At 39.7% G+C, this 124,992-nt stretch overlaps 2 protein-coding genes across 5 annotated transcripts; one reads left to right on the top strand and one right to left on the bottom strand.

Annotated features, from left to right (window-relative positions):
- The first annotated feature begins 18,239 nt into the window (after nt 1–18,239).
- On the top strand, nt 18,240–36,205 carry LGALS3 (galectin 3). The gene is made up of 6 exons (XM_027554171.1): nt 18,240–18,403; nt 25,298–25,319; nt 26,799–27,167; nt 30,814–30,902; nt 34,286–34,451; nt 35,903–36,205. Exons 2-6 carry the CDS (start codon nt 25,302–25,304, stop codon nt 36,056–36,058), a joined length of 798 nt encoding a protein of 265 aa, XP_027409972.1. The 5' UTR covers nt 18,240–18,403; nt 25,298–25,301; the 3' UTR covers nt 36,059–36,205.
- Nucleotides 36,206–38,293: 2,088 nt separating this feature from the next.
- DLGAP5 (DLG associated protein 5) lies at nt 38,294–83,990 on the bottom strand. Of its 4 annotated transcripts, none has more exons than XM_027554168.1 (19): nt 83,816–83,941; nt 79,993–80,228; nt 74,259–74,452; nt 69,251–69,313; nt 67,838–67,922; nt 67,628–67,747; nt 66,766–66,836; nt 63,444–63,718; nt 62,587–62,711; nt 62,089–62,218; nt 59,661–59,746; nt 58,746–58,906; nt 51,159–51,251; nt 47,666–47,885; nt 44,928–45,111; nt 43,420–43,480; nt 42,162–42,405; nt 41,264–41,313; nt 38,294–38,893 (listed from the first exon to the last, which is right to left on the bottom strand). In XM_027554168.1, the coding sequence occupies exons 2-19, from the start codon at nt 80,225–80,227 to the stop codon at nt 38,786–38,788; spliced, it is 2,505 nt and encodes an 834-aa protein (XP_027409969.1). In that variant the 5' UTR covers nt 80,228; nt 83,816–83,941; the 3' UTR covers nt 38,294–38,785. The 4 variants fall into 4 exon arrangements, with proteins under 4 accessions (XP_027409969.1, XP_027409968.1, XP_027409970.1 ...); XM_027554167.1 differs by having other exon boundaries at nt 38,294–38,926; nt 83,816–83,938; XM_027554169.1 differs by having other exon boundaries at nt 38,752–38,926; nt 62,089–62,164; nt 83,816–83,990.
- Between the last annotated feature and the right edge of the window lie 41,002 nt (nt 83,991–124,992).

Raw genomic sequence — 124,992 nt, forward strand, 5'->3', positions numbered from 1 at the left:
AAAGAGTCAGGCATGACTTGGCGATTAAACAACACATTTCTAGATGAAAGGCTTCAGGTGTGGCTTCCACGACTGATGGTGTGTGTGAACAGCTAATGGAGAAATGAGCGTTGGTGCTGTCTTTCATCCCAAGGCCTTGGGGTGGGGGTGGGGTGGGCAGAGAGAGCTCGGCTCTGCAGCAAAACCTGAACTGGACATCACCGTGAGATTTGTTTCCCCTCAGGCAGGGGGAGAAACCTGTCTCTTTTCATGTGTTTTCATGTTCTGTTTTCATGTGCCCCAGGTGTTCAGGAGAGGGGAGGAGCCACTCAAGGAGCAGCCAGGATTGGAGGAAGCTGAGAATGTGTGGGTGCTGAGGGCTCTGTGTGGGCGCTGCGGGCTCTGCGTGGGGCCCCCATGAGGTGGGAGCTAGCCACCCTGGGGGTGAACAGGGAACGCCGACAGCCAGGAAAAGGGTGTAGAATTGTTTTTCTTGGTAAACTCTCCGTAACCATGTATTATTCATACTCCCTGGCTCCGAGTTATTCAGTCAATACTTATTATGGGATTTCCCTGGTGGTCCAGTGGCCAAGACTCTGACCTGGGTTGGGGAGCTAGATCCCACATACTACAACTAAGACCCTGCACAGCCAAATAAATTTACTCACTAAAAAACATTTATTTCCTAAATGCCCCTCTGCTAACAGGAAAGCAGACGGAAGACAGGTTTATTGCACTTCTGAGGCTCCAGTGCTGTGCTGTGCTTAGTTGCTCAATCGTGTCCAACTCTTTGTGACCCCGTGGTCTGTAGCCCACCTCCTATGTCCATGGGGATTCTCCAGGCAAGAATACTGGAGTGAGTTGCCATGCCATCCTCCAGGGGATCTTCCCCAACTTAGGGATCAAACCCAGGTCTCCCACATGGCAGGTGGATTCTTTACCAGCTGAGCTACCAGGGAAGCCCTTTTGAGGCTCCTATTTAAAAAAATAAACAAAAGGCTAAGCAAAATTTCAAAACCATACTATATTTTAATGTGTTTTTGAAATTAAAATTATATGATGAATACTATCTTTTTTCCCTCTTGTAACTACAATTTTGTGTCTGAATTCATAACCTCATTTGTAGGTAGGGCAGAAGTCCAAATTTGAGGCTCTTTGTGAATATGAGGACTGGATCTTTTGCCCCTAACTCCCCAGGCCTCCCACTTTGTTCCCTACCAGGTCCTGATGCAGAGAGGACTGAACCACAGCTCATTATTGCTTTGACTAACATCAGACTCTCCACTGTTTCCATTCGATGCAGAGGCTTCCTTTGATTCAAGTCCAGCCTGGAGCTTTGAGCTGTCCTGAGGGGCTCCACCCAGATGTAAGGATCTTTCTGTCCTTGTCTGAAGCCAGTCTCCTGGATCGTGAGAACCTTTACTGCCAACTCACCCAATAAATCATGCTACTTGGCTTGAGTTCTATCTATGACTTCCTCACAAGCACTTACGCTGTGAGGACGCCCTATTTCTAAATGTTTGGACACAATCATCTGCAGCAACAGGAAAAGCAGGGCTTCCCCAGAGATTCTTTTGCTTGGGCACGTGACACCTGCCTCTAAACCCACTTAGCCAGGAATAGGAGGTACCCTGATGTCCAAACACAGAAGCACATGACTTGATGCCATTGTGATCAAACAAGGAAACACCAGCACCCTCTTTCAGAGAAGGCAATGGCACCCCACTCCAGTACTCTTGCCTGGAAAATCCCATGGACAGAGGAGCCTGGTAGGCTGTAGTTCATGGGGTCGTGAAGAGTTGGACACGATTGAGCGACTTCACTTTCACTTTTCACTTTCATGCATTGGAGAAGGAAATGGCAACCCACTCCAGTGTTCTTGCCTGGAGAATCCCAGGGATGGTGGAGCCTGGTGGGCTGCCGTCTGTGGGGTTGCACAGAGTCTGACACAACTGAAGTGACTTAGCAGCAGCAGTACCCTCTTTTTAAAAAAGCCAAAGGAACCTAACCCAAAACATTAACACGTCTACTCTGTAAGATTTAGGCTTTAGAGAACGATGGTCAGAAGGACCCATATCCTTGGGATGTCTGAGTCTGCCTTTTCTCCAGCTCTGCAAAACCCACTCTGGGGGCTACTACAAGGCCAACTGACCTCTGAGTCAAAACCTTGTTGGATTTTCCTTGCTTAGATCTAAGAATCTCACATCTGTTTGGAGAGAATTAAGGAGTTGGCAATCCACCGGTAGAGTCCCCATATAAACGTGTTCTGTCTCTTCAAGAAGTGCGACATGGAATGACATGGTTAGAGAGAGCTGTCTAAAGTTCTTAGTAACCTGGAAATCATTGATCTGTAAAAGTGCCTACCCTTCAGAAAAATAATATAAGCAGATGAGAAAGAGCAGAAAGAATAACCTAGACTCTATAGTATCATTAAAGGAATAAAAGTATTTTTTCAAGCCTCATCTTAATTATAAAGAGGTACAAATATGATCATGTGGCTGCCAGAACTGTGTTTTTTGGCAAACAGCTATGTAATTTTTGTTTTCTCACAGGCTATGGCAAAGGGAAAACATTTTTTTAAAACTTTTTTTTTTTAGTTCCCAAGGGGAAAAAAAAGACAAGTGGAAGAAACATTTCCCCATACTCGATCACACTTACATTTGTAAAACTAGTGTACTTCTATTTATTTTAGAAAGCTTCTGCACATCAGCAAAAGTCTAGAAGACAGAGCTGGTTACTCTGTGTTTGTCTTGGGTGTTATCTCTTAAAATAAAAGTATAAAGGAAGTACCATATCCAGCATTAATCACTTACTAGAAACCCTTAGTCACATGACTTTTAGTGTGTGTTTCGAAAGGAAATATTGACTGTTGCCTTCCTTTCTTTGACTTTAAGAGTGGAAATTCTGTATAGTTTTTACACGAATTCTGGTGGATTTGACCTTACTAGCCCACCACTTTCTCTGTTCACACCTTCACTCTTCACTACCTTCTTTTTATTTATTTGGCTGTGTTAGGTCTTAGTTGCCACAAAGGAGCTTTGATCTTCATTGTGACATGCAGGATTTTTTGGTAGTGGCATGCAAACTCTTAGTTGCTGTGTGTGGGATCTAGCTCCCTGATCCAGGTCCCCTGCATTGGGAGCACAGAGTCTTAGTCACTGAACCACCAACGAAGTCCCTTCACCACATTTATCATCAGTTAAAAATTATTTTCTCCATCCACTGCTATCAAGAACATTAGTCCTAATTACTCCTTCCTTTATGTCTAAGAAAAGGGGATGCCATTCAACCATTTAGTCACTTTATTCAACATGTGTTCATTCAGTGCCTGGTGTTTTCCTGGTGACCTCATGAGTTGTAGCCTGCCAGGCTCCTCTGTTCGTGGAATTTTCCAGGCAAGAATACTGAAGTGGGTTGCCGTTTCCTCTTCCAGGGGATCTTACTGACCCAGGGATCAAACCCGTATCTCTTGCATCTCCTGCATTGACAAGCAGATTCTTTACCACTGCACCCCCTGGAAAGCCTACAGTGGTAAATTACACTCTGTGATAAGTGTTTATCTTTCCAAGAAGACATCCTCCTTGTTCTTATTTCGTCCCTTTTGCCTCCTTGTATCCCAGCTGCTTTCCTTTCTCCAACATCAGTCTCATCCTGTTCACCTCCTTTCCTGTCAGCAACATGCTGTGGTTCTTCCCTTTAACCCTGCCTCTAAGCATCATGACAGAATAGTTCTATATTCTTCACCTTCTTTTCAGCTGCCAAACCATGTAAGTTGGTTCCTGGTCACCCCACACTACTGAACTATCCTCTCCAGACTGGCAGTGAGGATTCCCCCCATTAGGAACCCTTATGGCAGCTTCACTGTGGCCCTCAGACTCTCCCAGTACCTAACACACCTGACTGTCTCCACCTGGCAGCATTCTTCCCTACCGGGCAGTGCTCTCCTTACACAGCTGAGTGACTGGTATTCCCAGGGTTCCATCCTCAGCCTCCTCTGTCTTCTGTACAAGCTGGGAGATGCCATTCACTTTCCAGGCCTCTGTCTTCCACTGAATTCCACATCTAGAATATCTATACCAACAGGGATGGCGAACAGGTTTCATCTAAGGTGCCAACTCTAACCAATTAGCAGTCGGTGTCTGGAGCACCACTGTGTTGAGAAGGATGCTGAGGCCGCATGTGACCTCACCAAGAAAAAGTACAGTGATCAGTATCAGCTCTGCTTCAAGTGGTGGCACGCGTGCCAGGTATTTGACATCAAACTCCAAGCCTTCCTCGGTGATTTAATGAGATAACCGTCTCCTGTTCCCATTACCCCTGCTCTGTCTGGATATTCTCTTTAAAGTATTACAATAGTCTCTGTGGGTTGCCTCCTTTCAGTCTCTCTCTTCATCAGTCATCCAGCCCTTGTTTTATCCCCCCAAAGCAAACATCTATGTCTGTTTATTTATTATTTATTCATGCCTGTTTGGAAAGGCTCCCTCACCCTAGGATAAAGCATATGGCATTAAAGGCCATTTAGAATCTGACTGCAGCACACCTTTCACCATGTGCCCAGTACCTCCCAGAGCAGATGGTATAGCATTGTGGTTCACTGCATAGACTTGAGACCAACCTGCCCTGGTTTCAGACTTCAGTTCTGCCATGGTTGTGTGACCCTGAGCTATTTGACTCTGTGTTATTTGACTCTGTGTTTCAGTGTCCTCATCAGCAAGAGGAGGAGAACAATCCTACCTGGCTCTTGGCAGGTAATAAACCCAATTAAACCTTGACCCCTATCACTGCTACCACGCCGGGCACACCTACCCTCAGTGACTTTGGTCGAGCTGTCTCCATTGGCCCTGCTCCACCTTTTCCCACTCCCAGGAAGAATACATTGTTCTTTGCTCTGCCCTCCCCTACAACGTGTCATACTCCTCTACTCCAGCGGTTATCACAGTGTATAGTACCTAGTTGGGGTTTTTTGTTTGGCTGAGCACAGAGTGTAAGATCTTAGTTCCCCAGCCAGGGATGGAACCCACGCCCTGTGCAGTGGACATGCAGAGTCTTAACCACTGGCCCGCCAAGGAAGTCCCTGTACTTAGTTTATTATGTGTGTGCCTGACCCAGTAGCTGGGGGCTCCTGACCCAGTTGGGGGCTTCCCTTGAACAGGAAAGGTTCATGCAAGAAAGTTTAGAACTGGATGGCAGGGTGTCTTATTTACTTTTATGTCCTCTTCTACCATGGTGTCTGGAGAATAGTAGACATAATTATGTCTGAATGACAACATGATGATTGAAGGAAGAAATGAATTGGCAGAGGCCAAATGGGCACCAGGTGGACATCCCTGGTGGCTCAGACAGTGAAGCATCTGCCTACAATGTGGGAGAGCCGTGTTCAATCCCTGGGTCAGAAAGATCCCCTGGAGAAGGAAATGGCAACCCACTCCAGTACCCTTGCCTGGAAAATCCCACGGATGGAGGAGCCTGGTGAGCTACAGTTTATGGGGTCGCAATGAGTCGGACATGACTGAGTGACTTCACTTTCTTTCTTTTCTAGTGATAATGATTATAGTGGAATCTGTGGTTTACCTACAGGGAGATAATAAATAACAGTTAATCTATTGGAATCTTATACTAGTAGCAGGTACATTTGTTCTTACTTTTATGATAGTATATCACCAGGAATCAATTACCATGCTCTGACTTTTCCCTTGCCCCCAGAAAGGGCTTTTATTAACTTAAATGTTAGAGTACTCATTTTCAACTCTATAAACATGAACTTCACTTTCCATGGCCCAATTCCACCCCCACCTCCAATTCTATGCTAGATTTAGCCCAAACAGAAATTGGGCTGTAAGACCAATTCCTATTGGACTGTAAGGCCATTGACTTTTACTCTTGCTGGGATCATGGGCAAGTAGTTCTCAGGGTCCCATGATCATGATATCAGGAGCTTGTCAATCCAGCTCTAATCTGACAGCTAATGATAACAAGAGGTTTGGAGAGCTCTGATTTACAACCTGGATTAGAAAGAAAAGGGCCTCCTCTGAAAAGTACTTACCACTTATCCCTGCCTCATGCTCTGGGTATGATTCAGAATGTACTTTTCTAGGCAATAGATTTCCACAGTAAACAACCTCTCAGTTTACCTGTGTGCCTCTCAGCTTCTCTTTGAGATTTATGACCTTGGTTCTGCCCTTGTGGGTTCAGAGCACATGGCATGCCCTTCAAATGTGCAGAGGAGGGAATCTTCCTCCATATTCTCCTATTTTCTACACAAAACAGATCTCCCAGTTCATTCCATGGAGATATTTACACTTGCTGACCAACAGATGCGATGAAAATGTGCACAGCATGGTGCCTGTATGCAGATTGGACTGATCTCCCGGTGGGAGTCCATCAATCCTGCTCCACCCCACCCTGCCTCGGGCTTGGCAGTGTCCAGAGTTCTGTTTGCACTGAAAGCGCAGTAGCTCTGTGGAGGCGATGCTTATCTATAGCGGCTGACATGCTTTCCAGCTGGTTTCCTCCTCTCCATTTCTCCTAACCTAACAGACCAGCAGGTTGGAGAAGACACACCCAGGGAGTGTTTCAAGCGCTCCAGTGTTAGCAACAGGCTGAGGGAAATCCATGTTAAGCAAGCCTATGTGATTCTGCGGTGTGGGGAGAGGGGTTTGCATGACTTGGGGGGGTGTGTGTATGATTTGGGGAGGAAGAAGAGGATAGAATCCACCGAGGAGCACGTGAGGAGCAGAATGACATCCTGGAGAATGCAGCAAGGTAGAGGCCAGCACTCATGAGTGATTGTTGGGGACAAAGATCAGAAAATTGTGGATTTAAGCAAGATGGGGCTGACAGTGGACAGACCACCTAGTAGAGAAGGTATTGCCCAATGCCAAGTTCCCAGAAAAGACTTCCCAAGAGCGGGGTTCTCCTAGGTCCCTGAGTTGTGGATGGACAGTGTTAAGATTCAGTGTAGAAATCCTGGAACATGAGTCACATAGCGGTAGCTATGGCAACAACACTGAAAGCCAGTTCTCTCTGATTCAAGTCTTTCTTTATTCTTTTTGGCTGTGCTACGTAGCTTGCAAGATCTCAGTTCCCCACACGGGGACTGAACCCAGGCCATGGTGGTGAAAGCCCAAAATCCCAACCACTCCCTCAATTTTTTTTTTTTTTTTTTCTCTTTTCTTTTCTGGTTCAGATCTTAAGTAGCATGCACGCACACACAGATGACCCAGCCATTCACAAGTCACATGGACTTCAGTGAAGTCCTACAAGGGCCTGGGTTCTATATTAGGGCTCCTTGATGGCAAATGACAGAAACCAGCTTTAGCAAACCTAAGCAGAAAAAGGATTTTTTTTTTAAGGTGGGCTGTTAGGGGTGGTGGGCAAGAGTGACCCATAAAATCCAAATGCAGAAATGAGACTTGGGCTCTGAAAAGGCCTGGAACCAGACATTTAAATATGTCAGAATGCTCTGTGTGTCTTGTCTCTTCTCTCCTTGAGGCTTCTTGATTCATCTCTTCAGCTTTCTCTGCTCTTCACTTCGTGTGGCTCCCGAGTTCACATGGTACAGATGCAGCCACGTGTACCGACTGACTGACAGTCTCTCAGAGGCCCACGTGCAAGCTCCCAGGTGAGAGAATCCAAACGCTCAGCTTGTTTCGAGTTTGCTCCTGATTCCATCGACTCCTGTGGGGTGAGAGGTGGTGCCAACATGGCTGCTGGGAGCCTCTCCTGCTCAGATGCCGGGAAGGGGCTTCTGAGAGAAATGGGCCAGAGAAGACGCCAAGTAGGTGTCTGCCCTGTCACCTGTCCCTGCTGCTGCTCTCAGCTGTTCATGCTGGTCCCTCCTCATTGTTTACATCTCAGCTCAGTTATCACCTCCCTGGAGACAGGATCCCTGATCACACCAGCTGAAATAACGGTCACCCCCTCCCCACTCCTTCCCATTCTTTCTCTGTTGTGAACTGAATTGTGTCCTCCAAATCCATGTGTTGAAGTTCTAACACCCTGTACCTCAGAATGTGACTGTATTTAGAGACAAGGTCTTTAAAGAGGGTTAAAATTAAGTCATTAGGGTGGGCCCTAATTCAATATACTGATGTCCTTATAAAAGTGAAGTCGCTTAGTCCTGTCCGACTCTTTGTGACCCCATGGACTGTAGCCTACCATGTTCCTCCATCCATGGGATTTTCCAGGCAAGAGTACTGTAGTGGGTTGCCATTTCCTTCTCCAGAGGATTTTTCCAACCCAGGGATTGAACCCAGGTCTCCCACATTGTAGGCAGATGCTTTACCATCTGAGCCACCAGGGAAGTCTGATGTCCTTATAAGAAGAGGAAATTTGGACAAAAATATGTATAGAGGAAAGACCATGTGAGGCCACAGGGAGAAAGTGGCCATTTGCAAGCCACGGACAGAGGCTGAGAAGAAACCAGCCCTGCTGACACCTTGATCTCAGACTTCCAGCCTCCTGAACTGTGAGAAAATACATCTGGGTGGTTGAAGCCACCAAGCCTGTAGAACTTTGTCTCAGTAGCCCTAGCAAGTGAATATATTCTCTATCCTTTTCCTAGTTTGATGCTTCCTCAAAGAGGCAGCTTAGAGGGACTTCCCTGGTAGTCCACTGGTTAAGAATTTAGCTTCCAGTGCAAGGGATGAGGGTTTGATCCCTCGTGGGAGAACTAAGATCCCACATGTCATGGAGCAAATAAGCCTGCGCACTGCAATGAAAAGCTTGTGCAGCCAAAAAGGAAAAAAAAAAAAAAATCAGTAAGTAAAGAGGTAGTTCAGATAGTGGTTGATGCACAGACCCTCGTTCTGGCTTTCTCAACAATAATGGCAGCAGCTGTGACAGGGCCTGCTGGATGTTCCAGAAGCCCAGTTATCGAGAGAAGTGGCTGTGGCAGGCATGGGGGTTTGGGTGGTAGCTGGGAAGAAGCCAGGCCTAGTGTCAGGCTCCAGGGCAGGCATCACTGAGATGGCCAGGCCGATACAAGCTGGAGAAGGCCCTTTCTACCTGCTGTGGTGCCAGGAGACCTTTTTGCTGGTGATACTGTCTTTCCCATCCAAGAAGGGGTGGGGTCTCCCTTCAAAGAAGGCTACGGCTTCCACTGTACTCCTGAGGAGTTCTACTTAGGGTATAACAGGGGACCTTGCAAACCAGCACTGAGCTTGTCACTGCCACTGATCCCTTCTCACTTGATTATCAGGCTTTGAAGAACTCCCTCAAGACTTGAATTTTGCAAAATGGTTGAGGCATATATTAGACTCCCATTAAATACCTCTAAAATGAAGGGAGTATGTGCAAACAACCAGGAATTGAAATAGCACACACAGACACAATCACTTTGTCCTGGATCTGGAAATTTCTCTGCTTCACAGGATGTATTTTGTTCCTCATAACACTAGTAGCCCCTCAGTCCCTCCATCTGGCAGCCACATGTTCCACAAAATTCCAAGTTCAGAATCCAGTTATTGGCATGAGACAGACCAAATGTCCCAGTGCCCAACTCCACTTCTCACTTGTCACTTGTACGTTAATACCCCTTGGACACAGATTTGCCAAACTTGCCATGGATTCCCCAGGGTCCAAATATGAAAACTGGAAAGATCTGTTTGTTTTCCCTTATCTGGCTTTCCTGCATTCTGTTGCCTATACTTATGATCAACATATTTTTGTTTATGTCTCATAAGAGCTTCATCTTTTGTCAGACATTCTTTCCTTATTTGGCCCCAGGGTCATGCTGGTTTCTGGGTAGTTTTTCATCATCTCTTTTCTGCCTTGTTTCAGCTCACTCACACTTTTTATTTGTCCATAATTTTCCTACTGTCCTCTCTATGTGAATGAGAGTGAAGTCACTCAGTCATGTCCGACTCTTTGTGACCCCATGGACTGTAGCCTACCAGGCTCCTCTGTCCATGGGATTTTCCAGGCAATAGTACTAGAGTGGATTGCCATTTCCTTCTCCAGGGGATCTTCCTGACCCAGGGATCAAACCCGGGTCTCCCGCATTTTAGACAGATGCTTTACCGTCTGAGCCACCAGGGAAGTCTTATCCTCTCTATAGTCCTCTCCAATTCTACTTTTATTTTTGGCTGGGCCATAAGTCAGTTTGACCAGGGATCAAACTCTCACCCCATGCATTGCAAGCACAGAATCTTAACTACTGGACTGCCAGAGAAGTCCCCAATTCTATTTTCCTATTAAAATTTGGTTCTGCTTTCTCCTCCACTTATTTTATTCTCTCTTCTCTACTCACCCTAGGAAATTCACTCTTTGCTCTCCTCTTCATCTGCTACTCTCTCCTGGCACTCTCTAACAAAAGTTCCCCTTGTCCAGATGCCCTCTGGATCTTCTGGCATGCCACCAGCTTCCTCAAAGCTCCTCCTCTCCATCCTGGTGACATGCCTCTCCCAGGGTCCTTGCTTTCATATCAAGGTCCTAAAAATCTGTTATCAGTAGAAATCAGCAAAACTATTGCTTGAGGGCTAATGCTGGGCTTACCCCTTATTTCAAATAACATAGTGATTTGTATATAGAAGTTACTCAATGGTGTTTTTATCAATGTTATTAGATTGCTTTACACACTTATCTTGGAAGAGTTTTATAGGCTTTGGGTTGGGTACTACTAAGCCATTTATTGCATGTGTACAAATTATAAATTCCTAGACACACCTGGATCATAGCAAAGCCCTTCTGTTAGCTTAAGGGGCATGAATCTGATACCAAAGAGTGTTGCATGGGGATGTGCAATTAAGGAAGTGAAGCCAAAAAGATTTCTTAGCACATGATTAGCATAAGCAAGCCCACTAAGTAGCAAGGGCATGAGCTGTATCTATCCCGGAAGATCACTGGAAAGAAAGACAAGAGGGTGACTCATCCCTTGTCTCCATAACAACCAGTTGGCCATCCCTTTTTCTTATTACCAGAGGTTAGCCCTTTAAGCAATGCCACTCCTGGCCCTGTGGCCTCATGACTCAAAGTCTTAAGATTTACAGCATTTTCTGAAGAGGCGAAGGTCATTCCTATGGGTAACTCCTTTTGAATACTCATAGATGAGTCATTTACCATGAATTATTCTGTTGCGTAAATTGGTTGCCAGGTACCCTCTTCAGAGAAGGGGTCTATTTTCATAAACAATCCCCAGCATACAGTGACTTCTATGTGTAAACCTAAGCGGCCAGCAATGCAAGAACAGTACCAACCACTAGTTCAGTTCAGTTCAGTCACTCAGTCGTGTCCGACTCTTCGCAACCCCACGAATCGCAGCACACCAGGCCTCCCTGTCCATCACCAACTCCCGGAGTTCACTGAGACTCATGTCCATCAAGTCAGTGATGCCATCCAGCCATCTCATCCTCTGTCGTCCCCTTCTCCTCCTGCCCCCAATCCCTCCCAGCATCAGAGTCTTTTCCAATGAGTCAACTCTTCACATGAGGTGGCCAAAGTACTGGAGTTTCAGCTTTAGCATCATTCCAAAGAAAGCCCAGGACTGATCTCCTTCAGAATGGACTGGTTGGATCTCCTTGCAGTCCAAGGGACTCTCAAGAGTCTTCTTCAACACCACAGTTCAAAAGCATCAATTCTTCAGTGCTCAGCTTTCTTCACAGTCCAACTCTCACATCCATACATGACCACTGGAAAAACCATAGCCTTGACTAGATGGACCTTTGTTGGCAAAGTAATGTCTCTGCTTTTCAATATGCTATCTAGGTTGGTCATAACTTTCCTTCCAAGGAGTAAGCGTCTTTTAATTTCATGGCTGCGGTCACCATCTGCAGTGATTTTGGAGCCCAAAAAATAAAGTCTGACACTGTTTCCCCTGTTTCCCCATCTATTTCCCATGAAGTGATGGGACCAGATGCCATGATCTTAGTTTTCTGAATGTGGAGCTTTAAGCCAACTTTTTCACTCTCTTCTTTCACCTTCATCAAGAGGCTTTTGAGTTCCTCTTCACTTTCTGCCATAAAGGTGGTGTCATCTGCATATCTGAGGTTATTGATCTTTCTCCCGCCAATCTTGATTCCAGCTTGTGCTTCTTCCAGTCCAGCGTTTCTCATGATGTACTCTGCACAGAAGTTACATAAGCAGGATGACAATATACAGCCTTGACGAACTCCTTTTCCAATTTGGAACCAGTCTGTTGTTCCATGTCCAGTTCTAACTGTTGCTTCCTGACCTGCATATAGGTTTCTCAAAAGACAAATCAGGTGGTCTGGTATTCCCATCTCTTTCAGAATTTTCCACAGTTTATTGTGATCCACACAGTCAAAGGCTTTGGCATAGTCAATAAAGCAGAAATAGATGTTTTTCTGGAACTCCCTTGCTTTTTCCATGATCCAGCGGATGTTGGCAATTTGATCTCTGGTTCCTCTGCCTTTTCTAAAACCAGCTTAAACATCAGGAAGTTCATGGTTCACATTTTGCTGAAGCCTGGCTTGGAGAATTTTGAGCATTACTTCACTAGCGTGTGAGATGAGTGCAATTGTGCGGTAGTTTGAGCATTCTTTGGCACTGCCTTTCTTTGGGATTGGAATGAAAACTGACCTTTTCCAGTCCTGTGGCCACTGCTGAGTTTTCCAAATTTGCTGGCATATTGAGTGCAGCACTTTCACAGCATCATCTTTCAGGATTTGAAATAGCTCAACTGGAATTCCATCACCTCCACTAGCTTTGTTCGTAGTGATGCTTTCTAAGGCCCACTGGACTTCACATTCCAGGATGTCTGGCTCTAGGTCAGTGATCACACCATCGTGATTATCTGGGTCATGAAGATCTTTTTTGTACAGTTCTTCTGTGTATTCTTGCCACCTCTTCTTAATATCTTCTGCTTCTGTTAGGTCCATACCATTTCTGTCCTTTACCGAGCCCATCTTTGCATGAGATGTTCCCTTGGTATCTCTAATTTTCTTGAAGAGATCTCTAGTCTTTCCCATTCTGTTGTTTTCCTCTATTTCTCTGCATTGATCGCTGAGGAAGGCTTTCTTATCTCTTCTTGCTATTCTTTGGAACTCTGCATTCAGATGCTTATATCTTTCCTTTTCTCCTTTGCTTTTCATTTCTCTTCCTTTCACAGCTATTTGTAAGGTCTTCCCAGCCATTTTGCTTTTTTGTATTTCTTTTCCATGGGGATGGTCTTGATCCCTGTCTCCTGTACAATGTCACGAACCTCAGTCCATAGTTCATCAGGCACTCTATCTATCAGATCTAGGCCCTTAAATCTATTTCTCACTTACGCTATATAATCATAAGGGATTTGATTTAGGTCATACCTGAATGGTCTCGTGGTTTTCCCTACTTTCCTCAATTTAAGTCTGAATTTGGCAATAAGGAGTTCATGATCTGAGCCATAGTCAGCTCCTGGTCTTGTTTTTGCTGACTGTATAGAGCTTCTCCATCTTTGGCTGCAAAGAATATAATCAAACTGATTTTGGTGTTGACCATCTGGTGATGTCCATGTGTAGAGTCTTCTCTTGTGTTGTTGGAAGAGGGTGTTTGTTATGACCAGTGCATTTTCTTGGCAAAACTCTATTAGTCTTTGCCCTGCTTCATTCCGTATTCCAAGGCCACATTTGCCTGTTACTCCAGGTGTTTCTTGACTTCCTACTTTTGCATTCCAGTCCCCTATAATGAAAAGGACATCTTTTTGGGGTGTTAGTTCTAAAAGGTATTGTAGGTCTTCAAAGAACCATTCACTTTCAGCTTCTTCAGCGTTACTGTTTGGGGCATAGACTTGGATTATTGTGATATTGAATGGTTTGCTTTGGAAACGAACAGAGATCATTCTGTTGTTTTTGAGACTGCATCCAAGTACTGCATTTCGAACTCTTTTGTTGACCATGATGGCTACTCCATTTCTTCTTAGGGGTTCCTGCCCGCAGGAGTAGATATACATAATTTAACTTTCCTGTAAAAATGTACTAAAGAGTTGGCTAATAACTGCTTCATCACTGAGTTGTGGAGTTGTTTTGAGAATAGGTTTATTTATCTGAAATAAGTGGTCAGCTTTTAGTTCCCCGGAGAAAAGACATTTTAACAATTTTTTGTTTTTCATTTTTTGTATTTTACAAACATAGCAAACCTATTAGGAAGCATACACAACGTATTGAGTGCTTCATTCTTAAATTTTTAATCATTTTAAGAGGCATTAAATAGTTAACTACAAGTGAAAAGCATTGAAAGTAATCAAATCAAACAGCCTCAGGATTTTTCTCCAGGGCCCACACTATGAATTTATTTACTTAGCAAATACTGAGTGCCTATTATATCCCTCTTGGATTCATCATTCATACAGCAAAGAACTGTGCAGTCAGGGAAGGAAGTAAAAGAAAGTCAGAGGGAACCAACAATAAACAGAAATAAACAGGGACTTCTCTGGTGGTCCAGTGGCTAAGACTCCATGCTGCCAATTCAGGGGGCCCAGGTTTGATCCCTGGTCAGGGAACTAGATCCCACATGCCACAGCTAAGAGTTCGCATGCCTCAACTAAAGACACAATGCAGCCAAATAAATAAATATAAAAAACAAAAAATACAAAAGCACATAATAAGTGCTTGATGAATAGTAGCTGTTAATATTGGGCTGGCCAAAAAGTCCATTTGAATGATTTTGGCCAATTCAACATTATCTGAAACTTTGGTTATACATACATATAAAATGAGATATATCTGTATATAATAAATATATATACATATATATGAAACAATTACCACAATAGTTTCCATATCCATCACTCACAGTTACTTTTGTGTGTATGTGATGAGAATACTTAAGATCTACTGTCTTAGCAACTTCCAAGTATTGTTAACTTTTTTTTTTTTTTAAGTCGCTCAGTCATGTCCGACTCTTTGGAACTCCATGGACTATACAGTTTGGAATTGTCCAGGCCAGAATACTAGAGGGGGTAGCTTTTCCTTTCTCCAGGGGATCTTCCCAACCCAGGGATTGAACCCAGGTCTCCCACATTGCAGGCAGATTCTTTACCAGCTGAGCCACAAGGGAAGCCCTTGTTAACTGTAGTATTGTTAACTATAATCACCATACTATACATTAGATCCCAGAATTTATTCATCTTGTAACTAACTGGAAGTTTATGCTCTTTGACCAACGTCTCCCCACTTCTCTCATCTCCTAACCTCTGGCAACGAAATTATGTTTCTACATTTCTGTTTCTATGAGCTTGACTTTTAGACTCCATATATAAGTGAGATTATTTTGGTATTTGTTTTTTTCTGATTTACTTCACTGAGCCTAATGCCCTTAGGTTTCATCCATGCTGTCACAAATGGCAGGATTTCCTTCCTGCCATTTTAATGACTGAATAATATTTCATTGTGTATGTTAACCACAAATTGGCACTTTCCATGGGCACTTGCCATCTATTGCTACAAGAATTAAATCATATGCTGCTGTTAGCTGCTGACCTCCAACACCCCGCTGAAGGAGTTCAGGGTGGAGAGCTGGAGGGAGGCACTTTGTGCTCCTGGAAACTGGCAGGACAGGTCTTCAGATGGTTATTCTCAGGAGCTGATTTTATGAGTCCAATTCATGTATCGCCTCATATCTAGAAAAGCACTAAAATCCTTCATGGTGATGACTGTTTCTCATGACTAGCAGAAGCTTCATGAGACCAACAGAAACTTTCTAAAAAAATAAATGCGCTTGACTGCATGTACTCCCCCTTTTACCAAAATCACATATGCTGTCCTTCCACTCATCTCCTTGGAAGAGTTTCTCAGAGCTATCCGAGGTGCTGTCTCCTGGGCTGCAGCCCCCACATTGCCCCAAATAAAACTTAACTTGCAACTCTCACGTTGTGCATTTTTTTTAAGTCAACATGTGTGTGTGTGTGTGAATGTGTACAGATACAGACATAGTATATAGCTGTAGATGGGCTTCCCGAGCGGCACTAGTGGTAAAGAACCTGCCCACCAATGCAGGAGATATAAGACACTCGGGTTCGATCCCTGGATCAGGAAGATCCCCTGGAGGAGGACATGGCAATCCACTCTAGAATTCTTGCCTGGAGAATCCCATGGATAGAGGATCCTAGTAGGCTATGCTGCATAGGGTCACAAAGAGTCAGGAATGACTGAAGCGACTAAGCAGAGCACAGCACAAGGCCATAGATACAAAGCTCTCATTTTCTTTATCTTGTTCATCCATCAGTGGACACTTGGGTTGTTTCCAGGTCTTGGCTATTACACATAATTCTGCAATGAGCATGGCGGAGCAGATATCTCTTCAAGATAGTGATCTCATTTCCTTTGGATATGTACCCAGAAGTACATACCATATGGGTCATATGGTAGTTCTGGTTTTAAGTTTTTGAGGAACTTCAAAACCATTTCCACAATGGATGCACCAATTTACATTCCTACCAATGGTACACAAAGGTTCTCTTTTCTCTACATTCTCTCCAACACTTATCTCTTGTCTTTGGACAGTAGCCATTGTAACAGGCATTAAGGTGATATTTCATTGTGTTTTTGATTTGCATTTCCCTGACAATTAGTGACACTGAGCACCTTTTCATGACACTGAGCACCTGTTGGCCATTTGTATATCTTCTTTGGAAACATTTGGTTCCTCTGCCCATTTTTTTTTTTTTTTTGCAATTGAGTTGTATGAATGAGTTCCTTATATATTTTGGATATTAGACTCTTATTTGGATATATGATTTGCAAATATTTTTTCCAATTCTGTAGGCTGCCTTTTTATTTTGTTGATGGTTTCCTTTGCTGTGCAGAAGCTGTTTAGTCTGATGTAGGTCCCACTTGTTTACTTTAAGCTTTTAATGCTTGTGCTTTTGGTGTCATATCCAAATGATTATTGCTAAAATCAATGTCAAGGAGCTCTTTCTCTGTTTTCTTCTAGGAGCTTTATAGTTTCAGGTCATACATTTAGGTCTCTAATCCATTTTGAGTTCATTTTTAAAATTGAAGTATTGTTGATTTACAATATTTCAGGCATACAGCAAAGTGATTCAGTCATACATTATTTTTCAGATTCTTTTCCATTATAGGTATTACAAGATACTCAATATAGTTCCCTGTGCTACACAGTAGGTCCTTGTTATTTGTCTATTATTTATATCTTATTTGTCTAGGAGTATGTATCTGTTAATCCCAAATTACTAATTTGTTCTTTCCTCTCACTATCATGTTGATAATCATAAATTTGTTTTCTATGTCTGTGTGTTAACTTTTGTGAGTGGCTATTTGAATTAAAAAACATATGTATCTAAGACATCCTTAGTCATTTCACTCAGCTATTACCCAGTGAAATGCAACCGACAAACACCACTTCTCTTGGAAACATCACTACTTGTAACAATCTTTCTTAGAGACATGTTGTACTGTGCTTAGTTGCTGAGTCAGGTCAGACTCTTTGTGATCACACGGACTGCAGCCCAGGCGCCTATGTCCATGGGGATTCTCCAGGCAAGAATACTGGAGTGGGTTGCCATGCCCTCCTTCAGGGGATCTTCCCAACCCAGAGATCAAACCTAGGTCTCCCGCATTGCAGGCGGATTCTTTATTTTATTCTTACTTTATTCTGAGCCACCAGGGAAGCCCAAGAATACTGGAGTGGGTAACCTATCCCTTCACGAGTCTTCCCCACCCAGGAATCAAACCGGGGCCTCGTGCATTGCAGGTGGATTCTTTACCAGCTGAGCTACCAGCCAAGCCCTTCTTAAGGTCATAGCTTTATTTTTTTCCTACCTTTCTCAAAGGTACATTTGTATTTAACTCTCCCCTCCATCAGGACTCTTTCCAATCTTTGAGAAAACAGACTTCCTAGGAAGTGATTCACTATTTTAATCATTCATTTACTAAACAAATTTAACCAGTTTACTGAGGACCTACCAAACACAGTGCAGATGTTGAGGAGGAAGTGGGAAGCAAACAGCAAAACAATCTAGGGCTCCTGGTCTGAGAGGTGTGCACCCACATCACAGTGCAGAAGGGGAATAAAACAAGATACGGAGCTTCTCACCCAGCATCTCAGAAAACGTGACAGGACCCTCCCCGTCACTAAAAGCTTCGCAGACTCTCCCTGTCTTGGTCTGAGGCCTTAGCAGGTGAATCTAAGGAGAGGGCGGTGAACCCCACCTCTGGCGGCTGCGGAGGGGACCGACTGGACGTTGAAGGGATGGAGGCCGCGGGTCCCACCCACCGCCGTCCTGAGTCAGGCGTCTCCTCTGCGTCCTGGATCCGCGGCGCCTGGGCGCCCGGGTATCCAGCGGGGCCAGGACTCGCCCAGCCTAGTTCGCACGGAGAGGCCGAGGGCGGCCGGGGTGGCGGCCCCGCCCCGGGAGAGGCGTGCCGGGCCGGGAGTATTTGAGGCGCAGAGCCGGCCGCCGCCCCGGCAGGACCACACCGCCTCTGCCCGAGCCTCCCCCGCGACGCGCGAGCCAGTGCAGAGGCGTCGGGTAAGTGGCGGGGGCGCCGGGACGGGAGTGCACACCCGCCTGCTGCAAGGCCAGGGCGCCCGGGCGCTGCTCGGTGCGCGGCCCCCTTTGCCGGGCTGGGCGGGAGCCGGAGATCGGGGCTTGGCTTCCCCGGGGAACCGCGCGTTCTGGGCCCAGGTTCCTTGGCTTCGAGCCCTCAAAAGAGGAGTCTGAGACTCGAGGAAAGTTAGCAACGACTTAAAAAAACTCACCTTAATTTCTTCGCGATGGACGGGTGTGTCACCCTCTGTGGCGACTGGGAGGCTCAGCCCGGGCTTCGCGCCCCGCGCCCCAGGTGGCCCGTGGTGAGTGGTGGGCGCGCGCGCAATCCTCCCAGCTGCCTGCTTCAGCTGGGCGGGAGGAACCAGGTGCCCCTGCCTCCGTCCACGGTGGAGACTGCCCCGGCACTCTGTGGGCGGTTCCTCGCCTCTTAGCTTGGCTGTGGGATGGGGATGTGTTCTGCTACAGGTCAACAGTCCGGGGCTGCAGCCGCTCTCTGCATGCTGACCTCGCAGAAAATGGTGCTGCCCCAAGGCTGAGTGGGCATGTGCCTGGCTTGGCAAAGACCGCACACCCTCAGTTTTTGCAAATCCCAGTCCAGATTTGAGCATTAACGATCTCAGACCTGTGCTGGGGACGTGTGGGGTGTGGCAGAATTGAATGTTGGTCCGAGTGTGCAGAGCCCTAGTTGAGGTGGGGAGGGGTTGCTTTTAAAACATGTTTGAGAATATATTCTAAATTGTGAGTTGCTCATATCAAAGCACAAACATGCCTGCGCTTTGAAGAGTAGGAGCTCTGGGACACTGGGGTTGAGGTTTTGCCTTAGGCTTCATGCCCTGCCCTTAGCGATCCTGATTTCAGATACCTGGAATATTTGTAAAGTGACTCCTGGGAGTTGGGTTGCTGGACAATGAGGACGGTTTGACTTCAGTGACCCTGTCTGTTTCTAGGATTCTGGAAAAGGAATGGAAGAGAGGCTCATTTTGTTCTGCAGAAAACGGTGGCAATAAGAATTGACCACTTGGCACAGACCATGAGAAAAAATTTTCACCAACTTCCAAAATTCTGATTCACTTGCCCCAAGTTTACAAAGTTGATCTTTCATGCTAGGAAATTGTGTTTCCATAAAAGTTCAGTAATAAAATTCATTGTCCCACAAGAATGTCCTTTTTAGACATTGTCTTTGAATCCCTAGAGTCGTGTCATCCATCCCTTTGATGACTGTGCCTCACCCTTAATCTATGGGAAATTGGAGCTGCCTAAATTAATCATGTGGGGGGCTTTTGCTTAAAATCAGCATTCTCTCCGTATTCTGGGGAGAAGTTTGATGATGGGTCTTGAATGTTTTGAGCTTAGAAATATTAGGTGGATGCCTCACCAAGTTACATAAGAAGCAGAAGAGGAGGAGCACTGTTTGATAGATTGACCCCAGCTCATTTTTTAAAATGTAGTAGGCTAGTCTCGCTCTGTTGACAGGTCTTTAGTCAATGATATTTTGCTATGCTACAAATACACAGAAGAGCTTTATAAAAAGACTTTTTACTTATTGCTGCTGCTGCTAAGTCGCTTCAGTCATGTCCGACTCTGTGCAACCCCATAGACCGCAGCCCACCAGGCTCCCCCGTCCCTGGGATTCTCCAGGCAAGAACACTGGAGTGGGGTGCCATTGCCTTCTCCATTACTTATTGCTAGTGAGTTCAAAAGGCCGTTATTGGTCTCACCTATAGATACTGTTTGCCTAGAACTCTCTTCAGTCAGACTCTAAATGTTATCCCTAGTAGAGATCTATGTTCATATAATAAAATTTGAGGTGCTTATGTTACCTAAAATACCAGTTGGCTTGTAAACTTCTTGTACCTGAGACTCATGGTAACTGATCAAAAACTTAGCCTCTCTTTCCTGTTAGTTTGGGACAGAGGCTTCTGCTGAGGACAGCTAGTTAACATTTTGTGTCTGGTGCCTGAATGAATTCTTCTCATTAAATTCTGAGTGGTAAGCCTGCCAGGGCAGTAATTCCAGTTTGCCGCTGACTAAGTATCATGTGTTCTCTCTTGACTGATATTCAGCTTTTCCATATGGGGAAAAAAAAAAAAATCAGTAACTGAGAGGTACAAAGTAACTTTAACTTCCTTATGGCTGAGGAACTGTGATGAAAAAGAAATCCTAGGAAAGGACCAGTTTCCTTTATCCTAACTAGCATCTCTGAATTTGGCTTTGCAAATAAGCATTTTTGAAGCCTTGTTCCATGTTTCAGTAAGACCAGAAAGTAGCCCGCCTCTCCTGTGTTCTTTGGAGAGGAGTGTGGGCAGTGCTTGGGGTTCTGAGGAAATAGTTTATGATTTACTTCCTTTACAGCTTTTACAAAAGTTGGGGCCCTTTGTGGGCAGAAATTTCAGAAGTCCTCCTGGGAATCCAGGCAACTGAATTAATTGCTACATGGGTCTAGAATAACATAGTACAGTGGATAGCAACTCTTTATTAAAGGGCAAAGCTGCAATTAACAGCAGATTAAAAGTGGCCTGCATTCTGACTCATGTTTAAATTCCTTGTTCCAAAGTGATACTGAACTAATTCCTGTAGGTTTTTCCAAATGTGACGATTCAGATAGTATTTTTTAAATGTTTTTGCCTTTGATGTGGTGTTTCTTATCTGACTTCAAAATTCTCTGATTCTGGGAATGCAAGAGTTCACATACCTATAGTATCTGTACAGTGGGAAGTTTTTTTTTCCCCCTTTTCTTTTTAACATTTGATTGTCTCTTTATATAGGCTACTCATCTAAAAAGAAAGAAATTTTCCAGGCAAGTAGGAAGATGTTTATGCAATAGAGTTTTTAAAATTGTTTTTTGGTTCTCCTTTTACGTTCTAAGGTTGCTAACCTTGATTTAAAAAGAACATTGGTTAGAAACCTTTCCATCAGAGCGCTGATGGTTGGGAGTTGATATAATCAAAACAATGCATACCCAACTTTTAGGAAAGCAAGCTTTATCAGTTTAAATGTGGTTATAATTAGCAAAGTGACTGTGCAGAATGGCATCCTTATATTCAGTATCACTGCACGCTGCATGAGTCACCCAGCTAGTTTCTGACAAAAACGTGATCTCTTTTTTTGTTTACAATTTCAGCATGTTTATGCAGTTCCAAATGAGTAAGCCAGAGAATTAATTTCTAAATGAAGTAACTAATACTTCCAAAGGACTATACTTTAAAATGTCAAAGTGTGAGGTTTGCTACTAGTATAAAATCAGTCAGACTTAGGAGTCAGGGCGTTTGGACTCAGGTCCCTGCCTGCCAATGACAGAATGACTCTGGGCCACCATGTTAACTCTCTGAGACTCAGTTTCCTCACCTCTGAAGTAAGGATGTTAACTTTTCCCTGTCAATCTCATAAGATTATTATCAGAATCAAAATAAGAAAGGTGTGTGAAAGTGCTTTATAAACTGAAAACATCACACAGATACGGGGTGTCATTGTTCTAATGGGCTTCTCATGTGTCAGAGCACAATCCAAACCGTCCCCCTTGGTGTTACCTGAAACACAGCGGAAACAGAGTGGGGTCTGCTTGGCTTCTCCAGTTGTTTTGGTCTAGTTGGAAAATGGGGCTTCCCAGGTGGCTCAGATGGTAAAGGATCTGCCTGCAATACAGGAGACCCAGGTTCAATCCCTGGGTCAAAAAACCCGCTGGAGAGGGAGACCGCAACCCACTCCACTCCAATCCAAAATAAACTGAATATGTTTGAACAGAGACTTGGAAAAGAATAAATGTTACATTTTGGGCTAGCTGTCTTCGCATGAGTTTCTGGTTGTGATCAGCCTTTAAACATATCTAAGTTTAACTGGATTTATATTAATAAGATGGGCTTCCCTGGTGGCTCAGCCTGTAATGTGGGAGACCTGCGTTTGATCCCTGGGTTGGGAAGATCCCCTGGAGGAGCGAGTGGCAACCCACTCCAGTATTCTTGCCTGGAGAATCCCCATGGACAGAAGAGCCTGGTGGGCTACAGTCCATGGGGTCGCAAAGAGTAGGACATGACTGAGCAACTAAGCACACATATTAATGACACTTTATGAGGCCAGAGGTACAGCTTTAACTAGTTTTAACAACTGAAACTGCCTTTCTGTTTTTTATTGACCTGAATGGGTACTTTTATCTGAGGATACATATCCTCATTAGCTCAGGCCAGTGGTTCTCAAACCAGACACAATTTTGCCATCCTTTTGCTTCCCCAGGGTTATTTCGAAACATCTTGAGACATTCTAGGTTATCACAGTGCAGGCGTGGGGGGAGGGGGTTTGCCGCTGTCTTCTTGTGTGTTGAAGCCGGGGATGCACATGATGCATAGAAGAGCCCGTCCCTGCGAAGTATCCCACCTGAAATGTCAGTGATGCTGAGGTCAGGGATAAGCTCCAGCACAATGGGGATATTTAAAAGAAGTCAAAACACTTAAAAAGTTATTGCTAAGTCATTGCTATGTTGCTCAGGAATCGAAGAGTTTGTGTAATCAAAAGAACTAAACTTTCTGCCTACTATGAAGTCCAAAATTGTTTCTTTCTGGCGTCCAAAGCTCTTGACTTAAGAAATATCCTTTCAAACGACTTCACTGGCAGTCCAGTGGTTAAGACTCTGTGCTTCTACTGCAGGGGGTATGGGTTCCATCCCTGGTTGGGGAACTAAGATCCCACATGCCTCACGGCATAGCCAAAAAAAAAAAAAAAAAAGTCCTTTCTTTCCCTTTTCTGTAAGAACTCTTTACACTCTTTTAAAAATCTTTATTGAATTTGTTACAATATTATTTTATGTTTTGGTTTTTTGGCCACCAGGCATGTGGGATCTTAGTTCCCCAACCAGGGATCAGACCTGCTCCCCCTGTATTGGAAGCGGAAGCCTTAACCACGGGATGGCCAAGGAAGTCCCTGTAACAACTCTTAAGTTCCCCCTGTGGTAGCAGCACACTTCTCTAGGCAGTGGCAGTCTTTTGGGGAAGGGTATAGAGGAGAACCAACTTTTGCGTTAAGGAGTCGAATATTATATACTAAACGCAGTGAAACAAGCCCTGGGAAAGTCACTGTGACTTCCCAATTAGATCACTTGCAGTTTCCAAGTTGGAAGATGGGCACAGTGATAACCTGAGTGTATCCAAATATGTTTGAGAATGTCCAGATTTAAAAAGAGATGTGCAAAAATAAAAAATTAATAGAAGGTAATATTGAACTGTATTATAAGTAACAGCAGAGTAAGATAAAATATCTGGTGTATAAGTGAAGCATACATTAAGTTCTAGGAGGACTTTTTGTCTGCTTTTGTTTTACCAAAAAGTCTAGTATTTTGTATTTTTAGGACCTATCAAGTAGCCACCATTTAAGGGATCATTTCTTAGAATAATTGAATAACTTCAACAAGTAGGCACCTTACGGCTTCCCAGGTGGTGCTGGTGGTGAAGAACCCACCAGCCAGTGCAGGAGATGTAAGAGATGTGGGTTTGATCCCTGGGTCAGGAAGATCCCCTGCAGGAGGGCATGGCAACCCACTCGTTTTCTTGCCTAGAGAATCCTAAGGACAGAGGAGCCTGGTGGGCTATGGTCCATAGGGTAGCAAAGAGTCCGACATGACTGAAGTGACTCAGCACACACATGTAGACAACTTAAGGAAAAAGATTCTGATTATTGAAGATCCAGGTAACTTTGACCATAGCACAGGTGATTCTGGGTGGAGAAAATAACCCAGGCCTGAGGAGTCCCAAGCTGCCCTCCTCTCCTCATCGCCAGAGCACCAGCTCCGGGAGCAAGTGTAGAACATCTTGTTTGTTGGTAACTGGCACTGAGGGAGGAGCCAGAGAAGCAGGAATGATGGACTCATGGCCACCCACTGAGGCAGCTTTGGGCAAGGCCAGCCCTCTTTGGTAGCATCCTACCCCAAAATATTTTCCTCCAAATTGTCTGACATTTTTTTTTTAAACCTTGGTTTGTTATACTGCCACATATTTTCATGTGGAATAACAAACACCTTAAAAAAAAAAAAAACAGTACATCTTGTGCTTGCCTTTCTTCGCTATTGCTTCATATCCCCAGTCTCACCTTTCTTTCAACGTTTCGCTCAACACTGTCCCTGTTAGAAGTCTTCTTTCCAGTTGTGACTTCCTGTAGCACATATTCTGGCTCACAGCACCCATTACTTGTGACCCTTTCTGGCCTCTGGACCCTTTGATGATACATCTTAGCCAATTCCATCTTCAAACCCAGACCTGAGCCCGCCTATGGCCTGGCGCAGAACAGGCACACATTTGTGCAAATGAAGAAATAAGTGGGCAGTAGCAGCTATGTCTTGGGCACTGGGGTGGGTAAGGCAGAGACTGTCTTTCAAACACTAGGAGGAAGAACCAATGGCCTCTTTCTAAAACCCGGAAGAGGGTGTGGGGCTATTAGTGGGAACCTGAGGAGAGGTGGGCAAGATTCATTTGATGAACACTTTTTATGTGGTGGTGGAAAAAAAAAGCACAGGAAGGTAGGTGAAGGAGAACCAAAGACAAACCAGGACTGTTTACATTTGTTACCTAGGAAACGGCAGAGTACTGTACTTCCTGCTCTGCCACTTGCACTGTATAGCCTGTTACTTCCAGGATTCAGCCACAAAATAGTGTGATTAGAGTTCAGCTATGAGTTAAATAGGGCCTGGTGATTCAGGTGGAGACATTCACCCTTTGAGACATTTTTGTGGTTCCCCACCATTGATTTCGGCATATTTGGAGAATGGACTTGTTTGTGTTTAGAGAATGCCTGTACTTGACCTGTGCAATGAGCTGTTTGTGATGTTCATACAGAAACCAGTGAAATCTTTTAAGATCAAATGATAACCCCGGTTTTTTTTTCTCCTTTCAGGAAAATGGCAGACGGTTTTTCGGTAAGTGTTTTATGTCTGTTTTCCTACCTTAATATATATACATTCATGCAGGATGAGGGTTTTTTTGTTTGTTTTTTAACCACTCAAGTTTCCTGTTTAACTCTCCCACCACATGGCTTCCTCTGGCCTCATCTATCCAATGAGGGCTTGTTAGGTGGAGTCTTGTTTTTGCAGCAACAGGTTTGGGAAGAAAGCCAGGCAGAGAGAGGCCTCACTAACAGTAACCCTTTTACCAAAGGCCTAGGACAGAAGCTGATGGATTCTGCCGGTGGGAGCTGAGAAGCCAGCTGAGCAAAGGGCAGTGTGGTTCATTCTGAGCAACCAGACTTTTTTTAATCCTAAAGTGCCCTCAACTCCTTCTCCCTTCCCAAATGCTGGAGTAAGAAGCAGCCAAAACAAATTCCTATTAGTATGCTTATGTATTCCCAAATTTCCTAATGGACTGACACGTCACCTAGAGCCACGAGCTCTGCTCAGGTTTGTTTTCTAAATCCAGTTTGCTTTCCATCATCACAGAGCCCTCTGTTTCTCTCTCCCTCCCCCAGGCCACATGGGCTCCCTTCACAGCCTCACTGTGTTGCCCCAACACCAGATCTAGGGTTGTGTTCCCAATGCATCAAAGACAATCCTGGCAGATCATATTCGGTCAACGTAGAAGTCTTTACTGGACCTCTTCCATGTACCACCTGGCAGTGTGCTAAATACTGTATACAACAGGCAGGGAGAAAGCAGTCTCTTCCTGGAGAGAAAGGACACAGTCCAACACTGGCACGGTCTCGCAGTCTGTAAAGAGCCGTCCCAAACGCTGCCTCACTTGTTTGTCACAACCATCGTATGAAATAGATCATTATCCCCATTTTACAAGCAAATACACTAAGTCCGAAACAGGTGACATGATGGCTCTGAAATTCTGGAGCTCTTGATGGATAACACTGGATTTCTTGATGGATGGCACTGAATTTTAAACCAAACCTTCTGACTCCACATCGCAGGCTTCTCCCTGTGTACAAGGCAGCCTCTCTGGTACTAGCCTGGATGCCACCAAGTGGTAACTTACCTGGCGAACCCAAAGTGCAGTAGACATCCTGCAAAGCGAAGGCCAGCGCAACCAGGACCAGCTCGGTGGCAGGTTTTGCAGCCCAAGAGTATACTGAGTTTTGTGATTTTTTTTTTTTTTCATGTCAGTTAGAAAGTATGTGCTTTTACATAGAGAATGGCTAGCTCCTGACTTTTGCAAATTACAAAAAGGCAACCCTCAATGATCTGAGATGATGGGAGGCAAGAGTAAAGTGATAAAGCATGTGTAATACCATAGTCAAATTTTAGTCTTAGGAACTCAAAACTAAAAGGTAGGAAAAAATTTATTGATATGAATTTCATATCTTCATCACATCCCTCTCGTTCTTAGATCACATATTCCTGAAAATTCTGTTGTGATTGTTTTTCATCCTATAATTTTTTTAATGTCTCTTTTTCCAGCTTAATGATGCCTTATCTGGGTCTGGAAAACCAAACCCCCAAGGTTGGCCTGGTTCATGGGGAAACCAGCCTGCTGGGGCAGGAGGCTACCCAGGAGCGGCCTATCCTGGGGCCTACCCTGGACAGGCCCCTCCTGGCCCCTACCCTGGACAAGGACCTCCTGGGGCCTACCCTGGACAGGGACCTCCTGGGGCCTACCCTGGACAGGGACCTCCTGGGGCCTACCCTGGCCCAACAGCACCTGCTTATCCTGGGCCAACTGCACCGAGTGCCTACCCCGGACCTGGGGCCTACCCACCTCCGGCACAGCCAAGTGCTCCTGGAGCCTACCCTGCTGCCGGTCCCTACGGCATCCCTTCCGGACCACTGGTAAGATGGAGTGAATCATTTAGTAAACTTCAACGTGATCAGGACCACGTTAATAAAGAACACGGCTGGGACTTCCCTAGCAGTCCAGTGGCTAAGACTCCGTGCTCCCAGTGCAGGGGGCCTGGGTTCGACCCCTGATCAGGGAACTGGATCCCACATGCCACAACTAAGACCCAGCACAGCCAAATAAATAAATATTAAAAAAAAAAGAAAGAAGGAAAATGGTAATTGTCTGGAGCGGTAGTGTCATCAGGCTTCAGGAGACCTGAAGCTTGAAACTGACTGCTTAGAGCCATTTTGCAAGGACCAGGCACAGTGTATGTTGGTCCAATAGAAAAATTCGTTTCCAGTGTTTAGTGTATGTACTGTTAGTTTAAAGGGAAGCCAATGTGTGTTTTGAAGGCATCTGTAAAGCAGCTTTAACATAAATCAAGATCATGGTAATGGCTGTTATTACTGATAAACACTGAATATATAACATGTGTCAGCTGTGTGCTTCGACATGGATGCTCTCATTCAACTCCATAAGCACCCTGTAAGATACTGTTATTATCGCCACTTTGCAAATAAGGAAATAGGGCAGGGTTATACAACCTTCCCATGGTCAGAGAGGGGAAATTTGGGGCAACCACAGTAATCTGGTTTTTAAAAACCTTCTAAAGATAATTTTGTGATCTAAGGATTGAATTTTCATTTATATTAAAATTCATTTTAATAAATGAATTCTAACCATAAAACCCAACTCTGGGGGCTCCAGACACATCTTGAAGCAGTCTAGCTATGAGAAAAGAGTTCAATAGCAGTGTGAGATCAGCCCCTTTCAAGAGTGTGATGGCACAGGGAGTATTTGCTCTGCTTACTGGTCAGCTTAGAGGAGAGCAGAGAGACAGCATTAGGCGCATGAGAGGTGATGTGCAGGACCTGGACCACATACAGGTAGTCAGTTGAGACAGGAATATGGAAATTCTGGAAGGAAGAGGCAGTGGGAAAGAGATTAAAGAGCAGGAACCCCAGAATCTAGTGGTTAAGTCTTGTTTTTGTTCAGTCGCTAAGTCGAGTCTGATTCTCGGTGACCCCATGGACTGCAGCACACCAGGCTTCCCTGTCCTTCCCTATCTCTTGGGGTTTTCTCAAACTCATGTTCATTGAGTTGTTGATGCCATCCAACCATCTCATCCCTTGTCACCCCCTTCTCCTCCTGCCGTCAGTCTTTCCCAGCATCAGGGTCTTTTCTAATGAGTAAGCTCTTCACATCAGGTGGCCAAAGTACTGGAATGTCAGCTTCAGCATCAGTCCTTCCAATGAATATTCAGGGTTGATTTTCTTTAGGATTGACTGGTTTGGTCTCCTTGCTGTCCAAGGGACTCTCAAGAGTCTTCTCCAGCACCAAAAATTAAAAAGCATCAATTCTTTGGTGCTCAGCTTTCTTTATGGTCCAACTCTTACATTTGTATATGACTACTGTAAAAACCACAGCTTTGACTATACAGACCTTTGGAATCAAAGTGATGTCTCTGCTTTTTAATACACTGTCTAGGTTTGTCATAGCTTTTCTTCCAAAGAGCAAGGGTCTTCTGATTTTGTGACTGCAGTCACTATCTGCAGTGATTTTGGAGTCCAAGAAAATAAAATCTGCGTTTCCCACTTTTTCCTCATCTATTTGCCATGAAGTGATGGGACCAGATGCCATGATTTAGTTTTTTTGATTGTTGAGTTTTAGCCAGCTTTTTCACTCTCCTCTCTCATCCTTATCAAGAGGCTCTTTAGTTCCTCTTCACTCTCTGCCATTAGAGTGGTATCATCTATATATCTGAGGTTGTTGATATTTCGCCTAACAATCTTCATTCAGTCCAGCATTTCACATGATGTACTCTGTACAGAAGTTAAATAAGCAGGGTCACAATATGCAGCGTTGACATACTCCTCTTGCAATTTTGAACCAGTTCTTTTGCAATTTTGAACCAGTTCATTGTGTTGCTTCTTGACCTAAATGCAGATTGCTCAGAAGGCAGGTAAGGTAGCCTGGTATTCCCATCTCTTTAAGGATTTTCATTTGTTGTGATCCACAGTCAAAGGCTTTCACGTAGTCAAATGAAGCAGAAGTGGACATTTTTCTGGAATCCTCTTGCATTTTCTATGATTCACAGATGTTGGCAATTTGACTTCTTGTTCCTCTTTTCTAAATTCAGCTTATACATCTGGAAGTTCTTAGCTCACATACTGTTGAAGTCTAGCTTGAAGGATTTTGAGCATTTCCTTGCTAGCATGTGAAAAGAGTACAATTGTATGGTAGTTTGAACATTCTTTGGCATTACCTTTCTTTGGAATTGGGATGAAAACGTTCCTTTTCCAGTCCTGTGGTCATTGCTTACTTTTCCAAATTTTCTGACATATTGAGTACAGCCCTTTAACAGTGGTGAAAAATCCACCTGCCAATTCAGGAGGCACGGGTTCGATCCCTGGGTGAGGAAGGTCCTCTGGAGAAGGAAATGGTAATCTACTCCAGTCTTCTTGCCTAGGAAATCCCATGGAGAGAGGAGCGTGACAGGTTACAGTCCATGGAGTCGTCAAAGAGTCAGACATGACTCCGTGACTAAACACCAACAACAAAGAGTCAAGAAACGACTCTGGCTTTTCAAGGCTGGACAAGGAGAATGCCAGCCAAGGGTCAGCCCAAACCAGGAACTCAGGAAGGGGATCAGATCGGGGAGAGGCAGGGGAGACCACTGCAGTTCACACTGGTTGGATTTGTGGCACCAGTAGCAAAGCCAGATGGGAAGAAGCACAAGACTAAAACAGATCAGATCAGAGCTAGAGAGAAAAAGACTTGGGCAATGGTTGAACCCAGGGGGAAACAATCTTAAAGGAAAAACAGAAGAAGCCAAGATAGAGCAGTGGAAATATTTATAATGCCTTGAACATAGACGGTCAGTAAATATTTGTCGAATGACCTGGGGAAGGTATTAACTGGAAAGTTCCCATTCGACAAACATTGAGTACCTGCCACCTTCAAAGCACCACACGGGGCGTGTGTGAATTAAACATCAGAGCACCTCAGAGGCCGGGAAGGTGCCACGGTGTTTGCCTGCAGGGAGCAGAGCTCCGGGATGAACATGTCATATGACAAGGATCTTAAGGGTGGCACAGCAATGATTGCAAGGTCTAGCTTAAGCCTTTCCAAAACACAGGCTCCATGGATGAGTTATAGATTAGGATGGTCCTTATCATGAGCGATACAGTCTCCAGAAGGGAACATATTGTCTTTGGCACTAATTAACTGATGGCCTTTTTCTTGATTGTTGTAGTTGTGTAGGGAGCCATTGCTCTTCAGGCCCTGGACAAGGTGGCCTGAGAGTCTGAAAGATGGCTTAAAGTAGGGTTACATGTTATTCACATATATTAATAGTGGTTGAACTCTAGCAATGTCTTTTTCTTTCTTCCCTCAAGAAAACATGACTCTCTTTTTGGAGCGGGGTGGAGATTGGGTAGCTGCATGGCATGTGGGATCTTAGTTCACTGACTGGGGTGAACTAGGCTGAACTCACACCCCCTGCAGCAAAAGCATAGCATCTTAACCACTGGGCTGCCAGGAAAGTCCCCCGGAACATGACTCTTTATTGATATATATGCATTTTTTAATTCTCAGAATGTGCCTTATGACCTGCCTTTTCCTGGAGGAATCAGGCCTCGCATGCTGATAACAATCCTGGGTACAGTAAAGCCCAATGCGAACAGGTAAAGAGCAAAATTAGCAAGTCTAACATATTGATTGATTTTGGAATAAAGGGTGATCTGTAATCAATCTCACCAAGAGGACAAATCCCTTGCTAAGTCTTGGGTCAAAAAGAAAAAGATGCCTAGTTGATCTGAGAGCTTAAATATTATACCTCCTGTCCTCATATTGGTACAATCTCCCTTTAGCTGTGACGGTCATGATACACTCTCAGATTTGTGAGCTTGGTTGCCTTTTCCGTGTTCATACTATTGGCCTGGTCTACAGGTGATAAGTGACAAGGTGGGGAACCCCAGTGATCTGAATAGACACTATTTACTTAAAAGGTTTGAAAAAACTTTACAAGTTAAAGTTTTAACTTGACAAAGTAATTGGTCAAAATAAATCAGTCTTCACCATTGGTACTGCTTTGGTTGAGGTGAACTAGAAGGGGCTAAGATTTTGAGTTCAATTCAGAAAATCCATGCTGATTTACAGCTGCCTTGGGACACCAGACTCTGGTTATCACCACTGGTTATATTTACATATATCCTGAAGGTGTTCAGTATGTCTGTCCTTGAGGTTGGTGGTACCATTAAAGCTCCTACAGCCATTAATTAATCTGTTTCTGGGTCTTATAGACAATACACAAAAGGTAGAAATTCAAGCTGTGTACACTGCTGCTGCTGCTGCGTCACTTTAGTCGTGTCCGACTCTGTGTGACTCCAGAGATGGCAGCCCACCAGGCTCCTCTGTCCCTGGGATTCTCCAGGCAAGAACACTGGAGTGGATTGCCATTTCCTTCGCCAAGCTGTGTACACAGGTTTATTTAATTCTGAAAATAGCCTCTGTGAGTACCTGTCACTCTGATCCTGGTGAATCAGCGGGAGCAACCTCCTCTGTTACCAGGAGGTGGACAGGTTCTGATCTGATCATTTTACATTCAGCCAACCAGTTCACTCCACCTCCAGCCAGCCTCCTCTTGTTCTACGTGGTAGTCACTATCTTAAGCTAGCTCTTCCTTCCACACAGCCTAGACAGCTTCTCTCAGCACAGTACTTCCCTACACAGTCAAACTGGTCTCACAGCAAGTTACAAAACATATACTCAATATATCTTCTGCCTGTATCCTCATCCACCTTGCCTCCCAAAATAACACAGGACCCAGAGCCCTGATCCTGTGCAGGCAGCACTCATGATTAGGTAATATCGGCTCTCCTGAGGCAGCTGCTGTTAAGCAGAACCACAATGCCATCTTTGCTTTACTTAGGACTATCACACTAGAAAGGTTGGGCTTCCCAGGTGGCTCAGTGGTAAAGAATCTGCCTGCCACACAGGAGACACGGGCTCTAATCCTGAGTCAGGAAGATCTCCTGGAGGAGGAAATGGCTACCTACTCCAGTATTCTTGCCTGGGAAATCCCATGGACAGAGGAGCCTGGCAGGCTACAGTCCATGGGGTCACAAAGAGTCTAACATGACTTATGAACTAAACCACCACCACCACCACTAGAAAGGTTCGAGACTGTGGTAGGTTAAAACCAATTTTGGTTGAAATGATTAGAGCGGTAGTAAACTGAGAAATGTATTGCTTTGAGCTGCAAAATCTATGTGAGGAATCGCATGAAAGAAGAAAAATCCTGGAAGTGGTAGAGATGACAATTACCTTTCCACTGCTGAGAAAGTACAAGCATTGCATATTAAGTCAAATACAAGTTCTACTGCCATTTGACTATATGGTTCTTTTTCTGTGAATTTAATCATTGATGGGTGTATGTATCTGTTACTGGGTGAATGAAAACACCCAAAGGATCATTGTTAATAGGTCTAGAATGCAGACCTTGCTTTAAAACAAGAGCTGCTTTTTTAACAGGACCAGCTGCTTCTGATATTAGTGCTCTGGGGAGCACACTTTTGAGAAACCGTGTGCAAAGTGTAGTGCTTTAACAGCCAGAGAACTTGTGTTTGTATTAACATCCAAGGAGAGAGATCAGGATAGAAAGTTTATCCAGCACTTCCATTAATTCCACTTCACATCACAGAATATTTAACACATTTATTATTATGACTTTACAACTCAGCAACAGGATACTGAACATTAACTATGTTATATCATTCTTGCTGTTTTAGGACCAGGTTTTCCAGTTAACTATGAGGAAGCCAGGGATTTGATAGTACTTTATGTGACTGGTTTACTTTTAACAGGGATTGAAAGTAACCTGTCAGGGCAGGAAAGAGGTAGCCGTATTTCCATAATGTCAGGTATAAAGTGCCCTCAAAGTGGCCCCAAACCTCTGCAAGGAAACCTTGATCATGTTTATATGTAGAGATAGTAAAAAGGGAAATACAGGTAAATAGGATATAACCAAAGACAAGGCTAAAAACTCAGCACGTATTGTCTTGTTTACCGTGGGATACTGTGGTAGTATGTCGAATATAGTACTGCCCCTTATCTGAGGTTTTGCTTTCCACAGTCTCAGTTACCCAAGGTCAGTCACAGTCTGAAAATATTAAATGGAAAATTCCAGAAACAAACAACTCATAAGTTTTAAGTTGCCAACATTGTACACAGCATGGTGAAATCTCATGCTGTCCAGCCCCATCCTGCCCAGGCTGTGAAACCATCCCTTCTGCTGCATATCTGGTCTATTAGTTATCAGATCCACTGTCATGGTACCCCAGTGCTGTGTCCACATGGCCCTTATTTTACATAATAACGGCCCCAAAAGCAAGGGCAGTGATGCTGGCAATTCACATATGCCAAAGAGAAGCTGTAAAGGGCTCTCTTGAAGTGAAAAGGGGTCAGTACTCAATAAGGAAAGAAAACAATTATACACTGAGGTTGCTAAGATCTACAGTAAGTACAAATCCTTTGCCCATGAAATTGTGAGAAAGGAAAACGAAACTCATGCTTTTTTTTTTTTTTTTGGTCATATCTCAAACTGTAGAAATTATGACCCCAGTGCATAAATGTTTAATTCAGATGGGAAAGGTATTAAATGTATACAATATTTTGAGAGAGAGAGACCATGACTTTTGCAATATATTGCTATAGTTTTTCTATTTTATTAGTTGTTAATCTCTTACTGTACCTAGTTTATAAATTAAACTTTATAGGAAAAAGTATGTGTGTATAGTTGGACAGATAATTTGGTTCAATACTATTCGTGGTTTCAGCCATCCACTGTGGGTCTTGGAACACACATCCCACACATGAGGTAGAATTACTGGACTTGGCCCAGTGTACTTTCCAGTTTGAACCCATTCTATGGTTTATTTGCTTTCTGTTTAGAAAATTTTCCTGTACTTTATAAATGACTTGCTCTTTAGAAAAGTATATGTTCTTCACTTGATACAAATGTACAACTCGAATCATTTTACTAACTCTGACTTTTGACTTAAAACAGACTTGCTTTAGATTTCAAGAGAGGGAATGATGTCGCCTTCCACTTTAACCCACGCTTCAATGAGGACAACAGGAGAGTCATTGTTTGCAATTCAAAGCTGAATAATAACTGGGGAAAGGAAGAAAGACAAATGGTTTTCCCATTTGAAAGTGGTAAACCTTTCAAAGTAAGTTATTGCTATTATATGTTGACAATGTATATTTCTCATGGGGAATCAAGCTTAAACCACAACACACTGGAAATTAATTTTCATCAGTTGTCCTGGGACACCTAACTAGTACATCTGCTCCCCATCCCAGGGGAATGGTCTCAGAAATAGTGGCACATTCCTCACCTCCATTTAGGCACCTCACCATTGTCCCTGTTACCAGCCCTCTGAGTTTAGTCAACCCTAAACTGATTTTCTGGAAATGAGAAACACAGCATCTTTAATTTAAAAGGCAGAAAATCTCTCTTTTTTTGGCTGTAATGTGAGGCCTGTGGGGCAAATCTGCTCCCCCTGCAGTGGAAGCAAGGAGTCTTAACTACTTGCCAGGGAAGTCCCCTAAAAAGTCTTTATGATATAGTTGTGCTGAGATTTCATTCCTTAAAACTGCATGGTTAGCATGGCAATCAAAACTAAATTTTGTAAACTCTAAAATTAATTCATGCTTGTTTATGAAAAGAAAAATTTAGATTTTTTTTTTTTTTTTACTAAAAAGTCCTCCATCCTTTACCCTTCTCCCATCCTCACAAAAGTTACAACTTGAGTTATCTTTCCAGTGTTTTCTTATGACAAGCAACACATTTTTTATTTTTAAGCATGGCTTCAACAAATATTAGGTCCACAATGTTGGGTTAGGGTTGACTATACAGTGGGCAATAAAACAGCTAGACCATCAGCTCCTCAGGGACAGGGACTAACAGGGTCTATATTCTACATTTGGTGGACATCTTTCCTTCTCAGAACATTGTCACCTAATAATACTTCATTGTTTAGATATGCAGTAATTCAACCAGTACCCTACTGATGAAAATTTGGAGTATGGAAATATTACAAACAGACAAAACCTGGAAAGCTTTATTTATTTTACTAAAATACTGTGATAACTATCCTAATACATCTTTGCTTCCTAGAAGAGTAATTTTATTCAAAATATATATATGTTTAAAATTAAGATGAAGATATTGCCAAAGTGCTGCTTCCAAAATGATGTTAGAATTAATGCATCCTCTAACTACTGGTAGATTATGTTTCTCTTACTCTTGCCAAAACTGGTTATTATCCATCTTCATAACATTCACTTCTCTAAACAGAGAATTCCTACTTTAGCATTTATTTTTAATTTTTCTTTCAGTGTTTGAGACCATACAAAAGCTTTAAGTTTTTATGTAGAGGAATGATTAATCTTTTCCTCTGTGGCTTCAATTATATATCCTTTTAACAATTTATCATTTTGTTCCATTTAAATCTTTGAATAATTTGGAATTTATTTTTTTCTAGAAAGTTAGCATTTCTGACTTTGATTAGTTCTACAAGTGATCAGAAAGATGAAATTTTAGACACCCTGAGGTTAGGCCAGACTGGTTTTAAAAGGAATGGGCATTTCTAACAGTTTTGTGTATGTGCCATTTCAGATACAAGTGCTGGTTGAACCTGACCATTTCAAGGTTGCAGTCAATGATGCTCACTTGTTGCAGTACAATCATCGGGTGAAAAATTTCGGGGAAATCAGCACGCTGGGAATTTCTGGTGACATAACTCTGACCAGTGCTTCGCACACTATGATATAATCTTAAATGGGCAGATACTTTTTTAAAGAAATGAATTTGAACGTAAACCTTACACATTTAAAAGGTTCATGTTGAGTGAAAAATTTTACCTTTATTGATCAATGTCCTTCTTGTAAATCACTGATTTAATAAATATTCTAAGAGTTACTTGTCTTTATATGTAATTTAATTGGGGCAATTTATTGTTGATAATACACAATGGACTTAAAGGAAAAAGAAATATGTGGCAATGTTAATACTGCATTAGAGTCTCCCAGTTTCCAATATTTGAAACTATATTTTTAAAAAGAAATCAGGAGTAAATACTACCACAAAATTAACCTCTCTCTTCTAGAGTTTGGTAAAAACCAATAGATACTACAAAAAAAAAACCATTCTCCTACTGTCTTACTTAAGGAAACATATTCAGGAAATAAGAAAAGCAAAGTTTACATACATATGACCTTTTGGACTTCTTGTAACTATTTTATCCTCTAAACTATACTTCACGGTTTCAAATCATTAATTTATACCAATATCGATCTTCCTATGGGTTCTTTTGGTTTTATGAAATCTCGATTTGTAGAAGGAAAAAAGTAGGTTTTTATTTGAAAATCCCATTGTCAATGCTCTATCAACCATGCCTTTCTAACCTTCTTCATTACCAGGAGGGTCAAAGATTAATATAATTTCAAAACTAGGATATGCTCAGACCACTTCATTTTATAGAAAACCAAAATATTATTTGATCTGTTGCTGTTTCTACAGTACCATCTTCTCAACCATGATCTCCTGCAGAGATCAGAATGCAGGAGGTTTATGAGGGAGTATATGCTCTTTCTCTCAACAGCTGTGAAGACAAGAAAGTACACGACTGGGCAGAGAGAGAAGTGGAGCATCCACGCCTCAGTCTACCCTACAGGGACTCTGAGCTGGGATGATCCTTTAGCATTGTTAAGAGGGGGACAGGCCTTCATATTTTCACTTCATCCCATTTCTTTTTTCATTTTTGGAAAAGCTCTGGTTCTACCCAGTTTTCTTTCATTTTGTCTTTAAAGGTTTTCTTAATACCTCGTAAGTCTAGAATCCAGTAGCCCAAGGACACTCCATCTAGTTGTAGGGCATATTGATGGCTGCCTACCTGACTCATTCCCTGCTACCTAACAGTCCTGGTTTTACCCAGGTATAATCCCAGGTAAAACAGGGAATCCTTATTAAGTAAACCCCAAATGAGATGCAGATGGAGATGTGGCATTAGTTGGCCTAACCAAACTAAAGGGAAGGACATAGCTCTGAGTACCACTAGCAGCCATCTTATCACCCCAAAGGACCCAGCGTTAGAGATGCTGACACCAAGGACGCCAGAATGAACTGTGAACAGATGTTAGACCTTGATGCATCATTGAGCTGTTGACTGTAAAGTGCCTGAAATCACCATGACAACATTATAATAATGAACTTCCTTATTGTTAAGCCAATTGGAGTTCACTGCATTGTTACTTAACAGCCAAAAGTTTTCTAAGTGATTCAACAGTACATCTTATTAAACCTAAAAAAAAATCATGTTTACTGACTGATACTGTTTTATTCTCATCTACTTTATCAATGGCAACCCACTCCAGTATTCTTGCCTGGAAAATCTCATGGACAGAGGAGCCTGGCAGGCTTCAGTCCACAGGGTTGCAAAGAGTTAGACACAACTGAGCATGCACACACTGACTCTATCCTTGAGGGCAAATATTATCTTATTGTTATATTACATATTGCTTTGTATATGTTCTAAGTCTAGGGTTGCTCTGTACTCATCTCTTTTACATGTTCATGGCCCTGGACCCTTAGAAAACTCCCAACTTTGATAATACTGTCTTTTCTACAAGCCCAACACAACTTCCTCTAACAAAAGTGGATGTGCTTTTCCTTTCTTGTTTGGAAGGCCCTCATCTTAAAGAATTATCCATAAAGTTGCTGCTTGTTTGGTGAATACCTCCAACACTCACCTCATTTGCAAACAGAAATAACTGGCCCCAGGTCTGATGGCAAGCTTTCGCTACTATGAGTCATCTTAGTGCTCTGTTGTACTGATGGCCCTGTCTTCTACAATCCTATAGTCAAGAGTTTTATAAAGGAGAAAGTATTTCAAATATACTGATTGATATCTAAAGAAACTCAACATACCCTGAAAATGCAATATGCAAGCTGTTCAATATCAACAAATTTAAGAGTTCAAATTAAGAATAAAGTATAAAAGAATGCAAATATTTGTCAAAGTTTAACATTATATTTCAATTAAACTGAAGAATGTTAGTAAGCTCTGAGTAGGTATACTTAACTTAAGCTTATACATTTTAAACAAGAGAGGCAAGGCACAGTACATTTTTATTCTGCATTGGTTAATATACAGCATATCCCCACTCCCCTTGAGAAATAGTATCATATCTAAAATACACTTTGATGAACACTGAATATTAAAATATTACACAATCATTCCTCAGAATCCTGAGACGGGTGGCTGGATTGATCCCAGGATCACCCCCTCTCCTCACACACACACAGATACCAAAATTCAAGGATGCTTACATCTCTTAACAGCAGGCCCTCAGTATCCACAGGTTCTGCATCCACCTAAGGAGGGCCAACAGTCTACAAGTGGCTTGAACAGCAGTGAACACAAACACTCTTCAACTTTTCAATATTCTAAGAACATAGCACTGATAACATGAAGAAAAATGTCTGGATTTATTTTTAAATTTAAAATTCTTCTGGTTGTTCTCCACTGAGAGGCCTCAGAGGTGAAAAGGAAATCAGGTTACCACCAAAGGAAATGTGTCTGGTCTGTTCTTGATGTCTTCTCTCCACCTGAATGAATGTATTACTGTAGTTTAGGCCTGGCTAGAGAAGAAATTTAGAGAAGCCACTAAAGTAAGTATCAAGAGTTTTACCAAGTGAGTGTTCAATCTTTCAAATTAGTAGTGGATTAATTAATAATATAAATGACATTTTTTGTACACAATGATAAAATTCGTAGTAACATAATGTTATGCTTCCCCCCATGGATCTAATTTCAAAATATAGTTTTTTTTTTAATTGAAAAGTATATTAGGAATATATACCTGATATATGGAACCTAAAAAAATGGTACTGATGAACCTATTTGCAAGGCAGGAACAGAGATGCAGACATAGACAACAGACTTCTGGATACAGTGGAGGAGGGAGAGGGTGGGACAAATTGAGAAGTACTGAAACACAGATTATCACATATAAAACAGCTCGCTAGTGGGAAGTTGCTGCATAACCCAGGGAGCTCAACCTGGTGTTCTGTGACAACCTGGAGGGGTGGGATGTGGTGGGAGGTGAGGGGGAGATTCAAGAAGGAAAGGACATATGTATACTTATGGCTGATTCATGCTTTTGTGTGGCAGAAACCAACACAACATTGGAAAGCAATTATCCTCCAGTTAAAAATAAAGTAAAAAAAAATAAAATTTTTTAAAAAGGAATACATGCCTTAAAAGGTGACAGACTTCAGTAACATATGCAGGAAGAATAAAACTGAGGCCACTTATGCAGATTCCACACATCCTAGTCCACATCATTGTAATTAACAGATCTTTTACTGGTGTGATCCTGCCAGGATCCTTCTCTTTGTTCTCCCTCAAGCCCTACTTCAGGTTTAAATTATGCACAGAGCTGGTAATAATGTGAGTCTAAAGGTATACCTATTAAAAAAAATCCTAGAATATAAATCCTAATATTTATGGGAATGGAAAATAACTCACATGGAGACTAAGTTAAAAGATACTAAGATTTATCAACAAGAAAATGTATAACTGTGAAGCAATTTTAATTATATTACTAATAATATATCAAAAACAGAATGTTATGATTAACTTTTAGACTTATTTATAATATCATATATTATCAGAACCAATCATTTAGAGTTGAGAACTGGGGACGAGATTAAATCAGGGTTCTATAAACTGGCCTCATGCTGAAATCCCTGTCCGCCGAGGTGTCAGCCTCTGAGTAAAGAAGGCTGAAACCAAGAATGAACAGCGCATGTCACAGGAACCATTCTGCTCCTGAGATGCAGCGAGCCCAGAGGCTGAATATGGAGAAGTCAGCTTTGAAAGATAATAAAAGTCAACATAGTCAGAGGTCCTTAAGGAATTAGTGGCTTAAGAAAGCCAAGCATTTGTCAGGCTTTGTGAGACTAACAAAAATTGTTGCTGTTTTATCCTACATTTGCCTTAATGAATTTTTTATATTCTGAGATTGAAGATTAGCAAAAAAAGCCCATTCCCTGACTCATTTTAACAATTGTTCCTGGAAAATTTCAAGGTAAGGCTGTAAACCAGAGTTGCTGACCCTGGCTACATAAATTGCCTGGTGAACATCCAAAACCAGATCACTGAAATAAAAATATCCGGGAGTATGGCTGAAAACCAACGTTGCAGACACTCAGTAGGCAAGAGAGACTCTTCCATTTATGTCCTACTGTTCAGTGCCAGCATCTGGGAATAGGAATCAGTTTCTCTGCCCAAAGAGAAGCTTACAGTTAATAAGGGAAATAGATTCCTGAAAGCATCATATGTTTTACGAATGCAATAGTTTATTCATATTAAACTCTCAAAAAGAGATTAAATGTGTGTACTGCATGTACTGTATGCCTTTGTCTACAGAGAAACATGTGAGAGGTGAGAGCTTTTACAGGAAGGCTTCACAGACAGGCAAATGTTTGGAGTAGACTTAGAGGCAAGAGGTCACTAAAAAGTAAAGGTCGGGGGGCTTCCAAATAAAATAACAGGACATAAAAATAGCAATCTAAAAGAATTACAATGAAAATAAGCATTGATGACTGAAGATAGGATAGACATTTTCTTCTCAACTATACACTTTAAAAGGGTATAAATCTTGCATTATCTTTTTCTTGCATCACTGAGAAATACTGAGCATACTAGATATTCAAGTATTCAACCAATCTGTCACAACAAATTTGATACATAAACCGTAAAAAGAATTAAATCTTCAGTTTAATACTAAAGCATACTATAAAGTATATGAAAAAATTTTTCCCATTTTGAGAAAAAAATGAACAAAAAAGGACTTCAGAGTAAATAGTGACAGGATGTACATTTTAAACTGTGCATATAAACTGAAAAATAACACTCATTTTATAAAACATATCTAAAATACAAAGAACTTTTCAAATAAATTGAAAACTTACTGAATCAAGAAGATGGCATTCAGTAGTGAGACTTTTATTATCACATAATACTGAAAAAAAAAAAAAAAAGAATTTTTAACTTTTTAAAGAATATTCTTGCAGTTAAGGGTTGTTAGAAATGGACAGACTTAAAAGATATGAAAACTTCCAAATATCAAAGGCGAAGAAAAATATGCGCCATCTTATGCTATAATATCTTTTTAAATGTAGTTAAATTTCTTCGTAAAATTCTCATCCTTAATTTCAGTATACTAAGTCTTCTCTAAATAAATCTCATGCTTGTAATTTAAAGGTACCCAAAAGACGCTATAAGAACATAGCAGAAGTGCATTAAGTGTCTGCTCAATGTCATAATGTTTATTTTACCTTAGGCCCCAACCAGAACAGCACCATAGGGTAACAGGTAAAAACAGGAGGTGAAACCATCACACATTACATTATAACATAAACACAAGAGCCATTTCCTATTGAAGAACAATCGCAACAAAATAGGTAAGAAAAGGTATTAGGGCAGAAAAAAGGACATTTTAAAGAAAGGTTTGAGGTTCTTTGATGGAAAAGAACAGAACTAAAAAAAGTTTAAGGGAATTTTTCTAATTCTGAGCCTTCACAAACAACAAAGGACCCCAGATAGTAAGGTCTAATCAAAAGTGCTCCTGCCATCCAACGTGGATTAGTATCTGTTGTTGATTTTTAACAAGTCTGTCTCAAAAGATTTGGGGTGGAGAGTGGGGTACCACAATGAGAACTAATTCTCATTAGATATTTACAGCAAGTGTCCAGTTTCTCCACCTTTATTCTTGGAAACTATATCCGGAAGTGTTTACAATAATCTATACTTTAGGACAAGTTCATTTATTTAACGAAATCTTATTTAAATGCATTAAAAAGACCTTACCTGGCTGAGAAGTTTTCGTTTCTTCTTCCCATGAGATGTTATTTTGTGATTGTATATTTTTTTCAGGGCTAATCATCAAAACATCCTGTGTTGTAACTGAATTTAGTTCCATTCCTTCCACAATATCTGAAATTTCTTCCTTTTTGTTAGTATTAATATCATCTGCTACTTTGCCAGCATGGAGAGCCGAATTCATTCTTTCACTAGATAAACAATCTATCTCAAAGTTTATTTTATTTATACCCTGGAAGTAAAAATGATTTTTACATTTAATTACCCAAAAGTTAAATAAACATAAAAAGTCTTGTCACTATTTAAAATAATAATAGAGTGATGACATTCTGAGCACAAGCTAAAGAACACTATAAATCCATCCTACTATCTTGCTTCTTGAACAATGAGATCAGATAATATTACAGCAATAGTATAACTGAAGGAAAGTTTCTCAGCAAGTACCAATATCCCGGTTCAGAGATTGACAAACATTCTATGTGAAGGGTCAGGTGTATGATGGACTCTTGAACAATACGTATTTGAACTGCAAGGGTCCACTTAGAATCTGTTCAGTGGTAAATACTATAGGATCTGCAGTTGTTGAATCCACAGATGCGAAACTACTAACATGGAAGAACTAAGTATAAGGAGTGGGCCAACGTAAGTTTTATGTGGATTTTCAACTGTGCAGAGGGATGGCACACCCCTCCTGCTGTCGTTCAAGTGTGTGTGTGCTCAGCTGTATCCAACTCTTTGTGACCCCAAGGACTGCAGCCTGCCAGTCTCCTCTGTCCATGGAATTCTCTAGGCAAGAATACTGGAGTTCAGTTGCCATTTCCTACTCCAAAGAATCTTCTCGATCCAGGGCTAGAACCCAAGTCTCCAGATTCTTTACCACCACACCACCTGGAAAGCCCTCTGTTCAAGAGTCAACTATAAATATTTTAGGCTTTGTAAGCCAGACTCTGCCACAAACACTGAACACTCAATCATTGTGTTTTGAAAGCAGCCAAATACATAAATGAATGACAGTGGCTGTAGTACAATAAAACTTTATTTACAAAAATAATCTTGATGTAAGCTGAAATACAAATTGGCACTATGGTCTCAAACAAGCCAAAGGTCTTTGAAATAAGAACTATCATTTCATATGACTGATTAAAATTTCCAGTGGAAATTCTGGGGGTTGTTTATGGAGTTACTATATATATTGATACAAATAGATAACATCCTGGGCTACCTAATGTATCGGAACAGGACTTACATGGTTTATTTCAATTAAATCTTGTAATCCAAGACACTTAGCATCTTCTCCTATGCTGTTCCTAAAAAAGAAAAAAGAAGCACTGTACTCAGAAAATTAAACATATTGCTGTCTTGACTTGTTTTGAGACTATCCTTTATGGGTCAGAGTTGGGCCCTCATCTAAGATCAGGCCTGATCCAAATAGATTAGTTTTGGATGATAGCTACTACAGGATGGCCTTAGAAACCAAATGCATTTTCCCCAGAATGCTTGCAAGCCTTTGACCATGCTCATCAGTCTATTGGAAATCTTTTGAACCTCAGCCAAATCCAGAGCCACATACTAGGGAAGGGTAAGCTAAAGCTTACTTCTAGGGGATGGAAGCAACATGCAAGTATTGTATAGCTGGAGTTGGCTACATTTACTTGTTAGCTACAGCACAAAACATTCAAATCCTGAAGTTCTTAACTCACGTTTTATTAGAAACATCTGTCTCAATCTCTTGGAGTTTTTTTTTTAAGTATACTCTATTTTTCTGGTTTTCAGCTTCACTTTGCCTTCATTGTACAAAGTTGTTTGTAAAAAGGCTCTTTTGAGACTATTTTTAGAAATTAAAAAGTAAAGAGAAGTCCTAAACAGCACTTGTAATATCACTTAAATACAATTTTGGATCTTCTTAGTACAAGAAAATGAACTGCAGGATAAGAAATGACAATAAATTGGTATCTTATAATCCACAGATTTTTAAAGCATCTAAAGTATTTTAACTGCCATAAATGCTAAATATACTGTGGCTTACATTAAAAACTAGAAATTTTACAACTTGTTCCATGAAATACTTACGAAGAAAAACTTTCATTTGTTTCTCCCATTTCAAGTTATAGGGTGTTTCTCAAGATGAATTTGGCTAACTTACTCACTTTCCAAATTTTCTCATTTTTGAAAAATGGGGATTTAGTACCCTATTTGGTTGTTTTGAGGACTGAATGAGATACTATGTGATAGGAACCTAGAACCATGTCCAGCCCATAATAATTGTTCAGTACATATTAGCTCCCCCTTGTCTGCTCTGCCATCTGTCAAGTCAGGATTCCCAAGGTACTTTCCATAAAGGCTGGTACAAAAGTGCGTACCTCTTAATGACCCTGCAGGGACATAACAGCACTACTTTATACATGATGAAACTGAAGCTGAGTTAATTAAACTTGACCTGAAGTTTCATAGTATATCATATGACTGGTTTTGAGCTCAGATGTGTCAAGCACCAAAACTGCATACAAAAGAACATTACACTGTTTAGCACCAAAGAACACTATATTGTTTCTTTTCTTCTTAATATGACCATTTCCAAATCTGAAATCTGAAGCCTTAATTTCCTCCTTTATAAAATAGAAATATTGCCTATATGTTATGGTCATTGTGAAATTTAAAAATATATGTGTTGCATACTTAACAGGTTAACAATTGGAAATGGTATTTAATGTCTACATCTGTTAAACTCTTAGTAATAACACATTAAAGAAATACCTGTTTCCAGGAATATATGAAATCAAAGTCTTATCAGCATGTTCACTTTTGGCACCCTGAGGACCAGGATTCTCTGGTGATGTAGTTTGTCTTATAAGGCCCATCTCAGCCCTGGTCTCAGACACAGTTTTGCTGACAGACTGAGGTGTTTTAAGTCTTTGAGAAAGACATTCAGAAGAAAGTCCTAGAAGATGAAAGAAATCATCTCAATACCAAAAAGCTCTTTCATTCATTTTTCACTATAGTTAGAGAGACAGTGCCAATTCTTCCTATTCCCCTACCAACTAGCCTCTTTCTCCTATAAAATAATGTTTGTTAAAGTCAAATGTCTGAGACTTTCAGTTAAAGATGATACTGAACACACACACTAACGGCTTCCTCTTAACATTTCACTACTATAAACAGTAAAGAGATGATCTTAAAAGGGAGAACACTACAAGGACAAAGCATCCTCTTTTTTTAAGGTCAGTGACTTTTAAAATTTGTAATATAATTTTCAAGGACAGACGAAACAAAGAGACAACAAAACTCAGGAAATTTTCGAAGTGCAATACAGATGGATGAGTAGTGTATTTCCTAGTAAACCTGAGAAAATAAATCCTAAGCCACCAGTCAGGAAAGATGTGAATCAGCCCAGTTTATACCACAGTACTCCTCAAAAAGAATTGGTGGCGTCAAGAATCATTAGGAGGTAAAAACAGGAAGATTGGTTCAAAGTCAGTTTAAAAAACAATTAAGAGTCCAGACTCCTTTCCTCATTATGCACAGCTGGGCAGCTTTGAAAAATCCCCTCCCACCATCAAGATAAAAAAAAAAACTAGAGGCTTATTTCCCCAAAAAAGTTGAAATAGAGGGTCTCTGGTTTAGGGGATACAATTGAAAGATGAGTACTATATGGAAAAGGGGGGATTGAAATGAGTATTTTTAAAACTGTTGATACACTCAGTTTTCCTCCCTCCATGTAGCTCCTGAAAGACTGGCAGCCAGAATTACACCCTCCAGGCAGCAGGTTGGAAAGATCTCTGGAGAATCTGACTGCGGTTGCTGCTAAGTCGCTTCAGTTGTGTCCGACTCTGTGCGACCCAATGGACAGCATCCCATCAGGCTCCACCGTCCCTGGGATTCTCCAGGCAAGAACACTGGAGTGGTCTGCCATTTCCTTCTCCAATGCATGAAAGTGAAAAGTGAAAGTGGGTCGCTAAGAGTCTGAGAATCTGACTAGCCCATGAAAAAAGACTTAAATACAGCATAACAATGCAGCTAAATCATCCCAGAGTAAAGACCCTACCACCCATGTGCTGCCGTGCAGAGCCCTGCTCATAGCCGTGAGCAGGCAGTGAACCACCATTAGACACCCAAGGGAAGCCTCTGATACAAGAGACAGAAACCAAACCAAACAGATAAGAGTATTTTGGGACAAATATTGACTCTCCAGGAGAAGAATACATAAAAGTTATCATTAATGTCTGCAGAAAGATAAGACAACACACTTAAGAAACAAGTACAGAATGTTATAAAACGGAACATCCAAAGAATGATAAAGAGCTCTTAGGAATTAAAAACATTGTCAACAGGAAAGTTGAAGAAATTCAGGAAGTAGAAGAAAATGACAAGTACAGGAAAGAATGATAGTCTACTACAAGGAGAAAGATATATGCTTCTGGAAGAAAGATCGGAGAGAACCAAGGAAAGTATATCAAAGAAATAATTCAAGAAAAAAATCTACACTTTATTTAGAAAAGGCCATAAATAATACCCAAAGATTCCTCTAAGCACTGAAGTGGTGGCCTTAAGGACATAACAAATAGGGGCTTTTGGGGGGACTTCTGTTTTATAACAAACCTCATATAACCTATGTGTTCTATAATTAAAACTCAATTTCAAAAAGATAAATTTTGGTCAAAAACCTTGATCTCTCTAATCATAAGTGCCAAGATGGGACATGAAAGAACATACAGCAGTGAACCCAGAGTCCTGCAAACTACTAGGATCCTTGGAAAGTAAGTAACAAGGAGCCATGTCATTAGCAGTGAGGCAATTCCTGGGCATCCAGGGAGCATAGCTGATTAGAATAAAGGAAACATATCAAAACCACACACTAGGTGTGATACCTAAATTGACTGGGAGGTTATAAAATACTTGGTGATAAATTTACATTTGAAAGTAAATATTAGATAGCAACTCAAATTTATTGTCAGAAATCTTCCTAGCGGACACAGTAAGATAATAGGGAAAAAAAAAAAAAATCCTTTCTGCTAATTAGTACTTAAAGAGGACTTGGTCTGTTTCTCCTTGGAAATAAACATCTAGCACTTAAAGCATTAATAGAAGTGTCTACCAAGATTTAAGGAACAGATTACTTCAACTATGACCTCTCATTTATGGCTTATATTTAATTTCAATCTAAGTAAATAAATTCAAACTAATAAAGATAGCCTATGAAAAACAGGTACTGAAAAACACAACCAGAGTTTGAAAATCATAAGAAAGAATGACTTCCTGAAGTATTAAGAGCTGGTTACATGGCAGTATTTTTAAATCAGGGAATTGGTACTTTCATTACATTTCAAAAACATTGGAGGAAAATTTTCACTCCAAATGAAAATGAAACCAAACTTATCTTCCATAAGCTATTTGGAACACATAAATCTTCACATGAAAACTGTTTTTCAACTCTTACACAAGTGTCCATCCAACCCAAGTATTTCCCTTAAGTAGTCTCAGCAGAAAAAACTAACCTGAGAATGATTTAATGGGACTTTCAATTCTGAAAAATCCAGCATCAAACACTATTTTATCCACTTCCTTTGGCATTACAGAGGTTGCTGCCTCAGCCTGTTCCTCCTGCTTAATTCTCTCTCTCATTGCATTTTTTATGGCAGCAAGGCGATTTCTAGCAGCAATTCTTCCACCATCATCCTGTTTGGGTTTACTTGCTATACCTGAGACAACTTTTTTCTGTGAAGAGAAATTATAACATTTATTAAAGCTACTCATTACCATCTAAAGAATCTGCCTGCAATGCAGAAGATCCAGGTTTGACCCCTGGGTTGGGAATATCTTCTGGAGAAAGGAATGGCTATCCACTCCAGTACTCTTGCTTGGAGAATTCGATGGACAGAGGAGCCTGGCGGGCTACAGTCCATGGGATCACAAAAAGTTGGACATGACTGAGCAATTAATACTTCTACACATTATTATTTATAAGAAAAACGAATAAAGCATATGTAAAATATTTAACATGTTCAATATATACTTATCAAGCTCCCAGTATGTGCTAAAATGCTGGGGCCAAAAGTTAACGGACCAAGTTCCTGCTTTCAAAGAGCTCTCAGCCTCATGGTAGAAGAGCTAGATAAAGACACTGAGAAGAATAAATGTCATGTTAAAACTAAATTCAGAGGGCTCAATTTATGAATTAATCAACCTTCAGAGGCACCAAGAAAGGCTTTTAGGAAGTCACACTTAAGCTGAAATCAGAGATAGGTGAGCTATAAGATGGGGTAAGGAAAGGGCTAGGCAGAAAGAATAGCATGTTTGCAAAACCAGAAGTGAAAAAGCACAGAGGAGTTGGCATGAGGTGAGCACAGCTCATCAGAATCCTTCACGTGTGGCCATTTACGCAGAGGACGAAAGAATAGAGATTACCTATGATTTTTAAGCAGGAGGTTAGCATTACTGAATTTGCCTTTTAGAAAGGTCACTCACTCTGTCCAGCCTGGAGAACAGGCTGGAGGGTGACGAGCCAGTTAGGAAGGAGACTTCCGCAGTGACACTGGGAAAAGATGCCAGTAGTTGAGGTTAAGGAGGGGAAAAAAATGGAAAAAAGTAAACAGATTCAAGAGATGTTTAAGAGGAAGAATTGAGAGGACTTAGCAATCTCTTAGAAATGCAATGGTGAAGTGGTGAAAACCAGAACAGATCACAGAAGATAACCAGGTTTCCATCTTGGGCCCCTGGAGGGATGGTACCACCATTCTCTGGAACAGGGAAACATCAGTGTGTGTGCAGATGATTTCAGTTTGGGATATATAGCTTATATATACCTTAATACTTAATACTTAAAGTATTACTGTGTCAGCAGTAAGTGTGGTTTGAAATATAGATTTGGGAATCATTGCAGGGTGGATACAACTGCACATGAAGAAAGGAAGGAGGGAAGAGAGCTGAAGTAGAAACTTGAGTATCATAAATACTTAAGGGACAAGTGGAAACAGAAACTTGCAAACATGACCGAAGAATGGATATAGAGGTAGGAGGAAGATCAGTAGAATATAATTTCAAGAAAGAGGAAGTAGACTATATGTAATAATGCAGAGGGACTAGATTTTATAATTAACTGTCTACTAACTGCAGAACCAGTGGGTCAATAACCTTGGTTATAACTGTTCTAGAGGCCTGGAGAGGGTGAAGCTGAATTTTTGAGTTGGAGAGGTAAATGGGAATCAAAACAGTAAAGACAGAGTATAGAGAACTTTGTGACTGGGAAGAAAGGAATGGGAATGAGAAAGGGAAGGTACAGATAACTAGAGGGAGATATGGCCCTCATTGGTTTAGTTATTTTTGTTTTTTCTAATGTAAACAAAGATAAGACACTTAAATATATCTAAAAACAGATGGAAAAAAGAGGGAAAGGTAGAAAATAAGGCTAAGTGATAGAATGAGAAGTCAATAAATAGGAATCAGAAGGGAACAGTATCAAAGTATAGGTAAAAGATAAATCTTATTTGTTCCATAGCTTAATAGTAGCTTATAAATAAAGTAGGAGGAGAGAGACACCTGGTGATAAAATGCAGAATTACAAGGCTCTGCCATATTGCTACAGCCATTATTTGCATCACTGATGATATTGATGTTTCCAGGACTAAGTACTCAATAAGAAATATCCACAGTAGCTTCCAAATGTTCAAGCATCCTTCACTGTTTAGTATATTTAAAACTCATTTGTTTAATTTTGTCAGTGTCCTTAGAGTCCTTGTCATAACAATTAGCAAAATAATTTTATTAAAAGCTTTCTTTAATACTCTAACATCTTAAATTCCTAAGGAGTCAAAACAGATTTTTATCTGGATTACACAGCATAATAAAGTACCAATCTGGAAGCCTAATTTTATAACCACAGGCATTTTTCTAAAATCCGAAAGGAAAACTGGAGGTTTGAAAAGTGCCCATCTGAACCAACGAGTTTAAAACATTACTAGAAGGCCTCCCTGGGGCTCAGTGGTAAAGAATCCGCCTGCCAACGGAGGAGACACAGGTTCGACCTCTGATCCAGGACAATCCCACATGCCATGGAGTAACTATGCTTGTGCGCCACACTATCGAGCCTGTGCTCTAGAGCCTGGAAGCCACCACTATTGAGACCATGTGCCACAACTACTGAAGCCCACCCACATACCCTAGAGCCTGTGCTCTGCAACAAAGAAACCAGCAGACTGCAACCGGAGTCGTGCCCCACTCACCGCAACTAGAGAAAAGTTCACAGAGCAGTGAAGACCCATTACAGCCAAATAAATAAATAAACATTATTAGGGGGAAAAAACCTACAAATACATAACAATGGAATCTATCATGATAAAGTGAATTTCTCAGAGAAAAGTAATAGGAAATTTTACAAAATAAAATGTAGGGAAGAAGACAGACATTCTAAAGAGTCATTGTTCCTCTTTTCTATTTAAAATTCTTTCATTTTGAAATGTATCACTCAAAAGAGACACACAATCCACTGTACTGGATAAAAACAGGGATTCTGGAATGAGCAAGTCTGGCCTGAAACCTAGCTCCACCTTGGGCAAGTAACTTAATCTATTCTGGGCCTCACATCCCAGATAACAGTACCACCTCAACAGGATTGTTGATGATTAAATGAGTTAAAACATGTTAAGTACTTGGAACAACATCTATACTAAGGATTCTATAAAGTATTTACTTCTACTATGTATAAACACAATTTAAAGAATAACACATACACACTGTTAAGCACCTCAGAAGCTCCTGGGGTGCCCCAATTCCATCACAGCCACTGTCATTCCTCCCTCCAGAAACAATCATCCTGAATTTCGTGTTGTTCATTTCCTTATTCTTTCTTCAAAGACAATCAGGACATTGTAAGCAATAGACGAAACTTATTTTATAAAATGATAAAAAAAATCTGAAGCTAAATGTTTCTGAAGCTGGAAAATAAAAATCCTTTAGAGTAGAAGAGTCTATATTAGAAACCCACAGACTTACCCGAAAAACTTTTTTGCTTGTATTGTTATTGTTTTGCCATCCAGATTCCTCAAGTTTGGTCAGATTGCTGAATTTTTGGTTTACATCTTCTATCTGTTAATAAATAAAGCACAAGTTTATCAGATCAATGAAAAACCACATTAAAATTACAAACTAATAAACTGAAGCTTAAAAAAAATTGAGAATGGCAACATAAAATTAGACTAAATCATTCTCAACTTAGTATTCAAGTAAAAAATTCTTATGGTAAAATTGTTTATTGTTATTTTTTGTCTTATAAACCTCCAAAATCTGCATAATGGATGTCATATATGAATAACTCTCCTAAATTATTTTTGATCACTAAAATGCTAAGAAAGATATCCTAAATGTTTTTGTTTCCTACATTACACAATCTGAACACAATCTTTCTCTCTCTTTTTTACAGTTTATTTATCCATTCTCTTACTGAAGGACATCTTAGCTGCTTCCAAGTTTTGGCAGTTATGAATAAAGACGTTATAAACATCTGTGTACACGTTTTTGTGCAGACAGATGTTTTCAATCATGGATTATATGATAAGAGCGTACCTAGCTCTGTGAGAAACTGCCAAACTGCCTTCCAAAGTGGCTGTACCATTTTGCACTCCCACCAGCAATGAGTTAGAGTTCCTGATGCTGTCAGCGGTTTGGATTTTTGCCATTCTCATAGGCATGCAGTGGCACCTCATTGTAGTTTTAACTGGCATTTCCTTAGTGATCTATGATGCTGAGCTTTATCTTTTCAAATGCTTATTTGCCATCTGTATATCTTCTTTGGCAAGGTGTCTGCTCAGGTCTTTTCTCCACTTTAAAACCACTTTAAAGGTGGTTTTAAGGATTCTTTGTATATTTTGATGCAGATATGTCTGTATCAAACATCAGATATATAATTTGCAAATATTTTTCTTCTAGTCTGTGGTTTGCCTTCTCACAATCTCACTTTAAAAAATTAAAAGTAATATCCCCATCCTTTTGATATTTCCAATCTCCTCCAAAGAGGTACCCACTGTCAACAGTTTGGTAAATTTGCTTCAAGTGCCCTGACTATGTATTTATATTCATAAGTACTCTCAACCTCTCTCTCAAAGAAAAATTTAAATGTCAAAATGACTCAGGATTACCTTTATGATTACTGATTTTCAACAAGGTGCCACTGCAGTTCAATGAAGAAAAGACAGTCTTTTAAGAAACAGTACTGGGAAAATTTTATATCCTCAAGAAAATAGATGAATTTAGACTTTTACCTACACCATACACACACCAAAAATTCCAAATGGCTCAAAGACCTAGCTGTAAGAGCTAAAACTATAACACTTTTAGAAAAAAACAGAAGAAAACAATCTTTGCGATTTGTGGTTAAGCAAAAAGAGTTCTTAGATATGATCACAACATGAAAGAAAAAACTGATAAATTGAACTTCATCAAAATTAAAAATATCTGCACTTCAAAAGAAATTATTTAGAAAATTACAAGACAAGCCACAAATTGGGAGAAAATATTTGCAAATAATACTTCTGATAAAGGACTTGTGTCCATGATATATTGAAAACACCTACCACTCCATAATAAAGGCAAACCAATGTAAAAATGGGCAAAATATTTCACTAGATATTTTGCCAAAAAAAATATGAACAGCTAATAAGCACATGAAAAGATGCTTAACATCATTATCATTAGGGACACACAGATCAAAACTATTATATAATGAGAAACTTCTCACCCACTAGGATGGTTATTCTAAAAACGACAGACAATAACAAGTATGAATATGGTAAAAAAGGAACACACCAATTGCTGGTAAGAAAAATGCTGTAATCACTTTGGGAAATAGTTTGGCAGTTTCTTTAAAAGTTAAACATATATGATCCAGCAATATTCCACATATCTACCTGAGATAGATAAAAACATAAATCCACACAATATATGAATATTCATCATGACTTCATAATCACCAAAGAGTGGAAACAATCCAAACATCCATCAGTTGGTTAAAGTTCAGATACAATCTACAACACGGATGAACCTCAAAAACGTCATGCTAAGTGAAAAGTCACATACAAAAGACCACGTACTGTATTAGTCTACTTAATATGAAATGTTCACAAAAGGCCAATCTACAAAGACAGCAAGATTAGTGGTTGCCTGGGGACTAGGAGTGGGAATGTGGATTGATTTGCAGATCGGCAAAGAGGACCTTTTTGTGGTGATAAAAGTATTCTTGGGAATTCCCTGGTGGTCCAATAGTTAGGACCCAGTGCTTTCACTGCTGGGGCCTGGGTTCAGTCCCTGTACAGGGGTCTAAGATCCCACATGCTGAGTGGTAAGGCCAAATAAAAAATGTTTAAATAATAAAAATGTTCTAAATTTGGATCACGGTGATGGTTGTACAACTCTGTACATTTATTGAAAATCATTGAACCGAACACTTGAAACGGGCTAATTTTATGATATGTAGATTATACTTCAATACAACTCTTTAAAAAAAAAGGTCCCAACAGCCAATTTGTTGAAGAGGCTCCCAATGGCCAAAGCTGAGAAATGAGCATCAATAAAGATGATAACTATAAACAATGAAAACACATCCAGTATCTTTAAACCTATAAATTAATAACAATACTAGGAAACACAAAATTAATTGATCGCCATTGCAGTATACTAGTGAACCAACTCATCAACGTGAAAATTGTCAGATATATAAAAACTGGTCACAAAGTAATGCTTTCAGTATGATTACATAAACACTATTCACAGGACTCCCCTGGCAGTCCAAAGGTTAGGACTTCGCCTTCCAATGCAGGGGGTGCGGGTTTGATCCCTGGCCTGGGAGCTTAGATCCCACATATCTCATAGCCAAAAAACCAAAACATAAAACAGAAGCAATACTGTAATAAATTCAAAAAAGACTTTAAAAATGGCCCACATTAAAAAAAAAAAACAAAGAACAAAACACAATTCACATCTGAGTCATATAGTTATTGAGACAATTATGTTCCTTTACTCATTTTTTTCTCTAGACTTGTGTTTTAATACTTATTATTATTTATTTATTTGGCTGCACTGCATCTCAGTCGCAGCACACAGGACCTTCACTGCAGCAAGTAGATCTTTAGCTGTGGCATGCAAACACCTAGCTGTGGCATGAGGGATGTATCTCCCCAACGAGGGACGGAACCTGGGCCCCCAGCATTGGGAGCACAGAGTCCCAGCCACTGGACCACCAGGGAAGTCCCCTTGTTTTGCTTTTTACTTGCTTAGTTGTTCATGTATGATATCTATCATTGATTCATTCTAAACTCTGCTGCTGCTGCTGCTGCTAAGTCACTTCAGTCGTGTCCGACTCTGTGCAACCCCATAGACGGCAGCCCACCAGGCTCCTCGCTCCCTGGGATTCTCCAGGCAAGAACACTGGAGTGGGTTGCCATTTCCTTCTCCAATGCATGAAAGTGAAAAGTGAAAGTGAAGTTGCTCAGTCGTGTCCGACTCTTAGCGACCCCATGGACTACAGCCTACCAGGCTCCTCCATCCACGGGATTCTCCAGGCAAGAGTACTGGAGTGGGGTGCCATTGCCTTCTCCGAAACTCTGCACAGTAAGTATAAATCTCCTCTTGCTGCTGCTGCTAAGTTGCTTCAGTCGTGTCTGACTCTGTGCGACCCCATAGACGGCAGCTCATCAGGTTCCCTAGGCTCTGGGATACTCCAGGCAAGAATACTGGAGTGGGTTGCCATTTCCTTCTCCAATGCATGAAAGTGAAAAGTGAAAGTGAAAGTCACTCAGTCGTGTCCGACTCTTAGCGACCCCATGGACTTCAGCCCCCCAGGCTCCTCCGTCCATGGGATTTTCCAGGCAAGAGTATTGGAGTGGGGTGCCATTGCCTTCTCCATAAATCTCCTCTTAATGCAATTTAAAAAACAAATCAAGTATTTTACTCAGTTTCACTTTCCAGAATTAGGTCTGGAGGAGCCCGAGGCCCCCTGCTCTGCTGGGAACTGCTACTTCATAAGCTTGCTGCACACATTCTTGGCTCCCCCTGGCCTCAATTCTCTTGGTCTCTTTCTGGGGATCAAACTCATCTTCTCCCCCATTCTTGGTTCACTCCCTCATTTTTGTGAGATACTTTCTCATTTAGCTTCCTGAAAAAGAGTGCTTCAGAGGTAGTATCTGAGACTGTTGTGCTTGGAGAATGCCCATCCACTTGATTGGTTGGCTACAAAACTCCAGGTTGGGAAATTATTTCCCTTAGAATTTTGAGGGCATTGTTTTCCCAGTTTTAAATGTTGCAGTGGAGAAATCCAAGGCTATTCTGATCTTTGACCCTTAATATGAAACTTGTTTTCTCTCTGGAAGCTTCTAGAGTTTTCTCTTCATCACAAGAGTTATATAGTTACACTTAAAGAAGTGCGCTGGTGTGGGTCTATTCTGATTCACAGTGCTGGGCACCCAATAGGCACCTTCAATCTGGAATTCATGTCCTCCAGTTCTGAGGAAATTTTTAAACCACTTCACTGATTTCCCAGTTTTTCTGTACTCTTTTTCTAGAATCCCTATTATTTGGATACTATACCTCCTAGATTGGTCCACTTCCTCCATCCAAATACCTTTCTTATGTTTTTCTTGGCTTCTTTCTTTCAGGTTTGAGGCTTTCTTGCAATGTCTAATAGTTGTTGGCTATAGGTTCTTGAAATGGCTTTTTATATACTTATTACTAAAACATGCCCAAGAAGCTGGAAACTATCATCTCCTCCCATGCCTTTACTAATCTTCCTAGTGATTCCCTCTCTTATAGCACTTTTTACATTAGATTGGAATTCCTCTGGGGCAGAAAATGTGCCTTATTTTATCAACTCCTAGTACAATGTCTAGCACATACAGAAACTCAGTAACTGCTAGATGAACTCAACTACTAAAGAACAGATTTCATTTTCTCACATGTAGAAGCATTACAGATTATTCAACTGTTGAATATAACTCAATTTCCAACCCAAATAGAAAATACTGATTATATGGGGAGAAGAAATTGGTCATCACATTTTGACAGCACTTTACAGTTTACAAAGGTACTAACATCTCATTTATTAGGTTGGTGCAAAAGTGTGGCTTCAGACTGTGAATTTTAAATCATTATAACTAGCTCAAACACATCTTTATTAATCAAAATAGGAACCATTACAATCAACACATTTTTGCCAACAAGAAATAAGTTTGCTTATTCCTGTAGCATAAAAACATGTGCTTTGGGATTTGATGAACCCTTGGAAAGCATTTTCTGCATTCTGATGATTGTGGAAGCATTTTCCCTGCAAAAAGTTGTCAAGATGCTTGAAGAAGTAGTAGTTGGTTGGCAAGAGGTTGGGTGAATATGCTTATTGTTCAGTTGCTAGGTCATGTCCGACTCTTTGCATCCCCATGGACTGCAGAACACCAGGCTTCTCTGTCCTTCACCATCTCTCTGAGCTTGCTCAAACTCATGTCCATTGAGTCGGTGATGCCATCCAACCATCTCATCCTCTAGTCTCCCCTTCTCCTCCTGCCTTCAATCTTTCCCAGCATCAGGGTCTTTTCTATTAAGTCGGCTCTTTGGCCACCATAAGGTGGCCAAAGTATTGGAGTTTCAGCTTCAGCATCAGTCCTTCCAATGAATATTCAGTGTTGATTTCCTTTAGAATTGACTGGTTTGATCTTCTTGCTGTTCGAGGGACTCTCAAAAGTCTTCTCTAGTACCACAGTTTGAAATTCTTCAACATTCAGCCTTCTTTATGGTTCAACTCTCACACCCGTTGACTACTGAAGTCAGGCAAATATGGTGGATGAGGCAAAATTCCATAGCCCAATTTGTTCAACTTCTAAAGCACTGGTTGTGCAATGTATGGTCGGGCATTGTTGTGGAGAAGAACTGGGCCCTTTCTGTTGACCAATGACAGCTGCAGGCATTGCCGTTTTTGGTGCATCTCATCAATTTGCTGAGCATACTTCTCAGATGTAATGGTTTCGCCAGGATTCAGAAAGCTGTAGTGGATCAGACCAGCAGCAGACCACCAAACAGTGACCATGTGCGAGTCTGGCTTTGGGAAGTGCTTTGCAACTTCTTGTTCCAACCACTGAGCTGGTCATCACCAGTTGTATAAAATCCACTTTTGGTTGCATGTCACAGTCTGGTTGAGAAATGGTTCATCATTGCATAGAATTCTAAGAGAAGACAACACTTAAAAACGATGATATTTTTGATTTGTGGTCAGCTATTGAGGCACCCACTTATTGAGCTTTTTCACCTTTCCAATGTGCTTCAAACAGCCATAGAACGGTCATCACTGAGTTCTTCAGCAACTTCTCCTGTAGTTTTAAGAGAATCAGCTTTGATGATTGCTCTCATTTGGTTCTTGTCAACTTCTAACGGCTGGCCACTGTGCTCCTCATCTTCAAGGCTCTGTCTCCTTTGCAAAACTTCTTGAACCACCACTGCACTATACATTCATTAGCAGTTCCTGGGGCCAAATGCATTGTTGATGTTGCGAGTTGTGTCCACTGTTTTACGACCGATTTTGAATTTGAATAAAAAAGAAATCGCTCAAATTCGCCTTTTGTCAAACATTATCTCCATAGTCCAGAATAAATATAAAATAAACAGCAAGTAATAAGTCAGCAAAAAACATAAAGTGAGAAATGTGCATTAAAAATGATGTCTAACTTAACCATATTTATTAAGAATGTATTCCGATATCAAACAGCAAATTTCAACAACGGAAAAACCACAATTATGTTTGCACCAACCCAATAATATTACAGGTACATAAGAAGCTACTTTTCTTTTTTCTTAACTTTATTTATTTTTGGCTGTGCTGGATCCTCATTGCCACACAGGTTTTTCTCTAGTTGTGGCAAGCAGAGGCTACTCTCCAGTTGTGGTGTGCAGGCTTCTCATTGCAGTGGCTTCTCTTGTTGAGGTTCATGGGCTCTAAGGCAGAAGGGCTTCAGAAGTTTGGGCACGTAGTTGGGGCTCCCAGGCTCTAGGGCACAGGCTCAATAGTTGTGGCACATGGGCTTAGTTGCTCCAAGGCATGTGGGATCTTCCCAGATCAAGGACTGAATCCATGTCTCCTGCACTGGCAGGTGGATACTTAACCACTGAGCAACCAAGTTAGTCCCAGAAGCTACTACCAACCCTTTTATATTACTGTTAAGGGCTTCTCCAGTGGCTCAGTTGTAAAAAATCTGCCTGCAATGCAGGAGCTGTAGGAGACTTGGGTTTGATTCTTGGGTCAAGAAGATCCTCGAGAGGAGGAAATGGCAACCCACTGCAGTATTCTTGCCTGGGAAATACCACGGACAGAGGAGCCTGGCAGGCCGCAGTCCATGGGGTTGCAAAGAGTCAGACACTACTTACCAACTGAGAACATATTACAGTTAACTCATTAAAAAAAAAAGACTCAAAGTTAATATATTCAAAATATTTGACCACATACCTGAAAACTAACCATATCCCAAATCCACCAACTGAGCACATATTACGGTTAACTCATTAAAAAAAAAAGACTCAAAGTTAATATATTCAAAATATTTGACCACATACCTGAAAACTAACCATATCCCAAAATCCATCCAGATCTGTACAGGTAGTCTCCTTTTCACCTCGTTTATATTCACAATTGTCCACCAGTCCTTCAAACTGTTTAAACCTTTCTTTCATAAGGAGTCTTGTTTGACCAACTGCTGTGCGAATAAGATCTTTAGCTAGAGGAAATACAAGGTTTTTAAAAGTTGAAGGATGAAACAAGATCTTTATTTCAATCCAATCAGCTGATAAGGTGACCTCATTCTAAATATCCTAGTTATAGAATCAAATTCTTACTTTATAGCAAAACAAAAAATATCTACTACAAAACTTTGTCATACAAATATAGAGCATTTACTATCTGTTTCAAATCCTGCTAAAAATTAGCAATATACATTCTCATACTCAACACCTACACAGCAAAGCATTCTACCTCTCCTTGTATTTTATAAGAATTAAACCTTAAACAACTTACTGTACATCAATATCTAAGGACTTTGAGCTGGCAGCACACAAATGACTTTTTTTTCTAAACAGCTTTCCTGAATAGGCAAGATTATGGAATTTTCACAAAATTTGACCCATATTGATTTAAGTAATCTTCATTCAGAAAATATTTTTGTATAATTAAGCAATATCAGACATAGTTGTCATTCATGGAATCATAGTAAAAAAATTTTAATAATAAAATTGGCAAATGTCTAACTCTCAGGAATGATAGTCAATATTCTAACTACTTACATCTTTTAAGTTAGGTACCATTTTAGCACAGAGATATTAGTGAACATACATGTCATATGGAAAATTCTTGCTATTTTGAATAACAATGAAACTATAAAGTTGGACAACACTAGATTTTTATGTTTCAGGTAAATGCAACCATATTAAAATAAACAAAGCAAAGACATTAAAAAAATATAAGTGTTCCCTCACCATCATCTGGAATGTCCAAGTCAAGTTTCCTGTCCCACTCAAGGCAGTGTGAAGTTAACTTCTCAGTTTCTGACCGGAGAATATTTCTACAATGATGATACACATTAGCACTATGACACTTACACAACAGTGATTTCCCAGAGCTGATGCTTAGTTGTTTTATGAACTGAGATATATCAAAATCCATGAATATATATTGATATTCCATGTCCATCCTTATACATCTAAAACTTAAGTGGATGGTTAATGCTAAGAGCCCATTTTTCAAGCTAATATTTCCAGTTATTTCTGTTCTTATTTTTCAACCCCTGAGCAGAAAGAATCAGACATTCCTTAGTTCTGCTCTTGGTTATTTTCCATGGAACTATGATGAACCCAATTGCCAAGAGTGAGTCAGATGAAGCTAAAAACTGTAAGTCCCAAATTACAGTGATAAAGGCTTACAGATTCTCCTTGGCTTTGCTTATCGAAAGACAGTGACATTCTCAAGTGGGGTCAATTTTTCCTACCAGGCAGCATTTGGCACTCTCTAGAATAATTTTTGGTTATCATGAAATAGAGGAGTGCTGCTGGCCAGGGATGCTACAAAACAACCTATAATGCAGAAGACCCCACAACAGAAATTATGCAGCCTAAAATGTCAATAGCGCCAAGGTTAAGAAACCCTGGGGTCACACAGAGTCGGACACGACTGAAGCGACTTAGCAGCAGCAGCAGCAGCAGTATGTTTCTTTACAAAAACATCTGAGCAGGAAAACTGAGGATAGTTTTTCTTAGAAGACAAATTTAGCTGTTTAAATCAATGGCAACAGAGAACAGCTTAATAAATGAGAAAGGAGACCCGACTTAGATCTGACATTATTTAATTGGGTAAATTGCTTATCATCTTAATGTCTCAGCTGAACAATATAGTAAACTAGTTAACCTCTAAAAGATCTTACAATACCAAAACATTATACTCTAAAAACAACTGAAGTGGTTCCCAAACATATAAAAAGATACTCATTCATGAGAGGAGGAATGAATATTAACAAGAGTAAAGGGAATTGCCTGGCATCTCAGTGCTCAAGACTCTGATGGTTTGATCCCTGGTCAGGGAACTAAGATCTCATGCCAAAAAAAGGAAAAATAAATAAAAAATAAATAAAACTAGAGTAAGGTAATATTTTTATTTAGTTGATTGGTAAAGTTCAAAAATTGTTAATATTATACTGGAAATGGTATGGGAATTTTCTTGCTATATTCATTCAAAAATTGTAAGATACAATAATTTTCTGTATGATGTAGAATATAAAGGCCTTTCTCAAAATGCACGCCTCTGATATGTTTCCAAGGCATTTGGTGACATGTTGAAGTTCCCCAAACAGGAACTTAATTTTCAATTCAGAGTTAGAGAAACATAATCCTATCTCATAAGTTGACGGGCCACTGAGCCTCCTATTCTTTTTTTTAAAATATACTTTAATTTGGTTCTTTAGAGGGTGAGGAGGTATGAGAAAATAGGAACTCCCATACCATGCTGGAGGGGATGCAAACTGAGGTCCTCATATATTTGCACATGAGAGAACTGAAATATATATAAGGTTGTTCTCTGCAACCTTGATTATAATAGTACTAGATTGAACCCAATGTAAATAATCAGCAACAGGGACTTATTCAGTAAATTGTGGTATATCCATATTATTGGATACTGTGCGGCCTTTGGAGAAGGCAATGGCACCCCACTCCAGTACTCTTGCCTGGAAAATCCCATGGATGGAGGAGCCTGGTGGGCCACAGTCCATGGGGTCGCTAAGAGTCGGACACAACGAACGACTTCACTTTCACTTTTCACTTTCATGCATTGGAGAAGGAAATGGCAACCCACTCCAGTGTTCTTGCCTGGAGAATCCCAGGGAGCCTGGTGGGCTGCCATCTAAGGGGTCACACAGAGACACCACTGAGGCGACTTAGCAGCAGCAGCAGCAGTGCGGCCTTTAGAAAACACATACTCAAAATAACATAAGAAAGCTCTTTAAGTACTAAAATGGAATGTCTGTTACAGTTAACATTACATGAAACAAAACAGCATGCTATTGTTTATATTAAAAAAAAAGAAAAAATATGTTTGTTATTCTACATATGCATTATCTAACTCTGGAAGTATTCACAAGAAATGAATAACACTTGCCTCTGTGGAAGGTTTGAACTATCCCCTCTATGAGACAGATTTGGGAAAAAGACTCCTCACTTGTATCTTTTACTACCTTTTGAATTGGGAACTAGTTAGTGAAAAAAAAAAAATTTAAATTTAAAAGATAAATGAAAATCACCGGAATTCAGTTTCCCCCAATTCATCTATTACATTCAGGCTAAAAATAGTTTAATCTTGGTTTTAATTGTCTACACATGAATACAAAATTCTTATACTAGGAACAAATGGACAAACCTGAAATACGGCACATCATGTTGTGGCTGAGAAAGCTGATCTTCATTTACTTCAAGTGATGGGATTTCTTCCTTTCCTGAAAGGCCATTTGAATTTTCATTAGTAGTTTCATTTTTATTTGAGACATGTTCTATAAAGAAAACATTACATATAAATTTCAAAGCAGCCACTCACAAAATGATGTTCCCCACAAGACAAATCTGTTTAAATTTTCCAATTATTCCAATGTGAATTTTCAAATTTTATCTCTGACTTAAAGATTCCATTCACCACGTATCTCTAAAGTGCCTCCCAATATTCATCTCTTCAAAGTTACATTTATTTCTCAGTCTATACTCCTCATTCCAACTCTTTCTCTCTCCAGATATCTTTCCCCATGTCTTCACATCTTTCCTGACCCTGAGATCACATTCCTGGGCTATATGTTGAAAAGGGCCTAATAAACCTGATAAATCACAATTCAGAAAAGCAAGTAAAAAATTAATTAAAATTTAATACCTTTATTCCAAACTGTTAAAGAACCCAAAGGACACTGTGATTTACTTGAATCTTGAGGTACTGTTTTGGCAGAGAAAGTTTTACATTTTTGTGCCAAGATTTCTTTTGTTGCTTCAGTCTTATCACTAAAAACAATAGTAAATATATACTTCTTAAAACATAAGCGTCATATGAAGGATTTCAAAATGATGTTGCTTTTAAAAAATCTGGGATTAAATAGAAATATGTTTCTAATTTTTTTAAATGTGTCTTTTCTGGACATATTTAAACACCTATAGTGGGAATGTCTGTCTTTACTACTTACGAGATCCAAAGATTATAAAGATCTCTTCATGGAACATAAGCACTCTATAGTCTTGCATGCTGCTGAGCAGTTTCTAGTAAATTTGCTACCAGCCAGTCTTTGCAAAACAACCATGCTGTTTCTATTAAAGATTCCAACTGATTTTCCCTCACTTTGCAAGTTAATTATTTTTGTCTTTAGAAGTAATTTTTCTAAAGTAACACTTAGCAAAAAGACAAAAAACCCCACCATTTCTGAGCTACAGTATTACAGTTTTTTTCTTCTAAAAATTTATTTCTAAGTCTTTATAAAAAGATCACCTATTAAAAGCAAAAAAACGCCACAAAGAGTACCATGAAAATACAGATAAAAACAATGTATAGGAAATAGTAAAACTGTCTAGTACATTACTGTACCCTTCTGAAGAATTTTTTTAAAAGACCAAATTTTCATGATTTATAATTAACATAATTTACTAACTAAACATTAACCTTTAAAAAGCACATGCCAAATCTAAGAAAGGTGATTGTTAACCATCTTAGAAAAGAATTCATTATTAACTTTAAATACTTACACTTCTGTGTTTAACGGGGTCCAGGTATAACTGGGTGTCAAGAAAGCATTGGCACTTCTGGGAGTCATAGGTGTTACTTGATAGGTCTTCAGACCATCTAATGGCTGAAATATAAAATCTTTGGGTGCAAAGGAATTTTTCCCTTTCATTTTTGCACTGTTCGTCTTAGATACATTTTCCATTTTTGATAAGACTCCATCTGGATTCATTCCATTTGTGGCACTGGTTTGTGAATCCAAAGTATTTTCTTCATTATCAACTTTAAAAGTAATGACCTGGATGGAAGGAAACAGAAAAGAGTGAGAATTTCTCTCCTGGGGATATAGTCAAGCCAATTTTTACAGGTCTGAAAATACTAGACTTGAGATATGTGTCCCATGAATATAATTTAAGAAAGAAAAATAAATACAGTTAAATGTAAATATGAAATCAGTAGACCAGCTAACTAAACCATTGTTAGGATCCAGAGAGAGAGAACCAATCCTCATTAAAAAGACTAAATAATAGGTTTTAGGTATTACGGCAAATTAAGATATATGAAAATTAAGGTGGAAAAATTACCCAACTGACAAATACCCATTTTTTAATTTAAATTATGTGGATAATTACAATGATTTGAGAATCAGAAATCCAGTGTTTATTGGAAGACTATTATTGTCAAGTAACAAATCCTCTTTTACAATAACCTTGATTATAAATAAACTTATCCTATGAGAAAAATCGCAGCATCATCTTTCAGGATTTGAAATAGCTCCACTGGAATTCCATCACCTCCACTAGCTTTGTTCGTAGTGATGCTTTCTAAGGCCCACTGGACTTCACATTCCCGGATGTCTGGCTCTAGGTCAGTGATCACACCATCGTGATTATCTGGATCATGAAGATCTTTTTTGTACAGTTCTTCTATGTATTCTTGCCACCTCTTCTTAATATCTTCTGCTTCTGTTAGGTCCATACCATTTCTGTCCTTTATTGAGCCCATCTTTGCATGAAATGTTCCCTTGGTATCTCTAATTTTCTTGAAGAGATCTCTAGTCTTTCCCATTCTGTTGTTTTCCTCTATTTCTTTGCATTGATCGCTGAGGAAGGCTTTCTTATCTCTTCTTGCTATTCTTTGGAACTCTGCATTCAGATGTTTATATTTTTCCTTTTCTCCTTTGCTTTTCGCTTCTCTTCTTTTCACAGCTATTTGTAAGCCCTCCCCAGACAGCCATTTTGCTTTTCTGCATTTCTTTTCCATGGGGATGGTCTGGATCCCTGTCTCCTGTACAATGTCACGAACCTCATTCCATAGTTCATCAAGCACTCTATCAGATCTGTATCTTGTCACCCTGCTTATTTAACTTCTATGCAGAGTACATCGTGAGAAACGCTGGACTGGAAGAAACACAAACTGGAATCAAGATTGCCGGGAGAAATATCAATAACCTCAGATATGCTGATGATACCACCCTTATGGCAGAAAGTGAAGAGGAACTCAAAAGCCTCTTGATGAAAGTGAAAGTTGAGGGTGAAAAAGTTAGCTTAAAGCTCAACATTCAGAAAACTAAGATCATGGCATCCGGTCCCATCACTTCATGGGAAATAGATGGGGAAACAGTGGAAACAGTGTCAGACTTTATTTTTTGGGGCTCCAAAATCACTGCAGATGGTGATTTCAGCCATGAAATTCAAAGACGCTTACTCCTTGGAAGGAAAGTTATGACCAACCTAGATAGCATATTCAAAAGCAGAGACATTACTTTGCCAACAAAGGTCCGTCTAGTCAAGGCTATGGTTTTTCCTGTGGTCATGTATGGATGTGAGAGTTGGACTGTGAAGAAGGCTGAGCGCCGAAGAATTGATGCTTTTGAACTGTGGTGTTGGAGAAGACTCTTGAGAGTCCCTTGGACTGCAAGGAGATCCAACCAGTCCATTCTGAAGGAGATCAGCCTTCAGATTTCTTTGGAGGGAATGATGCTGAAGCTGAAACTCCAGTACTTTGGCCACTTCATGCAAAGAGCTGACTCATTGGAAAAGATTCTGATGCTGGGAGGGATTGGGGGCAGGAGGAGAAGGGGACGCCAGAGGATGAGATGGCTGGATGGCATCACTGACTCGATGGACGTGAGTCTCAGTGAACTCCGGGAGTTGGTGATGGACAGAGAGGCCTGGTGTGCTGCAATTCATGGGGTCGCAAAGAGTTGGATACGACTGAGCAACTCAACTGAACTGATGAGAAAAATATTTTTCAATGTGACACAGTGAGATTAACCAAATATAATGTGAAGCTTATTTTGTCAATTTAATTATTTGGTTTTTTGTTAAAAAAAAAAAAAAAAAACTGATACTAGTTTTAGGCATGCAACATAATGATTTGACATTTGTATGTATTGCAAAGTGATCTACGTAATAAGCCTATGAACATCTGTCACCATAGTTACAATTTCTTTTCTTATGATGAGAATCTTATGACCTATATCCTCTTAGCAACTTTCAAATATACAACACAGTATTATTAACCACAGTCACCATGTTGCTTATTACATCCCCAGACCATACTTACTTTGTAACTGGAAGTTTGTAACTTTTGACAACCTTTACACATTTCACTCACCCATACAAGCAAAATTTTTAGAGGATTTTACATTTCTGATTTTTAATTTTCAGTTAAAAATCTAGCCACATTTCTTTTTTTTTTTAATTTTTAACTGGAGTATAATTACTTTACAATGTTGTATTAGTTTCTGCTGTACAACATAGCCACATTTCTTTACTTCGGTATAACTTTCTTTTTTAAGGTTAAGGAACCATAGCACTGATTATAAACCAAGGCATTGGGGCCTCAAAATGGTGACTCTTTTCTATAGACCCTATAAGGTACTACACTAGACACTGTCAGAAACATTAGAGTACTTAGTTCTTAAAACTACTCTTATGTAGGTATTATGTGTTGGAGATGGGAAAACAAATTCATAACTTGCCCAAGGTTATATAGCTAATAGGACAATATTCAGACTCAGGCCTAACTGAATTCAGAGTCAATACAGTTCACCCAACTCCATCCTCTCTTAGACATGAAGGTTTCTGTCAGCTGTGTTTCTATCACTTTTCTCTATTTCCTGTTAACCAAATTATGCTTTCTCTAACTATAAAACTCTGAGGATAAGACACCTGAAAAACGACAAGTAAAGCCTCCTGATGCTTCTTTATGGTTCAGGAGGTTTTAAGACACATGGCGAGTCAACTTCTTGAAGCAGTTCTATATGCTTAATTTCCATTTTATGAAAGTAGCAATGAGATTTTCAAAGTATCTAGAGATAAACAGATGTTTATACTCTACCTTGTCAGGTTTTGTTCCTATCTTTTTGGCAGGTTTTCCTTGATTTGGTGCCTTTCTGTCTGCTTCATTATCTAAAATAAAAGTGAAATAAGACACCCATTTTGACTAGATAAAAAAATGCTGCATTAAAAGTACAAGTCAAAAAAAAAAAGTACTAGGTAATTTGGGAAAGGAAAAAAGGCTTAATAGAAATGTACAGTTTAAGGGACATTATGATTAAAAATCATATTAGAAAATAGGATAAAAACAGATGAAATTTCCTGTTTCACGTATAGGCCATCTGTTTTCAAAACAAAACAAAAGAAAACAAAAGGTGTTAAGGTATTTTACCTTTTGCCTCTAAATATAAAATACATATTTACTATAGAAAATTAGAAAAAATTATAAAAAGCACAAAACCAAAAATTTTTCTAAAGTTTACATTACTTCAGTGGTAATCACTGTTGACACTTCAGAATATGTTTTTCCAAAGTTCACATTCACATACATATTTCATTATAGAATTTCAATCATACTGTTCAGGGTTTTACCTGTTTCTCTTCGCCCACTTAATATCATTAACCATGTCATTAAGTGTTTTTTCACACCTTGTTCTTAAATAATTACACTTCAATCCACCAAATGGATGGACTGTAACTTATTGGGGCTATTAATTTTTCACTTTGAAAAATTTCAACATTTGAGCATCCACTGTGTGCTGACAGGATATCGGGGCACAAAACCTGTCTTCAAGAGTTAGAATCTCCCATTTCCTTCTGTCCTATTCAAAGAAGTATATAATGATCTTAAAAACTGAACACAAAAACCCTCAAGGATCACAACATAATCCTAGTTCAGTCACTGATCAAGAAATTGTTCTTACCATTAACAGCCCTTGACTCTGGCTTTCTTGCTGCTGTAGACAGGATTTCTTTGACAATCTGCTTTGCTGCTTGAGTAGATGATCGAGTCATTCTCACCGGCAGCATTACAGGTTGTACAGCTGCGGGAAAAAAAATAAAACCGAACGCTTTTGGTGGTTTTAAATTATTGTGGCAATATCAGAACTTACAAAAATTGCTAATACTTCTACCTTTTTTCTCTTTGTCCAACACTTTCTTCTCAGAAGTCTGTCTTTGACCAGGTCGGATTGCTCGAACATCAATCCCATTACCACTCTATTTAAAAGATAAGGTATAAATTAGGTGATTTAACTGCATAATGAACCAAACCACCACATTTTTAAGGTGTAAACTGACATTTGAAATCTGATACTGTAAACGAACCAGCAAAAAATCCACTACCCTAAATGAGATGAAGAAACAAGTTTTCCATTACATAAATTTCCTAACAAACTTTTTCAGAATCCCAGAATTTAGAAAAACCATTAAAAAAATAACTGACTATAATCTTCTGAGACTCCTTAAACACAACAGGTATCTTTTTATCTAGAAAATTCCTCCCCTGGAAGACAGCTCTTCCCCACAACTCACTCATCTACTTCTTGAAAGACTGCATTTAAACTGCCACCAACTCAGTGAGGCATGATCAAAATTCTCCCCTACAGCTACTCCAAAACTCTCCATCTCCATTCTTTCTTTTCTTTCATCTCCCCCATACTTTTGACCATCTGACACACTACATGGTTCTTTTTTTTTTTTTTTAACACTATCTCTTATGTAGAGTCCTTGAAAACAGGAAATTTTGTTTGTTTTATTCACTATTATATCCTAGAGCCTAGAGGAATGTGACAGTCACTCAAATTCAGTTAACTACAGCTTCCTCACCTGACAAAGAAGCACACTACTTTTCTCCCTGGCCACTTGACTTTAGTAATCCTCCTAGTAACTTTATCCATAGCAGTGTTTTGAAGACCCATAAATTTATAAAACTCACCCTATGTGCTTTATCGGAGAAGGCAATGGCACCCCACTCCAGTACTTTTGCCTAGAAAATCCCATGGACGGAGGAGCCTGGTAGGCTGCAGTCCATGGGGTCGCTAGAGTCGGACACAACTGAGTGACTTCACTTTCACTTTTCACTTTCATGCATTGGAGAAGGAAATGGCAACCCACTCCAGTGTTCTTGCCTGGAGAATCCCAGGGACGGGGGAGCCTGGTGGGCTGCCGTCTATGGGGTCGCACAGAGTTGGACACGACTGAAGTGACTTAGCATAGCATAGCATGTGCTTTATATTTCTATTTGTGCTTTATGGTGACATGGGATACATAATAAAAGCCCAGTAAATAAAAAAGAATGTGCCAGAGTTTAGTATAGATCTCATAAAGGACATCTGTGCAAAATATTTTAAGCGACTGTTTCCTTGGCATATAGCCAAATCTGCTATGTCATCATATAGTAGCATCTATTTTGGTATTATTAACTCTGGTAAAATAATCATTATTGCTTAAAGCTGATATTAAATTAAAAATAAATTTACTTACTCAGAAAAAAAAGTACAGTTTGTCATTTTAGTAACAGTGACCTACTAAACTACCAACTATACCTTAGTCAGCTCCATTTGGTTTCTGGCCTTTGACCTTGTAATCCGTACAGAAGATGGAACATCCTTAAAATAGTCAAAAGAAGATAAAGTTTAAAAAATATATTAAATAAAGTGCAAAATTTATTTCCATGTCTCATGAAATAAAGCTCCCATTTTATATATTTATTTTTGAGCGGCTGCACAGCATGCCATGTGGGATCTTAGTTCCCTGACCAGGGGTCAAACCCTCACCTCCTGAATTGGAAGATCGGAGTCTTAATCCCTGGACTGCCAGGGAAGTCCAAAGTTCTCATTTTAAAGTTATAAATAAAAAATATTTATATTTTAAATTTATATTTTTATATTAATCATTTACAGCTAAAAGATACTTGCTAACTTACTGTTTTGTTTTAACTTTTGTGGGGTTTTTTGGCCATGCTGCACAGCTTGCAGGAACTTAGCTCCCTGAAAAGAGATTGTATTTCACCAGCTCCAGCAGTGAAAGCACTGAGTTCTAACCACTGGACTGCCAGGGAACTCCCTAAATTACTGTTTTTTTTTCTGGTTCTGGTTTGATTTAAAATATGTTTAATTTAATAGCTTCAAAACTTACTCATATTTTTCAATGAGGAAAGAGAAGAAATTTCAAAGCATATTTTCCAAGTTATTAGGATCCTCATTAGTATGATTAGCTGGACATATTTGGAATGGGGTAGATGAACAAACTGGGAAGACTCCCTGGAGTAGGAAATGGCAACCTGCTCCAGTGTTCTTGTCTGGAAAATTCCATGGACAGAGGAGCCTGGAGGACGACAATCCATGGGGTCATAAAGAGTCGCACACAGCTGAGCGACTGAGCACACAGATGAACAAACTTGAGTATTAGGATCTTTTTTTTTCTGTTTATGAAAAGATACTGTACAGCTTACTTCCCTAGCTTTGACAATTTGCCTTCAAATCTCATCATTACACAGCTGTTCATTGTCAGTAAGAAAATGGAGACCTGATCAAAAAGTGTGGGAAAAATTGAGGAGAAAGACTGATTAAAAAATTATAAGGTATTTATCAACTCTATAAAATTTCTTAAGAAGCATAATCAGACTTCTCTAGATGAGAAGTCATTTTTCTTCTCCAAATCTCAATGAAAACCTAGTGCTAAAGAAATTAGGCTTTTCTTAACAGTACTTAAAGGGATTAAAATTCAGCAATGGCTATTGCCTGAACAAAATGAAGAACAATTATTGACTCCTCACTGAATCATACTATTTAACACAATATTTCTTATCATATTTTAAAAGTTGTTTACGGTGTAGACCAATGAATGGCATCCTATATATTCTTGAAAAGACAGCTTGAATCTAATCCCTTCCAAGATGTCCTCTCTGATGTTCCTCCAATGCAAACAGTCTCTCCTTCCTCTAATATATAGAACATATTTATCTATATCTTTCCACTTGCACTACATTCTATTAATTTTGGTCTCTTCTACATTATCCTAAGATCATACAGAGTAAATAATCAAAGATCTGTCAAATGAATTATTGAGATTCATGAGGCCTAAAAAAGAAGCAGTATCTTGGGGCTTTATATTGTTCAATTCTTACTTAAATCAGGAATGAGTATATAGTCAATGAGTTTATTTATATGTATCTTTAAATTGCAAACCACCAACGACTACCTAATCTACAGTCCAACTGATCTGTTCAAATTTCATCTTTTTTGTTTAAGTTTTAAATTTACTTTTTAATTGGAGGAAAAATTGCTTTCAAATGTTGTTGGTTTCTGCCATACAACAACCCTAATTATATATACACATATATATATATATCTCCTCTCCTTCGTGAGCCTCCCTTCTCTGCCCCCATGCCACTCCCTCTAGGTCATCACAGCACGCCTGGCTGGGCTCCCTGGGTTATACAGCAACTCCCCACCAGCTATCTGTTTCACACGTGACAGTGTATATATGTCAATGCTACTTTCTCAATTCATCCCAGCCTCTCCTTCCCCTGCTGCATCCACAAGTCTGTTCTCTACATCTGTGTCTCCAATTCTGCCCAGCAAACAGGTTCATCAGTACCATTTTTCTAGATTCCATATAAATGCATTAATATATGTTTTCTCTTTCTGACTTACTTCATTCTGTATAACAGGCTCTTGTTACCTCACTACCACTGACTCAAATCTACCCCTTTTTATGGCTGAGTAATATTTCATTGTATATACATGTACCACATTTTCTTTATCCATTCATCTGTCAATGGACATCTAAGTTGCGTCGTGGCTATTGTAAATAGTGCTGCAATGAACACTGGGGTATATGTCAAACTTCATCCTTGACTTACTCATTATTCTCTTTACATCACCCCTCCCTTTAGAATTTATTCTCTTGCCATTTGATCAGTCCTTTTCAACCTATCGTTGCCCACTTGAAGCTGTTCTCTAGACCTCACTCAGATAATTGTACATATTCTTACTGGAGTGGTTTAATTTAGTCCTACAACTTAAACTCCTAATATCACATCCTAAATCCACATCTTAGCATGAATCTCTAGCCTGATTTCCAAATAGGATTTTTTTGAAAGGTTATTAATATTCACCCACTTACGCTTATTCCTTTTCCTGCCTTCCTCATCTCTATTAGCAGTAGCAAAATTTGTAATATTATGTTTTCCCATACATTCTTTCTTTAAAATTTATTTTTAATCGGAAGGTAACTGCTTTACATTGCTGTGTTGGTTTCTGCCATACAACATGAATCAGCTATATGTATATGCATATCCCCTTCCTCTTAAGCCTCCCTCCCACCCACTCTCCCGTCCAGCCCCTAGTTTTCACAAAGCACCAGGCTGGCTCCCTGTGTTACACAGCAACCTCCTACTAGCTATCTATTTCACACATGGTAATGTATATATTGCAATGCTCCTCTCTCAATTCATCCCCCCTTTTCCCCTGCTGTATCCACAGTCTGTTCTTTGCATCTGCATCTCTATTCCTGCCCTGAAAATAGGTTCATCTGTATTATTTTTCTAGCAATCCCCTTAATGGGCATATACCCTGAGAAAACTATAATTCAGAAAGACACATGTACCCCAGTATTCACTGAAGCACTTAATTACAACAGCCAGGACATGAAAGCAACCTAGATGTCCATTGACAATGAATGGATTAAGAAGTTATGGTACCTACATACAATGAAATATTACTCAATCATAAAATAAACAGGAATTTGAGTTAGTTGAACTGAGGTGGACAAACCTAGAGCCTTTTATAAAACTTGTATTATTGCTCAAACTATTATCTTCAGAACAGTCATCTTTAACTCTTCAACTTCCTTTACCCCTCACTACTTACTTGAGGTCACCAGTCCTGTCAAATTTATCTCTTAAGATGTCTTACATGACACCTGTTAGAAAGGCCATTATCAAAAAGACAAGAAATAATAAGCGTTGGTGAGGATATGGAGAAAAGGGAGCCCTACTACACTGTTGTTGTTAATGTAAATTGGTGCAGCCTGTATGGAAAACAGTATGGAAGATCCTCAAAAAATTAAAACTAGAACTATCATATGATCCAGCATTTCCAATTCTGGGTACTTATCCAAAGAAAATGAAAACACTGACTCAAAAAGATATATGTACCCCCATGTACACTGCAGCATTATTTATAATAGCCAAGTGTCCATCAATGGATGAGTGAATAAAGAAACTAATAGTCCATTTGGGGGTGTTTTTATTATTATTCAGCCATGAAAAAAGAAGGAAATGTTGCCTTTTGTGACAACATGAATGGACATTGAGGGCATTATGCTAAGTGAAATAAGTCAGACAAAGACAAATACCGTATGATCTTACTTATATTTGGAAGTTTAAACAAATAAGCCAGAGAAAGACAAATACCATATGACCTTACTTATATTTGGAAGTTTAAACAAATAATAATAAAAAACACAACCTCCTAAATAAAGGACAGACTGGTAGGGGACTTCCCTGAGGGTGCAGTGGCTAAGACTCTGTGTTCCCAATGGAGAGGGCCCAGGTGCGATCCCTGGTCGGGGAACTAGATCTGGCATGCTACCGGTAAGACTTGGAATATCACAACTAAAGATCCCACATGCCACAACAAAGATCAACAACCCTGCATATGCCATAACTAAAGACCCAGTGCAGCCAAATAAATTAAACTAAACTTAAAAAAACAAACAAAAACCAGACTGGTGGTTGCCAGAGGTGCAGGTTGGGCAAAAAGGGTGAATATAGTCAAAACGTACAAACTTCCAGTTTTAAAAATAAGTCAGTCCTGGGAATATAGTATTCAGCATGGTGACAACAGTTAATAATACTATACTGTACGTTTGAACATTGTCAGGAGTAGACCTTAAATGTTCTCATCACGAGAAAAAAATTTGTTTAACTATGTGTGGTGATAGATGTTAACTAGACTAATTACCGTGGTCATCTTATAACTTATACAAATAATGACTCATTATGTTGCACACCTGAAATTAATGTCAATTATATCTCAGGAAAAAAGATGTCTTAAACCTATTTCTTGTTTTTAAACCAATGGCCCAGTCCACTTATCTCTTTTCACCTAATCTATGTATAGAGAATAGTCATAATATATGATTCACAACTGGTCTTTCCATCTATAAAAGCTTGCCTTTCTAGACTATAATCCTTAAGGCAAGGTAATCTTCCTGAATATTAGTTTGATAATGGTACAATCTCATTTATAAGCCTCCCTTAACTCTGCATATCCTATAAGGTAAACACCAAATACTCTGGCACAGCATTCACTGTTTAGCCTGACTCTACCAGGTTTTTTCCAATCTCTCCCCTGGTTTTATCCAATCTCAACCTACCAGCAGTTACATCAAGAGACTCTGTTTTCATCTTCAGAGTTACTATTATGTCATTCCCACCCCTATCAACTAGGGGACTCAGGGAAATGATTATTTTAGTCATCTAATCTCTTAAAGAAAATACCAGTTAAAAGCAACTATTTCTCTGTATCAAGTTAGGATACTAACCTTTTTTGGCTCAGCTTTCATAGCATTCTGGTTTGAGAAAAGAAAACAAGGCATATCAGGTCTATAAAGACCCACTTTAAATACTCCTCGTTTAGTTTTCTCTCTCTGCTCTTTCAATTTTTGAAGTTGTTTTTCTTCTTTGTATTTTTGGAGCATCTGTTTTCGTTGATCAAAGACAACAGTTTTTGTTGACTCTAAGTAGGAAAAAAGAAAAAACAGTATATAAAATATTTCAGATAGAAAGTTAGGCAAATATCTTAACTTCTAACTTCAACTGTTGCTAAGAAGTGCTTTTAGTAACTTCTTGTTAATTCCTTAGCACTTCAATTTATTTCCACCTCTGTTTTAATATTCCTATTTCTTTTGACTTCACTTGTTCAAATATCTGATTGCTTGCTATGTCTAGGGATGTATTAGTTCACTTTTAAATTAATTAACTTCTATGATACCAGACTCCAAGCTGACGTCCAGTGATTCTCACCTCTTGGCAGTCATGTCTTGTGTCATCCCTGCCATCTGAATAGGGCCAACCTGTGTGACCAAGAAAGTACTGTGGAAATGATGGAGAACAACTCCATGACTATGCAGGTTAGATCCTGGGTTGGGAAGATCCCCTGAAGGAGGGCATGGCAACACACTGCAGCGTTCTTGCCTGGAGAATCCCCATGGACAGAGGAGTCTCCAGTCCACAGGGTCACAAACAGACACAACCGAGGCAACTTAGCACATACGCATACACTCTTAGATCACTTGCTCTGGGGGGATGCCAGTGGCCACGTGGAACTGTTAGGAGACTCAGGAAGCCCCATAGAGATGTCCACGTGACAAAGAACTAAGGCCTCCTGCCAAAAGCCAGCATCGACCTGCTGGTCACATGGATGAGTCACTTCAGAAGTGAATCCTTTACAATAATCAAACAGTATGTAGAAGTAGATCTCCAGTCTCAGTCAAGCCCTCAGATGCATCCTGCATAACATCCTGACTGCAGTCTCCAGAACCATCTAGCCAAGCTGCACTTAAATTCCTGACCCACAAAAACTGTGTAAATTAATAAACACTTATTGTTTTAAGCCACTGAATTTTGGGGTAACTAATACTATTTCTTTCTTTTGATATTTAGGCTCCCTGTCAGTTTAGCTCAATTTAGGTTTTCTACATAAATCTTATGTTTCTTTAAACTATGAAGTGTCTTACAATATAATGCTTATTTAATACAATAATGTTTGTTGAAACATTTTTATATGAAAAATATAAGTGGCTACCATGTGTGAGACATTTTTAGTAGGAAGAATAAGTAAGAAAATGTCTGCCCTTGAGGGGCTCAAGGGAACACAGTTTTAAAAAAGAGAATGCCCATTAAAAAGAATCAGTACAACAGCTATCTGGAGAGACCAGGAAATGCTTCCTTAACACAGCATACCTAAAAAGGGTTCAGAGGAATAAGTAAGTGTTTGTCCCCTGGGTAAGGATTAAAAATAATCCATACATAACTGCATAACTGAATAAATTTACTATAAAAAGGTATATACTTAAAATGAGGGAAATTTATAGTATATAAATTGGACCTTGATAAAATTGTTAAATAAGAGAAAACCCCAGGCAGAGTACAGAATATGCAAAAACACAGATGATCAAGTGGTCAGTCACCAACAAACCCCTTTATCTTCGACTTCTGTGAAGGTTCCCCTCAGCTCTTGATTGAACTGAAACCTGGCTCTCCCCTGAAGTCACTGCTTCCCTAGTTGTCCTCTCATGAGGCTGACTGTTTTTTCTCCCACACTAGAGTATCACTGCACCTGAAGAGGAGAGATGACCTCATTGTTGGTTTCTGATTATTTCTTCTTCATTTAAAGATCCCAGCTTTACATTTTGTGTCATCAGATCTAACCCAGTATCTCTTCCATGTTTGTTTCTCCTTCCTTGAAGGCTTTAGCTCGTGGCTCACTGTCATTGTCTCCATCACTGTTCTTGCACAAATCTTGATGACTCATCCAGTACCCTAGCTTCTCGATTCTTAGGTGTTCTTTCTTCCAGTGATCTTTCTTCCACTGTATCTCAGGTACCCATTCCCATGATCACACCCATACTAGTACTTCAACCTTTCTCGTGTCATGCACACATAAAATAACATTCACAGACCACACTGCTTGTGGTCAATGCAACTAACCAGCCAAAGAGAGAGAGGTCTGATCAACCCAGGCCCTGCCAGAAACTTCAAGGGCTCAGAGGACCAATTTCCTGTCACACCTGTATTCATTCATGAGATAACCAGGCACTTGAGACCTCATTATTACCGATGAATACTATATGTCCTTCATAAGCCCAATTTCAAGAAATCCACTCTCTGATTACCATATCTTATCTTTCCAACAATTCTTTGGCTCCACCAGGACGTACCTACATGCTCCTGATCTACGATCATATTTTCACTGTCTTTCACCTCCCTCACATCAAGTGTTTTCATATCCAATTTAGAGTCCATGATTTATCATCATAATCACTACTTCAACTTTTTGGCCCCTCTCTCACTCTGGCAAAATCCCAATTCCAATTAAAGGCCTCTCTATGTCAACTTTCCACCTGCAATGCACAAATGAATATGGCTGGAACAGCACACAAAATGCATGCTACTTCTTTCCTTTCTACAGTCGACTCTCCATATTCCTGGGTTCCACATCCACAGATTCATCCAACTGCATATGGAAAATATTCAGGAAAAAAAATTCCATGGTATTTCCTAGCACTCCAGTGGTTAAGAATCTGTCCTACAATGCAGGGGATGCAGGTTTGAACCTTGATCAGGGAACTAGATCCTGTATACATGCCACAGCTAAGATCTCTCATGCCCCAAGGAAGATTGAAGATTGAGTGCTACAAGTAAGACTCGGCACTGCCAAACAAATAAATATTTAAAAAACCAAAAGACCATGTATAAGTTGGCAACACCTGAATTTATTTATCTAGCTCAGACTTCTCCTCTGAACTCATCTTGGATATCCAACTACCTTTTCAAAATCTCCTCTTTTACATCTAACACTGAACTCTAACCTTACCACTCCCCCAGTCCTTTACAATTTAGTAAATGGCCACTGCATATTTTTAGGTGCTCAGGCCAAAAACTTTGGAATCATCTTGATTCCTCTTTCTTACTCATCTATATTTATTTATTTAACTTTTTGGCCACTCAGCATGTGGGATCTTAGTTCCCTTACCAGGGATCAAACCCTTACCCCCTGCAGTGGAAGAGTGGAGTTTGAACCATTGAACCTCCAGGGAAGTTCCCTTGACTTCTCTTTCTTCATCAACCCCTACACTGAATCCATTTAGAAATCATATTGGTTCAACCCTCAAAATACATCCAGAATTCAACCAACTATTTTTGCTGCTACCACTCTGGCTTCCCTGGTGGCTCAGACGGTAAAGAATCTGCCTGCAATGCAGGAGACCCAGGTTCAATCCCTGGGTCGGAAGATACCTGGAGAAGGAAATGGCAACCCACTCCAGTATTCTTGCCTGGAGAATTCCAAGGACAGAGGAGCCTAGTGAGTTATAGTCCATGGGGTCGCCAAGAGTTGGACATGACTGAGAGACTAACACTTTCACACTTTCGCCACTGTGGTCAACCATGTACTAAATTATTGCAACAGTCTTCAAGCTGGTCTCTCTGTGGCTATGCTTGCCACCCCACAATCTATTCTCAACACAGTAGCCAAAGAGATGCCTTTAAATCGTAAATCAGAGAAACATTCATTAATCCATTAAACATTTCATATTTCAGAGTAAAAGCCAATGTCCTTATAATGATGGCCCTCAGGGCTCTATGGGAACTTGCTTGCTTTCTCCAGCCATGCTTCCTTATTCACCTTCTCTGGAACACACCTGGCCCATCCCTACCTCTGCTGCTGCTGCTAAGTCGCTTCAGTCGTGTCTGACTCTGTGCAACCCCATAGACGGCAGCCCACCAGGCTCCTCGCTCCCTGGGATTCTACAGGCAAGAACACTGGAGTGGGTTGCCATTTCCTTCTCCAATGCATGAAAGTGAAAAGTGAAAGTGAAGTAGTTCAGTCGTGTCCAACTCTTCGTGACCCCGTGGACTGCAGCCTACCAGGCTCCTCCGCCCATGGGATTCTCCAGGCAAGAGTACTGGAGTGTTGCCATTGCCTTCTCTGGCTCCTACCTCTAGGCCTTTGCAAATGAGGAATAAAAAACACTTTAATAGCACACTGACAAAGTTAAATTTAATTTGAAAGATTTTGGCCGAGGAATGAAGTGTTTGAGAGGGTCCGAGTAGAAGCAAAGAGACAACTCAGAAGGCAATAACATCACCTCTTCTCACAGAAAATGTCAGTTTTCTTCAAAGTCCATCTTATTCAGTTCTATGACCCAGTTTTCATTTCCTCTGAACTCCTAACAGATGTTATTCTTTACTCTATCCCCCCTCAACGACCAACCCACTTTCTTTGATCTTCAAACATAAACCATCACTTCATCTCAAAAACAAAAATGCTACAACATATTAATCCAATTCTTTTCTCTCACTTTCTTTTAGAATCACAAAAATGACAAATCTAGAAGAAATAGTTTTAGCCCACCCCTCCCTATTACAGAAGCAATTAACCTTTATATGTTGAGTGTCTCGTGCGTGTCAAACATTACACTGGTTCTGGAAAAATGATAAAAACTGAAGCAGTGAACACTTAGAACAATGTGACATCTCATTTCTCTATAAAACTTCTAAGACTTTATCTCTCTCTGCCATTTCTTCAAACTTTATCTTTGCTTTGTTTCACTGCAATCTAGCTCCTAGTACCTGCTATATAAACACAACTAAATAGGAGTCCAATGACTCATTCTGCAAATGCATGACACTTTCCAGTTCTCTTCCTTCTATTCTATAGTATCCCTTGCCTTCTAACACTCATTTTTATTATCTTTATCTTTTGCTGAGATCATTCCTTTCTTTTTGAATTGGTTCTTCCCCTCCTAAACACCCTAAATCCATCTAGGCAAACTACAGGGATGAATACTTTGATTTAGTATCCTTACCTTTTGGATACTTCAATCAAGTATATCCATATTTTTTTAGTTGCAGCATGCAAATTCTCATCGGTTATATTTTTATATAACCCTTATTAACTTATCTTGTTAATGTTTATCTTACCTAAGCTCTAGAAGTAAGAAATTAGGATTCCTATAAGGCCATATAGGTAAAAAATGTTATAATACTCCATAGGTGAATGGCATTAGCCTAGATAGGGACGTTCAGTCTTTGCTTGAAATAGGAAGTACTTAATTGTAGAAACGGAGAAGGCCATGGCAACCCACTCCAGTACTCTTGCCTGGAAAATCCCATGGACGGAGGAGCCTGGTAGGCTGCAGTCCATGGGGTCGCGAAGAGTCAGACACAGCTGAGCGACTTCACTTTCACTTTTCACTTTCATGCATTGGAGAAGGAAATGGCAACCCACTCCAGTGTTCTTGCCTGGAGAATCCCAGGGAGGGGGGAGCCTGGTGGGCTGCTGTCTATGGGGTCGCACAGAGTCGGACACGACTGATGTGACTTAGCAGCAGCAGCAATTGTAGAAAACACAGTTATTTAGAATGTTATTTCAAAACTCCATTCTTCTGGTCAGGGTTTTTTTAAACCTCAGATATTAAACCACTCTTCTGAGGTAATAATACTCTCAGATATTACTCTTCAAAACACTTGAAATTACAATCAACCTCTACTTACTTGGCTTGATACTGGCCTTTTCTGGAACAAGCTCTTGAGATGTCTCATCTAATTCAAGAAGACTTCTACTTTCCAAGGTTGGAATGTTGACATCTTTCAAACCAAAGTGTCTATTTCGTTCATATTCCTTATGTCTGTTTTCTTTCTGAGACAGTGATTTTCTATGAGCAATTTTAGTTCTAATCATGTCAGTACTTAAATCCTTTCTGTGCCGACTGGCAAAATGTGAAGACATCCTGTCGGGAAAAAGAGAGAAAGACCAACTTACGTGGAATTTCATTTTATATTTTAAAAACTTAAGATTCCAGTTCACTTCCTATACCACTTCAGAGCTTTCTGAAATAAAAATGTTAAAATACAAAATGGAATATACATGTGAGTTAAGAGTGGGAAGAAAGTTATCAAAAGAGAAGATACTACAAACTATTTTGGGGTTCTGAATAGGAACCTGTTTGACAGGTGAAGTGAAGTCCAGGAAGCCAAGGTCTGGAATATAAACAAGAGAACCGAATATACCATAGAGAACACTGCAAAATGTATGAAGTAAAGGTGAAAATAGGGAAAAGTAAGTGAAGGACAGTATACAGAATAGTTGCCTTAAGCTTCCCCTGATGATGAATGCTCAAAATTCTCCAAGCCAGGCTTCAGCAATATGTGAACTAAGAACTTCCTGATGTTCAAGCTGGTTTTAGAAAAGGCAGGGGAACCAGAGATCAAATTGCCAACATCCACTGGATCATGGAAAAAGCAAGAGAGTTCCAGAAAAGCATGTATTTCTGCTTTGTTGAGTATGCCAAAGCCTTTGACTGTGTGGATCACAATAAACTGTGGAAAATTCTGAAAGAGAGGGGAATACCAGACCACCTGATCTGCCTCTTGAGAAATTTGTATGCAGGTCAGGAAGCAACAGTTAGAACTGGACATGGAACAACAGACTGGTTCCAAATAGGAAAAGGAGTTCGTCAAGGCTGTATCTTGTCACCCTGTTTATTTAACGTATATGCAGAGTACATCATGAGAAACGCTGGAGTGGAAGAAACACAAACTGGAATCAAGATTGCCGGGAGAAATATCAATCACCTCAGATATGCAGATGACACCACCCTTATGGCAGAAAGTGAAGAGGAATTAAAAAGCCTCTTGATGAAAGTGAAAGTGGAGAGTGAAAAAGTTGGCTTAAAGCTCAACATTCAGAAAACGAAGATCATGGCATCTGGTCCCATCACTTCATGGGAAATAGATGGGGAAACAGTGGAAACAGTGTCAGACTTTATTTTTTGGGCTCCAAAATCACTGCAGATGGTGACTGCAGCCATGAAATTCAAAGACGCTTACTCCTTGGAAGGAAAGTTATGACCAACCTAGATAGCATATTCAAAAGCAGAGACATTACTTTGCCAACAAAGGTCCGTCTAGTCAAGGCTATGGTTTTTCCAGTGGTCATGTATGGATGTGAGAGTTCGACTGTAAAGAAAGGTGAGTGCCCAAGAATTGATGCTTTTGAACTGTGGTGTTGGAGAAGACTCTTGAGAGTCCCTTGGACTGCAAGGAGATCCAACCAGTCCATTCTGAAGATTAGCCCTGGGATTTCTTTGGAAGGAATGATGCTAAAGCTGAAACTCCAGTACTTTGGCCACCTCATGCGAAGAGTTGACTCACTGGAGAAGACCCTGATGCTGGGAGGGATTGGGGGCAAGAGGAGAAGGGGACGACAGAGGATGAGATGGCTGGATGGCATCATCAACTCGATGGATGTGAGTCTGAGTGAACTCCAGGAGATGGTGATGGACAGGGAGGCCTGGCGTGCTGCGATTCATGGGGTCACAAAGAGTTGGACACGACTAAACGACTGATCTGATCTGATCTGATGATGAATGCAGGCTGCCTGGCACTTTTTCTCAACCCAGAAGACAAAAAAAAAAAAAAAAAAAAAACACCCAAAGGATGTGTATTATATAGTTAGAGAAGATAAATAGGCAGTCAAATATGAGATTGAGAAAAAAGGGTTTCCAGAAGTACCATAATGATGTAGAAGGATAACCATATGCTTGCTTTGGTGAGACAGAATAAAATTCTTTTAGCCATACAAGAAGTCATATAGTTTATTTGGCATATACTCTTTTCTTAGAAAGATCCCTGAGAATGTATTGAAGTAAAACAAGAGAGAACAAGAAAAATGATGTCATGGGTTCTAAGAAACTGTGGATCCAAATGAAAGTGAAAATGAAGTCACTCAGTCCTGTCAGACTTTTTGAGACCCCATCAACTGTAGCCTACCAGGCTCCAACTGAGGAAGAGAATAAAGGAAACTGGAAAATCTAAGAGCCTCACCTAAACAACTAGTGGAGAGAACAACTAAGCCAAACTGGAGAAAAAGGATCAATTCTCCAAAGAGTCTTGCCAACTTAAAAGAAAGCGGGGGGAGGGAAGGATGGAACGTCTGTCACTAGGAATTTTAAAAATATATAAGCACACAGTGCTCTTCAACAACAAGAATAACAAAGAAAGTACCCTAGAAAACTGCACATAAAAATCTGCATAAGAAGTGAGGCAAATTAAAATGCTATTTCAAGCAATCAACAGAGTATAAAATATGAGAATTCATCTGACCTGAATGACTCATTAGAAAACACCCTGATGCTGGGAAAGATTGAAGGCAGGAGAAGCAAACGACAGAGGATGAGATGGTTGGACAGTATCACCAACTCGATGGACATGAGTTTGAGCAAGCTCCAGGAGTTGGTGATGGACACAAAAGCCTCACAAGATGCAGTCCATGGGGTCACAAAGAGTCCGACAGGACTGAGCGACTGAACTGAATGCTAAAAACATTCTCCTTTAAGGGTCCAGAGGAAGTGATAAAGAACTGTGCTTTTTATCAAGAACTCTCCTCTACTATTTGATTTACCACTTCTCACAAATACTGTGGAACACTTGCTCTCCTTGCTGCACAGCAGGCCAATGAAGGGGAGATGAAGTGTAGAGGCAAGGACTTTATTCCCCAGAGCTGACCAAGAAGATGGCACACTGATGTCTAGGGTTCTGAACAAAGGCATTTTAGTTTAAAAGTCAAGCAGAGGGGTAGGATTCTCTGAGGCAGGCCATTCTGTATGATTATATATAATAACAAAAGCAACGGAAAAGCAAGTCAAAGAAACAGTTCCAACCTGGAGTCAAAATTGGCTTTTCCTGCAACAATATTAAGCAGTTATTAAAGAAAAAATTAAAATTATGTATTAGTTATTTAAAATACGGCATAGCACTGTATTGTACACAGCAAAGCGAGAAAGGGCTAACACTGAAGGCATATTTTATTATCATCTAAATCCTAAAAGGTAGTATAACTACCCTTATACAGATGAGGTAAATTAACTGCCCACATAAGCACTGTTAAAAGGTAGTGGAGCTGAAATCCCCAGCCCCGCAGCCCGGCTCTTCACACACATTTAAGTCCTCTACCCTTGACTGGAGTTTCTTCCAGCCTGAAAGTCTAGAATGCCTTACTTAGTCTTGCTTGCCTAGGGATTGTCAACCCAAGCGTTTTTAGTTGTCATATAATCTGTAAGGAGCTACTGGAATATAGTTGGGGCCAAATGCCAATTACACCCCGGTGGCGAAATGCTGCTGCTACACAGGTCTTCTCAAAAAATATTTACTCTTCCGGAGGACTGAGTCAACAGCTTCCGGAAGGCGAGGTAATGCGGTCCTAGAAGAAGCCTCCCCCAGGCGAAGTTCAGAGCGTTGCCGCCAGTCCTCGGACCCTTTTATAACTTCTAGAAAGAAGCGAACCGTGTCCTCCTCCAGCTACCCAGCAACTACCTACCTGAGGCAGTTTCTAGCGTTAAACTTCAACCAAACCAAAAGGAACTCTCTGGTCCTGGAAGACCACCGCGCCTCCGAAGAAGGAACGTCTACAGCAAGAATCGACAAAATTCAAACTTCCCGCACAGAGCCGCTGATTGGAGGTATTTTAACCAACACTTCCGGTAAAAGTGCCCGCCTCTTCCCCTCGACGAGGCGCGCTATTAGCTCGCTCCTTGCTGTATTTGAATTGATTGAAAGGTTAACGGACCATTCAAAGGGTAGGTGTGAGCGGGCTCTTTGGGCGTGTCCGGGATGCTATATTGACGAAGGGCGGAGCGGTGGGAGGTCTGGGCCGGCTAGGAGCGGGAGTGGCCGGTGGTTGACCGTGGGCTACGTTTGCGTCCGCTCGGCAGCTACCTGGCCCTCGCTGGTACCAGAGAAAGGACAGGATGAAGGAGAGGGGCGTCAGAGTTTGCAGGGCTTTTTGTTGTTGTTTTTTATTTGCAGGACTTTTTAATGTCCTTGTTTAATTACATAAATCAGCTGAACTTAATGAAATATTTTCTTCGCTTAAAGTTTTAAAGGAAGTTTTATTATCGCACCAAATTGCTCGTTAAATCATTATTAGTTTTATTACTTGTTACTTGTCTTTTTTTTTCTCGTCTACATTAAAAAATAGATATAAAGTAATTACATTCAGAAGCATAGGTTTTTTGAGTGTATAATCTGATGAGTTTTGCTAAATGTAATCAACTGTGTAACCACCACCCAGTCAGGATATGAGAGCATTTTCATAACCTTTGAGTTCCTCAAGCCCCATTCTAAATCTCCCAGCGTTTAGGTGCTCACTCTTTTGATTTCTGTCACTTTAAAAATAGGAGTGGTGGGTACTCTCCTGTTTGCCTTTCTCTCAGTGTATTGTTTGCAAGATCCATCCTTACCTTTGCATGAATCAGCCCTGTTGTTTTTATTGCTGAATACGATGGTATGATCACTCACCTAGAGCCAGACGTCCTGGAATGTGAAGTCAAGTGGGCCTTAGGAAGCATCACTAGGAACAAACTAGTGATATGATGGAATTCCAATTGAGCTATTTCAAAACCTAAAAGATGATGCTGTGCAAGTGGTGCACCCAGTCTGCCAGCTAATTTGGAAAACTCAGCAGTGGCCACAGGACTGGAAAAGGTCAGTTTTCATTCCAATCCCAAAGAAAGGCAATGCCAAAAAATGCTCAAACTACCGCACAATTGCACTCATCTCAGTATCAGTATCATTTCAGTTCCTCAGTCATGGCTGACTCTTTGCAACCACATGAACCACAGCACACCAGTCCTCCCTGTCCATCAACAACTCCCAGAGTTTACCCAAACTCATGTCCACTGAGTCAGTGATGCCATCCAACCATCTCATCCTCTGTCGTCCCTTTCTCCTCCTGCCCTCAGTCTTTCCCAGCATCAGAGTCTTTTCAAATGAGTCAGCTCTTCGCATCAGGTAGCCAAAGTATTGGAGTTTCAGCTTCAATATCAGTCCTTCCAATGAACACCCAGGACTGATCTCCTTTAGGATGGACTGGTTAGATCTCCTTGCAGTCCAAGGGACTCTCAAGAGTCTTCTCCAACACCACAGTTCAAAAGCATCAATTCTTCAGCGCTCAGCCTTCTTCACAGTCCAACTCTCACATCCGTACATGATCACATGAAAAACCATAGCCTTGACTAGATGGACCTTTGTTGGCAAAATAATGTCTCTGCTTTTGAATATGCTATCTAGGTTGGTCATAACTTTCCTTCCAAGGAGTAAGCGTCTTTGAATTTCATGGTTGCAGTCACCATCTGTAGTGATTTTGGAGCCCCAAAAAATAAAGTCTGACACTGTTTCCACTGTTTCCCCATCTATTTCCCATGAAGTGATGGGACCGGATGCCATGATCTTCGTTTTCTGAATGTTGAGCTTTAAGCCGACTTTTTCACTTTCCACTTTCACTTTCATCAAGAGGCTTTTTAGTTCCTCTTCACTTTTTGCATAAGGGTGGTGTCATCTGCATATCTGAGGTGATTGATATTTCTCCCGGCAATCTTGATTCCAGCTTGTGTTTCTTCCACTCCAGCGTTTGATGTACTCTGCATATAAGTTAAATAAACAGGGTGACAAGATACGGCCTTGACGAACTCCTTTTCCTATTTGGAACCAGTCTGTTGTTCCATGTCCACTTCTAACTGTTGCTTCCTGAACTGCATACAAATTTCTCAAGAGGCAGATCAGGTGGTCTGGTATTCCCCTCTCTTTCAGAATTTTCCACAGTTTATTGTGATCCACACAGTCAAAGGCTTTGGCATAGTCAATAAAGCAGAAATAGATGTTTTTCTGGAACTCTCTTGCTTTTTCTATGATCCAGCGGATGTTGGCAATTTGATCTCTGGTTCCTCTGCCTTTTCTAAAACCAGCTTGAACATCAGGAAGTTCACGGTTCACATATTGCTGAAGCCTGGCTTGGAGACTTTTGAGCATTTCTTTACTAGCGTGTGAGATGAGTGCAATTGTGCGGTAGTTTGAGCATTCTTTGGCATTGCCTTTCTTTGGGATTGGAATGAAAACTGACCTTTTCCAGTCCTGTGGCCACTGCTGAGTTTTCCAAATTTGCTGGCATATTGAGTGTAGCACTTTCACAGTATCATCTTTCAGGATTTGGAATAGCTCAACTGGAATACCATCACCTCCACTAGCTTTGTTCGTAGTGATGCTTTCTAAGGCCCACTGGACTTCACATTCCAGGATGTCTGGCTCTAGGTCAGTGATCACACCATTGTGATTATCTGGGTCGTGAAGATCTTTTTTGTACAGTTCTTCTGTGTATTCTTGCCATTTCTTCTTAATATCTTCTGCTTCTGTTAGGTCCATACCATTTCTGTCCTTTATCGAGCCCATCTCTGCATGAAATGTTCCTTTGGTATCTCTGATTTTCTTGAAGAGATCCCTAGTCTTTCCCATTCTGTTGTTTTCCTCTATTTCTTTGCATTGATCACTGAAGAAGGCTTTCTTATCTCTTCTTGCTGTTCTTTGGAACTCTGCATTCAGATGTGTATATCTTCCCTTTTTCCCTTTGCTTTTCACTTCTCTTCTTTTCACAGCTATTTGTAAGGCCTCCCCAGACAGCCATTTTGCTTTTTTGCATTTCTTTTCCATGGGGATGGTCTTGATCCCTGTGTCCTGTACAATGTCACGAACCTCATTCCATAGTTCATCAGGCACTCTATCTATCAGATCTAGGCCCTTAAATCTATTTCTCACTTCCACTGTATAATCATAAGGGATTTGATTTAGGTCATATCTGAATGGTCTAGTGGTTTTCCCTACTTTCTTCAAATCACTTCATGGCAAATAGATGGGGAAACTGTGGAAACAGTGACAGATTTTATTTGGGGGGGGGGTCTCCAAAATCACTGCAGATGGTGACTACAGCCATGAAATTAAAAGATGCTTGCTCCTTGGAAGAAAAGATATGACCAACCTAGACAGCATATTCAAAAGCAGAGACATTACTTTGCCAACAAAGGTCCATCTAGTCAAAGCTATTGTTTTTCCAGTAGTCATGTATGGATGAGAAAGTTGGACTCTAAAGAAAGCTGAGCGCCGAAGAATTGATGCTTTTGAACTGTGGTGTCAGAGAAGGCTTGAGAGTCCCTTAGACTTCAAGGAGATCCAACCAGGCCATCCTAAAGGAAATCAGCCCTGAATATCCATTGGAAGGACTGATACTGAAGCTGAAGCTCCAATACTTTGGCCACCTGATGCGAAGAGCTGACTCATTTGAAAAGACCCTGATGCTGGGAAAGAGTAAAGGCGGGAAGAGAAGGGGATGACAGAGGATGAGGTGGTTGGATGGCATCACCAACGTAATGGACATAAATTTGAGTAAACTCCAGGAGTTGGTGATGGATGGGGAGGCCTGGAGTGCAGCAGTCAGTGGGGTCACAAAGAGTTGGACATGACTGAGTGACTGAACTAAACTGAAGTGTTCCATTGAATAATTTGCCATCCATTCTCCTGTTGATGGATATTTGGATTGTTCCAGTTTTCAGCTATTATGAATAAAGTGGCTGTAAACAATCTTGTACAAGTCTTTTTGTGGGCATGCTTTATTTATCTTAGAGAAATATAAACGTGGAATTTTTAAAAATACTGAGTTATAATTAACATAGTTTCAAGTGTACAGCATAGTGACTCAATGTTTTATACATTATGGAATGATCACTACAATAAATCCAGCTACCATCAATCACCATACAACATTGTTATTATTTACTATAGTCTGTGATGTTTGTTTTATAGTTGAAAATTTGTACCTCTTAATCCCTTTCACCAATGTGGTCCATTCCCCCTACTCCCTCTCCTAACAACCAACAGTTTGTTCTCTGTATTTATGAGTCTGTTTCTGTTTTGTTTATTCACTTGTTTTGTTTTTTTAGATTACACATATAAATGAAATTGTATGTTATTTGTTTTCCTGTCTGATTAATTTAACTTGGCATATTGTCCATCCATGTTGCCACAAATGGCAAGATTTCATTCCTTTTTAATGGTTGAGTAATATTCCATTGTACATATGTATACCACACCTTACTATACCCACTCAACCATCAATGGACATTTAGGTTGCTTCCATATCTTGGCTATTATAAATTAGCTACATATTGCAGTGGACATAGTGGTAGGGCTTCCCTGGTGGCTCAGTGGTGAAGTATCCACCTGCCAATCAGGAGATACGGGTTCCATCCCTGGGTCAGGAAGATCCCTGGAGAAGGAAATGGCAACCCGCTCCAGTATTCTTGCCTGGAAAAATCCCATGGAAAGAGGAGCCTGACAGACTACAGTCCATGGGATTGCAAGGAGTCAGACATGATTTAGTGACTAACAACAGCAAACATAGGCATACCTATCATTTCAAATTATGTTTTCATTTTCTTCAAATGAATACCCAGAAGTGAAATTGTGAGATCATATGGTAGTCTATTTTTAGTTTTTTGAGGAAACTGTACAATTTTCCATAGTGACTACAATAATTTACATTTCAACTAACGATGCAAAAGGGGTCCCTATTCTCTACATACTTGCCAACACTTGTTATTTCTTATACTTTTGATAATAGCCATTCCAACAGGTGTAAGGATGTAGTTCTCTGTGCTTTTGATTTGTATGTCCCAGATGATGGGGGTGCTAAACACCTTTTCATGTGCCTATTGGTCATCTGTATGTCTTCTTTGGGAAAATATCTATTCATATCTTCTTGTTTAATCAGGTTATTTGTTTTTTTTGATGTTGAGTTGTGATTCCTTTATATATTTTGGCTATCAATCCCATTTTGGTTTATCTTTTGCAAGTATCTTCTCCCATTCATTAGGTTGCCATTTTGTTTTGTTGGTTTCTTTCACTCTGCAGATTTTTAGTTTGATGAGGTCCCCTTTATTTATTTTTGTTTTTATTACCTTGCCTGAGAAGACATATTCAAAAAACATTGCTAAGAAGAAAGTCAAAAAGGTTACTATCTGTGTTTTCTTCTAGGAGTTTTGTGGTTTCAGGTTTTACATTGAAATCTTTAATCCATTCTGAGTTTATTTATTTATTTCTATGTTTTGGCCACACCGTGTGGCATGTGGAATCTTAGCTCCCTGACCAGGAATAGAACCTGTACCCCCTGGGTTGGAAGCACAGAATCTTAACCACTGTACCACCAGGTGAGTCCTATTCTGAGTTTATTTTCTTATATGGTGTAAGAAAGTGGCCCAATTGCATTTTTTTGCAAGAGGTTGTCCACTTTTCCCAACACTGTTTATTGAGACTATCATTTCCCCATTATTGTTCTACACTCCCCATTCTTGCCTCCCTTATAAATTAACTGGCCATATAAACATGGATTTGTTTCTGGGCTCTCTATTCTGTTCCATTGATCTATGTATCTATTTTTGTGCTAGTACCATACTATTTTGATTACTGTAACTTTGTAGTATAATTTCAGGTTTAGGAGTGTGATGCCTCCAGCTTTATTTTTCTTTTTTAAGTTTGCTTTGACTACCTTTTAATTATGAATAAAGTTTCTATAAACAGTCTTGTACAAGTCTGTCTGTGAATATGTTTTATTTCTCTTGGGGAAATATAGATGTGCTGTTTCTGGGTCATTCTGGGTATGCTTAACTTTATAAAAAATTGCCAAGCCGTCTTCAAAAGTGGTTGTAATCCACTCCTGCTCCCAATCCCTCCCAGCATCAGAGTCTTTTCCAATGAGTCAACTCTTCGCATGAGGTAGCCAAAGTACTGGAGTTTCAGCTTTAGCATCAGTCCTTCCAATGAACACCCAGGACTGATCTCCTTTAGAATGGACTGGTTGGATCTCCTTGCAGTCCAAGGGACTCTCAAGAGTCTTCTCCAACACCACAGTTCAAAAGCATCAATTCTTAGGCACTCACCTTTCTTTCCAGTCGAACTCTCACATCCATACATGACCACTGGAAAAACCATAGCCTTGACTAGACAGACCTTTTTTGGCAAAGTAATGTATCTGCTTTTGAATATGTTGTCTAGGCTGGTCATAACTTTCCTTCCAAGGAGTTAGCGTCTTTTAATTTCATGGCTGCAGTCACCATCTGTAGTGATTTTGGAGCCCAGAAAAATAAAGTCTGACACTGTTTCCACTGTTTCCCCATCTATTTCCCATGAAGTGATGGGACCGGATGCCATGATCTTCGTTTTCTGAATGTTGAGCTTTAAGCCGACTTTTTCACTCTCCACTTTCACTTTCATCAAGATGCTTTTGAGTTCCTCTTCACTTTCTGCCATAAGGGTGGTGTCATCTGCATATCTGAGGTGATTGATATTTCTCCTGGCAATCTTGATTCCAGTTTGTGCTTCTTCCAGCCCAGTGTTTCTCATGATGTACTCTGCATAGAAGTTAAATAAGCAGGGTGACAATATAGAGCCTTGACGAACTCCTTTTCCTATTTGGAACCAGTCTGTTGTTCCATGTCCAGTTCTAACTGTTGCTTCCTGACCTGCATACAAATTTCTCAAGAGGCAGGTCAAGTGGTCTGGTATTCCCATATCTTTCAGAATTTTCCACAGTTTATTGTGATCCACACAGTCAAAGGCTTTGGCATAGTCAATAAAGCAGAAATAGTTGTTTTTCTGGAACTCTCTTGCTTTTTCCATGATCCAGCAGATGTTGGCAATTTGATCTCTGGTTCCTCTGTACCATTTTACACTCTCACTAATGATGTTTAAGAGCTCCCATTGTTCCACATGCTTGCCAACATTTTGAATTATCGCTTTTTAATTTTAACCCTTCTAGTGGGTATAAAATGGTATCTCATTCTCATTTTGTAGTTCCCCAATAACTAATGATGATGAGCATTTTTTCATGTGCTTATTGAGTACTTTTGTATCTTGTTTTTTGAAATTCCTATTCAAGTCTTTTGCCTATTTTTTAAAATTGAGGAATATCTTTTAAAATTTAATTGTCTTTTTAGTATTCAATTATAGAAGTTTTATCTATTCTGAGTCCAAGTCTTTTTTCAGATATATGTATTTTAAATAATTTCCCCTTTTTTTAAAAGGTTAACCTTTTAAAATAACAAACCTTTAATTTTAGAATAGCTTTATATTAACAGAAAAATTACAAAGATAGTAAGATGAGTTCTCATATGCCCCATATCCATTTCTCCCTATTATACTAGTATGATATATTTGTTACAATTAATGAAATGATACTGATATATTATTATTAACTAAAGTCTGTTAACTAAAATCCATATTTTATTCAGCTATCCTTAGTTTTTATCCATTGGTCTTTTTCTGTTCCAAGATACCATATTACATTTGGTCATCACGTTGCATTAGACTTCTTAGACTATAACAGCTTCTCACACTTTTCCTTATTTTTGGTAACCTTGACAATCTTGAGGAGTACTGGTCAGATATTTTGTAGAATGACCCTTAATAGGAATTTGTATGATGTTTTTCCTATACTTAGACTGGGATTATGGCTTTGGGAAAAGTACCATAGAGGTGAAGTACCTTTCACATCATATCACAGCGAGTATATAGTATCTACATGACTTATTACTGTTAATGTTAACCTTGATTATTTGGTTGAGGTAGTGCTTGTCAGATTTCTCCAGTGTAAAGTTACTCTCTTTCCCCCTTTCCATATTATACTCCTTGGAAGGAAGTATGAACAGACCACACTTAAGGACTGGGAAGTTATGCTTCTTGAGTACAAACTATGAACATAAATTGTTTGAAACTGTTCTACATGGGAAATTTGTCTCTTCTCTCCGATTATTTGTTTAGGCAATCATTTACCTTAGAGCTTGTGGTCATTTATTTTATGCTTTGGGTTATATACTTTATTTTGTTGCTCACATTGTTATAATTTCAGCCATTGGTAGCCTTTTCAGTTTGGTCCTCCATCACTTGGAACATGTCCCCATCGTTGAGGGTTTTTGTCTGTTGTTTGTCTGTTTTTGTTTGTTTTAGTATTACTTTACTTTCTGACTCCAGAAGATGCCCTGTGCACGTGTACTCAGTCACTCAGTCATGTCTGACTCTGTGCAACTCTTGTGGACGGTAGCTCATCAGGCTCCTCTGTCCATGGGATTTTCCAGGCAAAAATACTAGAGTGGGTTGCTATTTCCTTCTCCAGGGGATGTTCCCGACCCAGGGATTGAACCTGTATCTCTTGCATTGGCAGGTGGATTCTTTACCACTGAGCCAACTGGGAAGCCCATAAGATGCTCCACGTTCATCTTATATATTCCTTGCCCACTGCTGGAATCAACCATTTCTCTAAGGAACACTGTTTCCTCTGACTGGAGCATTGTACTAGAAACCAAGATCTGGGCAGTAGGTATACTCTTTGCTACTAGGGAGTTTCTCAGGTGATAGAATGAAGGAATATACCTGTCTAGACTAACATATGTATATATGTATCTGTAAGTATTTCTACATGTAAACATCTGTATATATTAAGCTAATCATGAGTTCATGCTGATGTCTCCAACTCTAATCCATCACCACATGGATCATTCTAGCCTCCTCCCCTTGCTTATCTGTAATCTCCCACCCTTACAGTAGGAAACCTGGCTCTATTGGTTGCCTTTGCATTTTCTTAGTGTCATTGGTGAGTAGAGGGTTTAAATTTTATGAAGTACTAATTTATAAATTTTTTATTTTATCTTTAATGCTTTGTTTCCTCTCTGAGAACTGTTTGCCTAACACAAGGTCATAAAGTTTTATCCTATGTTTTCTTCTCAAAACTTGATAGTTTTAGCTCTGATGCTTAGATCTGTGATTCATCTTGAACTAATTTGTGTGTGGTATCTCCAATCTTTTCTAACTTTTTAAATACATTGTCCAATATCACATATAAATAAAATTCGTATGTATGGCTGTTTGTGGAAAAGATCCCCCTGCAAAAACCTTGGGTCATATTTCGGAGTTTAAAACTAAAACATTTTAGTACATTATGACATATAAAGCAAAACACTGCCGCCGCCGCCACCACATATACTATGTCATGCAAAAACTAACCAGTAGAAAGCTGGTACATTGTTAAGAATGGAGAAGATCATGGTGGACTAATAAAAGATTCTGTTCACCAAGCTAGAGCAGCGTTGAGACACGCATAAAAAAAGCAAAAGTGTTAGTCACTCAGTCTTGTCCAACTCTTTGTGACCCCATGGACTGTAGCCTCTGTCCATGAGATTCTCCAGGCAAGAATACTGGAGTGGGTCGCCATTGCTTTCTCTAGGGGAGCTTCCTGACCCAGGGGTTGAACTCAGGTCTCCTGCATTGGAGGCAGATTCTTTACTGTCTAAAATCAACCAAGTTAAAACTTAATTCTTTTTAAAAATTAAAATAGATAAAACTCTAGCAAAACTAATTCAAAAAGAAAAATATTATCATGAATGAGGATACACATTATCTATTACTGTGTAACAAATTGTCCTTAAATATGTAGCATACAATGACAACCATATTACTTGTTCTTGATCCCATGGATCAGGAATTCCAGCAGATATTCATGGGAAAGTTCATCTTTGCTTCATGTCTGTGGTTACAGCTGGGATGGCTTGGTTAGGTGCTGGCAAGGATGGATAGAGTCTCTCTTTTCATTCTCTCATCTTGCTTTCCTAATAGAGCAAGAGGCTTCAAGATGGTCTTGCCCACCTGTGTGGGGGTCTTGTTGCTGACCATCAGCTGGAGCCACTCTTTCTACATGGTTAGTCTCTTATTCTCCAGCACATTCTTCATTTGGTCTCTTTCTCCAGCAGACAATTTTGGACTTCTGTACATGGCAGCTGAATTCCTTCTCAGCAAATGTAGAAGACCTCTTAAGATCTAGGTTTTGAAGTCCAAGAATGCCACTTCTACCTTATTCTACTGGTCAAAGCAAAGTCACAAGGCCAGCCCAGATTCAAGGAGGTTCAATCTTATGGGAAGGGTAGAAAAGTCATGTTCAAAGGAGAGTGGACACAGGGAGGAACAATTCATTGGAAGCCAGTTTTAACATTCTCCAGAAAAGCATAATTACAGATAAAGTTCTAAGAAGACAAGAAAAGAATACCATTAAGACCAATATGCCAATTTTGAGAACTTAGATTAATGAATATATTCAATAGAAAGCTTAAATATTCCTGTAACCAATTAAAGAAGTGAAAACTGTGGTTACATATGTTCCCATAAAGAAAACAGCAGGCCCAAATGGTTTTACAGATAAGCTCCATCTAACAGATTCCTCCTCCAACTCAGTTTATGGTAAATTCAATAAAAGAAAGAAAGCTTGCATAAAAAAATGCCATTTTCCTTACTAAAAATAAAATAAAAACCCTACAATTTTCCCACTGTAAGTGATAGCAGTAACTAAATTTCTCTGAAATATACCAACTTTTTAGGATCTTTAGCCCACATGGTCAGTCCATTGATTACTTGTAACTGAAACAAGTCTGGTTTATGTTCAAACAGGACTTTATTTTAAATGCCAGGGTATTATGAAGGAAAATGCCTGTCATACTGTATTTCTTAAAACATTATCTGTTGCATAGACACAAGGGTAGCAGAGAGTTCATAGTCTCCAGTGGTCTGAAGAAGCAGCCCAAAGTGGTCCATTTCATTCTAAAATTGTCAAACTTTCATATTTTTCCTTAAAAAATCATCTTGATGCATTTCCCCCCTAAATTGTGAAGTCTATATCGAATTTATTTAGTGTTTTATCCTCAAAATTCTTCAGCAAAGATAGATGCTCCAGGAGGAAGCCCCATAATTTTCTTGTGATTAGGTGTTTTCTAGTGTGCAAAGCACAGGAGGTAATCTGATTTGCTGCAGACATGGCAAACATTTGCAGCAGACCCAAGGGAATCCAGAAATAAAGGGATCTTGCGTAATTTTTCCATCTTTGCCTTCTTGTCTCCCTTTGTATTGGGGACATATCATTTAAGCCCGCCACCCAGCATGGCTGCTCCTACAGTTCTAGACAAGACTTGAGTACTTTTCTAGAGAACTCCTGCACAGTTCTAGTTTCCTGGTAAAAGAGCCATTTCTTCCTGGGGTATGTGAGATGATTCATTCAGAGAAGGCAATCTAAATGGAGATGTGGCTTTACTCTTTGAACATCAACAGGATAATCATATTTTCAGACAACATAACAATCTCAGTACTTAAGAAAAATGTACATATGTAGTCAGGGGAGAGGGGTTCAGGTGTGTAATACCATCTCATTTCATTACAGTAAAATGGAAAATTCCTGGCCAAGAGTTAAAGCTGGATTTCAGTCTTAAACCATACCCGGATTCCATGCTTCACTGCCAAGGGCCTGGGTTCAATCCCTGGTTGGGGAACTAAGATTTCCACACGCAATGGGTCATGGCCAAAAAAAAAGCATAGGACAATGATTCCAAATCTTAGACATGTTCATGTTTATTTTGGGGAAATGGTGGCTAAAAACATTAGTTTTCCCACATGCAAACCACAGGAATGATATCTATCTACATACATACTTGCCAGAGTTGTGTTAAGGATGAAATGAAAATAATACATGTGAAAATGTTCCAAAAATTCCAAAGTCTGTATACATAAAACCTGATGTTATTGTTAAAGTATTTTTAATCGGGAAAAAGAAGGAAATGATGTTTACAAGTGGCAGTCAATTTATGCTATTTTTTGAAAATTACTTATTAGGCTCTTCTGATAGAGGCCTTTGGAAATATAAGTTTCCTAACAGTTAGGAATTAGCCAAGGCAGCAAGTTCTTTTAGCTGAGATTTTTGCCATCAGAAGGACACGTTCTTCCCAGTTTCAGAAACATTTTTAAGTAAGTACAAGTCTGCAAAATTCTTGTCCTTTCTATAAACTTAAACTTTGCAACACTTATGATACATTCAACGTAAAATAATGTTGACCTAAATTCAGAATGGTAACTTAGTGCTGAAAATTAATCAATAAGCAGTTATTGTAATTGTAGAAACCCTAAAATAAAAAACTGTCAAGAGGTTGTGGAAAAGAGTCATAGTGCCACTTAAAAATATATCAAAATTCTATTAGTATGTATTCTAGGGTAAATGAATATGCATAGAAGAAGGAATGCTGTAAATAAATTGGTAGTTTTCTATGTGGCAGGGAAATTAGGCCAAGATCATATTTAAAACAATGAATTCAGGTATGTGCATGGAGAATTATTTTTAACTGGTGACACTGTAAATTAATATAATTTGGGGGAAAAGCATTTTGGCAGTATGTACCAAGAGCTGCAAAATCTTCAGAGCCTTTTTGACCCTAAAATGCCACATCTGATGGTTTACCACAAAATCATGCCTAAATACATTCACCAGTTCCCTGAAAATGAAAAACCGGAAGCTATTTAAATGTCAACAATAGAGGAATGTGGTAGTTAAGAGTCTAATCTACGTGACGGTTATTATGCAATCACTAAAAAACATAACTGTGAAAGCCAAACAACCCCATAGAAAAATTTAGAGGGTAATTCCCTGGTGGTCCAATGGTTAAGACTTTGTGCTTTCACTGCCAAGGGCTTGGGTTCAATCCTTGGTTGGGGAACTAAGATCCCACACACAGTGGGGCATGGCCAGGAAAAAAAAAGCATAGGACAATGATTGCAAATCTTAGACATGTTCAATAATTATTTGGAGACTTGGGGATTATAAGATCTCAATATGTTTATATATTTTGAAAAGTGGGGCATTGACTTTTCTATTCCAATTTCATATAGCAGTTTTTAGTATACTTGCAGATGATAAAGCGTTGAGGGACAGTGGGATAGAACCCACAATTAACCAAATTGTAGCATTAATTTGTATTTATTCACTTACCTATTTTTTAAATTAGTTATAGAACCTAACTTAGATAACTAGTTATCTAATATTTAATTCTTTCTGCGGAGTTTGATTCCACATTCATCGAGCCCTTAGTACTATTTAAGCATAACAACAACTAGATGAATAAGATACAGTTCTTGTCTTCAATAATTTCTTTAATGGTGAATTTAAGCCCTCTTTCAAATGGTAAATTTGTGACTGAATATCTTGTATTAAACCCAGAGAAGCTCTGTGACCCCATAGAATTTTAATCAACTTTTTAATCTAAACAATCACTTAATCAGCTAACCAGCAACTGCTTATTGAATGCCTTCTATTAATGACTAAACTAAAATTACTGAAATTTTAATGAACACTAATAACCTCTGAATGTTGTGCTATTTTCAGTTTTTTAAATGATATTGTTTTGTTTTGTTTTGTTTTACTTTTAAATGAGTACAGTCTCAGTTGGATACTGATGAATTGTGCCCTCCATAAGAACCTCCATTCTTCTAAGAAGAGGATTCTGCTTCTATCTGGAGCAATAACCTTATCAATGAGGCTTTAAAAAATACTCACATAAGGAAAAAAACTGAATGAAATGGGAAAGTACCATCAAAGTAATATGTTTTAAAAGAAAGCAGAATACAAGTTATAACATTGTTTTAATCCAGTTTTAGAGAGTACAAATATTTATATCTAATTATAATAATTGCTAATAGTTAATACAATCTTGCTTCCCTGTAGCTCAGCTGGTAACAAATCCACCCGCAATGCAGGAATCCCCTGTTTGATTCCTGGGTTGGGAGGATCTGCTGGAGAAGGGATAGGCCACCCACTCCAGTATTCTTGGGCTTCCCTGGTGGCTGTGGTAAAGAATCCACCTGCAAGCGGGAACACTGGGTTCGATCCCTGGGTTGGGAAGATCCCTTGGAGAAGGGAACAGTTATCCACTCCAATGTTCTGGTCTGGAGAATTCCATGGACTATATGGTCCACTCACAAAGAGTCAGACACGCCTGGGTAACTTTCACTTTCTTTCTTTTGTGCCAGACACTGTCCTGAAAGCGGTTTACCCATTTAATCCTCACAAGAACGTAATAAAGTGGTTAAGGTTAGGAAACTGAGATACAGAGCGTAAGTACTTTGCCTTCAGTAACCTCCTCCAGATCACACATAGAAAGTAAACAAAAAACATTTGAAGGAAATATAAAAATTTTACTAATTCTTAGGTCTAGAGAATAGATCATTTTCATTTTCTTCTTTGGTTATGTATTTTCCTATTTTTTTTTTGCAATGAACCTAAATTGTTTTGTAATCATAAGTGTTTAAAATAAGATCTTCAAGTTTTAGAATCCATGAAATTGCTCAAAATATAGTAAGCGGAGTGCTAAAAGTGAATATATTTCAATGAGCATGCAAAAAGCATTAGCATTGACTATTTGATGACATTTTCTCATAGCTTGAATGGGGAAATGAATTTACTTAGGAAGTGCATAGACAAAATCAGAATGTTCCTTTCAGTGAGTGTAAAAAAACCTTAGGATTACAGTTGGACCCTATTTCATCCATATACTCTCCCATGGGAATATACGCTATTTAAATTTTTCACAAAACTTCTCCAGAATGAAGAATGTGTACATATTAATCCAATTCTGATCTAAAGAAAGAACACTGCAGAATCAGCAGGACTGCTATATGGTAGCTGGTTTTTTAAGTCCCCACTATAAAGAACCACTACTAGCCCATATCTAAAGGAATAGCACTTCTTTGTGTGTTTTATTTTTAATTGGAGGATAACTGCTTTACAATATCATGTTAGTTTCTGCCATACATCAATGTGAATCAGTCATATGCATACATATGTCCCCCCCTCTTGAACTTCCCTCCCACCTCCAACCCCTCTAGGTTGTCACAGAGCACTGGGTTTGAGCTCCCAGCATCATACAGCAAATTCCCATTGGCTATTGTGTTTTATGTATGGTAAGGTATATGGTTTGGAGAAGGAAAATGGCAACCCACTCCAGTATTCTTGCCTAGAGAATCCCGTGGACAGAAGTGCCTGGTGGGCTGCTGTCCATCGGGTTGCACAGAGTCGGATACGACTGAAGTGACTTAGCATGCATGCATGCATGCATTGGAGAAGGAAATGGCAACCCACTCCAGTATTCTTGCCTGGAGAATCCCAGGGACAGAGGAGCCTGGTGGGCTGCTGTCTATGGGGTTGCACAGAGTCGGACACGACTGAAGTGACTTAACAGCAGCAGCATTAGCAAGGTATATGTTTCCGTGCTACTCTCTCAATTCATCCCACCCTCTCCTTCCCCCACTGTGCCCTGTGTCTGTTCTCTATGTCTGTGTCTCCACTGGGGATACTACTTCTTAATGCCTTGACTATTTGGCTATAGATTTGAATCCACATCTCCCTGACTTCAGTGTTTATGCTCTTTCTGGAATACCAGGCTGCCTCTCAAAATACCATACCATACAGTTTCTCTTTGGCTTCTTTTTTTAAAAAAAATATTTAGTTTTATTTATTTATTTGGCTGAACTGGGTCTTAGGGTTTCCCTGGTGGCTCAGTGGTAAAGAATCTGCCTGAAATGCAGAGCCCCAAGAGAGTAAGCTTGATCCCTGGGTCGAGAAAATCCCCTGGAAGAGGGCATGGCAACCCACTCCAGTATTCTTGCCTGGAGAATCCCATGGACAGAGGAGCCTGGCAGGCTACCGTCCATAGGGTCAAAAAGAGTCAGACATGACCTAGTGACTAAACAACAACAAAATTTCAATGAAAATCTAAAATCAAAATAGAGATCTGCTATACTGGATTTGAAGCCTTGGTATAAAAACAGAAAGTAAGGTGTCTAACATTTTTTTATATTGATTCTGTGTTGAAATAATATTTTAGATAAATTGTGGATCCATTGAGTTAAAATACATTACTAAACTTAATTTCACCTGTTTCTTTTTATTTATTTTCTTTCAAGAAAGAGCTTTATTGCTTCCAGGATGGCTGCTTCAGTCTGGGGGAGGTCCTTGAGCCTCACTTTCTTGTGGTCCAGGCTAAAGGCAGAAACCAAGGACCTGGCAGTCTCATTGCTAAAATAAGAACAGCTGCCAAGTTGGTCACTCCACGCCTGGGGCACAGTCCTAGGGGTCAGCTGCAGAGGGGAAGTGGTGGGGGGGATTCCCATCAGGCTGGTCCAGGCCTCTCTTCTCCAGCTCCGAAGTTTTTTCCGCTTAAGCCCAGGTGCATCTTGTTGGCTTAAAGGCTGACTCCAGGGCTTCCCTATGGAACACCTGGGGGCTGCTGAATAGGAGAATCCCATCTGCTCCTCAAGAAAGGCCAAAAAGTGCCACAAGCTGGAGGAGGCTGGCCTGAGATCCTGCCCATCTCCCCATAGCCCCGAAGCAGGACACTGGCATTCCCACTCTACAGGCAGTCCACTGGTACCATTGCCTGAGGGGCCTTTTAGTGGGTCTCTTTCTGCAGGGCCAGTGGACCAAACTTGAGACTCCGGCCTTACTGAAAAATATTTAAAGTATCCCTTCCCTGCCCCCATTGACAGAGGAGCCTGACAGGCTACAGTCCATAGGGTTGCAAAAGTCTGACAAGACTATGCTCCTGAGCACGAGCCAGACCCTCCCCCCACCTGAAATTCGCAAAATAATAATACTCTGAATGCTGGAGAAATGATTCTGGCAGCAGCCATGCTGCCTAATGGCCACCTCCTGCATGCTAGGCCCTCTGGACACGGCCCATGGCTTCATGGCCCTCTGGCTTCAAGGCCCCAGGCTGAGAGTAAGGCCAACTGCTGGTCTGCTGGTCTGTGAGCAGGCACAGCTCTGCTTGTCCCACCAAGGCCTTGCCACTCACCAGTTTCTTTTCAATGTGGCTATTAGAAATATTTAAATGGTGTATGTGGCTCATATCACATTTCTATTGGAAAATGCTGTCATAGTTTCTGAGAAACTTCTCCATTTTAAATATCAAGGAGAATGGAATGTCTCACTCCTGTGAGTTACTTCAATACAGGGAAGCAACCTCAATTTCCAACCCAGAACTTCAGAAAAGAGGTTTGTAACTGGAAGTTTCCAAAGAAACAGGTGATCAGACTAGAATATTCCTAACAGAACTTTGAAAAATGTGTTCAGCTGGAGGCCAAGGCCATGTAAACAGCGTTTCTCCCCAGGCGATACAGCTCCTTTCCTTTGGAATGATCAACTGCTTTTTTACCAGCATCGAAAACATAGACCACTTTTAATTATAATACTGAAAAATAAAATGCAAGACACGTTGCTATCAAAAATAAGTAGGAACGACAAAATTGGCATTCAGTTCAGTTCAGTTCAGTTGCTCAGTTTTGCGACCCCATGAATCGCAGCACGCCAGGCCTCCCTGTCCATCACCAACTCCCGGAGTTCACTGAGACTCACGTCCATCGAGTCAGTGATGCCACCCAGCCATCTCATCCTCTGTTGTCCCCTTCTCCTCCTACCCCCAATCCCTCCCAGCATCAGAGTCTTTTCCAATGAGTCAACTCTTCGCATGAGGTGGTCAAAGTACTGGAGTTTCAGCTTTAGCATCATTCCTTCCAAAGAAATCCCAGGGCTGATCTCCTTTAGAATGGACTGGTTGGATCTCCTTGCAGTCCAAGGGACTCTCAAGAGTCTTCTCCAACACCACAGTTCAAAAGCATCAATTCCTCGGGGCTCAGCCTTCTTCACAGTCCAACGCTCACATCCATACATGACCACTGGACAAACCCTTGGTTGCAACTATAAACCGGCAAAGTCTTTCTGGAAAACAAGCATAAGAGATGTTTCCCAATCAGTCTTACTTGCTTAAGTGTGGGTACTATGCTGTTGTGTGTGACTCTTTGCAGCCCGATGGACTGGGACCTGGCAGGTTCCTCTGCCCATGGAATTTTCCAAGCAAGAATATTGGAGTGGGATGCCATTTCCTACTCCAGGGGATCTTCCCAAACCAGGGATCCAACTCACATCTCTTGTATCTCCTGCATTGGCAGGTAGATTCTTTACCACTGGCACCACCTGGGTAGCCTGTAAGGGTGGGTAACATTTCACTTTATTCTTTACACTGTAAGCCATTGCTTTAGATCAGTGTTTTCCGCCAGATGCCATTTTGAAATTAAAAAAAAAAAAAACCATTCAAACTTTTCTTATTCTAGTTATTGCTGTTTTTTTTCCCCACAATCATTAAAATTTATTGATAATTCTTTACTCAGAAACTGTCTGAGAAAATATAACAGAAATGCACTTAATAGGTTGATTGAAAATTTTATCTGTAGATGCTTTATATAAACTGACAAATATTTCATTTTTATGGTGCTGTGAACTCATAAAATATGATTAAAAACACTTTTAAAATAAGCTCTGTAGAATTTAAGCACACATCTCCAAAATCATATCTGAAAATATGTAAATACAGAACTGACAGATTGCAAAGATTTCAAATTTCATTGACAAAGTCTGAAAGGAAATGCAAAATTGTGTGCACTTTTCTTGTATTTTAATTTCTAACTAGTGTTATAATAATAGCTTTTGTACAATAAATAATAGCTTTAAAATCCGTGCAAATAGCTGAATCTATGTCCCTGAGGATCTGATTAAATGTTCAATTTTTTAGTTATTTAAAATAACACATCTTTCTTAAAAAGAAAATGGTTTAATTAATTGCTGCATAACTTATTATGTTTTATACATTACAAATCATTCTATTCTTATTAGCTATTTAAGCTATTTTGTTTCCTGTTATAAATAATCCTTTAAAATTAGCACCTTTTAAAATGTCAATTTTTGGTCAAATTTTTTCATATCACAAAATTGTTTCTTTATTTCCTAGTTTTATAATGCTAGAGGAGAGTGGTATAATTTTTTTTAAAGCCATTTTTTTAAAACTGAAAGAAGTAAAAATACCTGTCAAATAGTGCAAAATATATACATTTACCCCACCCCCACCCCACCTGTCACTCCCATCACTGCTATCTCCATCTACATGTGACCCTTTCAGTGTATTCAAATTCCTGATCACTTCTTAGGAGAGCATCTCAGATAGGGCATTACTGAGTAATAAAGGATCAAATAACACAGAAATGATAGGAACAGTGATAATATCACATGTTGAATCTTAAAAAATCAAACTAGTGAATATGGCAAAAAAGAAGCAGACTCGAGATACTGCTCTGTTAAAACTAGTGGTTACCTTTGTGGGGGAAGGGGAAACATAAGAGTCGGGGTGTGCGAGATACAAACTATTGGGTGTAAGATAGATTCAAGCATAGAGCATGGGGAGTGTAGCCAGTATTTTGTAATAACTGTAAATGGAAAGTAATCCTTAAAATTGTCTAAAATTATTTTTAATTTTTAAAGAAATTCAAGAAAACAGTAAAGGAAACAGTTGGTGGCAAAACAGAAAATTCAAATACTACACATATACAATATATATTCATATATATATACATACATAATAAATAGTTGCACAAAAGGAAACAAATGAAATAGGGTGGTTGTTGTTTAGTCACTAAGTTGTGTCCTACTCTTTTGTGACCCCATGGACTATAGCCCACCAGACTCCTCTGTCCATGGAATTTTCCAAACAAGAATACTGGAATGGGTTGCCATTTCCTTCTCCAGGGGATCTGCCTGACCCAGGGATCGAACTCAAGACTCCTGCTTGGCAGGCAGATGCTTTACCACTGAGCCACCAGGGAAGCCCTGCAATGGGGAAACGCTTGCAATTAATATGTCAGATGAAAGTTTGGTATCTAAGAGAACTGATAATACATTCTTTGGACAGTAGCATTCAGTAGATAAGAATTTTATAAAGAAGAAAAATGAGAGCTAGACATGAAGGAATTTGCCCTGTTCCTGAAGGAATTTGCCCTGTGACATCTATGCTGACTCTATGTGCTTAACAACTATTGTATCTTATACTTTCTTTTATTCAGGAATTATGTGTATTTGTTATATGAAGTTTAGATTTCGTGACTAAATATATCATGTGATTTATATTGATAGAGAATATATATACGAACTGTGATTTAACAGAGTGCTGGAAAATATTCTCTAAAATCGTTTTACTGGATCAAAGGATGTAATCATTTTTGTGACTTTGATCACGTAAATGAATGATTTGAATGGTTTCCTCCGTTGAAAGACTGCATGCTCCTTCACATTGCTCTGTTAATAGTAACTCTTGTTATTTTGTGTTAGTGTTCCCTCTAATTGTTTTCCAAGTGTTTCTTTTGGGGTAAATTATTTGTTCATCTGTATAAGGCTAAGATTTATTTCTCAGTGTGGCTATTTTGGCCTGTGTTCATAATATGGGAAGGAATTTAATAGTAAATTTTTAGAGTAAAGTCCTAGTACCCAAGGTATATTTTAGTGTGTGAGTTCTTTATTAAATTTATCTCATAAATATTAGTCAGGTGGTATGTTTAACATAGTCTTATTTATTTATTGTTAGTGAATCTAATTTTTTAGAAAAGAATTACATTACATAAAATTAAAATTTAAAAGTTAAAATGAAAATAAAGAAGTCTCCTTCCTCTTCCCGGCTATCACTTCTCCTCAGCCCCTAATTTGACTTTCAGAAATCACCTCTGTTAACAGTTTCTGCTTCATATTTCTTCAAATTTTACAGAATCTATTGATATTCTACTATGTAAGGTTAAGAATTTATCATGATCTAGCTACTTTTTCATCTCTGGATTTTATTGCTTATTTTTTATATTTTTATTTTCCAGTGGCTGCCTTATTTACTTTAAATTACATATTTAAATATTTAGGTCTTGATTTACCAAATTTAGTATGGCTTGGGTACCTGCAATGAAAAATGAGACTAATACCCTTGTTTCTACCTTTATCTACCTCTTAGTTTTTCTTAGTTGTATTCATATGTGTCTGAATAATTCTATTTTCCCTTTCCCATTTCTCCATTCAAACAAGTAACAGGCTCTGAATTTTATCACTTCAGGGGAGGTATAAGACAGGGAGAGAAGCAGAATTAGCCTGTAAAATTTGTCCTGGCTTTTGTTAATTCCACAGGCTTACGCTCACTGAAGAGCTTAGGATTTGAGGCAGGCAGCATGTTGACCTGGAAAAGCGGGAGATGGGAGAGGCTTCTCCCCCTTCCAAGAGGGTTGGGTGGTGGTGATAAGCTGTATGAGACTCAAACCTGTTCCATGGTGGAGTGTTGAGGAGCAGGCAAGGCTCAGACGAGGTAGCAGTGTCAGGTATCTGGGGAAGGGAGGACCCTAGCACAGGATCCCAACCTCCGCCAAGAATCCCATGCCACACATGGGACCTCAAAGGAGCAGAGACCGGCTGCATAGGAAACAATCACTTACTGAGGCTCTCAATCACCTGGACGTACAGATGACTAATGACTGGAAGGTCCCCCTTCTCTCTGCTGCTTTGGTAGCTGTGTGCTTTGATGGGACCCAGGAGGTCAGAGAAACCCTAAGAATGTCTGTGTTTACCTTTCCCATCAATCAGAGCTTATGGGGGAGGTGGGAAGAGAAAGGGAGTATTTTCAAGAGGTAACAATTAAAGTGTAGACAATAAAGTGATATTTCATACATACCTGAATGTGTTGCCTGAGATTTATCCCCTGCCACATAATTTTTAAATTGTCATGATTTATGACATGTATTTGTACCTCTGTAATATAATCATTAACTCTTCTGTACTTTGGGCATTGTTTAATACCCCAAAGTAAAAACTAATAGATAGCACAAATGCTGATGAGCATTATTCATAGTGAACCAAATATTGGGCTTGGGCTGATTTAGAAGGAAACTGAGTTTTGTGACATTAAAAGTGTGCTGCTTAAATCTTTGCTTAATTTTTTCTGTTTCTGCTTAGTTGCCACCATGTTGTACAGCCTGATCCCTTGGATTTCTATTTTTGTGCTGAAGCGCTTCTTCAAGTAATTTTTTTTCATGTATAGAATGTGAATGGTAAATTTTGAATTCCCAGATATATTTATTTTGTCCTCATGCTTATTTAATAAAGTTAAACTTAATAAAATCTTCCCTTAGATCTTGGAAGGCATTATTTACATTTTGTCCAGCCAGAGAGTAAGAGAAGTGAATTAGATCCTCTATTTCTTGTGTGTTTCTATTTCTCCTTGTATCATCTATGATTTTTGCTTTATGAATATTGATACTATGATCTTTGGTGCATAGATTTTATATCTCCATTGTAAATTTCCCCTTTGATACAGTAAAGTATCTTGTTTAATGCTTTTTTGGCCCAAATTCTGAAGTTACTACAAATCCGACTTTGACTTTTCTCTGAGGTCCCAAAAATCTCACTAGAAAGCATCCTTCATGTATTGCCCTGAAGGTTGCTTCACAAACAGCTCCTCTCTTAGAATTTGCTGCTGCTGAGCCTCTTAGAAAGAACCTGGCTTGCTTTTGGTGTCCTAAGATACAATTAATTCCCCTTTGATTTCTTTCACAAAATTCAATACCATTTGCTTTCTATTTTCCAGGTAGTCCTCAAATTTTCTGGTACACTGATGATCCTCTAATCATTTTTTACTGATATAGTTTTGTGTTTTAAAAAAGTATCTGTCATGGAAAAAAAAATCTGTCTTGAGGTTCCCGTGGCAGGTGGATGGGTATGGGGTTAATCATGTGTCACAGTCTACACCTTGACCTGGAATCTTTCCTAGAGATTCTTAATAACCACCACATTTATAAGAATAAAACATTGTTCACTGTGTGTCCACTTTCCTCTTCCCTTCTTTATTCTCCAACATGCATTACATATGTACACGAAATCATTTATCGTCTGTATACTTTTCCTTAGTATTCATTAAAATTCTCATTGTTTGAGTTCTTTTATTACCCCACAAATGTAAACTATTAGAAAATGTGAAATACTGGAAAGAGCTATTTTAATGAGGTATCACTAGTGAGTTTTCAAAAATTTCAGCATGCATTTTAAGACATGTTGCTGTTATATAGTCATTATAGAATGCATAATTCCAAGGGGAATTATAGAATCTGTAGTCAGAATATAGTATAGTAATTTTAAAAAGTGAATAAGTTCAAAGATTTGAGTAAATTACTTGTATATAATTTTATTCTTATACTTTCTGTACATTACCAGTTCTAAGGAACTTTACAACTAGCAGCTGATAGTACTTGCAATAAGTCATTTTTTATTTATAGGCCAAATACACAAGGGCTTCCCAGGTGGCGCAGTGGTAAAGAATCTGCCTGCTAATGCAGGAGACATGGGTTTAATCCCTGGGTCAGGAAGATCCCCTGGAATAGGAAATGGCAACCCACTCCAGTATTCTTACCTGGAAAACTCAATGGACAGTAGAGCCTGGCAAGCTTACAGACCATGGGGTCACAAAGAGTCGGACACAAATACACAAGCAGAAAGTTATATATTCAATTTAATTATAAATATGTGTGATGTCATTATCTACCTCATCTTAAATCCTCGTTTTGGAAGATAAGTTCTTTTTCTTCTTTAATAGGAGCATTAGTTCACCTTCTTTGTTAGCTGCATCAGAATCTGTATTATCATTTTTCATTTTGGAAACTAATAGTTGGGAGTCCTTCTTCAAAGGATCAGTTGCAGTACAGCAGACTTACCATGTGGTGGCACCCAAAAGCCCAGAAATCAGCATCACACAGACATATCAGGCCTGTATCTAAAAATGTAGGCAGACAACTGTCTTGTAGGTAGCAACAAGAAACAGCTGTGAGACAGTCATAATAAAAGATGTTAAAAATGTTCTGTAGCTTTATCAGAATTGTGGTTACACAGGTATATACATATGTAAAAATTCATCAAGCTATATATCTAAGATTTGTGCATTTTACCATATGTATACTATACCCCGGAGAAGGCAGTGGCACCCCACTCCAGTACTCCTGCCTGGAAAATCCCATGGATGGAGGAGCCTGGAAGGCTGCAGTCCATGGGGTCGCTGAGGGTCGGACACAACTGAGCGACTTCACTTTCACTTTTCACTTTCATGCATTGGAGAAGGAAATGGCAACCCACTCCAGTGTTCTTGCCTGAAGAATCGCAGGGACGGGGGAGCCTGGTGGGCTGCCATCTATGGGGTCACACAGAGTCGGACACGACTGAAGCGACTCAGCAGTAATAGCAGTATACTATACCCTGGACTTCCTAGGTGGCACTAGTGATAAAGATCCTGCCTGCCAATGCAAGAGATGTTAGAGACCCGGGTTCGATCCCTGGGTTGAGAAGATCCCCTGGAGGAGGGCATGGCAACCCACTTTAGTATTATTGCCCGGAGAATCCCATAGACAGAAGAGCCTGGCAGGCTACAGTCCATAGGGTTGCAAAGAGTTGGACACGACTGAAGCAATTTAGCTTGCATGAATACTACACCTTGATAAAAAGTTTTAAGTGATAATAAATGAAACACATTTTATATAAACCTTCTTAAAGTTTTCCCTATTACTGAACACAACAACTCATTGGAAAAGACTCTGATGCTGGGAGGGATTGGGGGCAAGGGGAGAAGGAGACGACAGAGGATGAGATGGTTGGATGGCATCACTGACTCGATAGACGTGAGTCTCAGTGAACTCCGGGAGTTGGTGATGGACAGGGAGGCTTGGCATGCTGGGATTCATGGGGTCGCAAAGAGTCGGACACGACTGAGCGACTGATCTGATCTGAACACAACAACAAAAAATTTCAGAGGAAACGCTATGTAATAACAATTTCCCTAAACAGTATGAAACTAATAATAGTTATATTTTAATTTATTGCAATAAATTTAAAACATTATGAAACTTAGAACATTCAGTTAAGTTCAGTTCAGTCACTCAGTCTTGTCCAACTCTTTGCGACCCCATGAACCATAGCACGCCAGGCCTCCCTGTCCATCACCAACTCCCGGAGCCTACCCAAACTCATGTCCATTGAGTCAATGATGCCATCTAACTATCTCATCCTCTGTCATCCCCTTCTCCTCATGCCTTCAATCTTTCCCAGCATCAGGGTCTTTTCAAATGAGTCAGCTCTTCGCATCAGGTGGCCAAAGTATTGGAATTTCGGCTTCAACATCAGACCTTCCAATAAACACCCAGGACTGATCTCCTTTAGGATGGACTGGTTGGATCTCCTTGCAGTCCAAGGGACTCTCAAGAGTCTTCTCCAACACCACAGTTCAAAAGCATCAATTCTTCGTTGCTCAGCTTTCTTTATAGTCCAACTCTCACATCCATATGTGACCACTGGAAAAACCATAGCCTTAACTAGACAGACTTTTGTTGGCAAAGTAATGTATCTGCTTTTTAATATGCTGTCTAGGTTGGTCATAACTTTCCTTCCAAGGAGTAAGCATCTTTTAATTTCATGGCTGCAGTCACCATCTGCAGTGATTTTGGAGCCCCCCAAAATAAAGCCTACCACTGTTTCCACAGTTTCCCCATCTATTTGCCATGAAGTGATGAGACCAGATGCCATGATCTTTGTTTTCTGAATGTTGAGCTTTAAGCCAACTTTTTCACTCTCCTCTTTCACTTTCATCAAGAGGCTCGTTAGTTCTTCTTCATTTTCTGCCATAGGGTGGTGTCATCTGCATATCTGAGGTTGTTGATATTTCTCCCTGCAATCTTGATTCCAGCTTGTGCTTCTTCCAGCCCAGCATTTCTCATGATGTACTCTGCATATAAGTTAAATAAGCAGGGTGACAATATACACCTGACGTACTTCTTTTCCTATTTGGAACCAGCTTGTTGTTCCATGTCCAGTTCTAACTGTTGCTTCTTGACCTGCATATAGGTTTCTCAAGAGGCAGGGCAGGTCGTCTGGTGTTCCCATCTCTTGAAGAATTTTCCACAGTTTATTGTGATCCCCACAGTCAAAGGCTTTGGCATAGTCAATAAAGCAGAAATAGATGTTTTTCTGGAACTCTCTTGTTTTTCCCATGATCCAGCAGATGTTGGCAAGTTGATCTCTGGTTCCTCTGCCTTTTCTAAAATCAGCTGAACATCTGGAAGTTCATGGTTCATGTACTGTTGAAGACTGGCTTGGAGAATTTTGAGCATTACTTTACTAGCATGTGAGATGAGTGCAATTGTGTGGTAGTTTGAGCATTCTTTGGCATTGCCTTTCTTTGGGATTGGAATGAAAACTGACCTTTTCCAGTCTTGTGGCCACTGCTGAGTTTTCCAAATTTGTTGGCATATTGAGGCCAGCACTTTCACAGCATCATCTTATAGGATTTGAAATAGCTCAACTGGAATTCCATCACCTCCACTAGCTTTGTTTGTAGTGATGCTTTCTAAGGCCCACTTGACTTCACATTCCAGGATGTCTGGCTCTAGGTGAGTGATCACACCACCGTGATTAACTGGGTCATGAAGCTCTTTTTTGTACAGATCTTCTGTGTATTCTTGCCACCTCTTCTTAATATCTTCTGCTTCTGTCAGGTCCATACCATTTCTGTTCTTTATTGAGCCCATCTTTGCATTAAAAACTGTCAGTTGTGTTTAAAACTGGATCATCCACAGCCTAACAATACAGTGGATGGACAAATCATGGATATACTCAAATATTGGAACATTATTCAGAAAGGCGAATTAGGGAAGCACAGCTAAATGCATCAACATGGATAACTCACAACACAAAGTTAGGCAAACCAAACAAGTCACAAAGATCACTTAATATATAAACTTTTATATAAAGTTCAAAAATAGTCAAAATAAGCTATATTGTTTATGTATACATAAGTAGCTACATTGTTTATGTGTACAAAAGTATACATGCATACTTACACATGCATAAGTAGGTAAACCTAAAGAAGTACCAGCATGATTATAAAATTCAGCATAGTGGTTACTCCTTGAGGGGTAAGAGGAGGATGCCATCTGCAGAGAACAACACAGACAGCTTCAAAGGTCTTGGCATCATTCTGCTATGTTTCTTCACCTGGGTGGAGGTTCCACGGAGGTTTGCTTTACATTTTCTCTTAAAGTGTAAAAGAGACAGATATAAAGTAAAAATCCCCAAACCAGGTATTTTATAGTTCAGAAAGCTCAGGGGTTTATCCTCTGGCAAACTGAAAGTATTCACAAACACGTGACATTACATGTAGGGTTGGCAGATTTAGCAAATAAAAATAAGAAACTATAGCAAATAGCTATAGGGAAGCTGGCTGGTGGCTCAGTGGTAAAGAAGCTACCTGCTGATGCAGAAATGCAGGAGACACAGGTTCAATCCCTGGGTCAGGAAGATCCCCTGGAGGAGGAAATGGCAACCTACTCCAGTATTCTTGCCTGGAGAATCCCACGGACAGAGGAGCCTGGTGGGCTACAGTCCATGGGGTCGCAAAGAGTTGGACACAGCTGAGTGACTGGGCATGCAGTATACATAGTAAATAACAATCCAGAAGCTCAAGGTGGATTTCTAGCTGTTGTATAATTGCTAAGTGGTGTCTGACTCTTTTGTGACCCAATGGCCTGTACCCTACCATGCTCCTCTGTCCATGGGACTTCCCAGGCAAGAATACTGGAGTGGGTTGCCATTTTCATCTACAGGCATCAGACCCTCATCCCCTGCATTGGCAGGCAGATTCTTTACCGCTGAACCACCTGGGAAGCCCTGAATTTCTAGTAAACATTGACTAATTTTTTAGGATCAGTATATCCCCATGTTGGAGAAGGAAATGGCAACCCACTCCAGTGTTCTTGCCTGGAGAATCCCAGGGACGGGGGAGCCTGGTGGGCTGCTGTCTATGGGGCTGCACAGAGTCAGACACGACTGCAGCTACTTAGCAGCATATCCCCATGTAATATTTGATCCCATGCAGTATTTGGAACACACTCATGTTTAAAGGCAGAAAGCAATGGCAACCTACTCTAGTACTCTTGCCTGGAAAATCCCATGGACGGAGGAGCCTGGTAGGTTGCAGTCCATGGGGTCTCGAAGTCAGACACAACTGAGTGACTTCATTTTCACTTTCATGCATTGGAGAAGGAAATGGCAACCCACTCCAGTGTTCTTGAGTGGAGAATCTCAGGGACGGGGAAGCCTGGTGGGCTGCCATCTATCGGGTTGCACAGAGTCCGACACAACTGAAGTGACTTAGCAGCAGCAGCAGCATGTTTAAAAATAATTCATTGTTTATCTGAAATTCACATATTATTGAGCATCCTATACTTAATCTGGCAACACTAATTATGTGGTGGCAACACTAATTACATGGCAAGTTACACAGGCAGAAGCAGTTCTCAGTGGCTCACTGAGTGTACCCAGAGGAGGATCAAAGAAAAGGAAAGAGGAGGAAACAAAGTCTTAAAATAAATTAGCCTGATTCTAAACCCCTATGTGGAAAACAGAGTGATTCATTTGCTGAGTTTAACCATTATTGCAACAGTTCGGAAATAATGAAATGACATAAGCTATTGAATGATTTCTACCAAAGAAAAGCAATACCAGCAGCTATTTAAAAGAGCCATCAGTATTTCTGCTAAAACTTGCATATCTCTCACTGCATCATCATCTCTTCTGATGATTTTGGTTAAAGATATCATGGAAGATAATCTCGTTGATGCTCATTCTGTGCCTAAAGTTTTTCTAATTCATAGACTATGACTAGTAAGAGTGTGAAATTGCAAGGGAAGTTGTTTTGTTTTTATTCTACAAATATTCTCTGACAGCTCATCATGTGCCAGGAACCCATCTGAGACCCAAAGGACAGGATAATGAATGGCACAGAAAGTGTCTTCCTGCAAAGCTCAGAGTCTAGGCCCTAAAGGACTGTAAGCTGATGATAGATAGACAGACAGACGGATGGATAGATAGATAATTATGTGCACTAGGGAAAACATTATCTAGCAATAGTAGATAATCTGCTGTTTTCTGGCCAGCATTCCTCTTTCTTTTGGGAAATCACCAAACCCAATTCCGTGTATTTGAATTGACCCCAAGCCCATGACCACATGCTTTCAAACTGTAGTGCTGGAGAAGACTCTTAAGAGTCCCTTGGACTGCAAGATCAAACCAGTCAATCCTAAAAGAAATCACCCTTGAATTGGCAGGACTGATACTGAAGTTGAAGCTCCAATACTTTGGTCACCTGATGCAAGGAGCCAACTCATTGGAGAAGACCCTGACACTGAGAAAGATTGTGGGCAGGAGAAATAGGGCACGATAGAGGAAGAGACGGTTAGATAGCATCACTGACTGAATTCTGGGAGACAGTGGAGGACAGAAGAGCTTGGCGTGCTGCAGTCCAGGGGGTTGCAAAGAGTTAGACATGACTTAGTGACTAAAAAACAACAACCATGACCACAATTGATGATGACTGATTCAAGGATGGGAAAATAATCTAATCAGAACGAATGGATCCCTAAAAGACATTAGTTGAGGTTTCTCAGAAAACTAAGATCATGGCATTCGGTCCCATCACTTCATGGCAAATAGATGGGGAAATAGTGGAAACAGTGGCTGACTTTATTTTTTGGGGCTCCAAAATCACTGCAGATGATGACTACAGCCATGAAATTAAAAGACGCTTACTCCTTGGAAGGAAAGTTATGACCAACCTAGATAGCATATTCAAAAGTAGAGACATTATTTTGTCAACAAAGGTCCGTCTAGTCAAGGCTATGGTTTTTCCAGTGGTCATGTATGGATGTAAGAGTTGGACTGTGAAGAAAGCTGAGCGCCGAAGAATTGACGCTTTTGAACTGTGGTGTTGGAGAAGACTCTTGAGAGTCCCTTGGACTGCAAGGAGATCCAACCAGTCCATTCTAAAGGAGATCAGTCCTGGGTGTTTATTGGAAGGTCTGATGTTGAAGCTGAAACTCCAATACTTTGGCCACCTCATGCGAAGAGCTGACTCATTGGAAAAGACTCTGATGCTGGGAAGGATTGGGGGCAGGAGGAGAAGGGGACGACAGAGGATGAGATGGCTGGGTGGCATCACTGACTCAATGGATATGGGTTTGGGTAGACTCTGGGAGTTGGTGATGGACAGGGAGGCCTGGCGTGCTGCGGTTCATGGGGTTGAAAAGAGCTAGACACAACTGAGCGACTGAACTGAACTGAGAGGCTTCTGGGAAAAGTGAAGCATTCCCTTTTGCCTTTGGTCCCCTCCACTATGTTGCTGGTTTGAGAGAACCCGTCCGGACCATCAAGAGTATCAGGTATACGCCCCCAGATGGCATCAATTACATATCCAAAAGATGAAGTCAACTCCCAGAAAATCATCCTAGTGATACTGGAGCCGTGATTCAAAATGAACTGAAACTCCTCACAGACATTTTAGTTAAATTGAGCCAGTATATTTCTTTCTTTTTTCTTTTTCTGCCTCTCCATGCAGCTGTGGGATCTTTGTTTCCTGAGTAGGAATAGAACCCAGGCCCATAGCATTGAAACCTTGAGGCTTAAGCACAAGACCACCGGGAATTCCCTCAATTCATTCATTTTTAAGGACAATTTGAGTTTTGGTTTTCTATCATTTGCAGCCATAGAGTCCTAACTGATACAATAAAAGTCTAAGAGGAAACAAAAGATTTCTCTCCTATTCCCCAACCTCATTTTATCCCCTGAAGATAATCACTGTTACATTTCTTTCAGACATTTGTTTACTTTTCATGTAAATAGGATTGTGTTCCACCATTTGCTTGTTTTAATCTTATGTTGTATTGGGGATATCTTCATTTGTTGATGCAGAATAACCTATAAATATATAATCATCAATTTAATGTCTTCTACTGATAGAAATTAATTTTTCCTCAATTTTTGCTTTGATAAATAATACCTTTATACTTATGTCTTTGTGCATTTATGCAACTATAAAAAATTCTAGAAATGGAAATCTTCTTTCAAAGGGAATGTACATTATAAAATTTGCCCTCCAGTATGATTACACTGATTCATAGTCTTCTCAAAAACAGAGTTTCTACTTACCATTGCTAACACTGTGTTTTGTGAAACTGCAGGAAATTTACCAAGATGACAATGAAAATCAGAATTGTTTTCTTGATATACATTTATTTAATACATGTATAACACATACAACACACATGGAGAGACCTACATATACTTAGGCTGTTTTATAAATTCACCATTTTCCTATAAATTTCCCATTCATATCTTTGGCCAGTTTTTCTCTTGGGTCATGTGTCTTCCTCATTGGTTTGTCAACTAGACCCTTTTCTCACACATGGTTTGAATATATTTTTCCAAGTTTATTTGTCCTTCAGCATTCCTTCCTTCCTTTCTTTTTCTTTCTTCATTCTTAAGTATAACATTTCAAACATATAGAAAACATGAGAGAATTATATAATTAGCACTTATATGCTCACCATTTAGCTTTAAAATATTATCATTCTGCAGTTTTGCTTCACTTTTAAAAACAAAAAGAATAAAATGTCACAGATACATCAAAGCTTCTTTTTATATTCTCACTGATCCTGTAACTCTCCACCCCTCCCCAGAGGTAATTGTCAGCTTGAAGGTGATGTGCACGTATTTTTGAAGACCCTTTATATACTTGAAAACCCTCTCTTGTGCACCAAAATTTTAAATATTTTCCTATGTCATTTAAATAAAAAAGGGCGGGGGGAAGGACAGCAATAACAAACTGTCAACAGTTGTTCTTAAGTTAGTCACATCAGGGATCTGCAGTATATTTTCTAAGATTAATTTCACAGTATTGCAACAGCAGGGCTTGCAAAGGGCTTCCCAGGTGGCTCAGTGGTAAAGAATCTGCCTGCCAATGCAGGAGACAAGGGTTCGATCCCTGGATCAGGAAGATCCCCTGGAGGAGGAAATGGCAACCCACTTCAGTTTTCTTGCCTGGAGAAGTCGTTGGACAGAGGAGCCTTGTGGACTACAGGCCATGGGGTCACAAAGAGTCGGACATGACTGAGTGACTAAGCAGCATGCAAGACTTGCAAAGTTCCCATGAGAAACCTTTTACAAATATGCCAGGCTTCTGGTTAATGTTGCTGATAAAGAACAGCAAAGAATCTACCCATCAAACTTGCCTCAAATGAGGTTATGATTGCATATATTTATATAATTCTATTATTTATTTTAACCTCATGAGAGGTCACTTTTCAAATGGCCGTAGTACTCTTCTTGACCACTTTGAAGCATATGTTAATTGGGGTCAAAGCCTACTATATAAATGGTAATGGTTATGGAGGCTGGGGTGTTTAGACTCACTCGGATATATGAAAAGAAGGCATTTCATAAATAGAGTAATGAAACCAATGTATTCATGTCTGAACATTTTTGCGGAAAGAATTAAAAGACAGTTTTAAAAAAACCTGAATAATCTCTAGTCTTTTGAAAATATTCTGAAACTTCTATCTAATTGCTTATTTTTAAAACAACCTGTGGGGAGTTCCCTGGTGGTCCAGGGGTTGGATGCTGCACTTTCACTGCCAGGACCAGTTTTCATTCCTGGTCTGGAAAATATGATCCCACAAGCACAGGCAAAAATAAACATATAAATAAGCCCAAATTATGCTTATCATAAACAAGGGAGACACCTGTTATTTTGACAAGCGTCTTAAACATCATACTTCTATACTTTTATTTTTTCACAGATCTCTTTTAAATATATATATATAAGTTTATAAAACTGTGAAAAGTTCATATAAATTGCACATACTGTGCATATCCTTCTGCAGCTCATTGTGGTTTTCAGGATGACTTCAAAATTTGTCCGTGTTGATACGTGTATTAATAGATTGAGTTGATTCATTTTACCTATTCAATAGTATTATATTTGTGAGTTTTATTTTCTATCTTAAAATTAATAAACATTTAGATTCTTTTTTCTTCTAGTAAAAACAGTGCTGGATTGAATATATCTTCTTGTGCACATGTCTGGGAATTTCTCTAGTTCATCGGACTCCAAGTGAAACTGCTGCTTTGACTTCCACACCCCTGCAGAACTAGATACTGTCAAACTCTTCTTCCAAATGGTTGTATCATACAACTTCTATTTTCCCTGGCAGTAAATGAAGGTTCCTATTTACCCATATCCTTTCTGTCTCTGGTATTTTTATTTTGGAGTTGTATAATTTTAATAGAAGTATATTTTATCAAGCTACTGTCTTACAGCTGTCTTATAGCTTACTGACTTATAGCTTCTGTGTCTATGTATGAGTTGTCATGTTTAGAGGGTAGTTTTTGTCTTCTGGGCTTCCCTGGTGGCTTAAATGGTAAAGAATTCGCCTGCAATGCAGGACACCTGAGTTTGATCCCTGGGTCAGGAAGAACCCCTGGAGAAGGGAATGGGTAGGCTTTCTTTTTCAAATTAATTTATTTTTAATTGAAGGATAATTGCTTTACAATATTGTGTTGTTTTCCGCCATACATCAACATGAATCAGGCATAGGCATACATATGTCCTCTCCCTCTTGAACGTCCCTCGCACTTCCCACCACATCCCACCCCATCCCACCCCATTCTACTGGTCTAGGGTGTCACAGAGCACCTGATTTGAACTCCTTGCTTTATATAGCAAATTCACATTGGCTGTCTGTTTTACACATGGTAATACATATGTTTAAATGCTACTCTGTCTTTGCGTCTCACCCTCTCCTTCCCTCACTGTGTCCGCAAGTCTGTTCTCTATGTCTGCATCTCCTTCGCTGCCCTGCAAATAGATTTATCCATACCATCTTTCTAGATTCCATAAATATGTGTTAATGTACGATATTTTTCTCTTACTGACTTACTTCACTCCATATAATAGGCTCTAGGTTCATCCATCTCATTAGAATTGATTCAAATGCATTCCTTTTATGGTGAGTAATATTCCATTGTATACATGTACCACAGCTTCTTTTTCTATTCATCTGTCGATGGCCATCTAGGTTGCTTCCATGTCCTAGCTATTGTAAATAGTGCTGCAGTGAGCTTTGGGATACATGTGTCTTTTTCAATTGTGGTTTCCTCTGGGTATATGCCCAGTAATGGGATTATTGGGTCATTTGGTAGTTTTGTTTCTAGTTTTTTAGGGAATCTCCACACTGTTCTCCATAGTGGCTGTAGCAATTCACATCCCCACCAACAGTGCAAGAGGGTTCCCTTCTCTCCACACCCTCTCCAGAATGTATTATTTCCAGATTTTTTGATGATGGCCATTCTGTGAGTGTGAGTTGATACTTCATTGTAGGTTTGGTTTGCATTGCTCTAATAATGAGCAATGTTGAGCATCTTTTCATATGCTTATTAGCCATCTGTATGTCTTCTTTGGAGAAATATCTACTTAGTTCTTCTGCCCATTTTTTGATTAGGTTGTTCTTTTTTCTGGTATTGAGCTGTATGAGCTGTTGAGTATTTTAGAGATTAATCCTTGCCAGTTGTTTCATTTGCTATTATTTTTTCCCATTCTAAGGGTTGCTTCTTCACCTTGTTTATAGTTTCCTTTTCTGTCCAAAAGCTTTTAAGTTTAATTAGGTCCCATTTGTTTATTTTTGTTCTTATTTCCATTACTCTAGGAGGTGGGTCATAGAGGATCTTGCTGTGATTTATGTCAAGGAATGTACTGCCTATGTCTTTCTCTAAGAGCTTTATAGTTTCTGGCCTAACATTTAAGTCTTTAATATATTTTGGGTTTAATTTTGTGTATGGTGTTAGGTAGTATTCTAGTTTCATTCTTTTAGATGTAGCTGTTCAGCTTTCCCAGCAACACTTATTGAAGAGGCAGACTTTTGTCTATTATATATTCTTGCCTTCTTTGTCAAAGATAAGATGCTCATAGGTGCATGGGTTTATCTCTGAGCTTTCTATCTCGTTGCATTGGTCTATACTTCTGTTTTTGTGCCAGTACCATATGTCTTCTGGCTTTTTGTGGGTTTTTTAGTCATGTTTAGTTTTTGTAGCTATTGCAGCTAACTTTCAAATATACTTTTGCTGTTTTTCATTTTGTTTTATATGATGAAATTAAAAAAGAATAGCGCTAATGGTCCAGAAATTTGGTAACCCTGCATCATGATTCTTTCCAGACTGTACAGTTCCTTGCCTGACAAATATTAAGGGGCTAACAGTAAAATTAAATTAAATTCAGAGAACTGTGATTTGAAAACTCTGCTGAACATGATATATAATAACGACATTTTTCATGGAAAGGTTTTTGCTCACTGCATAGAACCGGCTTATCTAATGCAGTATTAATAACTGTACCAGGTCCATGGTGAATAGCTAATCTGTAGGGTTCCAGAACTGATGTTTCTTTCCCTTCTCTTCCTCATCTTAATTTTTTTGAGTAGTGTTCACTTTCTCTTCCTTTTCAGGTCAGTCATAATGTTTCAGGAAAGTTCTAGATGTCACAAAGTTCAGTTTAAAACTTTTTGCAGTGTAAGCTCATTCAAGGCACTAAACTTTCTTATACCATCCCAGCTAAAAATAAACTAAAACTACAAACCTGTGGGATAACCAGATGTGACATGTGCTGAGCTGTCCTGTATAAATAAGCGATAAATCAGAGTGAACAAGGACTATATATCAGATGTAGTAAATCAGGAATGGCTTTTTGACACAAACTGATGACATTTTTACTTCTTCTGGAGTAATCAGAGGCATTTTCTTATTTTACACACTCAATCTTTTTTTGTGTGTGAAACACTGTTTCATAACAATATAAAATCTAACAACACTTTATCACATTATCACTAGGAGCGGGGGGACTGGGGAGGTTGCTTTCTTTCTCTATCTAAATATTCCTAAATGAAGTATTTTTGCCTCAAGATGTTCATTCCTCAAAATTATGCGTGAAGTTTTCTTTGAAGACAGTCTAACTACTTTATAAAAGTTGAAGTCTTGCACAAGGAAAATCATTTTGCTTTTTACTATTTCATGGTTTTTAGGAGGTGGCAAGGTCTTTAAGCCCATCTGTCCAGACGTGGGTTTTTTTGTCTTTGTTTCTTTAGTGCGAGTTGAAAGAAAACAAATCTTCACTCAAAACACATGGAAAAACATCCCTAGTTTACAAAGTCTTCCCAGACCCTTTCAGTAAGACATTCAGAATCCTATCCTTTCTACAGCAAACTGGAGGGCGCTCTTGGTTACAAGTAGTATTTGTCGTGTCCAACTTTTTGCGTCCCCATGGACTGCAGCATGTTGGTCTTCCCTGTCCTTTACTATCTCCCAGAGTTTGCTCAAACTCATGTCCATTGAGTCAGTGATGCCATCCAACCATCTTGTCCTTTGTCACCCCCTTCTCCACCCGTCCTCAATCTTTCCCAACATCAGGGTCTTTTCCAATGAGTCAGCTCTTCCCATCAGGTGGCCAAAGTATTAGAGCATCAGTCCTTGCTATGTCAGGTCCTACATCAGGACTTATGTATTATCTTTTGAATATTTAAATCTTGGAACTCACTGTTTCATAAATCTATGCTTTTCATTTCATTTTCCTTCTGTCTGATTCCTGACCTTCCGTCGACTTCAGCTCTCAGGTGAAAAGGGGAAACTCATATGTATTAATGTATTTAAGATGTATTTAATGCCTTAAATTGCTTTTACTGTCATCTTCAATGATATATATAGAAAAAATTAATAGATCCTATCTTTCACATTGGGAACTTATAAATCAATCCTGCTTGGTTGCATGCATCTCTCTGTGCTCACTAATAAACTCACAGCAGCTGATGGTTGGTATTAATCTCTTTCTAATTAGAGAAGCACATGCTCACATATCATTCTGAATGAGAGCAGTAGCATTTAATTTGTTTCTCTGATCCTGCTCACTTTATCGTCCATAAATCAATGCATGATGATTATATATCTTGTCATAGAGAGTATGGGGTGGTAGAATAACATGGGGTTTGGAGGAGTTTGCTTGGAGTTGAGTCCAGGCCTCTGATTTAGCTGTGTGACCTCAGGCAAATTGTCTGACTCTCTCTGAGCCTGAGATTCTTCATCAGTTAAACAAAGGCATTTCAGTTATTTTATAATACAGTTATGATGGTTAGATGAGATAAAACACGGGAATAACTCAAAAACCTTAAAAAATTTTTTTGATTATTGAAAATTTCAAACATATTCTAAGACTGAGAGAAGAGGTTCATACCCTGATGTACCCATCACCCTGCTTCAGTACTCAGGCATTTGCTCAGTGATGTTCATCTATGCTCCATTCAGTGCCACCCTCTTTCCCCAATATTATAAAACAAATTCCAGATATTGTATTTCCATCCTTAAACATTTCTCTTTTTTAAAAAAGCATAACTATAAAACCATTATCATATTTTTAAATTTAACTAATATCCAGTCATTGTGCATTACCCCAATTATATCATTTTTCTACAATTATTTTGTTTGACTTAGGATCTAAATAAGGGCTACATAGCATTTGGATGGCCTGTCTTTAATCTACAATTGTTCTATAATCATTCTTTAATCTATAACTGTTCAATGTGGTAGCCCCTAGCCATATGTGACTGTTTAAATTTGAACATAAATTAATTAAAATTAAATAAAAGTAAAAATTCCATTCCTCAGTAGCAATCACCACATTTCAAGTGCCAAATAGCTATATGGATGTATGTGTGTGTGTTAGTCAGTCAAGTTTGACTCTTTGCGATCCCATGGACTGTAGCCCACCAGGCTCCTCTGTCCATGGAATTCTCCAGGCAAGGATACTGGAATAGATTGCCATTTCCTTCTCCAGGGGATCTTCCCAACCCAGGGATGGAACCAGGTCTCAGAAATTGCAGGATATTCTTTACCATCTGAGCCACCAGTGCAGATATAGAACTTCTCCATCATTGCATAAGTATTATGGGACAGAGTTGATCTATAAGTCTCTCTTTCCTCTCTGTTCTATGACTGCAAGGAGATCAAACCAGTCCATCCTAAAGGAAATCAGTCCTGAATATGCATTGGAAGGACTGATGTTGAAGCTGAAGCTCTAATACTTTGGCCACCTGATGCGAAGAACTGACTCATTAGAAAAGACCCTGATGGGGGTGAAGATTGAGGGCAGGAGGAGAAGGGGACGACAGAGGATGAGATGGTTGGATGGCATCACTGACTCAATGGACGTGAGTTTGAACAAGCTCTGGGAGATGTTGATGGACAGGGAAGCCTGGCATGCTGCAGTCCACTGGGTCACAAAGAGTCAAACATGACTGAGCGACTGAACTGAACTGAACTGAATAAAATTATTGGAAGAAAACAAATCATTAGTCTTGTAGAATTTCCTATATTCTAGATTTTTCTGATTGAATTCCCTTGGTGTCCTTTAACACAGTCCTTTGTCCTTGGTTTATAATTGGCGATTAGAGGTAGAAAGGAAAACCTGTTCCCCTGTTTTGTAAGCTCATGTACCACCATGTGACCTTAAGCACACAACCTGACCTATGTAAATGTTAGTTTCCTCATTTATAAAATGAGAATAATAACAGTACATGCATGTGTGTGTGCTCAGTCACTTCAGTTATGCCTGGCTCTTTGTGACCCTGTGGACTGTAGCCTGTCTGGCTCTTTGTGGACTGTAGCCTGCCAGGCTCCTTTGTCCATGGGATTCTCCAAGCAAGAATACTGAAGTGGGTTGCCATACCCTCCTCCAGGGGATCTCCCTGACCTGGGGATGGAACCTGCCACTCCTGCGTCTCCTGCATTGCAGGCAGATTCTTTCCCCACTGAGCCACCTGGGAAGCCCTGTAAAGAGTATATGAGAGTATTAATAGAAAGTACTCAACCTGGTACATGGCGCACAGTATGCATTAAATATATGTTAGTTATTACTTGCAATATTATACTGATTATTAGGCAATGATTCACAAATCCCAGTCTATATGGATTGGTTGCATTGAAATCCTCTACACAGGACAAAAGTTTTCTAGAGATTCTCATTCAGTAGATTGGAACATGGTCCTCCCAAATCTGTATTTTGTAATAAGTCCTCGATGATACTGATGCAGTTATGGGTTTGGAAACTGATGACTCTATGATGTGTCAGCTTAACTACTCTGAACTATAATCTCCAGAAATTCTTTTCTAGTATGCTTCCCATTAAAGTGGATGACAGATTTCTTGCAAGTCAGAGGAGAAAAGGGAAGAAGCAGCTATTTTGCAGCATAAATACACCTTCTCCCAGTTATTCAATCAAATGTAACTTAGGTGCTATTGTGAAAAGATTTTGCAATTGTAATTAAAATCCCTAGTTAGTTGACTATAAATTAATGCAGAATGAGATTATCCTGAGTAGCCCTGACTTAATCAATTGGAATACTTTTAAAAGAGAACTTAATCCAGGCCCAGCTAGTTTCACTGGTGAATTTTATGAAACATTTAAAGAATTAATGCCAATGCTTTGCAAACACTTCTAAAATATAGAAGAGGAGGAAACACTTCCCAATTTACTCTATGAGATCAATATTACCATGTTAAAACCAAAAACATCACAAGAGAAGAAAATTAGAGAGCAATATCTCATAGGAATAGAGACATAAAAATCCCCAGCAAAATACTAGCAAACTGAATCCAGGAATATGTAAAAAGACGTATATACCATAATCAAGAGATTTATTGTTCCAGAAATGCAAAGTTGGTTTAATACCTGAAGTGAATTAATGTAATATACTTTACCAGTAGAATAAAGGACAAAACCATATAATTATTTCACTAGATATAGAAAAAGCATTGGATAAAATCCAATGCCCCTTCATGTTAAAAGCATTCAATAGGGTGGGAGGTGGGAGAGAGGTTAAAGAGGGAGGGAACATTTGTATACCTATGGCTGGTTCATGTTGACCTATGGCAGAAACCAACACAATATTGTAAAGCAATTATCCTTCAATCAAAAACAAATAATTTTTTCTTTAAAAAAAGTAAACAAACCAGGAATAGAAAGGAACTTCCTCAACCTAGTAAAGAACATCTACAAAAAACTCTCTTTGGGAGTCCACACCTTCTTTTGTTCTTCTATTCCAAAAATTTTACTCACACCTGATTTTGTGCAGCATCCAGGGATAATCCAATGTCTGGACCTGGGTGAGACTGTATTATAAGAGAGACTGTGAGATTCAGTTATAAGACATTTATTTACCTATGGATAGATGCCATATTATCCACCCTAGTCATTATTAATAATAAAAGTGATATTTAGACTCATCCCAGCCACTAATGCCTTGGACTCTATATTATTCCTCAATTGGCTCAGAATTAAGACAGGGAAGAGGGGGTGGTAGCCTTTGGTCATTTTAAAGACCCCAGCATGACACAGTAGAAGGGATAATTTACAGACAAGTTTTAGACATGCACAATAGTAATCCCCAAAGTAATGACTAGGATCTTAGACTGTTTTTCAGAAATTGGAAAGGATTCCAGAGATCATCTAGCAGCTAGATTCTCACCCACAGGGGTTAAGTAATGTGTACAAGACTACCCGGCCATCTAGTGACATATCACAACTAGAATTCAAAATTTTCGTCCAGCCCACTATAGTTTCCACCACACCCTGCTGCTTCCTTAGTATGCTGAGATAAAAAAATAGCACATTAGCTATTTGTTATCATCTTATCTGCTTCCCTGAAGATCAGAATTTTGTCATGAAGGAATAAATGCGCTTAAGTTAAATAACTTTCCGTTAGTAATAGGGCTTATCAGAGGTAGCACTGGAATGAAAAATAGTACTCTAATTTTAGTTCAAGGCTGTACTCATGAGATCATTTTTTTTTTTCTGTCAAAATGCCAAACTGAAATAAATTGGAGAGTAGAACAGCATGGAAATGCAGCAACTGCAGCAGAGTCTGTGGCTGATATGTTAATTCAACTGACGATCTTTGGTTCCTTTTCTAGTATGATGTCAGCGTATGTTGTGGTACTAAAATTTC

Source organism: Bos indicus x Bos taurus, chromosome 10 (genome assembly GCF_003369695.1).
Source record: "Bos indicus x Bos taurus breed Angus x Brahman F1 hybrid chromosome 10, Bos_hybrid_MaternalHap_v2.0, whole genome shotgun sequence".
In the NCBI taxonomy this organism is placed as follows: Eukaryota; Metazoa; Chordata; class Mammalia; order Artiodactyla; family Bovidae; genus Bos; species Bos indicus x Bos taurus.

Bases quoted from the DNA above. Each gene is read 5' to 3' on its own strand.
- DLGAP5 (XM_027554167.1), bottom strand. From the start codon at position 80,227: ATGTCTTCACATTTTGCCAGTCGGCACAGAAAGGATTTAAGTACTGAC. The intron at 74,453-79,992 runs GTAAGTAGAGGT...TTTCCTACTTAG, and splicing joins AAAGGCCAGTATCAAGCCAA to AGTCAACAAAAACTGTTGTC. The intron at 58,907-59,660 runs GTGAGGGAACAC...TATTTCCTCTAG, and splicing joins CTTGGACATTCCAGATGATG to CTAAAGATCTTATTCGCACA.
- LGALS3 (XM_027554171.1), top strand. The intron at 27,168-30,813 runs GTAAGATGGAGT...TTTAATTCTCAG, and splicing joins GCATCCCTTCCGGACCACTG to AATGTGCCTTATGACCTGCC. The intron at 30,903-34,285 runs GTAAAGAGCAAA...GACTTAAAACAG, and splicing joins GTAAAGCCCAATGCGAACAG to ACTTGCTTTAGATTTCAAGA.